Source organism: Phodopus roborovskii, unplaced genomic scaffold (genome assembly GCF_943737965.1).
Source record: "Phodopus roborovskii unplaced genomic scaffold, PHOROB, whole genome shotgun sequence".
Taxonomy (NCBI): domain Eukaryota; kingdom Metazoa; phylum Chordata; class Mammalia; order Rodentia; family Cricetidae; genus Phodopus; species Phodopus roborovskii.
This window is the reverse complement of record NW_026126482.1, coordinates 1,144,647-1,288,825: the sequence shown is the minus strand read 5'-3', so window position 1 is coordinate 1,288,825 and position 144,179 is coordinate 1,144,647. Positions and strand designations below refer to the sequence as shown.

At 41.6% G+C, this 144,179-nt stretch overlaps 1 protein-coding gene across 1 annotated transcript; it reads left to right on the top strand.

The window, feature by feature from the left end:
* Positions 1 to 41,119: 41,119 nt before the first annotated feature.
* Ercc6l2 (ERCC excision repair 6 like 2) lies at positions 41,120 to 126,683 on the top strand. Its single transcript, XM_051194135.1, has 19 exons — positions 41,120 to 41,192; positions 45,399 to 45,823; positions 47,606 to 47,725; positions 52,684 to 52,877; positions 59,434 to 59,595; positions 60,383 to 60,590; positions 61,458 to 61,598; positions 63,649 to 63,762; positions 65,263 to 65,382; positions 70,216 to 70,287; positions 70,902 to 71,047; positions 75,863 to 75,958; positions 85,455 to 85,554; positions 88,411 to 88,563; positions 89,892 to 89,972; positions 91,016 to 92,135; positions 96,437 to 96,591; positions 120,437 to 120,618; positions 124,972 to 126,683. Exons 1-19 carry the CDS (start codon positions 41,147 to 41,149, stop codon positions 125,903 to 125,905), a joined length of 4,569 nt encoding a protein of 1,522 aa, XP_051050092.1. The 5' UTR covers positions 41,120 to 41,146; the 3' UTR covers positions 125,906 to 126,683.
* The last annotated feature ends 17,496 nt before the right edge of the window (positions 126,684 to 144,179 follow it).

Here is a 144,179-nt window from a genome sequence, read left to right as displayed (position 1 = left end):
TTCCTTTAAAGCACAGAGAATGAGCCACAAAATATCCAAAGTGTGGCTCCTTGGGGCTTGAAGTTTAGGAGGCCATGATGTAGGGTGTGAGATGACAGGGATAGAGTCACAGTGTTGATGGCGTTCTAGTTTCTGAGTCGTGTGAGGTGATTTTGCCCAACTGTAGGTGAATATACGTGTTCCGAGCACATTTGCGGAGGCGAGGCTGTAAAGGCTGTAGGTTAAATGCACAAAATAATAAAATGCGTTTTTGGCACAATATTCTCAAGTTACAACGGGTGTTCTGGGATATAGCCTCATCCGAGGTTAAGGGCCATACGCAGAGCATAAAGCCAGGAAGAGACAGGTGTTTTTGACAAAGGAATGCTTCCAGTGTTTGCAAGCAGCAGATGACTGTGGGGAGTGCAGGCCACTGATTGTGTCCACATGGAAGTCAAAGAAGAGTTCAATGCTAGGGAGGTACTTGACCTTGATCCAAGGAAGGGAGAGAAGCAGTCACACAACCAACTAAGCAATGTTTCTGAGAAATGGTGGCCATTTGGGTCCTAGAGCAGGAACGGCTACGCATCCAGCCATTTGCAGATGTGGAAACTGGGTGGCTAGAGTTAGAACTCATCACATCATTTGAAAAGCTTAATGCAAGCGGAAGGAGACGCCTCTTGTCCCCCTCACCCCAGATTATCATATATGAAATAACAGCAGAGAGCAGAAGCACATGTAGGACCCTTTCAAGCTCAGGAGCCTGGGCTATTATTGTAAGAGCATCACAGGCTTGGTTTGCTCTGAGGATCAGAAAAGAAACTGAAGCCATCTGAGAAAGTACTAAGGCTGATTGCGTGGTCTGGTAAGGGGGCCTTAAATTTCACTCTGTGTGCAGTAGAGGCCACTGGGAGAATATGAGGAGAGAGAGAGGGGAGTGCAGTGTGCTTCTGGAAGGTTGTCTGACTCTTGTATGGGGACAGTAAGAAGGCCAGTGAGGAGTCCAATGTAGGTAGGTGAATAGCAATGGTCACAAGAAAGAGTCTCCGCCGTATCACGTTTTGGTCACACTCAGGTCCGCTATCTCCTGCCCTGGGAGTTTTCTTGCGTCTTCTTTGGTTTGGGTGATGAATGAACTGCTGTTGATGTGGATCATGTACTGAGATAGATGGGGGGGGGAATTCCAGGCTGAAAGTGCCCTTTCCCTTCTCACTATCCTGACCCCAACTAACTTGATACCGCGTGGAGACATCAATAGAAAGAACCAAACTCATGATATGTGGGAGTTTCCATGATTTGGATCCCATTGCATTCCCTTTAAAGAGCAAGGGACTCCTGTCCACATCTTCTGTAGGTGTCCCAAGAGGCTTCTCTCTTGGGGAATTCAGAATTCTAGCTGGGTCTTGCAAGAGGGAGGGCCAGCTCGGGAGCCCGATACGGTAGGGAGCCTCGATGCAGTGGGGACCTCAACGGACAGTCCATTGTTTCAGTCTTTCAGTGGTGGGGGCGGCCCCTAAGAGTGTGCCTTTGAACAACAGCTTTGAGAACAGAGCCTCTTGGAGACACAGGAGTGGGCTTGAGGCTCTGTCTTAAGAAGGAGGTAAAGGTGATTAGGACACAAGAAGGAAAGGGAAAGACGGTGAACAGATAAAAATGATTTGGTATATGGATACCACAGAATGACACTCACCAAGAGTAAGAAAAGCAACATGGCAGACCTAGCAGTAGTTTCACAGCGAGAGAAGGAAGTCAGGCAGGGGGAGCACTGGACAAGGGATTCCAATCCAGTAACACCTTAGAATATGTAAACTAATTTTTAGTGAGAGGAAGCAGGTTACTCAGTAGTTTCCTGGGAATGAGGAAAGTGTGGAGGAATGAAGAAAAGAGAGTAGGGAAGGACACAATGACACTTGAGGGCACTTGAGGGATACTCGCTTGTATCATATTCATGGGCATATACCTACGTCAACTTTATAAACTGTAGTGAGGCTGAGGTAGAATATATATAGTGGAGTGCTTGCCTAGTGTGCACAAGGCTCTGGGTTTGATAATCAGCTTCACACACACACACACACACACACACACACACACACACACACACTTTCTTTTTGATTTTCTTATTTTTAGTTATGCATATTACATATCTGTGTGTATGCATATATGCCCCTCCTCTCTCTCCCTCCACTCCCCCCCTGTGTGTGTGCGTGTGTGTGTGTGTGTGTGTGTGTGTGTGTGTGTGTGTGTGTGCTATGTGTACGAGGAACCCATGGAGACCAGAAAAGGGCATCAGACCCCTTGGAGTTGGCGTTATAGGCAGTTATGAGCCACTTGATGCGGGTGCTGGAAGGTGAACTTGGGTCCCCTGTAAGAGTAATGAGTGCTCTTAACTGCTAAGCCATCTCTCTAGCTCTACACACATGTATCTTATTATACCAGTTACATTTTGCTGAAGCCATTTTTTTAAAAGAAAAAAAAAGAAAAAGAAAAAGAGGTAGGAGATTAGAACTAACCAACTGCTTATGGACCCCATGTGCCGGAACATGGATTTGTGCCATTTGTGTCAAATGTGATCACTTGCATTTGTTGTGTAGCACAAGAAGAGGTCATTAACTTGCCTAAGGTCAGCCACTCAGAAATGGATTCAAAAATCAAGTTCATGTGTCTTTATAACTTGAAAGAAAAAAAAAACATGATAAGGGTAGTTTCAAAGCATGACAGTGGTTCCTCCCATCAAATGCCATGGGCTGACGACTAGCTGGACCATTCAGTCTCATAGAAGGGTTTCCGTATTGCTTTTCAGGCTATGTCAGGGCAAGCCACACAGCTTCCATCTGGTTCTCTTGGAGGGCCCGCTGTTAGAATGTTTCATTTGAAGATGCTTCCTCCAGGAAACTTTCATTCCTGAGAAGCCTGAGCCACCTATTAAGGCCACATGAGTTGTAAGTACCAGCCATGTGGGTGAAGAAGCCATCTTGAATATAACTTCCTGATCCCAGTTATTAGGTCTTTCCAGACAAAGCCTTAGATGACCTGGAGCAGAAATCAACCAAGTCCCCAACCTGCTGAATTGAATCCATGAACATAACATTATGCCACTGCATTTGGCATGGTTAGGCAGCAGCAGACAGTAAGAGCAGCAATTTGCTTTGGTGGTATAAATAGATCTAAGCCTGCATATCCAATAGGAACAAGCAATGGAATGGATTAACTGCAAGAATGACAGATTAGTCGTCCCTCACTTGTTATCAACTCTGGTCCCATTTTATAGAAATGTCATATAGTTTAAGTCCCACCAATTCAATAAGCTTCTTGGGTCAAACAACTAATGCATAGTCCTATAGAAAGTTATAAAGCTAAGCCTATCTTTCTGGCTTGTGTAGATCATTAAAGGCTTTTTTTTTTTTTTTTTTTTTTTTTTAAACACAATAATTCCATGCTCTGTAAAGACATTTGGAATTTCATGGCTAATGACATTTCCAAATCTATAGCTGGTGGAAGTAATTTTAAGTCAGAGCATTGAGTAACTTCACTTTTTTATTTCCAAAAGTAATGTGTTTTGGGGATATATTTATTATAGAAGAAACATTGGTCAAATTGGTATTTGTTCAGGAACCCAAACCATGTCCAGATTGCTCATGAATGTTTCTTTGGGGCATTGTGTAGTATTCAATTGCTTTGGACAAGCATGACTCCCTGTAAACCCAAATAAAGATATATCTTTCTTCCGAAGCCCCCTTTAACCAAAAATACATTCCACTGAAAATTAAATGCTTGAACCAACTAGATTCAGCTCTCTGTGATTTTTTAAAAAAGTTTATGACAATAAAAGTCCTAATGTGTTGGTGTACAGCTATGATTCTAGCACTGGGAACTGGGAAGGGTGAATGACAAGATAAGCAGATCCAAGGGTCTCTTTGGCTGACTAGTTTAGCTGAAATGGTGAGATCTAGGTTCAGTAGGAGACTGTCTCAAAAAGTAAGGTGGAGAGTGATAGAGGAAGACACACAAAGGTGAACTCTGGCCCCCTACGCACGCACGCACTTGCACGCACACACACACATGCATACATGCACACACATGCACCTCTCATACAGAGTTCATGAACAAAGAGAATGTATTCCCGCACTTCCTGTTGGGGAAACTAAAAAGAAAGTCAGGCATGAAATAGTGAAGCTGTGCCCTCTGACCAGGTTAGGCTGCCTGTGCAGGACTGTGCCTCAGGCTTTCAGCACATGAAGGTGAGACACCAAGAAATCTAGACAGAGCCTAGGGAAAGAGCAGAAGAAAGGGTGTCAGGGTTAAGAAACAGGTAGGAGCTGTAGTAGTTTGAATGTAGTTGGCACCCATTGGCTCATAGGGAGTGGCACTATTAGGAGGTGTGACCTTGTTGGAGGATGTATGTCACTGTTGGTGCAGGCCTTGAGGTCTTCTATGCTCAAGCCATGCCCAGTATCACAGACTGCTTCCTTCGGGTCAAGATATAAGACTCATCTCCTTCTTCCTGCACTGTATCTGCCTGCCTGCCACCTTGTTGCACCATGTTAGCAGGAAATGTAGCAAACCACCCCAATGAAATGTTCTTCCTTTGTAAGAGTTGCAATGGTCATGGTGTGTCTTCACAGCAACAGAAACTCTAACAAGACAGATGTTGGTGCCAGGGACTGGGGTATTGCTACGATAGGCCTGACCATGTTTGTGTTTGTAGGAATTTGGACTTTGGGAGTCTGGGTTAGCAATAGAAACCCTAAGACAAAGCCGAGAAGGAAAACACTGAGTGCAAAGCAGGACTGACCATGCACAGTGTTCCTGTCACCAACTATGACTCCCCTCTCAGATCCCTATGGCAGAGCAAGACGCTCCTGCCAACCCTTTGGCCTCAAGCACCCTTTGTTTTGCACAAATCCATGTTGATGGGGCTATGTCATTCCCACAAACTCCAGATTCCTTCTGTGAGTGTGCACTAAGGATTGTGGAAGAAACCCACATGAAAGGCTCTGGTTAGCATAGTGATAAATCTCCTAGAAGATGAAATGGCTCTGATGACTTCCATTCTGCCATCTGGACTGTAGCCATTTTGAATGTTAACTCTTTACTCATTTTAATTGGTTGTGGCTAGTGTTGCTTGTGTCGTTAGATTAAAAATAAAACAGGGAAACCCTTCCTGCTGCCACAAAGCTCACAGCCGGCCGTAATACATCCAGAGGCTTGCTTTGTGAGCTGTTTGGGAATGAATCATCGGGCTACTTGAAGCCAGAGGCTCCAGTAAATCTAAACATTTGATAATGCTTGTTTTGGCTTCATGTAGTGGGTAATGTGAGATCAACCAGTCAAGCTTACTGCCACGCCAGAGCTGGGCGGCTTCTTTTAAAAACAGCTGTGTTCCCCTCAAGGTCCCAAACACCTGTGAAATAGTGCAGTTTCTAGACTCAAAAGGGACAGCCTTCCAGTGAGGAGTGGGAGTGTCATTCAGGTCAAAGTCAGCTTGGTTAAAAGCTCCTTAATAGGGGTGTGGACCCTGGTAAGTTGCCCATGCTCCTGTGGTTGGCCAGCCCCCCCCCCCCCACGCACATGCAGGCAGTACTAACTGGATTCAATTGGCGATTATGGAAGGGTAGGAGGAAGAAGAGGTGAAGTTAGGAGGGAGAGACATGAAGGAGATCTAGGGAGAATTGGAGGGGGAATTGGAGGAGGTAGGTGTTATCAAAATATATTGGTAACCATGCTTGAAATTCTCAAAGAATAAATAATTAAAAAAAAAAAAAAAAAAGGTCACTGAGATTTGTTACCAGATATGCAAATCGTACCAGTCAGGATTTGTGCAAAACTGGGTTCCCTAGGAACAGCACTTAGAGATGAGGGCTGTGTGTGAGGGACTGATTGATTAAAAACACGCTTCCAAGGAAGCCCAGCCAGATACAAATGAAGGGACCTGGTAAAGCTGGCTGAAGGTTGTTTGGAAGTGTCCCCTGAAGTCCCATGTCTTAAAGGCTTGGTGGCCAGCCTGTGGTTCCTTTTGGAGGTAGTGGAACCTTAAAAGCGGTGGTATCTAGTGGAAGAGAGTGAGGTCATTGCGGGACACCGGGACCCTGGCCCCTTCCTGTCTTTCTTTTTGCTTCCAGGCCATTACCTGGTGAAGAGTCTCCTCTTTGGGCCACTTGTACCACGATGGACTGTGCTGTCACAGGTCTAAAGCAGCAGGGCTAAGGGACCACGCACTGAAATCTCTAAAACCACGAACCACAGAAGCGAGCCCTTTCTTGATTTACACTTGATTACCTCAGTTCTTTTGTCACAATGACAGAGAGCTAGCTAAGACACCAAGCTATCGTGCTGTATCTGTATTAGGTCATGTGCTGTGAAGCCTGGCAGCAAATGAACTGGGCTGTCATTTAGTCTGTGAATAAAGGCCCCTATGAGCTCCACTGTGAATATAATCCAGGGCTCACTCAAGAGCTGGCAAACGTTTTATGAGTTTATGTATTGCCATCCACTAGCAGCTGTTCAAATACTATATATATCAGGGTGTAGGTGATTCTTTCAGCTCTCAGTGGGAACAAATGGTTCTAGATGCTCAGGCCTGTCCCATGGTCCTCTGTTCTCAACCTCCAACTTGAACATTCTACATAAGACGACTGAGAAAGCTGGGTTTGCGTCTTAATTATCCAAGGAACTTGTGTTACATTTTAGCCGTTATGATTCCTATGATCAACGTGATGCTCTCCTTTATGGTACAAATAAGAGAAAATCATTTGGGTTTGGCTTATATCAAATGTTGACGTTTTTGTGGATCCAGCTACTTACGTGACGGGCACCTACAATGTGTTTTTGTGTTCTGAACACTGTCTTCAGTCTTGGAGACACAGGGCAACAGGGTCATCTGTGAATGTTCTCACATCCTCAGAACAAAGTTGAAGGAGAGAGAGAGATAGAGATAGAGAGAGAGAGAGAGAGAGAGGTAAGCGGGAGCCATACCAGGAAGCCTCTGGAAGAGCACCCTGAGTTCACTGCATTTTCATGAGTCATATCACCCACGCTCAGTGTGTCTCTTGAATTATCACCAGCAACCTAATTCCCTTTGATTCCATTCTATGATACTCAGTGATGATGAAATAAGCAGCTGGGCACCTCATATCAGGAGCTCCAAATCAGAGCGTTCTCGCAAGCCACCCCTTGAAAGCATGGGCTGCACAGAGTACAGTGTACCTTTAGGTTGTCATCTATATGTCTCAGCTTTTCTTGAATTCCTTTAGCTTCTGTGAGGCTGACACTTGCATAAGACTTTGCAAGTGCTTTGTTTTGTTTCAAATAAATCACTACTTTATGCTTGTACATCCACTCATTGTGTGCAAGGTTGTTTTGTTTTTAAAGATTTGTTACTTTATGTGTATGAGTATTTTGCCTGCATATTTGCTGTGTACCATGTGTGTGCAATGCTAGCACAAGGAGATGGCTCATCTGGTAAAGCATGGGTTCTGCCTATTAAAAGGTAACATTTCCCCCTGACTTCCATCTACTTCAGATGCACAGAACCCAACAAAGCCAGGTGAAGGAACACTCACACGTGCTTTGTCACGTGTGTGTGTGTGTGTGTGTGTGTGTACATACATGTGTGAGGCCAGCAGAAGGTGTCAGAGCCTCTGAAGCTGGAATTATAGGTGGTGGTGAGCCACCTGATGCGGGGGGGCTGGGAAAAGTGCTTTTAACCATTAATCCACCTCTCCAGCCCCTAAAAGGGATTTTCTAATGTCACACTCTACATTTACTACTTCCCAATGGCCTTCTGTTCTCCCACACCACAGACAGCACCTGTCTGATGTGGGCTGTCTTTCTTCGTGCCGCAAATATGTGTTGCTTTTATTGGTTGATGAATGAAGCTGTTTTGGCCTATGGCAGGGCAGATTATAGCTAGGTGGGAAATCCAAAGAGAGAAACGGAGACAAAGAAGGTAGTGTCAGGGAGATGCTACGTAGCAGCCAAAGGAGTAAGATGCCAGAACATTATCAGTGATGGTACACTGATTAGTGAAAAAAAGGGTTAATTTAATTGTGAGAGCTATTCAGTAATATGCCTGAGCCATTGGCCAAACAATTATAATTAATAGTAAGCCTCTGAGTGTTTTCGCAGGAACTGGTGGGCAGGAGAGACACCTCCATTTGTACCTGACCTTGAACTTGCCGCCTTATCCTCAAACGTGGGCTTGTCTCATCTACACCCCACCAATTGCTCCTTCTCTTGGCTGCTCCCCACTGTCTGCTGAGCTTCTAATACGGCGCAGTAATACAATCTGAATTTTTAAACCCATTTACCCCAACCTCTGTGCCACTGGCTCCAAAGTGAGCCTTCAGCTCTACACTGCACTGGGTCTGTGCATTCTGTTGTCAGGTGTGATGAGGTATTATTTACGATTTAATAAAGCTTGCCTGAAGGAGCAGATTGCAAAGCTAGCCACAGGCATAGAGGCTGGGCAGCGGTGGCGCACACCTTTACTCCCAGGACTCAGGAGACAGAGGCAGATGGGTGTCTGTGTGTTCAAGGCCACCCAGGGCTACATGAGAGTGAATCAGTCTAAAAGAGAAACAGAGCTCATGCCTTTAATCCCAGCACTTGGGATCACATATCTTTACTCGAAGCAGAAGGGGGATGGAGACAGTAGTGATATGGCTGGGCAAAGAGAGAAATACAAGGCAGGAGGAGACAAGAGAGAGATGCAGTCTGAAGATTTGTAGAGATTGATGTAGTCTAGGCAGCCTTCAGTCTGAGAATTCCTCGAGACAGGATTTCCCCTTTGTTCTGAGGATTCAGTAGAGGTAAGAACTAATGGATGACAGTTGCTTCTCTGACCTTTCAGCTTCCCTCCGGCCAGTATCTGACTCTGGGTTTTTATTATTAAGACGTACTAGAGCTCATGCTACACAACTCTGCTCATGTTGTCTTCTCTTCATGCTTCTGCCATGGACCGCAGCCTCCACCATAACTCACCTGGACTCTTACATTAGTCTCACTCTGCTGACCAGGCTGGCCTCAAACTCACAGAGGTCTGCCTGCCTCTGCCTCCCAAGTGCTGGGATTAAAGGAATGTGCCACCACTGCCTGGCTTGCATTAGCCTCTAGAGTTCCTTTTCCACATCTGCCAGAATGATTTAACTGAAACATTCAGATTATATTACTACCCTGGTCCCTGCCTTCTGTTGACTTTCCATTGCACCTAAAATTAAAAGAAAACAAGAGCCCGAGTCTTCAGCATAGTTTCCTAATGACAACTTCCCTGACTCCTACCACCCCTGTGACCTCTCCTGTTAGTGCTGACCTTCCAAAGGAAGATGGTTGAGAGTGATCAGCTCTTAAGTGAGCTCTAAAGGGATGTGTTGGCCACAAACAACTAAGGAACAGTAACCATGCAGCCTTAGTCTGCTTTTTTGTGTTAACAATTCTTAAAAATCTCAATTATTGAAGAGGCATTTGTTATCCTGAGTTTAAAGCAATTGCTGGATGCATGAAGAATTTTCCTTTAAGATTATAATTATTTAAAATTTACCTTTTGCTTTTGTTTGTTTGGTTGGTTGGTTTTTCAAGACAGGGTTTCTCTGTATTGCTTTGGAGCCTGTCCTGGAACTAGCTCTGTAGACCAGGCTGGACTCGAACTCACAGAGATCCGCCTGCCTCTGCCTCCTGAATGCTGGAATTAAAGGCATGCACCACCAATGCCCGACCTTATGTGTATGTTTGTTTTGCCTGTGTTATATTATCTGTGTACCATTTGTGCATCTGATGCCTGGAGAGGCCAGAAGGGGATGGCAGATCCCTTGGAACTGGAGTTACAGATGGTTGGAACTGCTTAGCCTTCTTTCCATCCCTAATTTCACTTTTACTTTTTAATTGTATATATGTGTGTGTCTGTGCCTGTGAATGCAGGTGTCCAGAAGGCGAAAACCTTCTGTCTGTTTGTGTTCAGCTGTAGACATGGATCTGACAATGGTTTATCATAATGAAAGGGCAAGTACCACCCTCCAGAATGGACACAAGCAGCGCAACAGACTGTACAAAGATGCCCTTCTCCCACGGCCAATCACATGCCATCAGCATCCTTAACCCAGACCACCTCCCTCTAGGCTGCTGGCCTCTCTGTCTTCTAAAACAAATGCCAGGGACACTCAACTTCTACAGGGAAACATGTTGCTTTGCTACGGCACTCATATAGAACAGGTACATCATTCTACGGAGTAGGGCCATGCTCTGCTTCCTGAGTGTGAATGCGATGTGACCATCCAGCTTCCCAATCCTGCCACCAGCACAGCTCCTGTGGTGAGAGCATCTCAGAGTGACACATCTAATCATCTCCAGGGTTTTCATGCTCCACACACAGTGGGGACTCAGTGGAGGGGAATGTTAGGGACCAGGATGTTGCAAAGGAAAGTAAATTTTAAGTAAGGGGTTTTGCCCTTTCTCCAAGTGTGCATTATGTCACAGCCTATCAGCTCCATCTTCACAGGCTGCAGGTACACAATGGCATCGCCCTATTGTTATAGTTTAGATCTGGACTCTCCCCCAAGAGCCACATAGGAAACCCTTGCTTGGCAGACTGGGGCTTTAGAATATGGGAATGGTGGGACAGTCATTAGATGGGCAAGATCTTCAGGGTATTGGAGGCATGCCCTAGAAGGGATTAGTGAGGCCCTCGCTGCTTCATCTTTCTGCTTTTTGCTTTTTGGATGTGAGGTGGGTGTGAGTTTTCTTCCCCACAGGCTTCCACTGTGCCATGGGCCTAAAGCAACAGGGCCAATCAATTTCCAGTAAACAGAAACACACTTTCTCTCTATATAACACAACTGTCTCCTGTGAGTGTTATTACAGTGCGTGGCAGTTAAGGTTTAATTGTCAAACTGGGAAGAGGGTCTCAATGAACCTGGGTTGACCTGTGGGTGTGTCTATGGGGTGTTATCTTAACAAGTTGATTCAGTGGGAAGCTGGACCCACTATGGATAGCACCGTTCCCTAGGCTGGGGGTGCTGAGCTGTGTAAGAGTAGAGAAATTGAGCTGAACACAAGCAGGCACTGGCTTCTCTCTGCCCTTGACTATAGACGAGATATGATCATCTGTAAGCAGCTGATGGGCTGTGACCTGGAACTGTGAGCTAAGATAAACATTTACTGCCCTCCAGAACAGTAAGCCAAAATGAGCTCTCTCTGCCATACGTTTCTTTGGCCATGTGCGTCATTAGAGTAACAGAAGTAGCTAATACAGACAGAAAAAGCATGGTAGGCAGTTGGGTAAGGGGTGTTATTAAGCTCGGAGCCCCTAAAATTAAACTGGAGATTACTGCTGTGAAGGAATTCAGAGGCTGTTAGAGGGCACACTGCCAAGTTCACGGCGTCTAAGAGCAGAAGCCCACAACTGCAATCGGTTATCTTAAAGGACGCTGGGTTGGGTGGGAGAGTTCATTACGGTGGAGTCCATGAGGGTGGTATGGCAGCTGGAACAGAAAGCCGAGAGATGGCACCTTCAACTTCAAATACTGAAAGAGAAAATGGACTAGAAGGGGGCCAAGCCTGTTGTCTTGGCTACTTTTGTGTTTCTGGGAAGAGACGCCGTGGCCAAGGCAACTTATAAAAGAAAGCATTTAATTTGAGGGCTTGCTTACACTTTCAGGTTAGTCTGTGGAAGGCAGCAAGGCGGCAGGCAGGCTGGCATGGTGCAGGGGCAGCAAGTAAGGACTTACATCTAACCCGCTTGCACGAAACGATGAGAGAGATAAGTGGAATGGCCTTCTCCAGCAAGACCACCCCTCCTAATCCCTACCAAACAGTTCCGTCAACTGGGAAACAAGTGTTCAAACATGTGAGCTTATGGGCGTCATTATCTTTCAAACTACCATAGCTATATAAGCAAAGTCCACCCCCGACGATGTACTTCCTCCAAAGGGTCCACGGCCTTCCCAAACAGCGTCACTAACTGGGGACCAAGTGTCCAAATGGAGGGGCCTATGGGGGACATTTCTCATTCCAACCAGCACTCCATCTTTCTCCCCCACCCATTATATTGTCCATACAGACGATGCTTGCCATGCAGGCAAGCAAAGGAAACCAACAAAGCAAAAGCAAACCAGATGAGCAGACACTGGTTCCTGTGGTGTAAATGCTATCTCCATGACCTGCTTCAAGCTCTCAGTGGGGGCATCCCTGGATGTGGACGTGGGAAGAGACCCTATAGTTTACCTTTCCAGACAGTACAAGCTGCCTGCAGCACACCGTTCTCCAAACCTCTTAAATAAACTTCATGCCCTCAGATCTTTACTTGGTGACCACTTTGGGGACAAATCAAACTCCATCGAAACTGGATAGTTTTCTTAGATGTAGACCCTTGGCCAGGGGCTGAAAGAATAGCTTATTGTTTCCTCATAAGTAACATGATAAGCTGTGACCATATGTAAAATATAGTCCGCCCGTGAGTTACTTAGACTTCCAGTGTTTGTTGGTGGTAGTGCACTAGATGCTGATGCTTTATCCAGCATAGCAAAAGGAATTGTGGTCTTATTATAAAAGGCCAAGCAGATCATAAAATTCTATATTGCAACATTGTATCATAGCATCCTGCCAAAGGGCCTGATTTTACTCCATCCATTATTCTTTGCCATGACAGTTTCACAGACCTGTTCTCATGTTTGCTTATGTAATTAGCAAGATTGACTTTGCATCTTCAGATGAGAACCATATTTATTGCATTCTTCAGTAGAATGGGAATGAACTATTTGCTCTTGGGTTTTGTCCTTTTGGAAAGTGTTGTTATAGTGCATTTAGAACTCCATAACTTTTGAGAACACTGCATGGAAGTTGTTTCTTTTTAAAACTATTTTTCCACTGCCAAAAGTTTCAAGGCAGCTCATCTTCCTTTTCCCTTGTCTTTTGTAATATGGACTTCCTACCTCTGTCTTGCCAAGTGCATGCAGCCCAAGCTGCAGGAATTATCCTCCGGTGTGCAGAATGAAAGGATTTCAATTTTCAGGAGCATTCCATCTTGGGCTCTTGCAAAAACTGGGTCAGTGTGCCAAATGTATGTGATGTGAGTTGAATGCTAAGAGCAGCTTGGCTGGCTGCCTCACACAGTTCTTCAGACTTCTATTAGCCATCTTACAAGAGTTTGTCCCACTGCTATGGTTGAAGTGCACATGGTTTCAGAGATAAATCATGCCCTTCTTATCTACTCACCTTTTTCTTTTACACGTTGTATTTCTGTCTTCTTTAGTACCCTCATCTATTTAAATTCCCCCCCTTGGAGAGTCTTTCCAAGTGGGCTTGAACCCAGAGCTTCTTGCATGCTACAGGAAAGAACTCCCCAGTTCCTTACGTTTCTTTTTCAATTTAAAAGAGCAAACCACAATTGCTTATCATCTGCCTGAGGGGCCCTAGCTAGCCCACATTTTGTGACTATGGTTACCGTATTTTATATATGATGTTGTGGCATAGAATCAGATATTTGGTCTAATTACGCAGGTTAAAAGTGAATGCATCACAGAGTGGGTCATTGGCAAGCTATTAAGTCTGTCAATTAGTTCTCTTACAAAGCCAGTAAGTGCATACTGTGTATGGGAAAGTGGGCATGCCAGGAATGTTCTGGAATGCTGGTATGTGGAGAAACGAACAGGTCCTGTTTTGTTTTGTCTTCTTCCACACTGGTCTGCGTTTTGCTGGTTTTGCTCTTAAACAACCCGAATCGCATCTTAAACAACCCGAAATGCATTTATGGATGTGTTTATCTTGCTTCCATTTGGTAATAAGCACTTCCAAGGCAAGGACTTGCTCTTCTAGAACACTCATTTAAGTGCCTCCTGGAGCATGAGAAATTACATATATAAGTTTTTGAGACAAGGTTTCATGTATCTCAGGCTGGCCCTGAACTCTGTTATAGCTGAGGCTGGCCTTGAACTCCTGACGTTCCTGCCTCCATCTCCCAAGGGCTGGGGTTACAGGTCTACTCCACCGTGCGTAGCTCTATGCATGAGAAATTTTGTTAAACAGAAGCAAACGGTAAGGTTTTCTTTTCAGACCTGGGCTTGAGTTAGCACCAGAGCTTTTTTGGACTTATAACCCTGCATTTCTGTTTGCTTTATCCTCTGTTTATAACTTAAAGCATACGTGCCTTTTGAGTGTAAATGGTCTATTACTAATGTGATCGCTTGTGGGCTTAAAATGGCGACACATATGAATGCCTCTTTGGACGGCGCTTTCCAAGTGTTGAACTTTACCCTGCCTCAGCAGATTGAATCTGTCACCGTCTCCTCTAAGTGTGGCCTAAAGTTGTGGGTGGCAGAAAGCACAGCCTGTGAACCACATGTATCCTCCAGGCTGTACTGGAAACATGAGGCTTCTTCAATTCCAGATGCCACTTAGGCTTCCAGGACAGTTGGCCTGAGAAAAGCCATCCCTGGGAGACTGTGAGACAGTGCCAGGCTGGGCCTCGGGAATGCACTGCCCTTCTTGGCATTCCTGGTTGCTGTTTTGGGTCTGCATTCAATTGAGCACCGAGGAACTAAATGGGCAACTTTGCACAGACTTTCCCATCTCCCAGTCTTTGCTCTGAGTTGATTAGACCAGTCAGCTTGATCCATGTGCCTCTTCCTCGCTTTATTTCAACCGCCTCTCTTCTCCCCTTCCAAGTACCTCATCTAGTAACAACCTCATCAATCAAACCAACGCTTCTTCACCTTGGCCAGCTGGCTCTCAGCTGCCGTTCTGGAGTTCCTTTCCGCTTAGCCTGGACAGGACTTCCGGAACCTCTACACAGTGTCAGAGACCTACTCACCTCCCTTCTAGCTGGCTGCTATCTGGACTCTTCCAGTGGGCTCTAAGTCAATAGCATGAGCAGTGCCTGCTTAGCTGGGAGAAAAATTAATTCTCTGACTCCAAGCCTGACCTCCAGAATCAGAAACTCTGGAAGCAGACCCCAGAAACCTGTGTGTGTTACTCTGATCCGTTTTAGGCGTGGTTGTATGTTTTGTATTTACCCACAAAGCCAGATACCATTTGTGCTGGTTTGAATAAGAACGGCTCCATAAACGTGTAAGGAGTAAGGTTTTTCAGCCTGCTGCTGGTCTTCTACCACCGCCTCGCCAGCCCCAATTAACACACCAAGACTATGCATTTGATATTATGCTGTTGGCCAGGTACTAGTTTCTTATCCCTTAGCTCTGTCTTAAGTATTAACCCATTTCTATTTATCTCCACGTGGTCTTATCTTACTGGAGAGAGAGCTGCTGGTGTTCTGCTCTCTCTGTCTTCCATCTTGACTCCTCCTTACTACTTCCTCTTTCCTCCTTGTCTCCTAGTCCCTCCTCTCTTGCTTTCCTATTGACCAACAGTGCTTTATTCATTAAGCAGTATGAGAAACATATTTACAGAATGGCATCTCCCATCATGAACTCAGAGATTTGAATGCACTACTTGACAGGGATTAGGAGGCATGACCTTATTGGGGTAGGCGTGGCCTTGGTGGAGGAAGTGCGTCACTGAGGGTGGGCGGGCACTGGAGTTTCCAATTCTCCCACCAGGCTCAGTGTCTCTTTCGATGCCTGCTCATTCAGATGTAGGACTCTCAGCTACTTCTCCAGCACCATGTCTGCCTGTGGGCCTCCACGCTTCCCACCACGATGACAATGGACAAACCTCTGACTTGTAAGCCAGCCCCAATGAAATGTTTTGCTTTATAAGAGTTCTACAGTCATGGTGTCTCTTCATAGCAATAGAATATCGAGTAAGATCACCATATCCATTTCTAGGACTATCAAAGTTGTCTCAAATAGAAAGCCAATATGCACTAAGCAACAGCTTTTCATGTCCCCTTCATGTGACCCCAGGTACCTCTGGTTCCTGTCATCATGAATGTGTCTGTGGGATGACATCTCCTGTAAGTGGGATTCTAAATCATATGCCCTGTTGTGTGCCATACTGAAGCATGCACTTGAGTTGACTTCTTTTCCAGGCTCAGAAATAGGCCTCTGTATGTGTATGGTACATGTTGCATATCTGTCTGTGGTGGGTGTTTGGGTTTCTGCTGTGAGCACTGTTGTGTTGTGTGACTGGAGTCCTGGCCTTCAGTCCTTTGGAACCGCTCAATTACACATTTGGAGATGCTTCTGATGCGTGTACCGTTCATTCCCGTTTTCATCGCCAGGACACTCTGTCCTTGTCTCACTACAGCTCTGTCAACACAATTGTTTTCTATTTTTTTTTAAAAAAAATCATTTGTGTGTGTGTGTGTGTGTGTGTGTGTGTGTGTGTGTGTGCATGCACGCACATATGTGTGCATACATGTAGGGCCCTGCATGGACCCCCGAGGCACCTTGAGCAAGCCTGAGCTGTTGGCTAGAATATGCTGCAGTCTTAGCTGGAACATCTTACACCAGATGCTCTTCTTGATTTGGTGGCACACATCTGCTGGGGAGGAACTAAGCCTGAGAACTTGCAGGCTTGACTCTTGATCGTTTTGCACTGTGCTGTGAGTCAGTATATGAGCCTGCTCCTTCCCCTCAATAAGCGGCATTCGGCATTCCAGCATTCCTGTTCCTGTTGCACGAGTGACCCGCCGCCTTGTCTTTTATTTAAATCTCTAGGCCTTCGCCCGATTAGTGGAACAGATTGTAACACTGGCGCTACGAGTGGAGGTCCCACTGAGATTGGAAAGGAAGGATCGCCTAAGAGATGGTCTTCAGCAGCCAGCCGGCAAAGTGAGTGAATGAGGGTGTATTGAAGGATGGGTGCCAGTAACTCTAAGGAAAGTCTCAGTGGGCAATTAGTGGCCCTACTGAAAAGACAGGGCACTGGGATTAAAATTAAGATAGCTATAACATCCATTGCCATATTAGAGAAACATAGTCCCTGGTTTATACACTCTGGAGGCTTCAACATCCCTGACTGGGAACAGGTAAAAAGAGATCTCCAGAAGGCTTATAAAGAAGAGGGGCCTGATAATTTCCCTATTGCTGCCGTTTCCCTTTGGTGTCTAGTTAAAGATGCGTTAAATTAAAAGAACAAATGGCAGGGATGAATAGGACTTCTGAGGAAGTACAAGATTTAGAATCTGTGAAATCTATCAGGGAACAAGAGGGATCCCAACTAGGAGATGATAGTCCTACCGTAACTGATGAAGAAGATACTTTGGAAGCAGAAATTGAGCAATTAAAACAAAGAATTGAAGCTTATGAGCACAAATGCCATCCGCCTTGCAACAACCCCTTTTCTTGTGATCCCTTTAGTAGGGCCTCTGCACTTCGAGGGATAGAGGAAGAGGTCAAAGATTTAATAACCAAGGTAGAAGCATCAGGAAAGGAAAGACAAGCTTTTCCTGTGATTGAGACAGTGGATCCTCAGGATAACAGGGTTAGGGAGCACAACCCATTAAATTTCAAGGATATAAAACAACTTAAGGAGGCTGCCCCTGTTTATAGGCCCCATGCTCCTTTTGCTCGGGCAATTTTTGAGTCTTTCACAGCGTTTTGCACCTCTGGCGTTTGGATGCAGCTCTGTAGAGCCACACTGCATAGGGGACAGGTGCTAGCCATTACCTTTTCTCAGAGGGTTCTCAGATGCTCATAGGTGTGGCCCTTTTTATGACCACTAATTATAGTTTAGGTAAAGCAGCTATAAAATTACACTTCAGTCCAAAGGATAAGAATTTCACCTTCATTTCAGGCACCTGTGTTCTGGCTCCCTTCTTTTCCATTGTAACTAATGCTACTAATGTTTGAGGAAGCCTCAATCGTTCTCAGCAAGTCTGCTGACTGGTTAGCTACTAGATGTATGAAACAACAGCTGTCATGGGCCGTGTACCCAGGGTGATACCTATACTGGAGACCTCCTCTACAGATGACCAACTTGTGCAGCATAGAGGAAAGGAGATTTCGGGATCACGGCTGCGGTTGTTATTACCATTGCCGCCTCCACCACTGCAGCGACAGTTTCAAGGACAGCCCTGTCCCAATCTGTAAATACTGCAAGCATGCATAATAGATAAACTATCAGGTGAAGTGGGCTGAAGCCTTAGCTACCCAAAACACACTCAGTAATCTAGTACAAATTGGCATTTTAAAACTAAATCTACAAGCTAGCCTCCTACAGGGACAATTGGATTTATTGTGAGAGGCTCATATGGCTTCTTCTTCTCCCTCTTTCACACACGTCTGTGTTACACCCGCTAAAGTTAAGAACACATCAGTTGTAGTTAGGTTTCTCCAGGGCCCCTGGAGTGATCAGTTTTTAAATTATACACATGCTTTAGCCATGCAGATCATCAACAACAATGAAACCTGAGTGTAGAAGACCTTTTACAAGGACTTCAACTTGCTGACAGATTAATTAGAGAATGGGCAAGCTCTCTCTCTCTCTCTCACTGGGGCTCATAGCCCTTACCTTTAGTGCTATCTGCCTAATCTGCCAATGCCGCCACAGCATTAGACAGGCCCAGGCCAACTTTCAAACAAGACAGATTCTACTGTCTTTAGCTCAAGAGAAAATGCCTCTGCTAAGTACGGCTAATTACCAGAGATGGGTAAGGCAGAAGGGGGCAAATTTCCAACCTAAGACAGGCCTGAGTGACCTCTCCCATGATGGGTAAGGAATTATGCTGACATCCTCTGCTGCCTAGACCATGTTAATTTATATTAAAAGAAAGGGGGACCTATAGGTCCCTGCATGGACCTCTGAGGCACCTTGAGCAAGCCTGAGCTGTTGGCTGGAACATTCTGCAGTCTTAGCTGGAACATCTTACACCAGATGCTCTTCTTGATTTGGTGACACACATCTACTGGGGAGGAACTAAGCCTGAGAACTTGCAGGCTTGACTCTTGATTGTTTTGCGCTGTGCTGTGAGTCAGTATATAAGCCCGCTCCTTCCCTTCAATAAATGACATTTGTCATTCCAGCATTCCTGTTGCACGAATGACCCACTGTCTTGTCTTTCATTTAAATTTCTAGGCCTTCGCCAGATTAGTGGAAAACATTGTAGCACAGACTCTACACATACATACATATGCATATTACAGGTCAGAGGACAACCTGTGGGAATAAGATATCTCCTTCCACTATGTGGATCAAACTCAGGTCATCAGGCTTGGCAAGTGAGTGCCTTTACACAGTGAGACATCTCACCAGTCCTGTTTTCCATATTTGGAAAGTTGTCATTTCATGGGGAAACTGATATTTTGTTACGGCTTTGATTTGTATTTGCCTAATGGCTAGTGGCACGTCTTTTGAGTGTTTTTCATGTACTATGGCATGTTTATATGTGTTCTTTGGAGCAGTATCTGTAAAGTCCTTTGCCTACCTTTAAATATTTTTCTTTTCATTGTTGAGTTGTAGGTACTCTATGTATCTAGATACCAAGCACTTACTAAACACATGACCTATAAATATTTCCTGCCATCTTATATGATCTTATCGTATAAAGTTTCAGCCTCATTCTTTTGCATATGGATATTTGGTTTTTCTATATTTTTGAAGAGCCTATCCTTCCCCCCCCCCCACTGTATGGTGTTGAGTGACTGTCCTCCAAGCCACCTTTTAAAAGGACCATCCCAGCTGCTGTTGATGGTTCACTATGCCTCTTGAAGGGTTGGGGAGAGTCAGAAGATCATCACCTGAGTGTCCAGTGGCTCCTTACAACCAGTCGTACGTTGCTTTAACTGATGTGGCCTTGGGGAAGAGCTAGAATATATAGGTAAGAGACTAAGGCAAGGGGGGATTCATCTATGCAGCTACAGGGAAGCCTGCTGGGTAAAGCCTGTTGGGGGAGGAACACACACACCCCTATAAGTGACCCCTCCCCCATGCTCTATAAGGAAACCTAATATGAACTCATTGGTTCCCCAAAGAGAACTTTGGCAGATCTATACCTTGGTTTGTTGATGGAACCTCATGAGGAGGGGATTTTAGCAAGAAATGGCTTTGGCATCCCTATATAAATTTGGGATTTTTCTTTTGTTTTTGTTTTTTTTTCCCAAGGCAGGGTTTATCTGTATAGCCCCTGGCTGTCCTAGAACTCACTCTGTAGACCAGGCTGGCCTCAAACTCACAGAGATAGATCTGCCTGCCTCTGTCTCCCAAGTGCTGGGATTAAAGGTGATGGACACCACCACCTGGCTCAGTCTGGATTTTTAACAATCATGTTGCAGTACACTACTCCTGGGGAGATGTAAACTAAAGTCTGTTCACCTGATAGCAGACCAAAGTAAGAAAACCACCAAAGTCCAACTTGGTGAACCAAGGAATTGACTGAGGCTGTTCACAGGAGCATGGGTGAGGGGTGGCTTATGGAGTGTGAGCAGCTTAGGAGTCACAGTTGTCACAGCAGAACTAACTCAGCCACATCTAAGCATGGCAACCAAAAGTGCCACCACACTCTAGCAGCTTCCAGAAATGTGTCTCCAACCCAGGCCTGGAAGACAAAGAGTTACCCTGAAGCTGTCAGGCAGATTTCCCTGGCAGACTGCTTTCTCCCTGCTCTGTAGAGACCCAGGGCTTATTTAACTGACAAATTGGACTTGGTTTCTTAGTTAACTGCATCTTTCAGTGGTCGGTCATCATCCAACTCTGAAGTAAATGTTAGCTGATTAAAGTAGTAAAGGTTAAAACGTTTAAACCGTATGCTGCAGACCTCAAAAATCAAGTCAATATGTTTGAAGGGAAGAATTATTAGAGGGTTTATAAAGCCTGGCTTGAACAAATTAATCCATCAGTTTGCCAAGGGCCTGCCGATGAATTCAAGAACCCATTTAAAAAGAGAAACATCTGCTGCGATTTAAGTTCCTGTTTCTAAGTGCGTGCTGTGGATTGTTCTTTCTGGGCCGGGATATGCTTTTACACAAATGTATTTAAGAGTTGATTTGAAATCACTCCAGTGCTTTTGAAGATCAGGAGACAAATTCCGGAGTGATGTCAAAGATTACTGGCCTGTCTACTAGTTCTTGGTGACGGGAGAGAACTTTAACCTTTCTGGAACAGAAAGGCGCGCCAACAAACCAGGATGCCAGCTGAGTATGAAAACCCTCTACCTGTGAACGCTGGACTTCCTGAGATCATATCCCTAGCGGGATGGTCACAGGCACTTCCAAGCTTATGCATGTGCATTTACCAGAGACACACAATGTGCTTACACCAGTACGAACTCTAACCTTCCACTTAGACTAATCCCCTCGGTACCTTGAGCTAAAAATGCAGTTGACACACACCAACAGCAGAGAAGATGGAAATTTAGATTCATTATGTGAATTCATTCAGGGCTTCAGTCCCATGGCCGGGTGTAAGTGGAATGCCCAACTTTGGCTGTGGGGGTATTGTTTTTCCGGCTCTATGAGTGGTCTTCCTTGCCGTTTTCAGATACATTTTCATCAAAAAATTAGACTCATGAAGAGCCGCCAGTTCTTGGCACAAGCTGCGTGGACTCTAGGTCAGCTGCAAGAGCATGTCGTTGAAATTCGGAATCTCAGACCCCACTCTGACCCTAATGGTTCAGAATGTCTTTTTTTTTTTTTTTTTTTTTTTTTTTTTTTTTTTTGAGGCAGTCTCATGTATCCCAGGCTACCCTCAAAATAGCCACAAGATGGCCCAGCAGTTAAGAGCACTGGCTGCTCTTGCAGAGGACCCAGGTTCATTTCCTTTCCCAACACCCACAGGGCATCTCACAAACATTTGTAACCCCATTTTTCAGGGAATCCAATGTCCTCTTCTGGCCTCGGATGTGTAGGCAAAACACCCATACGTGTAACATAAAATGAATATAAAGAACATTTGAATTGCCATGTAGCTATTAACTCCTAGTCCTCCTACTTCCCAAATGCTGGAGTGCTGTGATTATAGACATCCACCACTCTACCCCAGCCCAGTATCTGTATTCTGACAAGGCCACCCCCCTCAGGCACCTGCCACTGTGTAAGAGCCTCTGTTTCAAACCCACTTTCAGAAACCAATGCTGGAATTCACACACTTGAAGGAAGAGACTTTCAAAATCCTTCCGACTTAACGATCTTTCAGAAAGCAATTTTCATAATGATTGATTTGTGTGCGAGTGAGGATTTTGTTCCAGACTTAGTAAAAAACCGACCACTAAGAGCCTGAAACCAATTCTTTAATTTTTATCTGAGGATTAGTTCAACGATACATGGAAGAGATTTGAGCAATTACTCCTGTCTTCAAACCAAGAATCAGCCTTTTAAAAAGATTTTGTGAGCTTAAGTCCGTAACTCATGGTGTCCTCTATTGCTTTTACCTTATTATTTATATACACTGCATGTTCTTAGTACTGTTTATGGTTTTTATCATAATTTCATAATCAACATTGGGATGTGGAGGTTGTAGCTTGCTCAGAAAAAAAAAAAAAAAAAAAGGAATCTGAACTGAATAGAGTGGCCAATATTGCCCCTGGGCATGGCAAATGGGAACAGTTTCTCTGTAAGTCAAGTCAGTCCTCAGTATACTGAGTTTTATCAGCAAACTATATCTAGCAAGTGCACATACACACACACACACACACACACACATATACACACACACACACAAAAGCTTCTGTGACCCAGTGATCTGTATTAAGCCTGTGGCTTCATTATTAGCCCATCGAATTAGATGAGAGTCAACAGCTAAATTTTGCTCAAGGGTCTTTGTAAAGTGACAGTTTGTATTAGTTTTCAATACATTTTAAGTTTTTGGTGGTTTTTTTTTTTTGAATTATGTGTATGTGCAGGTGAATGCAGGTACCTTTGGAGGTCAGAAGATGTTGTTAGGTCCCTTGGGGCTGGAGTTACAGGCAGCTGAGTGCTACCTGCTGGGATACTGGGAATTGAATTTGAGTCGCTTGCAAGAAAAATACATGTTTGTAATCATCACTGAGCCGTCTCTCCAGCCCCTGTATTAGCATTCAGGAAAAAGTCATGCAGACATGGCAAAGAAGACCCAGTTCTATTCCTCACATTTCCCACTTCACAAACCCACAAGACCAGATCCTAAATTCTTTCATCGTGACTGCGAGATCTACTTGATGGCACCAAAGAGCCCTATTGAGATGTGCTGTACTCACCATGAGACTTGGGCATAACTAGATGTGTCAAGGCTCTAGCCAGGTGCCTTAACCTCCACAGCAGCTGAAACAAAGGGATAGCCAGCCTTTAGTTGCCCGGAGCTGGGACTCACTGGGTAAAGCAAGCCAGCGGTGACAGGCAGGAGAAAAAGGCAAATACTGTAGAAATAGCTTCAGAAAGAAGAGTCTCGGATAAATGCGTTTTACATGAAGGAACTTAGCTGTGAAATAGCAGTCGGCATGAAAATACTCTCAGCGCCACTGGCCCCTGGCACGGTGTGTAATCACTACAGAAAGGCTAACATGAAAACAGTAGTTCTCTAAACTACTGAGGCAGTGCAAACGTGTATTTGAAAGGTCTCAGGTACCGTCCCAGGGGCACTGAGAAGGACAGTTGGAAGCAAGGGATTTATTGGTGGAGTCATCAACGCCAAGGAAAGACAGACAGATAACACTACAGTGGGGCTCTGGAGACAGGAAATCAGGTGCCCTGTGGCAGAAGTGGGATCTTTCTGAGGATGGGGATGGTTGCACAGCACAAGTTTGCAGCCAGGCTCTCTAATTCCCAGGCAGGAAGCAGGAAGGGAGTGGGAAGAAGGAAGCATAACCACCAGGACCCCCTTTGATGTAAAATCACTTTCCCAGAGGAGAAACCCCGGCCAGAGAGTCATGGACAGTGTCTCGTCCCTCAGCAGGGCGGTCATACCGGCCAGAGAGGAAGGGTGGCCACATGCACTGAGGCCTAAACAACCACTGGGTTCTAACCTTACATCCTCACCATGCACCTTGGAAAACTTCAGTAGTCTTTATATACAATGTCCCTCGAGACCCAAAGTCCTTTTCCCCAAAACAAATTAGTAAATATGTCTTGCCCACTGTTTAAGGAGTTCAGAAGCCATCATTGTTTCAACAAGAAAGTGGATAAACCAACTGAAAATTTAGTAACTCACTTTGTGCGTGTCACAGGTAGACTTGCCCCCTCCATCTGTGTCCTGGGTGTGTATGTGTGTGTCAACTCAACACAAGCTAGTGTCATCTGAGAAGAGGGAACCTTAACTGGGGGAAATGACTCTGTCAGATGTCCCGTGGTCAAGTCTGTGACGCATCTTCTTGTTTAATGATTGACGTGGGAGGACTCAGCACACTGTGAGTGATCTCCTCCCTGGACAAGTGGTCCTGCGTGGTATAAAAAAGCAGGCTCAGTAATACTGCATGGTCTCTACTTCAGGCCCAGCCTCCTGGTTCCTGCCTTGGTGTCCCTCAATGACGGACTGTAATTGGTGTATGTAAGCCAATATTTTGACTCAAAACTCCCTAGATTACCTTCGGCCATGGTTTTTACAATAGCGACAGAAATCAAGTTAAGACACCCTCAAATAAGAAGACCTGCACATAGAGAACACAGCATACTAGAGATAAACAAAATGTAAACCCCAGGGCTGGAGTAGGAAAACAGGCTCATAAACATGACAAACACACCAGTGTAGAGGAGTTTGAGAACTACATACTCCAAGGGGTCTAGTACACTTGTGTGAGTTTTATGTCCTTGAGTGTTTACCAGAGAGCCTGGTTCTCACAGTGAGGCTATGGGAAGTTTCCGTGTGTCTCAACAGAAAGCCCCAAATAAGCACTCATGAGGCCTGTCTGAGGATAGCTACTAGATTCAGGATTGGCAGAGACTAACCATCCTAGGAGAAGGGACACACCCGGCACTACACAGGCATTCTGATAATCTAAGCATGGGACATTACTGAAATGCATTATAGGGTCACAGCCTGGGGGCTCACTGCCTCATCAGGAGACAACAAAACACAGTGGACCACAGAGAGTTTTTCCCACACCCTCTTTACACTAAAGGACTCTTCTGTGTGTCTACTAGATCACGACAGGCTTTCAACAGCAACAAAGTAATAAGTCACATTAAAAGGCAAAATATATAAATATGTGCAGGCACATATAAAGTCCTACACCAAAACAACAAAAACCACCCAAGTTGGATACAGACAGACACTTATCACCGAATTCAGACACGGTTGGGATATTGGTACCAGCAGCTTGAAAACTTAAGACAACCATGATAAATAAATATGCTTAAGGCTCTGATGGGAAACGCCAATTATCAAGTAAGAGCAAATAGCTAATGCAAGCAGAAAGGAAGGTGCTAAGAAGGAACCCAGCAGGAGTGCCAGAGATGAACAACATTGAAGCAAAAATAGATACATTACACAGACTCTTCATTAGGCAGAATTGACCTTAAAGATATGGCAACAGAAAGCCCAGAAATTCGAAAACAACTATCCAGGAACCGTGACTGAGTCACAAAAGGTGTGTCGTATGCACGGTTGGCACATAAGAAAGAGAAAGGAAGACAGGATATCGGAAGCCAAAAGGACTCTGTACACTGAGGATCTGCACACATAGCGACATTCTCCTTAGAAACAAGAGGAGAACACACAGCTCTCTCAGATGTGTGTTCTGCTTTCCCTGCCTGATTTACCCATTTATCAACCTCTGGGAAGTTTGTTGACCACTGAGGGAAAGCTCCTCTCCCTGCATCATTGATCAAGCTTTTCAACTTCTGCGAAGTCCATTTTAGGCACTCCCTGTATGATTCAAATGACATGCTCACTGCTGATAAATAATCCCGTTATGACTCCCCAGCGCCTACTTTTGACAATCTGTAGTAGAAGAAATGAGTTGCTGTGTAGATGTTTCCTTCAGGTGACTTTCTCTCGCCAAGTCTACAACGGGAAACTTCCCTTCCGAAAGACCAGGATGTTTGTACATGAGTGCTAAGTGCTTGTTTCTGCCAGCCTCCATCCCTCCAAAGAGCAGAAGACATAGATGACTTGTTTTTCTATTGTTACAGGGACTTTTTTTTAAAAAGATGCCCAGAGTATTGTGTGTGTTTCAGATTTTAGAAGAGGAGGAGGAAGAACCTCAATATCTGCCTGCCTGAGATGTCTGAGCACCTCTCAACGGAGAACAGACTTTTGATGTGTGATGTGGGAAGTTGCTTCTGTTGGAAGCCAGCAGTTGTATTGGGTTTCCATATATCGTTTTCCCCATGTAAGAGTTCACGTTGAAATTCAATCCCTTTGTGAGTTAGTAAGAGAGTGGAAACGATCTGATTATGCTGTTGGAGGTGGGACCTTGATGAGGTGGTATGAAACCATTAGGGTGGGTAGAGACTCTTTGATCCAGTGCTGGTGGCTTTACAGAAACAGGGAGAGACTAGTGATCACACACACACACACACACACACACACACACGAGTTTCTCAACACACTATCCTGCATCATCTAGATGCTGCCAGCAAGAAAGCCTTCACGGATGCAGCCCTTTGACCTTGACCTTGGACCAGAACTGTGAACCAAAGTAAGCATCTCCCCCCTTCCCCCACCCCATCCACTTCTCTCTTCTATTGTCCACCCCCCTTTCTTAAAATAATTGAAGTTATTTAACACCCAGTTACTTAACTTTTCATCTTTCTTGTGCTAATTTTGGCCATAGCAGATGACACAGCTGATGCATAAACTGTATTATAAAGTCATGTAAATTGCCTTTTGCCAAAAGCCTCCAAATAAGCAGCTTCTTCTTGATCGTTCTGTTAGCTGCTGGATCAACAAATGTCAATTGTAGCTATAGAAAGAATGGCTTTGCCACCATCACTCAACAGTGACATGCCGATTCTTCAGCCCAATGTTTCGCCCTTATGTAGAACAGGAAGTCTATCTCAGCCTGGGCTATAAAAAAGCAGCAGTGAGGAACACTGAATACTAACCACAGTGTTACAGAGATGCCCAGGCACAAGTTCAGTGAGATGCTCACCTACACTGGTAAGTTGATCTACTTTTTGCTAAGTTACCAAAATGGTACAGAGGTTACTCAACCATTCCGCTTATAAAACTTGTCAGATATCGATAGCTCTAAAAGTCACCCGAATCTTCTCCTAAGGTTTATTATGTAAAGGTTGAAAACCTTTAACGGTGAAGATAATTAAAAACATATTGATCTCCATGAATGTAAAAGTGTATGGCCCTCTAGGCTATTAGCATTGTCTTCATCCTGAGAATAGAAGAAATTTGGAAATTCAGTATAATTAGCTTCCTTCTTGGACTTTTATTTGGAAATGACTAATTTGCTTGTACAGGATACTGTTTCATTTCTGTTATTCTGTATTCGTTGTACAGAATGACTGGCTTGCCTTCTCGTCTCCTTTGTTTCTTCACCTTAGCTGGAGATCTCAGTTTACTTCTGTGCCTTTCATAAAGGAAATTTCTTCAGCGCTTTCCTAGAAATTCTACAACTACCCTATAAGAAATTATTTTAATTTTTCCCCAGCTTTGGATTGTAATTTTTTACTGTGTTGAAAAATTGAAGGAAAAAAATAACAAATCATAACCAAAGGCTCATATTACACATCTCTGCTGTCTAAATTCATTGGCATTAAATGTTAAAACATTATTAGTGTTTTTTATGTGTGCACATGTGTGTATCTATATGTGCTTAAGGATGCTACATTAAAAGGAATATTGCAGACTCCCTGTCACTTTACCCTGAATTTCAGGGGCAACTTCTAAAACAGTGTGTTCTGCTGTGTAGTTACGATATCACCATAACCCCTCCCAAAAAAAAAAAGAATAGTTTTGTATTATTATCTACTCCGCAGACTACATTCAGCTTCATCCATGTGTCCTTAATGCATTTTACATAGTATACAGTTCAATGTTCCTTAAAAACAGATAAGTTTTAGATACTGGCTCTTGTCTTTATGTCTCGGTTTCTTTTAATTTAGGACAATATTCTCACCAGCACCCCAGCACACATGTTATTTCATTCACGTTTTCTTTTTGACACTAAGTTTGTAAATCAGGACTTTGTTTTGTGTGGTGATTGACATTCCAAGGAATTGATTATTTCTTCATCACCTCATCGAACTGGTTCACCTCTCAGGTATATTTTGTACGAACTCTAAGTTGAGTCCTCTATATCCGTCTTAAATAATTGCTTTTATTGACAGCCACTTGTATTGGCTTTTCTACCATTGCATGTAAATAAAACCCTTACCCAGTGAAGTCTTTCTGGCTTCTTGACATACAAGTGTAACACTACCCACGGCATCTCCTACGCTTTATGACTTCTTAGAAAATATGTAGCACATAGTCAACAGGTGAGTCACACTGTTTATGCACAAACTCTTTGCATTCTTATAAACCATCCATTTTTCCTTTTTATTTAGAATGTGGTATTCTACATTGAAATGATTCTATAAGTTTTTTAAAAAATAAATTATTTAGTGTGTGGGTGGGGTGTGTGTGTCACAGCACTCAGACGGAGGCAGAGGGCAATTTGTGGAAATTGGTCTCTCCTTCTACTGTGTGCGTTCTAAGAGGCCAACGCAGGTTGGCAGTCTTGGAGCTAAGGGATTTATTTTATTCAGTGGATTGTCTCACCAGCCCACAAAGTGAACGATTCTTTTTTTTCTGTTAGTAGGTCATCTTTTTACCCTACTATGTTTCTGTATTGTGTGATTTATACTTAAATATACTTTTTTTTTTTGGAGGATAGGCAAGTAGAACCTGAATGTATGGAGATAAGACTTCAGTGATATCTAAAAATGAGGAATTTGATTTTATTAAAATGGCAAATTCTTCAGCAACTTTTTTCAATGTTGTAAGGGAAATGCATGCTATGAGCAGTGAGCAACATGAAGTAAAATAGTACCTAAACAAATTTGATACTGTAGGGCATGGAACCTCTTCAGAACTGACGAATACTTTGATGTTTAAAATTGTCAATGTTAAAAAACATCAGTTCACATAAATAAATACATTATACAGAATTGCAGAAGAATGTTTAGGGCCACTTCGCAGACAGTTGGAATCCCAAGCCAAACCCATTGAATATTGTTTATGGAGCTCAAGTCAGGACCTCAAACATTAGTTTTTAAAATCAAGCATTCTAACACAATCTACCCCAAGACAAACTAAGTTGATACTTACCTGCTGAAGAATGACAGTAGGAAAATACTGACTTTATTTCCCATAATTAAACTATTATGTGGAGCAGGGGCAGGGAATGTGTAGCGCTGGTACTTAGGAACATGGTGTGATCACATTAAGAATCATGAAGCTGGATGTTGGGACTGCCTTCTGGGGACTGAAATAATGGCTCCATGTTTATTGCATAATCAATAAAAACACTGAAATTCATAAGACACAATAGTCTCCATTCTGAGCTGAGCTATCTCAGGCACCAGTTTTTGGCACTGGTGTGTTCAGAACCAAGGCTGCTATGAAGTCTTGTTCATAGGCAAGTGCTGCATGATGCTCTCTGGACTCTACATGTTTGGTTTCTTAAAGTAAATTTTGCTCATTTTGTGTCCAGAAACCTCTGATGTCAAATTGTTCACAACTCTAACATTCAGTTATGTGACTTCACATAGTGAAACTGTGTTGAGAAACTGGGCGTTGGGGCTGGCTCAGTATGTAACAGTGCTGCTCAGAGGGGAGTTTGGTTCCCATCATCCACATCAACGAGCTATAACTCTGGCTCCCAGGGATCCAATACCCTCTTCTGGCCTCCTATAGTGATGTGCACCTGGACATGCGCACACACACACACACACACATACACACACACACACACACATACACACACACACACACACACGAAATAACACAATAAATCTTCTAAAAACTGAAACCAGGCACGAGACCCCTTAATGTCTTTACTTGCTACAAAGTACATATTCCTTAAAATCTCCCCATGAACACATGCATTAAGTATATTAAAGATGATTTTTTTTCTTAAAATATACTCTGGTAAACGTGGCAACTGGGTTATTAGATTCATTCTTTGCTATTGGCTTTAAGCCAACTGATTTCTGACCTTTTGACTCAGAACTGCCCCTGCGGTAGAGGAGCCATTTGGTAACTGTTTATTGACAGACTCACAGCCAGGAAAATGGTGAAACAAAATGTCAAGGGCTAGATTCAGTTTCTGAGCCCTGTAACTCACTAGATCCCACTGGGTCTTGGGATTTCCATGTACCACCATGCCAGGCTCTGTCCTGTACCTGGGCTGGTTCTAACTAGACTTGAGGCTGAGCCTACTATTGGCAGCTAAGAGTTTCAGAGATTTAAGTGCAAAGAGAACTAAACTACAGAAAGCCTTAAAAAACAAAAAGAGTCTTCAGGGAGGATATATTTAAATACTAGAGGGCAATTTCTAAGGAATTAGACACACAAAATTCGGAATTTTAGAGCTGTTCACCATTAGAAAGTGTCAACGCTCTGGTTTATGTCTCCACCTGAGGACCCAGAGGAGGCGGGACAACTGAGTTGGACTCAGCACTCTGCCATTTGTCAAGTTTCAATGAGATCAAGTGTACAGGTGAAGCAGCCCGGCTTTCAGATCAGCCCCCGCTGTCTTGAGTGGTAGCACTCATCTGCCACTGGGTGGCTATGACTTGGGGCAAAGTGGCCAACCTTCTTTCTGGTCCAGGAAAACCAGGGCTCAGGTTCAGCTCATTTAAAACCCAAATCCCTGCACTGACCAGATATAGCTGCTGACCTAGGTCAAAGCTGGGTGTTCATACCCTCTGTACAAACGCATGAAGAGCTTGCACATCTAAAGCCAAATACGAAAGCTAGAAGGTCTTAGTGTGGAAATAGGAACAGAAACTTGATGAAGCTGCTAGAGCTAAGACTGAGAATACCCAGGGCTTAATTTAGGCCCCAGGGATTTCCCGAGACGCATTTTCACCGTTTCTTGGAGGCAGCTTGAGTCTGCTAAGTCTTTCATTAGTCAGTCAAATGAAAGTTCAAGGGGACATCAAGGAGTCCTGTTTGCTCCCTAAAGTCATTTCCAATAATCAAATGACCTGGGCAGCTCAGGTCAGCACTGGGAGCATCACATGGCTTCTGCCCTTGGGATGTCACTCACTTGATGGAAAATTGACAGTGGCTGCCCTTGGGGTCACTGGATTCACAGCATCACCTTTAAGAACGATTGAGGCTAATCTCCTTCAGACCGAAGACACGTCAGCAAACTTAATTATGTTTTCTTTTTCTCCTACCGTTCTTATGAACTTTCTGATTTTTCCCGTTTATTTTTTTTTAATGAATAATGTTTGAACTTACTATAGATATCAACTGTAACATTCTCCGTTGCCATTTAAAAACTTCATCTCTTCCAAAATGCCTGTTTTCTTAGTATGTGATTAAGTATATCTTGGGTCATCTTCCTCTATCACACTATACATTTAGAGGCACAGAGATCACATCTTATCAATATTTCCAATTGATCATGGGACAGTAAATAGGGTTAATAGTATTCCTTGGTTCGTTCCACAGACGTTAGCGTTCCGGAAGCGAATTCTTAAGGTGTTTATTCCTGTTTCGTGTTTCTCCCCACCAACCACTTCTTTCTCTTCCCACACGTAACTGTTCTAATGAGTTTGGGATGCATTTGGTCATAAATGCATCACCATGTGCTACATGACATTTTGGCCAGCAGATTGCACATACAGTGTTGCTCTCACAAGACTGCATGATGGAGCAATGCCATGTCTTCTTTGTTCATTTATATGTAGTCTGTGATGTTCACATTATGGCGAGATTGCCTAGCAGTGCATTCCTCAGAACATGTCCCCTGTTAAGCAATTCTTGACTGCATTCTTCTTCTTCTTTTTAATGTTGGATTGTACTCTATTTTAGTAGACACAATACCTATTCATTTGGCACCATGTTTTTAAGACCTATAATATTGTCAAAGGATACTATATTGTATGCACCACATTTTCCCTCAACTGTCCCTCCCACACATACCCCAACATTTCCTTTAATGCTTGGCTACTACAGAGTGCCACTGACTACCAAAGATAGGTAGTGTCAGCATGTTACAGGGACATAGTAGGAACTGGCTGGTTGTCTTAGTTAGATTTCTATTGCTATGCTGAACACCATGACCAGCAGCAACTTGGGGAGGAGAGGGTTTATTTCAGCTTACAATCCTCAGGTCATACTCTGTCACCAAGGAAGTCAGTGCAGGAACCTGGAAGCAGAGACCATGGAGGAATGCTGCTTACTGGCTTGGTCCTCTTCTCTTGCTTAGTTTGCTCTTATATACCTCAGGACTACCTTCCCAGGAGTGACTGCAGCAGGGAGCTGGGTCCTCCCATATCCACCAATAATTAAGAAAATGCCCCGCAGCCTGGCCTACAGTCCAGCCTTATGGGCATTTTCTCAATTAAGATTCTGTCTTCCCAAATGTCTAGTTTTGTTTTGTTATGAATTTAAGTGGATGAGCACTCAACATGATTGACTAGTAGTCAAACTCTGCTTTCTCTTGTGTATAAGGTACCATTTTACCATAAGGTTTCACATGGTTTTTCAAATATTTGCTTATCTCATGGATGGCTAACTAAATGATTTTCCTAAGTTTGAGCATCTGCTAACATATCCTTTGGCCACTTAGGTTTACATTTATTTATATTGCCTATATACATTCTTTGCCCATTTTACTTTGGAAAATGTCATACATGAGTACGATGTATTTTGATCATATCTACCCCCTTACCTCTCTGACTCCTTCCATATCATCCACCATGAACTCATGCCCTCTCGAAGATCTTTCTAACCTTTCTTCCATGATTTTCCATGAGCCTCAGGTCTGGTGGTGAGACTACACTGTAGATGTGCTAACTTGGCCTGGGTACCTTTACATTTGGATCAGTTTGCATATCTCTGCAATAGCCTCCATCTACTGAAAAAAAAAAAAGCAAGCTTACTTCATGAGTGGTGAAAACAACATTATGTGTTGGGCTGGGCTGGTCCTGGGTCCTGGAGTGTGGGGGACCGAGAGGGCCTCTTGTTCTTAACCTTAAAGGAGAACTACTTCAAATCTTTTATAGATTCATTAACATGAAGTCAAGGTTTGGGCTATTCATGTTTAATGTTTCTTCTAGCTTTAGTTTGTTGGTTTTTTTTTTATAATTATAAGAGTATTAAAATGTGCCAAATGGTTTCTCTGCATCAATTGAGGGGACCGTGTCTTCCTCTTTATTTGTTAATGTGATGTATGTAATGCATTGATTTCTGAATGTAGAACCATCCTTGCATTCCAGGAATATGCTGTTAAGTTTAGTTGGCAAGCATTCTGTTGAGAAATACTGATAGAGGTTTTCTTAGATTCTCCCTGGATCTGGTGTAAGGGTGATAACAGAGAATGAGTTATGGAGGCTTCATTAATTTTTGGAACAGTTTTGTAATGATCAGTATTAGTCTTTGAGTATTTGGTAGAATTTATCAGAGACTTTTGGTTTTTCACTGTTGGAAGGTTTTTGACTGCTTATTCAATATCCTTATCTATTTATAGGTCTATTTAGGCTTTCTATTTCTTAATTATTTATGTATTATCTTAAAACATTTGTCCACTTCATCCAGGTTATCCAATTTTTATAACTGTTTATAGTACTCTTAAAATTTTATTTCTGTAAAATTCAGGAACCAGCTTATTTTGCCTCTGATTTTATTTCCATCTTCTCTCCATTTATGTGCTCATTATAATGAAGTTTGCCAGTTTTGTTGAACTTTTTGAAGAAACAACTAATTTTGATTAATTTCTTTAAATTTGTTTTCTGTTCTCTAGCTTTGCTCTAATCTTGTATTCTTTTTCTTTTCTGTATTGCTATTCTTTATACTAATGGTTTGTGAGTGAAAATTATTCACAAAGTGGAACCAGCATTGTTCATCTCTAAGAGTCTGTACCATCTCTGTTCTAGCTCGTGTCTTGGACACAGCACAGACTTCCAGTTTTATGAAGGCAGAATCCTGATCATTCTGTTAATGGTTTTATCTCCAGTACTTAGCCCCATTAAAGTTTAACCAGCTCAGTGAGATCACATGTTTTTCTAGGACTGCTGTAGGTGTACTGTACTCCATTTGATTTGGACTGCATACCGACCACTACACGGATCACTAAGACACTTAGAACTGAAGAGATGGTTCTTTTCACTTCTATCAAGAATATCCACACATATTAATGAACTCTAAGCAGTCAAACAGAAGTGGAAGACTGCTTAAATTGTCTGTGTGATGGTTATGTCATAGTTCTAGGTGCTTGCTTAGTACAGAGACTTTTCTCTAGTGACCAGAGTCCAGTGGGACCCCCTCTCACCAGCACGCTAAGCTATCCTCTACTGTTTTAGAGCTGTGTTCAACAGACGTGCAGACAGACCTTCAGGGTGCTACAGACGTAGCGAGGAAAAGCAATGGAAGGGTTGATGATGGGAGGAAGGTGGCTATTTTCTGATGCTGGTGAATGCAAAAAGGGGGGGGAGGGGAATGTGCCTTGGGTGGCAACATTCTTGCAGAGAGAACTTGTTTGTAAAACTGAGCAATGTAAATCATTGGAAGAAAGAAAAACAAGCAAAGCCCATGCTTTCCTACAGAAATTGAATGAATTATCGAAATCTGAGAAGGCGTTAACATCCCTGAAAATATGAATTCTTTGGGTTTTGCATTTCCACTGTGCATGAGTGGTGTGGGACATTTCAGCCACTCTGTCAAATAATCTATGCATTGGTTGGAGAGAGTGAGCAGAGCCCCTGAAAGAGGTGCTTTGCGTTGGAAACACAGTATCCAGTTTAAAAGTAAACTCACCTGCCTTTTACATATTTTTCCATATTTCTCCCATCTTAATTAATTCCTTAACTCACTTCCAACCAAATACAGTCGGAGCCTACATCTCATTCAAACGTGTAATGAATTTAGGGTAATGTGATCAAATTTACCTTTGAAGTCTGCAGGTCCCTTTACACCCGTCTCATGATACCTACAGAGTTGTCCACTGGGGAGCATTTTTGAACAGTAAAACTTTAGCAACAATCTTTTTTTTTTTTTTTTAATTTTCCTTGCTTGGAGAATTTAAGTGACGCAAACTCCAAAGACAGTCTTCAAAGCCCAGGTGACGTGCCCTACCTTTAGGAAAATCACATGGAACATCGTGCGTGAAGTGGGACCATGAATTATATAATATGAAGGGTGCTAGGAAAGTCCATTGTAAGGCCAGAAAGCATTTTTCACCAATAATTTTAAAATATGATCCAGATAGTTGTCTTTTTTTTTTTATCATGCTTAGTGAAAGCTGTTAAAATACAATTCATCCGTTTTTCTCTTATCTTGATCCTATTCGAAAGTAATACAAACTACTTTAATTGGATTTCCTTATGGAAAAACTCTATTGTAAATACATAATGGGTCTTTGGAGCTTAATGGCTAAAAAAACCGCACATTTTCAGGCTGGATTGGTGGGTAAAGGCACTTGCTATGCAAGTTTAGCAATCTGAATTCAGTCTTCAGAAAGCATATAAAGGTGGGGAGAACTGGCTCCAAAATTAAAATAAAACAAAATAAAATAAATAAAGGTGCCCTCTGACCTCCAATTGTGTGTGTAGCACAGTGGCCACCCATGTCATATACACACAGTAATAATAATGAAAAATTTAAAATTTAACAAGGAAACAGTCTGTATATGTGCAGTAGAGACCAAAAAACACATTTTCATGATTTTTCTTTTATTCTAGTTGGGGAGGTCTTTCTATGGAACTTGTATTAGCTAACTCTCTGTGCTACAATGCTTTTGATAAGTAAGGGAAGACAAGCAAAAATAAAGTGTTATCTTTTACCTTAAATTTTATTCAGTTTTAAGTTAGATTTCACAAGATAGTTTTGGCACTTACAAATATCAGTATAATTGCTGGGCGTTGGGTGGCACACGCCTTTAATCCCAGCACTCGGGAGGCAGAGGCAGGCAGATCTCTGTGAGTTCGAGTCCAGCCTGGTCAGGACAGGCTCCAAAGCAATAAGGAGAAACTCTGTCTCAACACCCCCCCCTCCCAAAAATCAGTTACTTATTTATTTATTTACATATGCATGTGTGTGAAAACTTGTAAGAAGTAGAGCCTAGTGGGAGAACTCAGGTCACTGGGAACATACCCTAAAAGGAGATTTCTATACTAGATTTCCCCTTTTTTCTCCTTCAGAAAGAGATCTCTACCAACTCCCCCCCAAATGATGACAGGTATCCATAACCGGCCAATTTACACATAATAACGTTTTCTCAGAATTTCAGTACCACTGGATCTTTATCAGACTTGGCTGTCAAGGTTCAGCCAATACAGAATGCTGGGGAATGTTGCATATCTCGCCATGTACCCTCCTGGACGTTATCTTACTTTCTTTTTTGTTTTCTTCTTTATTCTTCTCTCACACAATACATCACAACCACAGCCTCGCCTCCCTCCTCTCATTCCTGTCACTCTCCCTCCTCCCTAGGATTCACTGCTCCCCTGTTGCCCTTCAGAAGAAGCAGGCGTTTTCACCACCTCCCTACAGTGGCAAGCTGGGAAATAAGGATTCCCTACATGGGGTTTTGGAGGGCGTGCAACATCCAAGCTGCACCACTGTACTCACATTTTACGTCGTTGTACGATATTCTTATTTTCTTTTACTCTTATATATTCAAATAGTTTCTGATGTCGTGGTCATTGCTTTACAAGGCCAGTGATTGTTTACCACACTTCTTAAAAGTTTAAACCTTTAAGTTCAAAACCCTTTAACAGATTTCATAGTGAAAGTGCATTGGTCTTGTCTGAAAATATTATGTACTTTAATTAAAATCTACATTGGCAGTTATCGTCCCTTGGCTCTTTGAAGTCGCTCACGCATTGTCTCAGGCTTCACTGTTACTATGGAGATGTCTGATCTTCCCGGTGTCATTCCACGGAGAGGTAATCTGACCTTTTGAAGATCTCAAGATTCTTTGCTACCCTCTTCTATAATTTTACTCCCGTGTCTAGTGATACACTTTATTATAGACACACAACTCCATTTAAAGACGTCAGAAATTACTTCTTTGAACATTATCTCTTAACAGGCTCCCTGTTCTTTACTTTCTAGGCCTTCAATTGGACTTTTCATCTTTCGTCTGATTTTGATTTTGTCTTTCTTTCCGTCTTCCAGCTTCTTGATCATTTGCACTGTATTTGGGAACATTCCTGCAGACCTTTTGATTCATAATTTTTTTTTTTGTTAAGATGTGTTTCATATGCTCTTTATCTTACCACTGAGTTTTGGATGTCAGTAACTAAAATTTACATTTCTATAATTTTTTAAAATACTCCATCTAGACTTTTTTTTTTTTTTTTTTTTTTTTTTTTTTTTTGAGACAGGATCTCACTGCGTAGCTCTGGCTGGCTCGGAACTCCCTATACAGACCAGGCTGACCTCAAACTCAGAGATCTACCTGCCTCTACTCCTTAAGTGTTGAGATTAAAGTTGTGTACCCCCATGCCTGGCTATCTGGACCTTCTTGACAGTGCCTTTTATTTACTCTCACACTTTCTTTCCAGTATTTAAAAAAATCAATAAATATTTTAGCCACAGTTAAAAAATACTGACTACTCTAATAATGTTAACTACCAGGGTTCTATTTGTGTTGCACATATTTTTTTTTATACTGGACCTTGTTCATGATGGCTTGTTTTCATATATTGGTTTCAGTTTGGGGGTTGTAAACTGCTTGATAGGGCTTTATCTCTGATGCCGGAGGACTCTTTAACACAATTCTCCCTTGAAAGGGTGCACTTGCTTCTTTCCAGTTACTGCAACACATCTGGTATTATACTGCTACTGTTTTGATGTTTCCTAGGTCATGAAAATTCTAAATCTGTATGCAGACACAAGAAAATATCAATGAAAACCACAGCACACTTGAAAAGGATCATCAAATGGGCACATCCTCTTTTTCTGTTGTTTACGCTTTTCTTTTAGTTTGCCATTTCAAGAAGAATGTTGCATTTCAAACTTTCTTATCTTAAAGGAGAGCTTTACTTTGAGCATGGGCGTTAGCAAGGCTCTGTATGGATGAAGGCGATATCTTGTACCCTTGTCTGTTAAAACTCATGATTATGTAACTGAGCTTAATGCCTTCATGATAGCAGTGGGTTAAGTACCACCTCAATAAAACCAGCTTTCAGTTCCTTACTTGGATGTCCCACAAGTATACGATATATTTTTGAGAGGTAAATTATACATCTTGAGTAGTTTTACAGAAATATTTCATCCAGTACTTATTGGTAATTGTGTGTACCTGTGTTCATGTGTGTAGACATATGCACAGAGGCCAGAAGTTGATAATACATGTCTTCCTTCGTTCCCCCCCCCCCCCTTTATCATTTTGGAGTCTCTGGCTGAAACCCAAGCTTGCTGGATGACTGGCTAAAAGCTTAAGGAATCCACCTGCCTCCCCCCCTCCCTCCACAGCCAGCACTAGGGTTGTAGGTGCACACCCATACCTAGACTTTGTATGAAGATGCTGGCAATCTGCACTTACGTCACTTTACCGACCAGGCCATCAGTAAACAATACCAGTTCCTGTTTAGTTGCAGAATTATTATCTGCCATTAGATGGAATGCCGCTATACCCCTAGTGATAGGACTACAAGTGTGTGTCACCACTCTGTTTATGTGATACTGGGTAGGAACACGGGGTTTCATGCATGATAGGCAAACACTTTTACCAAGTGAACTACATTCCCAACCCTTGATTTTTTAAACTTTAAGATTTAGTCTACTCATTGGCAAAGAAGGATCCGTCTACTTCATTTCTTTTCTCATGTTCTCACATCTTCCATCTTATTTTCTTTTCATCGGCTGGGACAATGTATTAGGGGAGAAAGGCTACAACCCAAACCCACATAACTAATATGACTTAATAACATTCTTGAGTTATTAGCGTCTTGAGTTAGGAGGGTCAGCATCCACACAAGAGAATGGCAGGCAACTGGCAAGAACAGAAGCTACTGTTAAGGGCAGGGTGGATGTTATAGGATGCTTAACTTTATGAAGCATGTAGTTCTTTAAGACATTTTCATGTCTTGAAGACATGTTTCATTATACAGGACAAGCTTAGCAATGCAGTTACATAATAGACACTCAAAGATAAGGTGTCTTCTTCCTTTCTTGTTAGTCACAAGCATATTCCTTCAATAAGGTGATTTGATGGGAGATGTCACTTTGCAAATATGTTTTTCTTATTGGTTAATGAATAAAACACAGCTGGCAAATAGGAAGGCAAGATAGGTGGGACTAGGAGACAAGGAGGATTCTGGGAGATGTGGTAGAGAAGAATCGAAATATAGGACAAGAGGAGTAAGGGGTTATCATGTGGAACACGTAGATGAATAGAAGTGGGTTAATATTTAAGACAGAGCTAGCCAATAAGAAGCTCTAGCCATTGGCCAACAGCTTTATAACTAATAGAGTCTCTGTGTGTTATTTTGGGACTGATGTGGCTCTGGGAACAGGCTGGTTAGAAAGTGCTTCTAACAGTGATTTCTTTCATTTAAATCAAAGCTTATTTTGGATTTATCAAATCACTTGTAGTTACAGGTCATCTCTGTAAAGATCTGCATTGTAAGTCAATAGACCTCCGGAAAACCAAGACAATATACAATTAATGATATTAATGGGTGGCGGGATAAGGGATGGTGTAAGAGCCAAACTTCTCTTATAGCAAAAACAAAAACCATCAAGTTTTCTATTTATCATTTTGATTTCAGAGAGAACGTAAGAGTTTAAGTAAAATGGTGTATTTAATCAAGCCCCAGAATCGACTTTTTTAAAGGTGCGATATCAGAACTTATGTTAGAATCAAAGGTTGTAATAAATAACCAGCTATGTTTTTAATGGTTGTATCTGAAATAAGCCCTATAATAGATGGGTGGGTGTTTAAAGTTAAGATCAATGGATTAAAACTAATATGGTACAATAAACTACCAGCCAAAATATTAACCTACGCAGCATATAAATTTTAAGTGTATGCACTTCCTATTTATATCAACAAACATTCCTTATTGTGACCAGTGATATTTTAAGAGTTTTATTTAACCCATTTCTTGCAACGTCTCCCCTTTATTTAAGTTGTTACTAGCTTCATCTATATTCCTAGGTGTCACTCTTAAAACTTACAAAAACCCACCGTTAGGCAGACAAATGACACTCTAGATGAAGAATACCTATGAAAATATTCTAGCAACTTTTAGTATTTGCAAAGAATGGAGATCTCTTTGAGAATGGTATAGTGTGTAAAAGACTGGCCCTACAGTAGGCAGGACTCAACACAGATTTGCATTTCTACATCCAGGAACCCATTAAGTATGTCTTTGACATGTCAGAGAGGCCTTTTCTGATGCAGTTAAGAACGGGGAGCTGGAAATGAGATTATTCTGGTGAGCTCCAAAAATCCGCTCTCTTTTTAGCCAGCTGTAGAAGGCTTAAAAAAAAAAAAAAAAAAAAAAAAAAAAAAGCACCATCCAGGTCAAATCAAGTCAAGGAGTCGCGACTTCTTCCATCTTCTGGGAAGGAATGCAGCTTCTCTGACATTTGGATTTTAGCTTCAGGAGACCCGTACAGGAATCATGCGGGCTGCAAAGCCACAAGGCAGACTGGTGTTGTCCCAACTCATTGATGCATGCAGTTCTAAACAAAGAAATAAAGGCTCCACCAGGCCAGAGGCTGACTGACTGCAGCTAAATCGACGACACACTGGGCAGTACACGAACTCTCTCAAGTGCAAGAACACGTCCCGGCTTCATCAGCATCAGGCGCTCGTGCTCATGCGCGGTTCCCGATGCTGGAGACGCTAACCGGCCGCTCACAGCGTCCTTTTCCCGCTCTTGGAGGACGCCACGCGCCTCGAGCCTCAGCAAATAAAATAAAGTTCGAAGTCAGCGAGCAATAAACAGCAAACCTCGCGATCTTTGGAGGCGTCGGCTGGCTGCGCGAGCCCCGCTGCTCCGGGAATGGAGACGGCGCGGGCAGACTGACTGATCCATCTTCTCGCGAGATCTGAAGGGAGGCGAGACGTCGGGGATTGGGGGGGGCGGCCGTTCTCGCGAGACTTGCAGGCTGCGGCTGAGGCGGGCCGGTGTGGGCTGCGGTGACCCCGCGCCAGGCCCGAGGCTCGGCGCTGCCGGGTGGGCGGGCGCCGCCGCTGGGTGCCGAGAGCGGCGGGGCTGCCGGGCGCCTCCTCCCTGCCCCGATGGACGCCTCCTCCTCCCCGCAGCCCCGCGCGGGGCTCCGCAAAGGTATGAGCTCCGAGCTCGCGCCTCTGCGCAGACACACGTCCCGAAGGCACTTCCGGAAGCGGCTTCCGCCTGCCCCCTTTGATTGACAGCTGACGGGTTGGAACCCCCGTTCATCGCTGCAGCAGCAGCAGCAGCTGCCGGGCTTTGCCATTCGGCGTTAGGAACGGGACTTTGTGCATCTGGTGCTGTCCCTTCCCTCACGGTTCCCGGCCGAGCAGTGGAGGCATAGGTGCCGCATGTGTGAAACGGGGACACTTGGGTGAGATGCGATGTAGTGAGCATCCAGTAAATGTCTTCGCGTTCGTTTTCCGCCTTCGTATTCCCCAGTTGTTAATGAGTAGCAGGGATTCGTTAAAGTAGACGAGCGAAGGCTTATTTAGTCCAGTTTAGGTTTGTTGCACAAAGAGATTGCTGCATGGTGTTCTTGGAGCAGAGTTCTGCCTCTAGCAGGTCTCCAACGATATAAGAAGGCATTGGTTAGCTCCTAAGTCATCAGGATGCAGGCTTGCCCCCTAGCTTTTATTAATAATAGAGATTGCTATAACAACAACAACGACAAAAACGTACCTTGAGCATGTCTGTGTGTGCGCGTGCACCATGCAGATGGAAGTTCGGGGACAGTTTGGACGAATCTGTTCTCTCCTTCCACCTTGTGAGTTGTGGGGATGAAACCCAGGCTGCCAGTGTTAGCGGCAAGTTGGTTCACAGGTGGAACATCCTACACGACATACCAGAACAGATGTACGACTGAGTATTTTGTGCCCAGTAATCTTCTGATTCACCTTTGCTTTTTCCTTTGAGAAAGGTATCTCATGAAAACAAGGAGGGATTCAGTGCTAATCTCAGAGTAGGCAACAACTTCGAACTCTCAGGGCTGAAAATTGATAATGTCATAAATAAGGACCCACAAGTACAAATAAATGCCTTTGTGAGGCTGGCTGGTAAAGACAAATACGATCTTCTAAGCGGAGATTACGAGACTGCTGTGCTTATTCCTCGGTTGAATCTGGTGGAATATTCTGTCACTGGTATTTTAGGGGGAAAGTACCCATGAAAACGACAAGCCACTCAAAGGCTGAGGCGGGAGCATGTTTTCCACGTTAGAAGCAAACAAGGAAGACACTTTGGGATTGAGGGAGGCACCCCCAGTCACTAAGCATTGTTGCCAGTACCACAGTGAGAAATGCTCCCAGCGTTAACATTTTCAGTTGCCGTAGCACCTGAATCATCCCTGACTCAAACTTCATCTATTTGTTTCTAGAAATTATCCAAACTCAGGTACGAAGGGCCCCATAAAATATATCCTTCCGGTGTTTACCGTTTAACCGAAAAACTTCTGGACTCCCTCCTCTGAAATATGCTTTCCATAGCACTTAGTTCTCTTCTTCCAAGTCATGTTTTGTCATTATGTTTAGTGACTGTCATCTCACTGGTCAATACTTTGTTTTCACTTACAAATTCAATTTGTTAGGTAATCTTTTGCGTGTTATAGTCCTGGTTTTATTTTTTCACTAGAAGGCTTATTATTCCAAGATATTTAGAATAATTAATAAATATTTAAGTCACTGATACAAAGTTTCTTCAACAATAAGTCAAGCCACAGGACATGGTATTAAAAACAGTACAACTGAACACTCAAATAAATGGCATAAGGTAGGAGGTATACAAGAGAAGGGGATGGAGAAATAATATATGGAACAATAAGCTTTTGCTCCTTAATGTTTTAGGCATCGTTCATGTCTACATTTACTTATTTATTGACACTCCCCCCAGGGAATTGTCTCTAGTGGAAGAAACAGACAAAAACAAGTAAACATAAACATGGTGTAAATGCCCAGTAGCAATGAAATACTGAGGTAGAATGCTGGGATGCCTACTAAGTGAAGTAGACCAGAGGTAGAGGTTGTCAGTGATTCAGGGTAAAGTGATGGTGGCGGGTATTAAGGGAAAAGTCATCAAACTACTTACTATCTATGGGCCAAATCAAAAGTGACACTGCCTTTAAAAAAAAAAAAGTTTTATTAGGACACACCCATGCCCATTTAGTTATTGTCTGTGACTGCTTTTTCTTAAAAGAGTAAAAATTTTGTTTCCTAAAATATAATTTAACAAATAACTAATAGTTGACTATAGAAAAGGTTTTCCAGCTCTTTCTTTCCAGAGATGTTGACAAAAAGAAGTGATTTTTGTTTTTGAGGGGTGTGTGCGTGTTTGTGTATGTGTGTGTGTGTGTGTGTGTGTGTGTGTGTGTGTGTGTGTGTGTCTGTCTGTCTGTCTGTCTCTGTGTGTGTCTGTGTAGCCCTGGCTGTTCTGAAACTAGCTTTATAGCTCTGTAGACCAGACTAGCCTTGAACTCAGTGAACTAAGAGATTCTCCTGCCTCTGCCTCCTGAATGCTTGGGTTCCTGATTGTAAAGTGTTTTTTAAGGAACACCAGAAAAGTTCTGGTGGTAGATGGCATGTGTGAGTAATATAAAAAGAGGTATAAGGGATAGTGGTTTTCTGCCTTGAAAATTGTAAATGATCCCAATTAATAAGATACAGGGAAACTACTCACTACCATTTTTTGTCGTTGTTCTTTATTTTATAGCTATTATGTGGTACAGTGTCTGATAAACAATTGATGTTTAACTCATGCATGTTGAGTGTCAAATTAAGGAATTAGGTTTTAAAAATGAGGGGATACTTCCTAGGTAAGGAGATGCATCATTTAAAACAGAAATACTGTGTTAGGAACTGCTGTAGTGGCATCATTAGCTCAGGCTCAGCCAGCACTGTCCCAGAAAGAAGACACCTTGACCTGCACATCCTCTTTACGTATACAGTTAAGTAGGTTATTAATTTTATGATAGTATAACAGTTCTCAGTTTGGATCTAAAAAAATAGAGTGGGAGAGCTTGCTTTTCATGTGTACTTAGGGTTCCTAAAGCTATCTATCTCAGCCAAGGTAGTGGGAGTAATGCTTTTGAGGAATAGTCAATAGATGAAGACTTAAGACAGCATACATCTATCATTATAGCCAAAAATGTTAGGAAGTTCTAACTGGAACTCCCAGGAAGACCCTAGGAAACCACTAGTGTGGTCTTGTAGAATCAGGGAGGAGTGTGTAAGAAAAATAATCTCCAATATCCTTACGTTACAGCTGTATATTTCTTGGATCCTTGCAATGAGGAATTACATTTGGAAAGTTCTTTTTACTTAGTGTTCTCCATTTAGTACCCTTTAAATTGCTTAATAGTATATTCTGGGAAGCCCCTCCCCTACTCATAGTTGCTGTCTTCAGAAAAGAAAATACAACAAATGCGTAAGCTCAGACATATAGAAATCAGAATCTTCAGTGAATGATAGGACCTTACAAAGAACTCATAACTTACCTTTAGCTCTCTCTTTTTAAAGACTTATGTATATGAGTGTTTTGCCTACATATTTATGTGCTCCACATATATGCCTGATGCCCAGGGAAATCAGAAGAGGGTGTTGGACAACTTAGACCTGATGCTATGGGTGGTTGTGAACCACCACGTGAATACTGGGAATTGAACCCTGGTGCTCTGCAAGAGCTTCAGATGCTCTCCAGAGTCATCTCTCCAGCACCAAGAACTCATCTCTTAGAATGTAATCAAAACCCAGAAGGGATCAGCTGTAATGGTTTTGACATCATTGTTGTTAAACAAGAAGCTCTCTCTCCAGAGAAGGTTGGAGTAAATATAGAAAGCACATGTCACAAAAGAGTTGCTTCCCTGAAGATTACTGTGTATTTTTCTCCTACCGTATCACAGCAGGAGAATGTGTATAATGTCCATGAGTCAGCAAGAATATTTAAGTCAGTGGATGTCACCTCTGGTTGTTCTTCAGGATCAATTTTAAATCCAACAATAACAGTCAAACAAATAATGAAACCAAATGTCTGTGGGCCACATCCATTACTTGAATTACCAGAGGTTGTAACCTAGCATTATTTCTTTAAACCTCAGAGGAGGTAATGACACACAGCCAGAATGAGAGGTACAGAAAATAGGTTATACTGGTGGTTATAGGAAACATCTGATAATATATTTTAGAAAAATGTTTAGAAATATATTTAGAAAAATGAAAATAAATGTTTATTTTGTTTCAGTTATTTGGAAAATTAGGTTTTTGTTTTTTTTCTCAGTAGGTAAGTGGCTTCATAAGCTTTTTGAAAAGTTAATTTTCTTCCTTATTATAGACGGTTGGTGTCCAGGAGAACGATGTCTTGCTCCTTCTTCAGATAATATGAAGCTTTGTGAAGCAAGCATAAAGTCTATCACTGTGGATGAAAATGGGGAGCCGTGTGCAGTTGTCCTGTATCCAGATTTTCAAGAAAAGAAAGTACCTCTTCAAAGACTTCAAGAAGTAAAATCAACGAAAGATTGCTCCAGAAGTTTTATATTTGATGATGAAGATTTAGAAAAGCCTTATTTCCCAGATCGAAAGATTCCTTCATTGGCTGATGCTTTTAAATTATCTGAAGATGGAGACTCCATTCCTTACACCATTAATAGATACTTGCGAGATTACCAACGAGAAGGAGCTCAGTTTCTCTACAGACACTACATCCAGGGAAGAGGATGCATTCTTGGTGATGACATGGGACTTGGAAAAACAATACAGGTATTTATGTTAATTACTTTATAATTAAAAATTAGCTCATCCTGTGTATAAGAGGAGTGCATATACTATGCAAATCTCTATTTGTAATAGCACCTGTTACTATAGGTTTTTTTTAATATTTCCATCTTTATGTGGCTTATTTATTATTAATGTTCTATTTCTTTTATATATATATTTTTTTTTTCTTACTTTACATATCGATCCCAGTTCCCTCTCACTCCCTTCCTCCCATCCCCCCACCCCCTCCCAAGGTTTTTGTTTGCTCAGCTCTTGTGTGTGCTATCACAGTTTCTGAGTCATCGTCCCTGTTATACCTAGAATATTCAATTTCCTTGGAGTTGTTCCTAACTTCTGGCTTTTTCAGTCTTTCCTTTTCCTCTTCTGCATAGACCTGAGCCTTGAGGGGCAGAGTGTGATGAAGACATCCATTTAGTGCTAAGAGCTTCCAGGTTTCTCACACTGCATCAGCACTTCCTTTAAGCAAGCAAAAATCTTTCAAAAGTGTGATTCTGAAGAAAAATAAGGATGTGGTTATCTCTTCCTTTTGTCTTAGGAAAAACACTTTTTTTTTTTTTTTTTTTTTTTTGGTTAGGCCTTTGGTTTGAATGTTTGAACTGTTTCCCTGTTTGAAGGAGGTGACTGCAGGTGAGGAAGGATGACCTATAAAAATCTTCACTCTAAATTTGTCATAGATCTGTAAATTCAGATTTGTATAGACCTGTACGGTGCCAGTGAATTGCGGTAGAGCAGACCTGACCTCCAAATGTCCATGTTTCCTTTGCTATGGAGGTAGCCCAAGTAAAGGGTTTCTCTAATCTAAGTGTAGCTTTTGACAGACTTAGGCCAGTAAAAATAGCATAGATACGATGAGTGCCGTTTCGGCCCTGGTCCGTGAACCACCTGTGTGATTCTTCACATCCTCCTTTTCCCTTCTGGACATTTGCGCATTATAGCTAACATTACTTTGATTAAGATAACAAGCTGAGATATTTCATGGTTTTAATTTCCCCTGTTCACTTAGGGTATATTCTCAGCTAAAACACAAGTTTATTTTTATTCTAACGTCCCTTTTTGGGTGGGAGTGAAAGAAGCAGCGAAGTTAGAAGTTAGTGTATATTATTATTATCATCATCGCTAGCATAGTTAATGAATTAAGTAAAGCGAATTTCTAATTGGACGTTAACATTTTATTTTCAAAGGTCTGAGTGTGTGTGTGTGCGTGTGTGTGTGTGTGTGTGTCTAATTGGTTGACTGTTTCTTGCTGCTGATTGTGTGGGGCTATACATGCTTTTTATTATTTTTATTCTTCTCATTTAATTTTTGGAGAATAGCTGCTATTCAAAATGGTATGTGTATTGGTGAGTTGTGTTAGCCTATCTTAAATAGCATTCTGTCATTCATTAGATAAACAAAGGCACAAAGTTATGAGGCAAATACTTCCTCCTTTAAGGAATTTTTTTTTCTACAAGAAAAGAAAAATGTATAGTTTATTTTAGAGACTTTGAAAAGATAGTATCCATGGATAGAAGCAAATAGTAAGGTAGTATCTCAGATGATGGAATTAAGGAAGAATTCATCAAGTGGGCAGAATTGTTCCAAGATGAGATAGGCATGTGGAATTTTATGTGTTCAAAGGTAGTATTATCATAGTTTGCTTGTTAATGCAAAGGAAGTACCAATATTTTTGTGTTTTCTCTAAGATCTCTTTGTAGTCTACTGATTAGTTTGTGGAATATACAGTGAAATTATGCATAGTGATAGAAAAAGTCTTTTATCTTCCAGGTTATTTCATTTCTGGCTGCAGTTTTGCGTAAAAAAGGAACTCGTGAAGATATTGAAAATAACATGCCAGAGTTCTTACTAAAAAGCATGAAAAAGGAACCTTCTTCTACAGCCCAAAAGGTGAAATATCTAGAAGTATTCAGCTTATAAAGTTGACATTGCAAATACAGAAGTGTTTAAACACAATATAGTGCGTTATGCATTTTAAAACAGGAATGCAGACATTAAGCTGTTTATTTCACAAGACTGTTTTTGGAAGGTTGCCAGTTCTATCTGCTAGTAGCATGAGGTTATATCTCAGTCTTTCCTGTCCACATAGGAGTCAGGCCTGACTCTGCTGAGGTCAGACATGACTGGGCATGTTCAGGGTGGAGTGGTTGTAGACAGCATAAGAGATTTGTAATGACACAATAAAATTACTAGAAGTGTCATGCTTATGGTCTTTGTGTGTATGCATGTGTACACGCACAAGTGTGTATATGCTTTTGAGGGTCAGAGGTCGATGTCTGGTGTCTTCTCTCCTCACGTTAGTTTTTGCGTCAGGGTGTCTTAAAGAACCTGGAGCTTGCCTTTCCTTCTAGACTACCCGGCCAGCAAGCCCCAGGAGCCCTCTTGTTTCTGCCTTCCCAGTGCTGGATCTGTAGGTGTTCACTGCCACCCAGCCTTTCTAAAACAGGGGTGGGATTGAACTCAGACCGTCATGCTTGCACAGCAAGTACTTTAGCAACCAAGTCATCTCTTCAGCCCCCTGTGTGCTTTTATGTTGTCCTTAGTGTTTGGAGAATGGATAGGAATAAAGATGGAGTGTTTGATGAAAACAATTACTATTTTATTAAGGCAACGAAGTTCCTCAAGTTCTAAGATGGAGTTTCTTCTATAAGATTTTATAAATCTTATTCACAAGATGGTTTACGCCAGTATCCTCAGAAGGGTTATATTATATAAAATTTGAGAAGTGCTGACTTGTGGTATTTTTGTTACTACTTAATTACCTTACTCTTTTAACAGCATTCCAGCATGTGCTATGATACAAAGCTGCCTCAGTTGGCACTGGTGTCTTCATTTATCCTTTCCTTCCTGCCTTTGTGTATCTGTGCATATGTATTTAAATCCTTTGCCACAGCATACACCACTTTTACTAGGTCTCCTTTAGCTGGAATTTTATTAATTTGTGTCGTCTTCTGTTCAGATAAACCCCATTAATGTGTAGGTGTCCCCTTGAGCAGTGATGTTTGTCCTGCTCCCATTTCACAAGTAATAGTGTTTTCATTAGTCTTCTCTAAATTGTCTGTGAGTCTAACTTTGTTCTCTTTACCCAAGTAAAGAGAAGTCCTAAAACTTCCAGATGAGTATAGTATTTGGTACAGAGTGACAGAAGAGCTTAGTTCTGTGTGTTTTTCTTATAGGATAACATAGCCATAATGTTTCCTTTGTGAAGTATTTTTAATGTTTTGATGTTGTATTTTGTATAGTCTATTATTTGGAAATACCCACTTGTGTTTTATACTCTTTGTTATTATGGCCACATAGTTCTGTGTTTTCTGTTTAACCAACCTTGATTGCCTTCTTAAAAGCCTTCATGCCATAGTTGAGGCAAATTAGAAAGACAAGGATCCTCTTGACTGCCAAGTGTCAAGAATTCCAGCACAATTAGCAGATTTGCTGTGAGATTTTCCTGTATACAAACAACAGAGCCATTTCAAATTGAATACTAAGATAAGGAATTGCAAGTTTTTGAGATGTTCCCTAGACTATGAACTTCGTTTACAGGAAAAGCCTATGTTTTCATTACCTAGTGACCCAATATATTGGGGATTCCTTCAACAAAATTTGTCACCTGTAAACCTGCCCAATGTATCTCAAGGAAACAACTTATGATCCCATTTACTGAAAAATGATTATCGAGGGAAGGTCAATAGAAATTATTTAACAAAGGAACCTCATAGCAGCCTAAAGAATTTATATGGCTACTGTTAAAACACTTAAGCTCAGCTCTCTTGACAAGCACATCTGTCTGTGGATATGAACTGCCTTTTCCTGAAGTCCTTTTTCTATATTAAAATTATGCTTGACTCTAAGCTAAAATCTTTTTTTAATAAAGTCCAACTCTGCTTTGTATTTTCTCATCCTGAAACTTTTCTGCCGTGTAGTCAAGACTCTTGACTTCTCTTGAGTGACAGTCTCTAAAAAAAGAACACAGGCTTGGACCAGATGTGTCTTCTGATTCTAATACAATTTTCCTGTTTATTTGAACAACTGAGTTCTAAGGAATCTATATTAAATTTTCTGTAATCACTGGGGTTGTTGTTGATCTTGTGTTTGTGTTGGCTTTTGCTAATTTCTTTAATATCGGTTTCATAAATTTTGTTTGTATGTTGGTTATATACTCAGTTAACAGGTTATTTGCTGACTTCTAGGTTCGAAATTTATCTTCTGACTTGACCTAACTAATTTTATTATCTACTGTCATTGCATATTTTAGATGATGATTCAATGCTGAACTGATTTTTTTCTGCATTGAAGGAAATTTCTTTTTGTTGAATTACGTAACGTAGAATTCCTTCTTTGAAATCCCAAAACAAAACCCTAATATTTACCGTAGAATTCTTTCAGATAAGTTCACCTTTGAAAAAATGTGTTCGGGGTTAGAGAGAGGGCTCAGCAGTTAGGAGCATTTACTGCTCTTGTAGAGGGCCAGCGCTGGCTCCCTAGCATCCACAACTCAAAGCCATTTTACCTCCAGTTCTAGGGGATCATACACTTCTAGTCTGTGCAGGTTCCTGCATGCATGTGGTGCTCATGTGTGCTATGCACACACACACATAAAATTAGTAAATACATATTTTTGAAATTGTAATATAATAGTAATTTTTCGTAGGGGAAGCTAAGTAGTGATTCCACAGTAAGCATTCTGATAAAGACTGATACCACCTGTCTTTCGTAAAGGGCATTACCTTTATTGGCCTGGTCCTTCTAACTGCTTCAGTTTGTCTGATGGGTTCTGTTACTGCTTAATGGCTGTTTATTTGATGCTCTCTCTTTCATGGCCTTCTCAGTTCTGCTGAGGGGTGGGGAGTGTGTACCCATTGCCATCTTCCCGAACTGTTCTACTCTACTGGGAGATCCCTTCCAGGCATCATAGCACTATTACAGATTGTTTTCATATTTGTTCCTCATTTTTTTTTTTTTTTTTTTTGCATTGGGACATATATGTTTTCAGAGAGTCCATTTGAAGTAGCTTATATTTTTAAGAGATGTTTTGTCAAAAAGAGAATAAAATAAAGCTAATGCCAGAATTCAGCAACCCTGAAAAAGAAACACCCAGTGAATTAATTTAAGGAGTACTGTTTTGAACAAGGAGTATATGTATGTGTGAGAGATGATATTTTATATATATTTTAAAACTTGTCAGGTATGAATAAGACTTTGAGGAATGTGTGAAATAGAAGTGCCAATGGGAAGACACAAATCATGCATTTCAAGTGCTGATTCTTGGAATGAGTCATTACATTTGGGCTAAGTTTATGCTGTAGTTCATTTAGTCTTTTTATGAAATAAATCATAGTAAGTTAATTAAAAATATCTTGGAAGATCAAACTTTAGAGATTCTAAGAAAGAAATTTAACAGAAGGGAAGGGGGCTAGGGAGACAGCTTAGTGGGTAGAGTGCTTGCTGTGATGGTGACATGAGTTTGTACCCCCAGGACCTGTGTAAAAAGTGGGTTGTCTGTTTGCATCTCTGTCTGTGCTGGGAACAGAGACAGGCAGGTGCCGGGGCTTTTGCCTGCCCGTCAGCCCGGCCAAAATAACAGGTTCAGTGAGAGAGGTGGGGAACCAGAGAGGAAGACCTTCAAAGTCCCCCTCTGCCCTGCACATACGCGCACATACATGTGCACCACACAGAGAGAAAATTAAAATTGAAAAACGAGAGGAAGAATTTCCAATCAATTACAATACCTGTGTTAGAAAGGGTTTCAGTGGTATTGAGCAAAAGTACTTTTCAGCCATCTTGCTTTCCATTTACCACCTTTGAAACTCTTGTTTTACGGATGAAACAACTGGAAAGTTTCCGTTTCCTTTCTGTTACTGTGATAAAACACTCTGGTCAGATGTAGCTTGTGGCTGAGGGCGGGGGCGGGGGGTAGGGGGGGTTGTATTTGGCTTATACTTCCAGGTCATAGTGTGTCATTGAAGGGCAGGAACTCGCTGTGGGAACCTGGAGGCAGGAGCCCTGGGGGAGCACTGTTTGCACGCTCATTCTCTGACTTGCTCTCATGCTTAGCTACCTTTCTTGTACAACCGAGGATAGCTTGCCCAAGGATGATACAGCCCACAGTAGGCTAGGGTATTCCACATCCATTGAAAATGAAGACAGCTCCTCTCAGGCCAGTTTGATCAAGAAAACTCCTTGATTGAGACTTCTCAGGTGACTCTAGGCTATGTCAGATTGACAATTAAGACTAACCAGAACATAAACACCAGAACAGAAAAACAAGGAGCCACTGAATGTAATCAGATGTTGTTTTGAAGAACATCAACAGTTAATCTGTGGTCAGAGGTGGGAAGGCAGGGTGTGTGGGAATAAACACAGGTGAAGTTACTGGTAGAAACCCACATGGAGGCTCTTCTCTACTGCTTCAGTTTTCAGGGAGTTTCTCATACCTTCTACAGAGAGAATCTGAGAAGAAAGGAGCAGGAAGGAGAGGTGAATGGAGCCCCAGAGGATTGTGTTTGGAGGAAGATGCTACCCATTTGCTTTTCATGTTAACTCTTTAATTTATTGTTGATATACTGATTTTATTCTCTCTCTCTTCTTCAATGCCTTCAAGATTAGAAATGAAAATAACTACTCCTTTTAGTGGGTTATGTTTTATGGTTGTTATTGTTGTTCTAACCAAAAGCTAATTAAACAAGGAGTATTTTTGAGGATTTTTGTTGTTGTTGTTCACATGTAGCAAACCAGTCAGTCATATTAGTATTTACTTATAGCATCAAAATCAAAGAGCGGGACTATTGATACTGTGTATTTCATGTTGGAGTTCTTATTAAAAACATGGATGCTTTTCTTCCTGTTTTTAGATGTTCTTAATAGTTGCTCCTCTTTCTGTCCTCTACAACTGGAAGGATGAATTGGATACCTGGGGATATTTCAGGGTCACTGTTTTACATGGTAGCAAAAAGGACAACGGACTGCTTCGCTTAAAGCAGAGGAAATGTGAAATTGCCCTGACAACTTATGAAACTCTGCGCTTGTGTCTGGAGGACCTTAACAGGTAAAATCATGAGAGGTGCTGTCAGCGTGCTGCTGACGTCAGCCATACGCGTCCTTTATATCATGATGCAAAACTCAAACTCCTTTAGGTTGACTTCACGTCAGGGTTATAAAGCAGAGATTGTGATGACTGCCTCTGTCTGGAAAGGAGTCCCACCACTTCATATTCCATTCCTTAATCTCATAATAGGACTCCTTTCCAAACAGTGCTTTTTAAAGAATGTAAGGTTTGTTCTAAGTCCCATGCAGAACACTGTGTAAATGATGCCTCCCAGAGAATTGAAAGCCACTGGAGATATTTTGATCTGCACCTTACATGAGTAGCGTACCCTAACATAGTTCCACGGTAAATAGAAAAACCCCTGGTTGGTATGCTGAGCCACATTGATGGAGGAAAACCAAGTAAGAGGTTTGTTCTGAACTAACTTGTGTCAAAATCCCCAATTCACGTCCCAGCCTTAGGATGTAATTACATTTAAAGATGTGCTTAAATAAAAAGTGAGCTGTTTGGGTAGAGGTGTAAGTCAGCATAAATAAGGTATCCTTACTAGATAACAGACAAGTACCAAGAGCATATAAGTAGGGAAGGACATCTGGGTTATCCAGTATCCTTTCAGTGCTAAAATAATACGGTTTCAGTCAGTTTGAATCATAGTCAGTGAAAGAGAATAGCAGAAAAGTACCTTAAAGGTGATGCTTTCCAATCAGCTAAAATTCCTGCATGAGATGATAGTGAAAAACAAAACCAACAGTTCTCTTAGAGGTTTGAAAACACAGAATATATTCAAGAGTAAAACGTAGCTAGGTGAGGTGTTGCGTACCTGAGATCTCACCTACTCTGGAGGCTGGGGTGGGAGGAACGTGCATTTAAGGCTAGTGTGAACAAATACAGTGGGGCCTGTGCTCAAAATATCAATAACAAGAGAGTAAATCATCTCGTCTGGAAAATGGTAGGATGAATTGGATCTGTTTTTGCCAAAATGGACTATTCAGATACAGGTGGAAGGTTCTATTAGAATTAATGAGGTTCGGTTTATGTACAGTAATCAATACTGGTTTTTAAATGTAGCTAGCCTCCATTTCCATAAGTTCTCTCAGCCAACTGTAGATTAAAACATTAGCTAGAAAAATGTGTTTGTAACAAACTAATGGTTTCCTTAAACAATTCAGTGTAATATTTTTACATAGCACTTACATTGTGGAGGGTATTACACATTAACTGGAGGTTATTTGGAGAACACAGGATGGTAAAGGTTATACACAGATGCTGGGTCAGTTTATGTAAGACATTTGACCATCCACTTACTTTGCTTCCTGAACCAATCCACCAATCCACAGATAGTAAGGGGCATCTTATATAATCCAGTGAGTACTGATCTGGCATTGTTAGATTTTTTTGAGGCCACACGTAGTTTCTGTGGAATATTCTTTTTTTTTTTTTTTTTTTTTTTTTTACAGCTCATTAAAAATATAAAACTATTGACTCTGCAAAACTGTCCACAATCTGGGTGTGACACCTGGTTTTGAACAATGCATACATAGCTCCAGTCTCAAGTAAGGGAGAAACATCCCAATAGCGCTCTTCTTTACAGCTCACCTTCCTTCAGTTCTCAGCCGAGCACTCACCTTGATTTCTGTCACGACGGACTATTTCAAGCTGTTTCAGAGAGTTCTATTAGTGCAATTAGGCTGAAAGTTCTCTCATTCCTGTCTGGCATCTTTGCCCAATATGTTTTTGAGATTCATCTGAACTCTTAGTAAATCAGTGATTACTTTTTTAAATGTTGAATTGTATTCTGTCTTATGAATATGGTTTTTTTTTTTTTTGTTTTTAAACCCATTCATTTGAAAATAGTTATTTGATTTTGTTATTATTATACATACAATTTCAAGGAATATATTTATGGAAGCCCTTTTTTGGTATATGTTTTTATTTCTGTTGGGTAAATAAATGAGTGGAATTGTGGGTTTTAGGATTAGTCCAGGTTTAAAAGGAAGGAACTGCCGACCCATTTTCCACAGTGACTGTGTCATTTTACTTTAACTGGATTGTTTGAAGGTTCAGTGGCTTTATAATCGGTCATTTTGTTTCTACTCATTTTAGTGAGCACATAGAGTATGGCATCATGGTTGGAAGTATATTTTTCTAATGCGTGTGCACCTGAAAAGTTTATTCCGTGGCTCCTAGGTATAGTATTTTATAAAAGTCCAGTTTATTTGTGTAGTTCTGAGTGTTCCCTGTCTTTGCTGATTTTCCTTGGGGTTATTTTATATTTTCTGAGATGAGATTTGAAATCACAGATTTATTTATATCTCCTTAGGTCTGTAGCTTTCAGTCATGCATTTTTAAATTCTATTTTTTAGGTTCACATGCATTTTCAAATTTTTACTTTTTCCTGATAGATTAGTTTTTAAGTGCCTCTTATTTTTATATATCTTATGTTGTTTTATATAATACTAAAACAAACAACTGCCTTGACAACAGTCTTCTTTTCCCTACTGTTCATAGTTTTTTCTCTTTCTATTGCAACATTTTCTTTATTTTGCAGTATTTAATGCAGTGTTGGTAAAGTTGGATTTTACAGGCTTTGGATATGATTTTTTACCCCATGCTGTTTGTATTTTACTGTTTCATGGATTTTGGCATAAGACACTAATCTTTGTTATGGAGAGGTCATTAAGGATTTGTCTAGGCTTACATAGTTAAGTCAGTGATGGACATGAGGTTTTAACATTGACCATCTATCTGTTTTAACTCTAGACCTCAGGGCTCTAGCCAGCATGTTACCTCAAAAGTTGTTGTGCAGTCAGGTAAATGTAGTGAGTTCACTTACTGTAACAAGTTAGAGTATGTTCCTTGACATAGGTTTCATATGTAAACTTCTGTGCTTCAGTATTTATTGCATTTTAACATACATTTGCTAAAGAAATTATGTGACATAAGTATTAAGAATTCCAAAGATTACATAACTGTAAATCATATAATCATAAAAGTAGGGAAATGAGGACATTGGTTTTTTTGTTGTTACTTGCATTAGTTCAAATGTCTTATTTTGCAACATTTTAAATGTTCTATGTTTAATCTGAGTGAGTACTATTTTGTGAGTGTGGTGTTCTGTACATTTATAGTGAACAATGAACAGAGTAGACAAATACATGCTATAGGATGGTTGAACAAGATTTAATTATTACCACTATATATTTTACTTTATGAAACATTGGCAGTTTATAAATGTTTAAAGAAAAAATTGCATATCTTTGTATACTCCCTCCTAACCTGTACCTTCAGCTGTTATTGACACTGGCCAGTCAGTCTGCCTGTCGCTGTCTCTCCGTTGCCCTCTCTTCATCTCCTCTTCACCCTCAACCCCGCCTTCTTTGTGATGTTTGGTTTGATTTTGAGACAGTCTCATCTATCCCAGGATGTCCAGACTTTTCTGTGTATTTCAGACTGGCCTTGAATTCTGGATTCTCCTGCCTCTACTTTCTGAGTGCTGAGATTACAAACATGTGTCACCCATGTCTTACTTTCATATCCATATCTCTAGCAACATAGTTATGCTACAATTTTTAATGGCTTCTCTGTGTCAACTGTCGTTTTCTTAGGGGAAATTAAGATTTTGCTATACTTTGCCTTTTACAGCCTTATGTGAGAATAATTTTCATGTCCGTATTGTAGAGTTGGAACTGCATTTATGAAGTCCAAACATTTCTTGAACAAACTAGGGTATTTATGTGGCTCCAGTAATGGTTATAGCCAACAGATCTTTTTGTGCATATCTATGTATGCCTGTGTGCTCTCTTGTGTATATGCAAGCATGTGTGTGTGTTCATGAATTGTACACACTCGTATACACACTTTGTATAAGTATACTAGTGAATCATTTATAAGTTTCACGTAACATGGCAGCTTGAGTCCTGAATATTTTAATGTTGTTCTCTGTATGTTTGCGTTCTTTATTGTTGATGCTGTTTTTTACTCTTTTGGGGGCCCACCATCCAGCTTCCAAATAAATACATGGAGACTTATTCTTTCTTATCAATGCCTGGTCTAGAAAGAAGCTTGGCTTCTTTCTAGCTAGCTTTTCTTAACTTAATTATCCCCTGTACATTTTGCCTCTGGGGTTTTACCTTTCTCTATTCTGTCCACCTCTCTTTCCTTCTTACTCCATGACTGGCTGGGTAGCTGGGTGCCTGGCCCTGGTGTCCTCTCCTTCTCCCTTTCTCCCTCTTTCCTCTTCTCTGTTCTTTCCCTTGTATTTATTCTCTGCCTGGCAGCCCCACCTGTCCCTCTTCTGCCTAGTTATTGGCTGTTCAGTTCTTTACTAGACTAATCAGATGTTTTCGGCAGCCAAAGTAACACAGCTTTACAGAGATGCATCACATCTTTGCATCATTAATCATTAGCAGAAGCAGCAGAAACAAATGTAACGTGCTTTTACACAGTTGAAATAATATTCCACAGCACTTGATATGCTGTCCTTCTTGTCATATGGGTCAGCAACTTGGTAAAGTGCTAGCTATGAAGCATGAGGACCCGAGTTTGATTCCAGAGAGCCCACTGGGCATGGTGGCACACACTTGTTGTAGAGATAGGTGGGTCCCTGGAGCTCACTGGCTCACTGACTAGCTAGCCTAGCTAAGTTGGCCAGCTCCAGACCAGTGAGAGATCCTGTCTTAAAAAAAAAAAGGTGGGCAGCCTCTAAGGGATAATACCTGCTGAGGTTGACCTCTGCCTTTCACATTCATGTACACACATGTGTACACATACAAGAACATACATGCATACAGTCACAAAAGAAAGTAATAAAAATTAAAGGATGAAGGGAAAACAAATATCATTAAGAGATTATCAGTAGCTAATTTCTGTGAAGCAGGATTCAGTAAAGGTTTGGGTGGTGGTTTTGGTTACTGAGTCTTTCATACTCACTTGACATAAACTGTTCCCTCTATCATTTGTATTTTAGTAAACTGAGCCTAACCTACCTAACCTATAGCTTTGTTAGATGCAGATTAACATTGTTGTCAAAGACCCTTTATGAATATTGCTGTGGACTTCATATTTGTCACTTTAGAGTATGCCATGGTGTTCATTGTTAATGACACTAAGTTTACCTATAGGATAAGAAGGGAAGCGTCCACACAATAGTACCTTCAATATGTTTTCCCCTCTACAATAGCAAATCCATGAAGTGACATTTTAACACCATTTAAGTATCTTGATTCTTGCATATGTTTTTGCATATGTTTTGGCCATGTAAAATTTATCCTTACCTGAGCCCATCTATCTTATTGGGTCTTACAGCATAATATGTTTTTCTAGTTTATCATTTCTTTTACCTTATTAGTGGTATTCTTCTATAAAGAGAAGTCTCCTTGACTAGGAATTGGATACAGTTTTAACTTAAATCAAGGTCAATGAATGCCTGATTGTATTAGAAGTTAAACTAATGAGTAAGTCTACAGTGATGGCAGTTTATCCTCCTTTTTTGTTTTCTGAGTTGTAGACATGCATATTTTCAATCTGTTTTGTGTTTTCAAATAGATTAAGTTATTTGCCCATCTTTTGATTAGGCTTTTGAGTTGTAGTACCATATAGTCTATCCGATTATAGTTTGCAGATATTTTCTCTCAGTTTGTGTCTTTCATTTTCTTAATGATGTCTTCAGAAGGGCAAAAATTTGTAACTTTGACAACATCCAACTTGCCACAAAAACTTCTGAGAAGTTTGTGTCTGATTTAGAATCAGGAAGATTGGTGTGTTTCATAAATTTTATTATTTTCCTTCATATTTAGATTTATAATCTAAGTTCATTTTTGTGTGTGCTGTCGGATTTTTTTCTCTTTAACTACCTGGGTGTTTATTTATTCAATATTTCACACCCAATTGTGATTGTTTTTAGTTTGTTTGTTTGTTTTTGAGACTGGGTTTCTCTTTGTAGCTCTTGCTGTCCTGGAACTCACTCTGTAGACAAGGCTGACCTTAAACTCAGAGACCCACCTGCTTTCTGAGAGTGCTGGGATTAAAGGTGTGTGCCACCACTACTGCCTGGTGCAATCGTTATTCTTGATGCTCCAGTATTCCAATTAGAATGGGTTATGGGCCTTTGTCCTGGCTGTGGCTCTTCAGCTTTTCTGCTGTGATACTTTACTGATCTCCCACTCTGATGCACACCATTTGCTTTTTTTAGTAGACTGACCCGTTGTAGCAGCACTAACCTTTTTAGTAAACAGTGTCCATTATGAGTTTCAAAAAATACTGATGTCTATATCAACGTACAGTTTGTTTCTTCTATGTGTCTGTTTCTGGTTTGTTACTTAAAGGAGGAATTGTCACTTAATGATATTTAAACAATAGCTGTCATTCCAACATTATCAAATACGATCTCTAACCGTTATAGTACCCCATATTTATCAGTAGTGTTCTGTGACCTAACAAGAAACAGTAGAATCATCAAAGGATGAAGGTATTAGACAGAAAAAACAATGCTGTCTAAATTCTTTAGACTAAGGTAAAGTCACTTTCTGTTCCCCACTCCTCCCTTTTTTCCTTGTAGTTTGGACTGGTCAGCTGTTATTGTAGATGAAGCTCATAGAATCAAGAATCCAAAAGCACAAGTTACAGAAGTTATGAAGGCTTTAAGTTGCAAGGTCCGCATCGGCCTCACAGGCACCATCCTTCAGAACAACATGAAGGAGCTGTGGTGCGTCGTGGACTGGTGAGTGAAATGCTTAGACATTTTCTGGGCGGGTGTTTCGCAGAGTGCTACCTTGTTTTCTGATTACTAGTCCTTGAAATCACAGATCCTACCCCAGAAAACTGATCACTTAACTGTTTACAGAAATATTCGATCTTAAGCATGTCTCAGTGTAGGAAGTCCTGTGAAAAGTCTTAGTGATGGTGGATGTCCTTCTGTATGCTGTGAATATATGTTTCTTTTACCGATTAATGAATAAAGCTGCTTTGGCCAATAGAGAGGAAGGATGTAGCCAGACAGGAAATATAGGCAGAGCTACCAGACCAGGAGAATGCTTGGAAGAGGAACGCAGAGAATGAGTCACTGAAGGAGATGCCGTGTAGCTACCTGGAAGGTAGGACACCCAGACATTCTCCAGTAAGCCAAGACCACATGGATATACATAGATGAATAGAAATGGGTTAACAATTAAGAGAGTGCTAGCTGTAAGAAGCCTGTCCATTGGCCGACACAGCTTTATTCATCAACCAAGAAGAGAAGCATATGTTCACAGTGTACAGAAGGACGTCCCCATCATCTTAGTCCTGTTAGTCCTGTTAGTCCCCAGAGTAAATAAATGCTGAATTACCAATCCCTTCACCTTCAGTTATAAACAGTCACAAAGAAGGGATGGTGTTTTCCTGGCTCTTATTTTGTTACATTAATAAGTAAGCCACTGAATATGTTCCTTACAAGCAAAAGAATTGAATGCTTTCCTTTTTGGATAATTTAGTAACTTTGTTACATTTTTCTTACTGTCTTTATAAAGGGCTGTGCCAGGACTTTTAGGTAGCCAGAGCCACTTCAAGAAGCAGTTTTCTGACCCAGTGGAACATGGTCAGAGACACACAGCCACAAAGAGAGAGCTTGCTACTGGCCGAAAAGCTATGCACAGACTTGCAAAAAAGATGTCTGGCTGTTTTCTCAGGCGCACCAAGTCCCTTATCAAGGGTCAGCTGCCTAAGAAAGAAGACCGGGTGAGAATCACATTTGTTTGTATTATTAATTCCTCATCCCAATTTTTTTTTCCTAAAAAGCATGTTTCTTTTTAGGATTCGTTTTGTGGAATAAGTTTGTTACATATGTGATTTCAGAAAACATCAGCTGAGCTCAGTTCTATTTCTTTCTTAATTTTACTGACCTGCTGGCTAATAGGCCTGTAATTAGTACATGTGTTAGTTAGCTTTCTATTACCATGAGATATTCTGGCGATAAGTCACTGTAAAAGGAGGGAAGGTCTGGTTTGGTTTCATAGGCTTCAGTCCATGGTTCTTTGGACCTGTGGTCTGTGGGAGAACTTGGTAGAGCAAGCTTTTACCTCACAGTGGCAAGGAGAAAGACAGGTTTGGGGGCGGGGAGTGGGAGAAGGAGTTTATAGCAAGATACTGAATACAAGTAACTAAAGTAACATGAAATTTTTAATGTTTTTACAGTTTTCAAGTATTTCAGTAGCATTTGTTATTTATACTGTTGTTCTAAAGACTCTTGTTTTACTTTATCATACTTCCTGTGCATGATGGGCTAATAAGTATTTTTAAGGAGACACATGATATACTGGGAAATATATAAGGAGTCACATGATTTGTTTTTCATGTGTTTTTTCTTTTAAGTAAAAACAGGAATAAATTAAAAGGATTTTTGGAAAGTGAGGTGATAGTCTGTACAATGTAGACTGAGGTGAGGAGCAAGAACGAAAGATAACGGGGGGAGGGGGGGTTTGATCGTCCCAGACAGAAGCACAGGTACTGAGTGTAAGGGATTGTGCTGCTGCCTTCATTGAGTCATTGTGATGGTTCTTCTCGTTGCTGTAGAAATGCTAGTGACTGCTTCTCTGTTGTCTACAGATGGTGTATTGTTCTTTGACAGAGTTCCAGAAAGCTGTCTATCAAACAGTGTTAGAAACAGAAGATGTGGCTTTGATCCTTCGGTCCTCTCAGCCTTGTACCTGTGGCAGTGGCCGGAAAAGGAGAAATTGCTGTTACAAGGCAAACATTTCCATTCATCTTTGCTATTTTGTTCTTGTGTCAGTGAAACCACTTTTTGTCAGTTCTTTAACTTTAGAAGTTATGTTTTTAAAAAGTTATCAAGAGACTAGGGAGATGGCTTGGTGAGTAGAAGTACTTGTGACACAAGTCAGAACCCACACAGACAGCATGCGGTGGCTGGGTCTGTGATCCCAGAACTCCTGGCGTGATGGGGCTGCAGACAGGAAAATCCCTGGCACCATGTGGGCCAATAAGAGAGACTCTGCTTTAAAACAAGGTGGAAGGCAGGAGCTGGCTCTTAAAAGTTATCCTCTGGTCTCCACATGTGTGCCATGGCACATGCATCACATACACACACACACAGACACACATACACACACACACACACAAAACACACACAATGCACAATATACACATACACAACACACACAACACATATACACATATACACACATACATACACATGCACACACAACACATACAACATATATACACATACACACATGCACACACACAACACACACACAACAATACAACATACACACAACACATATACACATACACACATGCACACAACACATAGACAACACACACACAACACACACGCACACACATAGCATACACACAACACATACACAACACACATACACACACACCACCACAAACACACAAACACACACACACACACACACACACACACGGGTAATCACAAATTAATCAGAAATGCTTTACAATCACCACAATATAAAATATTCAAGTAGCAATAAAACCTAGTTTAGAAATTAAGCTTCAGTTTGGTACCTTCTCACTTCTTATTAGGGAATAGCCTCCTTTTATCTTATAATTTCATTTTATTTTCACAAATTTTTCATCCACTGCTATTAAGAATGAGTCACTTCTTTACTGATGAAACATAGCTTCTAGCCACAATGTCCTTTTAATGGATACTTGTGTTAGAAGAACAAAATGTTTTCTTAGAGACAAAAAGTTACTTGTTTTTCTATCTGCTAGTGATTTGTTTGTTTGTTTGTGTTTTCCCAGGCAGGGTTTCTCTGCGTAGCCCTGGCTGTCCTGGAACTCTCTGTAGACCAGGCTGGCCTTAACTCAGACATCCATCTGCCTCTGCCTCCCAAGTGCTGGGATTAAAGGTGTGTGGCACCACTGCCCAGGTTTTTAAAAATTTTCTTCTTATGTTACATATCTGTATTGATTACCCGGACCTGAGTATTTCTCTCGATTGCTTTTCATCCCATATAACTGATTTTGCTGTTTTCAGTCATTTCCATTTTTGTAATACCCCATATTTTTAGAAAACTTTCTAGCTTTGTTATCAGATTTGGGGGTCATACCCTGTGCCCCAAGTCAGTCCAATTAAAGGAGAGAAATTAAAAGTGGAAAGCAGAAAAAGGAGTTTTATTAAGCACAGCTGCATTGGGAAGAAGGACAAAGATCCAGAAAATCCCTCAAGTCCATCTTCCCATTCTATAAGTGAGACTAGCCTTTAAATAGAGGCCAAGCAGTACCAGTCAAGGTATGGTCCTGCCCACCACTGACTCATCAGTGTCTGGGCATGGGTCAGTAGTTGTTAGGGAATCTTTCTGGAGTCATGTTCTCTCTCTGGCTGGTGCCTTTTCCTCCCCCCAGCATGAGAATCCTGGGGGAATTCCTGTTTTCTTGGGCTCCATTGTTTCTGATAGTGAGATTGAGCGACAAGTATCTTTAGAGTATAGGCGTAAGTAGGGAGTAAAGCATTCTTTACAACAGTGTGACTGTGTCATAGCATTGCCCAGGACCCTCTTAACGGCAGGCAGCCTTCCTGTCACTGTTCCATTCCAGAATGGAGACTCCCCTTTTATTAAATAAACATTACTACATTATGATTCATGAAGAGTGAGTCTAGGTCTGTAATTCATGGGTATTCTTCCAAGCAGTTGGCTTCCACTGTCTTAGATAATTAGACAATAAGTATTAGTGTTGTATTTTATTATTAGTTATACAGCTATGTTATTAATGCTGTTCTCATTTGTGTTTTCTTTTGTTTCTGTTACAGACTAATTCACGGGGTGACAGAGTGAGAACCTTGTGTCTTAGTTACCTGACAGTGCTGCAGAAAGTAGCTAACCACGTTGCACTGCTGCAGACGGCCAGCACCTCAAAACACCAGGTTGGGGTTGATTTTACATCTCTCTGAGGTGCCATTGATGTTAAACTGATACTGCACAGTGTTGTCGGCACAAAAACCATATCTCCACTCTTAAAGGGAGTAAGAGATACTTTATTCTGAAGCCATTTCAGTGACCAGAGTCTGGGAAGGGAGATTTAGATTATCTATCCATATTTTAGTGGAAGTGGTTTTGTGAAATTTTATAGTTTATTGAAGAAAGTCAGAAATTGAGGCAAGTTTTAATATATATTAGTGGTACATTAGAGAGATGGGTACAGCAGGATGGAAGAAGATTTTTTTTATAGGTTCAGGATGCTATCTGATAGCATTCTTAGCTTTTGGATTGGTAGAAACTAGGATTCCGAATTATTTATCTATTAGTCACATAATGTTAGGTCTGGCACAGAGGTAGGCAAGGAATGGCTTAGAGAGTGACTGAAACTCTTAGATAAGATAATTAACTTCTCAAAGTTATCCATCTGTCTACAGAATTGCTGCTCTAATCTGTCAGTCTCTGCAGACACAGCTTCTTCCCAGGAATTCTCCTTCACACTGTCTTAGCTAAATGCTCTTAAGTGTATTTTAGGTAACATTGAAGAGGAATCTAACTTGCTTATTTTAAGATATAGTAATCGAATAACAGAACTTGCTTTTGTAGCACCAATACTAATAATTTTTTAAAGTAAAATTTATGTATCAAGGAACATGTGCACCTAAATTTTTAATCAGTGTAAAAAAGCTTGATCTTAAAAAAATAGCTGTTTTATGTGTCTAATAGTGTTTATGTATTTGCCTTTAACCCCAGCACTTGGGAGGCAGAGGCAGGCAGATCTCTGGGTTCGAGGCCAGCCTGGTCTACAAAGCAAGTTCCAGGATAGCCAGGGCTACACAGAGAAACTCTTGTCTTGAGAAACAAAACAAAAAATAAACAAACAAAAAAATTACTTAGAGCGTTGATACATCAATTCACATAAAAATATCTGCTAATATGTTTAATTATATTTATCTTATATGCTAGGTAAGTAGGTATATAATAATCTGTATATTAAATATTTAGACTGTCTCTCAAACTGCCACAAATCAGTCCTCTCCAAGGTGAGGATTAAATAGGAGCATTTACTTTGGTAACTGCAATTGTATCTTACTCTAGAGACAAGATCAGTAAAGAGGTCTTGCTGTCATGTAAGGATTGGTGTGTGTGTGTGTGTGTGTGTGTGTGTGTGTGTGTGTGCGCACACACACACACACACACACACACACACACGTACTGTAGCCGGTGCTGTTTAAACTGATTTAGAAACCTATTAAGAATCTGGTACAGTAGTCTTGGATAGTATTATTTACTCTTTAGGGATTGCTTGTTTGCTTGTTTTGGAAATTTTGAGAAAGTAATACAGTATGCACATCCACAGTATCAAGAATTTATCAAAACCATACATAAACATCTTTGGTTTTTGCAGGTTTAAACATGTATTGAAATTTCTTCTTCCTTCTTGCCAGGAAACACTTATCAAGAGGATATGTGATCAGGTATTTTCCAGATTCCCAGATTTTGTGCAGAAAAGCAAAGATGCAGCCTTTGAGACACTTTCTGATCCTAAATATAGTGGGAAAATGAAGGTTTGTACTGTTCCTTCTTTTTCCAACTCAACCAGGAATGCTACATAAAAGATTTGGTTGATACAGTGGTACAACAAGGACATGAGCTAATCAGGACAGTCTCCCAAACCCTGAGAAATGATGGAGATGGTGAGCTCTGCATATAGATCAGTACACACAATGGGTTCTCAGTGGCAGTTGCATCAAATATGCTTCAGCCTTTTCCTTACTGGTCTATTAGACTTAAGAGCACTTAAAATATATGCTGTTAACACATATGTGCAGAGATAAGGCCTCTATACCTAGATTGGATTTTCTGCTTCCACCTTTTGTTTGCTACCTGGATAGTAAAATTGCAGGGAATATTTGCCCTGCTTTGGGAAACTTACCAATTGCTATAACACGAATAACAAATGACCCGGAGACAGATATTGGGGTTCAAGCTGAGGGTCAGAAAAGCAAAGCAGCTGGCCACTAGCTCTCACCTCTACCTCAGGCTGAAAGTGCTGTCCTGTCCTCAGCATGGCTGGAGAATAAATCTCTGAGACTGACTCTGCTTCTTCCCTATGTACCTCTCTCTGCCCAGCCATATCACTCCTGTCTCCACCTCTCTAGCGCTGGGATTAAAGGAGTGTGATCCCAGGTGCTGAGGTCACCTTTATATGAGCTGTTTCTCTTTTAGACTGGATCAATTCGTGTAGTTCAGTGTGCCCTGAACTAACAGAGATCCATCTGCCTCTTCCGGAGTCCTAGGATTAAAGGTGTGTGCCACTACCACGTAGCTTCTACAGCTAACTAGTGTGGCTGGCGTTGCATTATGATACCTCAGGCAGTCTTTATTAAATCATAAGTAATACATCACCACATATGGATGGGAATGCTGTTCTTGGTACTGCAGTACAAAAGGAGGGGTGTGGACAGGAAGCCTGGGATCTGTAGCCCTGACCTAGGCCTCTGGATATTCTGTCATGGTATTGTGAACTGGTGACAGCCTCTGCCCTCCTGCAAAAGGCAAGTTTGCTTGACCCCTCAATAGCTATCAAGAATTCTCATTTATGGGTTCACAGATTTTTATAGCACAATTCCCAGCCTTGTCCTACCATTATACAGACAGTAAGGTATTTATTTATTTTGGCAAAGGGAATATAAAGGAAGTAATTCAAAGTAGTCAGTGTTTTATCTGGAAATACTTTTAGCTGTTACTCTAGGTAAGCTCAGTGTGGTTTAGTTGCTTAGACCTAGAAATTTAGTGAAACAAAATAGGTGGAAATAGAAGTAGTAAAGAAAATAGCATTAGAAGTTTATTTCTAAAAATAAATTAGTTTGTACTCTTGAGAATATCATGACTTATTCCAACAAGTAATTAAAATATTATAACCTGTTTTATCCATTTTATTTATTTATTTATTTATTTTAAAATTTTGAGATATAAGAGCCAAATTAATTTAGAGTTTAGTTTTAGAAATATAGTATGTAGTTAAGATAATGATTTATTTCATTTTTTATTCTGATTTTGGTTGTTGGAAGCTGGTTAGACATCTTGGTTTGTATGGAAAGCAGTTGATTTGCAGCTTCTTACTGATTGCTAGTCAAACATATCTTGATAGTGATCCATACTGTAGGACTGTTTGTTTCTTATATACTTAGCAGGGTTGCCTATAACATACTGGTTTGTGATATATAGTCTATAGCCTTATCATAGCCTATGAGGTTAAGAACTTCAAGTCATTGAGTTGTTTATTATTTGTGAATTCAGACATGTGAATTCTCTCTCTCTCTTTTTTTTCCCTTGGAGAGAAATATCACATAACCACTTAAGAGAGCGATAAAAAGCAAGGAGTCCAGTTCACTGTTCCAAGACCACGTTCATCTTTCTTGGCCAGTCTAATTTGAGAAACTTATATCCAAAAATTTCTTTGCTGTGAATACTCTCAAATTCATAGGTAGATTGTCCTTGGACATCAAGTAAGAATCTGTATTATTAAAGCTTCAACGTATTTTGATGGTATTTTTTTAAATTTTGCTAAAAGCCCTTAATTTATGGTTATTCATTTAGTGAGAGTTTTCTTTCAGTTAGCCTAATGAAGACTTGCAAGTCAGGAAAAAAAAATTCTCTTCTTACTACTTATTTCTGCTTTCAATACCCCAGATTACAACAGATCTGAAGCCATGTCCAGTGACATAAGTAGATTTCTCTTCAGAATATTTCTGATTTAATACATTAGCATCTTCCTAGGGAATGAAAAGACAAGCCACAGACCAGAATATCTTTGCAAAATAATGAAGGATTGGTATACAAAGAGTACAGAGAACTCTTAAAACTCGGTAGTAGAAAATACAGTGTTATATAACTGCAGAAGTAAAGCAGGTGGTAGCCCTGCACAGCTATTAAGGTAGCAAAGTCCAGACTACTTGTAAACAATGTTTCTTTCCCATCTGCCAGTTTCCAAATTACCACACAGAGACTTCCATTAGTTGTAAATGCTTAATGGACTCCTCTTACTCAGCCCTTCCTTTCCCATCATTCTTAGTCTGGTTGCCCCCCGCCCCCATACTGCCTGGCTGGCTACTGGCCAATCAGCATTTTATTAAACCAGTTCTAGTAACAGATCTTTATATTCCACAGCAACCACTGGCAGTACCAGATGCTTCCATCAAGGGTGAACTACAGAATGAGTTGCTCACTCTAGAGAATAGTTTGGTGACTTTGGGCAAAGCTTTCATTTTAGGTAATGTTAAATGCATAGCGCTTAAAATGTGTTTGAAATTTAAAATAGGAAAATGAAGGGGCTGCAGAGATGGCCCAGTGTTTAAGAGCACTGACTGCTCTTCCAGAGGACCCAAGCTCAACTCTCAGCACCCACATGGCAGCTAGCAACTGTCTATAACTCAAGATCTGACCCCTCACACAGACATACATGCTCTCAAGACACCAGTGCAAATAAAATAAAAATGAGTAAGTTAAAATAGGAAAATGAAATTTTCATACCATTTTATGTATTAGTCGCATTCCTTGTTACTTACCTAACAGATTCAGTGAATTTTACTGTTTAAACTTATGCTGACACAAGAACCCCACCTAAATTTATATATAATTTGCAAAGCTTGGAAGCAATCCAGGTGTCCTTCAAAAGGTAAATGGATAAACTGGTGCAGCCATGAAATGGCATAGTTTTTAACAATAAAAATTGAGTGAGACATGGTGGTACATCCTTTTAATCCCTTCACTCTGGATGCAGAGGCAGAGGCAGGTGGATCTAGTTAAGTTCAAGGATAGTATAGTCTACGTATTGAATTCCAGACCAGCCAGGGTTACATACAAATTGAGACCCCTGCCCCCCTCAAAAAAAAAAAAAAAAAAAAAAAAAACAGAAAGGATGGAACACTTGGAGAACTCTTGCACACACATTGCTAAATTAAAGGAGCTGGTCTGAAAAAGCCTACATGCTGTGTGACCCCCATCTGTATACCCCTCTGAGGAAGGAAACGCTCCAGAGACAGCAGAAACATTGGGGGTCTTGGGGATGGAAAGGTATGTAGGTAAACTACCAGTGACTTACTATTTTATATGATGTAATAAGAAACAATGTCATGATGTACTCATCAGAATTTAGAACTGTAAACAAATGAGTGGATGCTAATGTAAGCTGGACTTCTGTTAGTAATGGGACAGTATTCTTAATCAGTTTCACAGCTACCTCTTGAATAATAATGATATTTTAATAATATAGATGTTAATAGGAGGCATTTTGGGGATATATAGCTCAGAGGTAGAGTATTTGCCTAGCATGCAGAAGGCCATGGATTAATCCCCAGTATTGCAAAAAGAAGTGGGAGCTTTCTACACTTAGCTCTGACAACCTAAAAACGTGACTTGTATCAATTAAAAGTATTAGTCTTACATAAAATTCAAATATGTGTCCTTCATAAAGGCAGTTATTTCATTTAAAAGTAAAACTAAATGCAAATAAAATTTTATATGTTGTCAGATATTAAAATATTTCCCCAGTCGGTGACAGTTTTACTCACTATTTGAGATTTTAAAAGGCAATCTCCATAGCATGTTTCTTTCAACGATTGAGGATAAGACTCAAATTTAGAATAAAGTCCGTAACTAGATAAACCATTAAAAGGTTATTATATTGAGTATAATTTTTTCCTTTATATGTTTATCATCAAATAAATAACATTATTTCTTTCATAGTCGGGTAAAACTTGGTACAGAAAATTCCTCTCTTCTCTGTGGATTGCCTTTTCATGGTGTGCTGCCTTCCCACATATGCGAATGTCTGTTTAGAAGCAGCAGGTTCTGCTATGTGCCGCGGTCTTTGGACCCTTGCTTCCTCTCCCAAGATCTTAGTATAAGGGGAGATTATTAGCACCTTGAGGTCAGAATCCAATCTGGAAACCAGGGTTTACTTTAAATAAACAAAGGGGAGAAAGTAAGAAGTTATATCTTAGAGAATAAACATCAGGTCTTTCAGAACCTACCTAGATACAACTGAGAGAGAGCATTGCATTTTGTCTGTCTAGAAAGCCATTTATTTGCTAAAAGGTATGCTTTGCTAATTCAGTATAAAAGTGTATTCTAGAAATTAATTCACCATCTAAAATGCTTCTTTTTATTAAAACCAGATGAGATGAAATAGGCTTGGGAACTTTACCTCCTTCTGACAAGAGGATGATGTGATAAATACTGTATTTGGTAACTTGGTGTATATAGAGGAGATTAACAGAGATGACTTAGGTTAGTGTTGTGTAGAACACTTTTTCAGGAACTCCCCAGTGCTGTCTGTATGTGTAAAGTGTGCTTGTAGTTGGCCCTGATCCCTGACGCCCTGTGTTCCTTCCCAGGTTCTCCAGCAGCTTTTAAATCATTTTAGGAAGCAACGAGATAAGGTTCTTCTCTTCTCCTTTTCCATCAAGGTGAGTTCCATCCAGAATGTTCTTGCTTGGTTGGTCTGAGTCTCTAGGCGCTAAGCATAGGAAGTAGCAGATTACTGTCATGTTCTCGTCCACACAGCAAATTGTGATGAGGAAGCAACTGAGACCTTTGAAGCTTACTCAGTTATATGTGTAACTTAGATGGGGTGCTACCATCCTATCAAACTCAGAGGTAAAGTTGTATTTTCTGCTGATGTTCTCTTGAGAGATTTAGGATATTTTAAAGTTTAGAAAATGACATAAATGAATGTTTTCATAAATTATTTGACCAGTGGCTTTTTAAATATTTGGTTTCAGTTTTTTGTTTCTTTGTTTTGTTTTAAGAAAGACTTATTAAAAAGAAAAGATTGCGTATTTAAGTAAAATGGAAAGAAATGCATGAATTAAAAGTAAGAAAAGTATTCTTTTGGTGCTGGAAACACAGCCAGGGCCTGGCATATATGAGGAAATCACTCTCCCATGGTTACACCCAGGACCCCCATATCTATTGCTCATTAATTGAAGAAAGGAATTGTTTGCCCAATGGTCATTGCTCACCAAATGTAGTGACTGAGCAAAGCCTATGACTGAAGACTGTGCCTCTCCTGCTCCCCCAGCTGCTTGATGTGCTGCAGCAGTACTGTATGGCTTCTGGCCTTGAATTCCGGCGGCTTGATGGGAGCACAAAGTCGGAGGAGAGACTCAAGATTGTGAAAGAGTTCAACAGTACAAAAGACGTGAACATTTGTCTTGTCTCCACCATGTAAGAAAGTAAAGCTTGATAGCTTGATTTCTATCTGGTTGTTTTTAAAACTATTTTGGGATCAATTTTCAACAAGTAGGCTTATATTGCTTTGTTTTATTTGACTTTAAGAAGCAGTAAAAACACTATCACTTGTAATTAGAATAGCAGTATCTTGAGTTTTACCTAATCTTTTATTACCTTATCATTCTGGAATTCCTCTTGTAAGGATTGGCTTAAAAGATAAAATGAAAACACAAACCTTGACTCCCAGGAATTCCTGGATAGTGTTAGTGTCCTAGGGTCAGTACAGTTGGAATTTTTACTTGGAGCTTGGCACTGCTGCCTTCTCTGCCTTGTCCCAACTGGAGATGCTTCTGAGATTTTACAAGGGATAAATTTGTTCTAGCACCTCCTTAATGAATGTCTAATTAGAACCTTGTAAAGAAAATGTACTCTTACAAAAAGATTTCAGTCAGAAGAAATACCTAAGGAAGATATTTGAGGGCATAATAAATACTTTGTCTTTTGCATTGTGTGTGAGAATTTTAAGGTTTGTTCTCACTTTTGTTTTTAAAAAAAGAGAACCAGAGGACGTTAGAAATAAAATGTGAAATGCAAAAGTAGAACTCAGACTGAGTACTGAGATGAGGAGTTAAGCTGATTGACTGTGGCATGAGCAGTTCTGTTGAAGACATACAACTGAGAAAAGGAGAGAAGCTTTTGAACTTCATTGGCTATGGATGATGTCAAACACTTCTCATCTAAGCCCTTACACACAAAGCATTAAGTACTGCCTTCAGCTAAGTTCTGTGACACACCTCAGCATTCTTAACTTCAGACATGTGTCAAACATACTGAATAGAAGATCCAGCAGTACAGAGACCTTCGTGACATCATCAGGTCCAGTTTTCTGCTAACAGCTCTGGTCTCAATCCTTACATACCCGACACATTGCATTCCTAATGTCTAAAGAAAAACTTTCACTTTTAGATATCCTATTAGAGCTTTACAAACCCACCTTATTTTATTTGCATTTTGTTCTTTGTAATTTCTAGTCTTTTGATTCGTTAGTAATTTTAATCACATTGTTAAAAATCTTGAGTCTATCATGTATGTATCTACCATCCATCTATCATCCTTGCATCTATCACCTGTCTATCATGTATGTATCTGTCATCTATCTGTCTATCATCTATATATCTGTCATCTATGCATCTGTCTGTTTATCTGTCTTTTATTGTTGAGGGAAGTCTTATACCATCATAGAGTCAGTCTTTTCCTACTTTTATTAGGATTAGAGCAGTTTTGTTACTGTTAGACTCATGTTTCAAGACTTATGTGGCAAGTGCCTGTACCTGCTACCTGCTGTGAACCATCTTGCTGAACTAAGTTTCTTTTTAAGACTGGGCGGTCTCACTCTGTAGCCCTGTCTGGCCTGATGTGGACCATGTTGATCTTTAACCTGCTTCTGCCTCCCACATTATTAAAGATTAAAGATGTGCACCACCACACCCAGCCCCTAAAATCTTTTTATTAGTGGTATTTTACTGTATTCAGTCTTGTCCTTGGGGATGCTAATCATCAGGCTGTTTCCTCAGTCTCTTGCTTCTGGCACATGGTTTCTTCACATATTTTATAGGTTTTTATTTTGTTTTCTTGGTGGAAATGTTCTCCACTTGTGTGGTTTCCCTGTGCCTTCTGTTAACTGTCCCAACCAAGGCAAAAGTCATGTGTGACTGAATTCAAGGAGTAATTTTTGGCATAAGCCATTGAATAAAGAGCCACACCAACCCTTTCTTTGATCTTTGCCCTCCTGTTGACTACCTTGTTGGGCCTGCTACTGCTTTTAACTCCTGCATAGCTAATTAGATTAGTATCCACAGGTTAGCTTTAAAATTTGGAGATCAAAACCCAGCAACTTGCATTGTGATTTTCTGAACATTGTTTAATAATGTTAGATTAAGTAGAACTAAACCAACTTTTCACTTTGTTACCTTTCAGCCAGTTCAAGGGATATAGTCAAACAGTGGCCAAACAAGCTCTCCGTTCTAATACTAGGTCCACTGTTTTATGTTTGAGTTTACTTTGTATTTCAGTTCTGACCCATTTGTCCCATGCCCCCCCCCATCAGTTTTATTCCCTATGCATTTTTTTGTTGAGTCCTCGTTGTTCTCTAGATTTTTCTGCTGCCAATCTTTGATCTCATCATCTCAAACTCAGCATATTGTCTTTTAGGCCTGGCCACACTGTCATGTTAACCATTCTTCACTACTTCATTGCATTGCATCCTTTGCCTGTATCCCATGCCATCTTCATCCTTAATTTACCCCATTGTTATCTAGGAAAGTTTCCTCAAGTTGTACGGAAAGTAATTTCTTGCAGCCTTGAATTCAGAAAATGTTGCTTATTTGGCCTTCCCCTTTGAATTCATACTTTAGCCAACTCTAGAAAACTAGACTGGAAATAATTTCCTTTCAAGTCTTTGAAGGCCTTACAGCACTGTCACTTGGTATTTAATGTTATTAAGTGCCACTCTGATTCTCCATCCTCTGTGGGGACCTCTGCTGAAATTTAATGGTGACATTTGAGTCTCACTTTGGGTCTTGGTTGTTTGTTGTGCCACAGCCTGAACGCATATCTTCTCCGACTCAGTGAAATGTTCTCTTTATTGTTTACTTTAAATGCCTTCCGTTTCTCCCACTTTTTTTGTGGTTGCTGTTATGTTTTAGACTAGTGGTTCTCAACTTTCCCAATGCTGTGACCCCTTAATGCAGTTCCTCATATTATGGTGGCCCCCAACCATAAAATTTCTTCATTGCTACTTCGTAACTGTAATTTTGCTAATGTTAGTAATCATAATGTAAATATCTGATGTGCAGGATGTCTGATATGTGACCTCCAAGGAGGGTTGCAACCCACAGGTTGAGAACCTCTGTTTTAGTTGATTTGTGTGCTTTGTTGGCTGGCCTTAAGCTTGTTGCCCTCAAGCTTGCTGCCCTCTTGCTTTTTATATATTCTTTACATCAGATATTTCACATTTTGTACTACTTGTTTTGAGTCTATGAGAATATAAGTTTTCAATCTTGTAGATTATTTTATCGAAACATTTTTTAATCTAAATTTTTTTGTGCTTTCCAATCACATTTTTTTTCTGTGAAGTCTCACCCCCTGGAATATCAGTACATTAGATTTTCATAAATGATCTTTAAATTTGTTTAAAAAAGCTTCAATTTTTTGTGGAATTAAATTTTTTTGAGAATTTCATAGATGAGTATTAAATTTACATCATCCCTCCCATCTAGGATTAGGGTTTTGTTTGTTTGTTTTTTTTTTTTTTTTTAGTTAAAATCATTGAGTTTATAAGTTGCTTTGAGGGAAGTTGGCATCCTTATGATATCACCCTTTCTACCCATTAGTTTTCTTGGAAGCACTGTTTGTGGATACTTCATTTGATCCTTTATTATACTTAATACATAGTAGTAAAATGCATTTTGTTAAGAGTTATAGTTAAAGTTGTTGTATTCACTTAGTACAAGAGTAGAATGTGGAAGACATTCTTAACACAAATAGCCTACATGGTCATGAGATTTCTGTCTCAAATAATAGTCCTTAGCCAGAAATGAACAATCATATTCAGTTGCTTAAAGAATAAATCCTTGTTACTAGCCATGTAATACCAAAGTAATGGACTTACAATTAGGCTTCTAAATTATGTCAGAGAATCATCTCATCATCAGGAATATATAAGCCTCTTTAAGGCTTTGCCTCTGCTTTAACCAGCCAGGTGTTATTTGTACTTTCAGTCTCTTAGAAGATTGCTCCTCTAGTTGTAGAGGCCTTTTGGGGGCGCAGTGGGGTATCTAAGATGAGTCAATGTCTTATTTCTCCATCAAGAGCCTACCTGGAGTAGTTGAGAAAAAAAAAAAAAAGGCTTAGTAGACATAGATTATGCTCAGATGCTCATATAACTCCTACTTGCCCTCCCATGTTTACCCTAACTTTTTTCCATGGTGGGATTTTATTGTTGTCTTCTTTTCCAAAACTTTTTCCCTATCCAACCTTTGCCTCATAGGTTCAAATCTCTGTAGAATTTGTTTGTTTGTTTGGTTTGGTTTGGCTTGGTTTTCAAGACAGGGTTTCTCTGTGTAGTCCTGGCTGTCCTAGAAGTAGCTCTGTAGACAGACTGTGACCCACTTTGCTCTGCCTCCTGCGAGATGGGATTAAAGGGGTGGACCACCACCACCCAGCTTCTCTGGAATCTTTTTGATATTAGCTCTGGAATGTAATTCTAAAAAGACAGAAGTCAGTTTCTCTTGAGCACTGAAATTTAACAGGATACTTCAGTTTGAATACAGACTCAGGCTGCTTAGAAGACCCTTTGTCTCTACCTGAAAAGTGTTTGGCTCTTAAACTTATATTGAGGAACGTCTGGCCTAGTGATATACATCTTTAATCCCAACACTTGAGAAGCAGAGGCAGGCAGATAGTGGCAAACTCCATTCTCTGATCTTCAGGCAGGCTTTATTTGTACAAGCAAGATTTCTCCACAATAGATATATAAGCATATTTCTGTATAGATTACTTACTTTTATATAAATGATGACAATATAATATTATATTGGCTACAGAAAATGGGCATGATTGAGTTATAGCACAGTGATTTGTTCAATTCTGGATGGTGGGGTTTGTTTGAGAAAGGGTCTTATACAGCCTGAACTGACCTAGAACTTTTGACTTCTGCTTCTGCCTCCTGAGTGCTGAGATTACAGTGTATACAACCATCCCTCTTAATGGTTCATGCTGTTTTAATATACTATTTCCTTTTCTGTCCAGGGCTGGTGGACTAGGTCTCAATTTTGTTGGTGCCAACATTGTTATATTGTTTGATCCAACTTGGAATCCAGCCAATGATCTTCAAGCTATTGACAGGTATGATACCGACAAAATGTAAATGACCTGTGAATTCTTGTAACCTAAAACCACTCCTGAACTTTATACATCGCTAAAATTAGAAAAGGTGGTTATCTGGTGACAATTTGTATTAAAAAAATGATCCTATACTTTTAAATTCAAATATCAGGCTGGTAGTAACCATTTGTTTTCTATCTCTAAATCCTCCTAATGTGAGTAAGACCATAATGCCAAAGAAAAATAGGATAATTTATTACTAGTAGTTTACAAATTTTGAGAAAACTCCAAAGAGAGACTAACCAGAGAGAAACCACAATCAGAGTCTGCAAAAAAGAGCAAACTGCTAGTGTGAAATGGCAACTTGCTGGACCAGACGAGACGAGGGTGTTAGTCCTGGAAAGTAAGAGAGTAACGCGAGACCAGTGCAGAGTCCTTTCTGTACCTCTCCCTTACACAGGACTTGTCTCGGATGAGCTCCTTAAAGAACAATCTCGTAAGTTAAGTAGGAAACCAGGGTGAGAAAAGTTCTTGGTGTGTTAGATAGATCACAAAGTGGGGACAATCAGAATCCCAGATCCTCATAGTACGCAATGAGGGAAGTAATGGAATAATAAACCCGTTGCCTGCCTGCATAGGAATCCAGACCATCTTTCCACTGCAATCCATGTGCTTTTTTATTTTAATTACAAAAGAGAGATAAGAATTATGAGACACACTCTTAAAGTAGCAGCATGAAAGAAGACAGCCACAGGGAAAGCAGGCTTTGAAGGGACTAAAATAAGGGCAAAACAAAAATACTATGGTGCAATAAGAAAATACACATATGGTGAGCAAAACATTCTCAGAAATTAAAGCTCTTTAGCAGGCCTGAATAGTAGAGAGAGCAACGTGATATAAATGATGTATATTTCAAAACAAATCAAATAGAGGCAGAATATTAATATAGAGGAAGGAAAGCACACCCCACCCCCCGAAAAATTCATCTTTTTGTTCCAGAAATAAAAGTAGAAGACTGAAGGACAGGGGAGGGAATTAACAATGTATCTGAAGAACACTGTTAATTTTGAAGAGCTGCCAAACACTTAGTACAAATAATGGCCAAGAGGGAGATGAAATCTATATCTTTGTTATATTTCTAATTCTGAAGATAAAGAAGACTAAAGTACCCCAGAGTGAGAAATAAGAAGATTTAGAAAAACAAAACTCACAAGAAAAATCAAGTTAGCAATAAATGGGAATCAGCTTCGTTTCTGCAGGTCAGACTTTTCGTCTGTGGCTGCAGTTATGATCTTACGAGAAAGAAAACCATGTTGACTTGTGGTTGTGATCAGTGACTGACGCATTAGTATGTAAGGCAAGATTAAAAGCAACCTGACACCTGGGAACTCAGGAGTGTGCTGCTGTACTCTCAGAGCAATGTTCAAGTCAACAAACAGATCAGATCAAAGATGGCCAAAGAAGGTTCTGTGTATATAGTCAGAACTAAATGTTATTGGCGGTGTGGCTAAGAGGCTTCACACAATTAGAAAGGAAAAAAATTCTCCCATTTACTAACGATGGCATAAAAATATCAGTAGATAAGAATTGAAACTCTGTAATTTTAGTGAATTACCAGAATTATTCAGTCAGAAGGAACTATTCGAATTTTTCCTTTTAGGAAACAATATTCTGATCAGTTCTCAAAAGCTGTAACAATGATATTTTTAAATGCCAGAAAAAAATTAAGGAACCTCAACTATCAGTACAAGGCGTAGCGATCACTTGTTACCCTTTGTAGATAAGAATGACTATTTGTCACCCTCTGCACACTCTGCTTCTGCAGATGAAGTGAAACTGCAGCCTTGGCTCCCAACTTGTAGGTTATGACCCCTGTAGGATTAGAAGGACCCATTTATAGGGGTCACCTGAGACTAACAGATAAACAAGTATTTACACCATGAGTCGTAACAGTAGTGAAATTACAGTGATGAAGTAGCAAAGAAAATGATTTTATGGTTGGGGTCACCGCAGTGTGAGAAACTGTATTAAGGGTCCCAGCATTAGGAAACTGCTCTGTGGTCTCATTATTTTATATGTGCTTGTATATCTGTGCCAGTGTGTGTACATGTGAGTGGTTAAATTCAGGTAAATACTTATTATGAGACATATGTGCAAAATAAGACAGATGTAGAAATATGAGGGTCCAGAGAGATGGCTTAGTAGTTAAGAGCACGTTCTGCTATTGCAGGAAGCTGGGTTTGACAACAGGCCTTTTTTTTTTTTTTTCTTTCATCTAGAGACATGCATTAGTTTTCATTTTATTTATTTTTTTCCAGTTCTTGGTATTGCAGAACTTTGCGCATGCTAGGCAAGTGTTCTACCACTAAGCTACATCCCAGCCCCTATGATTAGTTTTTAAATACTGTACAAATGTTTGGAAGTACTGGGAGTATTTTATGATATTGTGAAGTTATAACAGGAAAATATGATCTATTCAAATTAATTGCAAACCAATCTCCATACATGTTCCTTAAAGATAGACAGTGAACATACAATACTGACTTTAAAATAACCATCTTAAGGTCTCTAAAAACTGAAAGAATACACAGAGAATACTAGAAGATACTGGTGGACAGAATGTGAATATCAACCGAAACAAAAATTTTGAGAACAAAAGTACAAATGTTCTGGACCTGCCATTCAGTTCTGGAATTAAAAAAATTTGGTACACTTAACCCTGACTTAAACAGGATGAAGTAAAAGAGTCAGTGAACTTGAAGTCAGATTACTTGAAATTACCAAGCCTAAGAAGAAACTTGTTGATAGAAAAGGGAAAGTAAATTTCACTAAAGAGACATATTTTCCTTTATTGTTCTCTTTTTCTCCTTCCTTCACACCAAGTAGACCATTTTGCACATTATGGAATTCTCAGCAGAGAGAGAGAGAAAAAAAAAGCAGAAATGATTATTGAAAAGCTTTCTGAGTTTGAAGGAAAATACAAGAAAGAAAAAACATCCCATGTTGAGATAATCCCAAAAAGACCCACACCAAGACCTTTTCAGGCTGTCACCAGGTAACAACACAAAGAGAAAGTTCTAAAGGTGACAGGATAAAATTGCACAGCATGTGGAGCTGATCTCCAGTACGCCCATCAGTGATTATTTCAGCACAGACCTGCAGGTCAGAAGGCAGTGTGCTGACATCATTAAAATACTCACACACCAATAAATAAGCTTAAAGCAATCTTTGTCCCGCCAGGTCCCACAACCACTTCAGCCCCAAATAAACACACAGACACTGTTTTAATTATAAGACTGTTGGCTGATGGCTAGGGCTTCTTATTGACTAGCTCTGTCTCAATTATTAGCCCATTTCTATAAGTCTATGTATTTCTACCTGGCCTTATCTTACCAGAGAACTCCTGGTTTCTACATGGCATCCCCTTCCGGCACCTCTCTCTGCCTACCTTTCCTAGAATTCGCCTTGTCTCCTACTCCTACCTATCTCTGGCCAAACAGTGTTTTATTCATCAACCAAGAAGAGAAACATATATACAGAAGGACACCCCCATCATCTGTCAGCTGAGAAACAATGAAAAAAAACACATAGATTTAGAATTTACTAGTACACAAAATAATCACTCACAAAGGATAACTTAGGTCATTCTCTCACAAACAAAAGCTGAACAACTCTTTTACTCTCTAGTGCTCCCTAGAAAAAATTCTAAAGGGAAAACTTTAAGTTGAAATGAAAAGATAGTACATGGTAACTTGAAGCCTTATGAACGTAAAGTTCACCTGTCTAGGCAAATACATGGGCAAGTAGAAATACCAGTAGAATTTAAGTGTTTGTTTTCACAGGATTCAAAAGGAAGATGCATAAGACAGTTATGAATCTGTGCATTTGTAATACACAAACAAAGGTGTAATTTGTAACATATGTATTTTATAAATATACAAACAACAGAGGAAACGAATCATAATGTGTCACTACAAAGAAAATCAACTAAAAACACAAAGGAAAATCAATAATAGAGGAAGGGTGACAAAACAGTTAAAAACAGCAAAGACAGCTAAACATAGTGGTACAAGTTTTTAATCCCACCACTCTGGAGGCTGAGGCAGGCAGATTTTATGCGTTTGAGGCCAGCCTGGTCTATATCATGAGTTTAGAGGAATATGGGGTCGGGAGGAGTAGCTGGCTACATGGTTTCTGTAAGTCTCGGTGTGTATTTAAGGATGTGTGTAAATTGGAAGAGAAAGGGTTGAAAAAGATATTCCATGAAGATAGTAACCAAAAAAAGAGCAGAGGTATTGTGTTAATAGAAGAAAAAACAGACTTTTAAGTCAAAATCTGTTAAAAGCGATTATTTGTACAGTGATTATTAAAAGTGGATGTGCCAACAAGTTCTAGGAGTTACAAACAAAAGTATAACAAGCATCAGGGCTCCAAACACTGAAGCAAACTGTCAGAATTAAAGAGGAAACAGATAGTTCTACAGCCATGACAGACCCTTTTACCTCAGCCCCCAGCCGGCTAGTACACATCACAGAAGATGTTTAAGAGGACACCGAAGACAAGTTAGACATGACAGAATGCTTCTCCCAGCAGCCAGCACATAACAAAACGTGTTTGTCTCAAGTACACATGAAGCATTGTCTAGAATAGCCCATATACTAATCTGCAAAAAAAAAAAGCCTTAATACATTTAAAAATTACTTAAAAATTGTTTAGTATTTTGCTTTTCGTTTACAGTAGACTGACAAAGTTATCAGCAGAAAGAAAAACTCAAGTATTCACAAATATCTGGAAATAAAACAACCTACTCAAAACCCCTAACTAGTCAAAGAAGAAATGGCAGAGGAAATACATCTTTGAAATAAATGGAAATACCATTCCAAAACTTATGGGATATAGTGAATAAAAGAGAAGTTTATAGCTATATAAATCCTTACTGAAAAGATTTCAAATCCATTGTTTTACTTCCAAGACCAAAAAAAAAAGAAAGAAAGAAAAAGAAAAGAAAAAAAAAAGAACAAATTAATCCCAAAGTTAGCAAAAAAGGAGAAAATAACATTGTTTTAAAAAGAAATAATAGTAATTTTTTTTCAAGAAACATGAATTGGTTCTTTGAAAATACTGCAAATTTTTATTTTATTTATTTGGTTTTTTTTTTTTTGGGGGGGGTGAGACAGTGTTTCTCTGTATTGCTTTGGAGCCTGTCCTAGAACTAGATCTATAGACCAGGCTGGCCTCAGACTCAGAAGCTGTTAGCTAGATTGACTCAAAAAAATAAAGAGGTAAGGCTCAAATAGGAGAAATCACATGAAAAAGTGACATTTCTGCCTAACCTGCCGAAATCTGATTATCAAAGTGTACTGTGAACAGGTTTATACCAACACATTGAATGGCCTAGAAGAAATTGACAATTCCCTAGAAACATAGAACCTGGCAAAGCTGACTAAGGGAGCTTATGACACATCTGGATATAGAGAGATGAACTCACAGCTGCCACCCACTAAATAGAAGCCAAAAGTTCTGAGTTCTACAAATAAAAAAATTAGCACAACTACTCAAAATTTTCCAAAACATTGATGCCAAAGAATCACTTCATATTTGCAGCATGAATTCTAATTGGTCTTAATAATAAAGACCCAGAGTCTGATATTAGGGGGTGAAATAGAGCAGCCAGCACCTCTAGGAATCCTCAGACTGAAAGAGCTGAGCTCCTATCTCCTGCCCCCTTGTCTCCCTCTCCCCACACAGCCCTGTCACCTCTGGCCTCCACCTCTCTAGAGCTGGGATTAAAGGCATGTGCCTCAGAAGTACTGGGATCAAAGGCATGAGATCCCAAGTTCTTGAATAGAAGGTGTGTGCCATCACTGCCTGGCCTCTCTGGTTAACTAGTGGCTAGTTCTGCACTCTGACCCCCAGGCAAGTTTTATTTGTTAGAGCACAAACAAAACAAAACAATCACCACATATGTTTCTTTCTGTGAGGCCAGCATTGTGTAACATAATTCCAGTGGAACACTCACTCTGCAGGAGAATGACAGACCGGTATCCTTGGACATATTAGTGCAGAAGAATTCAAAGGGAGACACACACTGTATGGTTTTACTGTCACATTGCACAGAGACTGTTATTTGTAGAGAAAGTAGAATGGATGGTAGTGGTGGGAAAATAACCTCAGAAAAGTGCTGGAGGACGTGGCTTCGATCCCACAGCCAATGTAAAACAAAAAGCAAACAAAACCTGAGCATGGAGGAGCTGGCCATCTCTGGGGACATGGAAACAGGTCAGTCCCTGGGGGCTTGCTGGCTAGCCAGCCCAGCCAGATTGGCGAACTCCAGGCCAGTGGAAGACTGCCTCCAAAAAAAGATGGTGTCTAAGGGATGCCTGCAGATGCTGTCACCTCCACACATACTCTCACGTGCTCACATACCAAGTAGGCTGGTGGCTACGAGGTACTGGGGGCAGAGACTAGGGAATTGCTTTTTGGTTGGTAAGGAATTTCAGTTTGAAATGGGGAAGGGCTGTATAGCATAGTGGTTCCAAAGCACTGAACCTACTTTCTGCATTTCAACCTTAAATTTGATATTGTGTGTATTTTATCATGAAAAAAAAAATCAAAAGAGAAAAATGTGAGAGTTTTTTTTAGAATTAAGTACTAGTGAAATCACCATAGATCACATTAATTTATAATTTTAATTTCTTTTAAGAACTTACTTTAGTGTATTAAGTGTTTGCCTGCCTGTATGTGTATATGTGCACTGTGTACATGTGGTCTCCACTGAGGCTAGAAGAGGACTTTGGATCCCCTGGAATTGGAGTTACAGGTGATCGTAGACCAGTTCAATGGCGACTAGGAAATCAATCACTGAGCCACCTCTTTAGCCCTGGTTTTTAAATTAGTTCTTTAGTAAAGACTAAAAGAGAATGAAAAGGACCATAAAATTTAGAAAGAAAACAATCAAACAAACAAAAAAGCAGGAATAAGTTATAGAAGAAATGATCATTAACATGACATAAAATTTAAATTATTAATTAAAAGAATATAATAAATTTTTGAATGGTGTAGGAGCAAACATAAGAGGCAGAAAGGTGCCTAGTGTGATAGCATACACCTTCAGTCCAGCACTCTGGAGGTAGAAGCCAGCCTGGTGGCTTACTAACAAATGTTATTTTCTCTCAGTATTGAACCTTTCATGTACACCTTTGTGCAGATATATTTAGAAAGACAAAGGAACAACAATTACATTTATTATGGGCCAGGTATTCCATGACCTCCACGAATTCTATCATTTAAGTTAATACTCATAGAGGCCAGGTGTAGATGGACTTTTCTGTCCCACAAGCCAGTCCCAAATAAACACACTGAGACTTAGTAGTTATGAGTGCTCAGCCAGTAACTTAGGCTTGTCTCTAGCCAGCTCTTACAAGTTAAATTAACTCTTTTCTGTTCATCTATGTGCTGCCCCAAGGATCTTTTACCTCATCCATGAATTTCCCATGTTGCTGCTTCTGAGTCTGAGTCTGGCTTTTGATTCCCCAGACTCTGTCCTTCTGCCCAGCTATTGGCCAATCAGCTGTTTATTAACATTGAGAGCCACACATTTTCACAGTGTGCAGGAGGATCATCCCACGGATGTCATCCTGTCTCACACTGCAGGGAGCAGAGACAAAGTGTCCTTAGTTACTTTCTGAGGCTCACAGGTTCAGCATCTGATTCTGTGTAGTCAAGTAGAATCTAGAGAAAAACAAAAACCACCCTTTATTTATTTTGTCTTGGAATATTCAGTGTGACTTTTAAACTTTTTATTTGTGTGTGTGTTTGTATATAGATGTGCGTGTGGTATGAATACTTGTTCCTCGGGAATGACACCTTATTTTTGGAGATAGGATCTATCACTAGGCTTGCTGCCCAGCCAGCCTCAGTGATCCTCCTGTGGGGATTGACCTCAGGTCCTCATGTTTGCATGACAAGTACTTTACTGAGTTATCTCCCTAGCTCCTCATTGTGTATTTTTTCATGTATATCCCTATGGCTTACTGTTTATCCCATTTAGTGCACCCCCCCCCCCAACCATCTCCTTCTACTGAGTCTCTAGAAGGACAAAGAGAAATCAAGACATTGACCTGTGCGTCATAAAGCAGTTCCTTTATCTTTTCTCTACATAGTAGAACACCCATCATGTGCAGGTCACTGATGAACCAAGAAGCTGATAAAGCATAGGTACAAATAGCAAGTATTCAAGTTTCACTGTAGAGATTAAAAGGCAAGCACTCAACCAGGCATTCATGGTGCACGCCTTTAATCCCAGCACTCGGGAAGCCAAGGCAGGTGGTTCTCTGTGATTGCAAGGCCAGCCTGGTCTACAGAGCTAGTTCTAGGATAGGGTTCAAAGCCACAGAGAAACCCTGTCTTGAACCCTCCCCCAAAAAAAGCACTGTAATACAAAACACAAAGTAGTGGACTACACACACACACACACACACACACACACACACACACACACACAGAGGGAGAACAGATATTATCTTGGGTCCTTGCCAGATTTTTTATTTAACAGCCCCTCTATTCTCTTCTGTAAAAACAAGCTTTGCAGGACTCAAAAGTCTTCTGTATGAGAGAATACCAAATATTAATAGTATTTATAGTGTTCCCTCAAATTCAAAATACATTTCCCCAAATTGTAGTATTTTTCAAGTATTGTGAGTAGTATCATCTTGTACATTTGCCTCGGGAACTCAATAGGTGTTTAGGGATGCGACTTCATTCAGAGCATCAATGAAGCCTGTCTAAGACTCCTGGGGAGGAACCCATAGGTAACCACTGTGATGAGTCAACATAAAGCAGTGATTAGTATCGGGGTCTGTATCATACCCTGGCATTTTAGGCAACTGAGTGATTCACTCAACGCAGCTCTTAAACCTGCATTTCAATTACTTTTAACAAGCTTTATTTTTATTTTGCTTTTTATTCTTTGGGAGGGGTACTTTTTTTTTACTATTTTTATTTTCACACAGTTTTATTAAAGCATAATTGGCATATATACAGTAAACTTGACATACTTAATGCATACACCTATGAAACCATCACCACAATCAAGATAATGAATGTATCCCCTCCCCCACAGGTTTCCTGGCACCTTTTGTAGTTTGTCCCTTCTGCCCCCTTAGAGTCTTTCATCCCCAAGCAGTTACTAATCTTGTTTTCTGCCATTATGAATCAGTCTGCATTTGGAGGAATCTTACAGAAATTAAATTATTTGGGAATGATCCATTAGGAGGTCCCCTACAACAAAAAAGTAAATTTAGAAAAAGGTTTTGGGCAATGGAAGATGATATTTGTAACAGAAAGTTTTATATACCTTTTCTATAGTATTCTCAGTAACTAGTCTTCTAGTTACTAGATAAAATCATGTAACCGAAACACAGAGTATTAAGAATGTTGTGACCTTCCACTTTTACACATGGAAACAGCCTCTAAAACCTCAGATTGTTTTAGTTGACTTGCTGTTTTTAATTTTCAGAGCATATAGGATTGGACAGTGTAGAGATGTTAAAGTGCTTAGGCTGATATCCTTGGGGACAGTGGAGGAGATCATGTACTTACGACAGGTCTACAAGCAGGTAAGAATATACCTCATTCTAACTTAGAGGTAAACATTTTTCTGTTTTCAGAAGTTAGAAACAAATTTGTATACAGGAGTTTTGAATTTTACTCTAGTATGTAATTTACTAAGGTTAAAAAATATACTCTAAATACACTTGCATGAAATAGAGTAATTGTTAAGTTCATTGGATTTTATTCCTGAAAGTTTCTTAAAGCAATATTTCTTAAACTTTAATGTGCATTTAAGTCACCTAGGGATTTTGTTGACATACAGGTTGGCCTGAGATTCTGCATTTTATTTGTTTGCTTTCTCCTGTGTGCTGTGTGACTTAAGGCGTGTGCCACCGCTGCCCTGGTGACTGCTCCCAGGAATGCCAGTACTCCTGTAGTGTGCTGATCACAATTTAAATAATGTGGCCACACCTCCCACACAGTGAGCCAGGGTGCATTATGTACCATAGGTGAGCTCCAGGTGCCCAGAGGCGTTGATCTCACAACTCACGGCAGGAATGCTTGAACTACCTTCCAGCCTCGTGGGTTGCCATCTTCTGTATGTGCTGAGATGTGCAAAAGATGTGGGTATACCATAGGGAAACGGACTGCAGAGATAGATGCCCAGTAAATGAGATTGTGCAGTTTGACTTGAGCTGCTGCTGCTTGGCTCTCTTTTCATCTGAAACATCATTGGCTCTTTACTATGTGTAGGTTATTAATTTCTGTTCTTTTTATACTTATAAATAAACATTTACTCATTTAGAACTGCTCATTCGAGAAGCTCTGGACTGAGGTTCAAGTTTAATTACAAGTATTAAATTTGAATTGCTCCCTTTATATTTGGCTGGCATCTATTTAAGAACAAACATCTTTCACATGTGGTGGTAGTTAACCTAAAAATGATCCAATCTTAAAACTCATGCTAACTTCTTCATTCTAAAAATAGAATTATGCACAGCAGTTTGTGTATTTTCTTAAATCATTTAGCTCTAAAGGAAACAATTTGGAACTACTTGAGAGAATTTCTTTTCTAGCTTAACCACTTGTGGAAAAAAAAAAAAAAAAAAGAGACTGTTTCTTAAGACTTGTCGTTTTGAGTTCTGTCTTAGACTGGTCATCAAGTTTTGTTTCCTTAATCATGTAAGTTTTCTCAACCTATTATGTGCAGTTTTACTTTTATCTAAAATGGCTTACTATGTACTGTAAATAATATATAATAGAAAATTTTCAGGACACAGTGTCATAATGTTTATAAGGTATAGATCTCATAAGGAAAAGGTATAATACATGATTTAATGATAGTTTGGAATTTGAAACAAGGATGCATATCAGGCATACATACATTGAGCCTCACATTCTTTGGAGAAAAAGAATAAAAACCTAAGAACAAAAAAAATAACTACAAATATGTTGGAACACAGAAAGCTTCTCAAAATCCCAGAAATTATTTAAGGAATCCTTAAAGACAGAAAAGAAAGAAATATCAGCCAAAAAATCAGACAGTCACTACTGTAAAATAAAAGGTTCCTGTGGACTCTTTGGAATATTATGTGTAATAAGGTGGCTTAGCACGTACTCTTCTCATCAGCGCACTATGCAGCCAAGATAGAACAACAGATACTGAAAGCAAACAAGTAAGACAGCTCAAACATTTTGCTGGTGTACACAAGGAAGTCGCTCTCACCACCCAGAAAGCTAAATCCTTGGACAGTCTCTACTCTACTCCAAATAACTGTGGCAGTAGGTTGAGATGAGCATGTATTTAAACACACTATTGTCTAGTTGAAGAAAATGAAGAGCACAACAGTGGGCTGGATTGTAGTTAGCAAATCTTAGTCCCTGGAGCCATATTACTTTATTAAAAAAATGTGCATGAAACTATGAAACTATACCTTTGCATCTTTAATTGAACTGCAAAGTCATCCAGAATGATCCAAGGGGTACTTGGATTTGGGTGTGCACTCTCCCACGCAGTGATTCAAATAGTCCACGGTTTAAAATAACATTTACACATCACCTGTGTTCCTTCAAATTTGAGCACCATATGTAATCAAGTTTGGCATTTTGAAATCTGCCTCCCCTATATGAAGTACATAGGCATACATATGCATATATATATGCAGTGTATTTAGAAAACCTTACAGAAGAATTGGATGAACAGCTCAAAGAATTCCAAACTTGCCTCAATTCCCATTGTGCTAACATTTTTCATGTTTGCTTTATTCTTTTTCTGGGTCATTTCAAATGAGTTACAAACTCACAGAGTTATCATCAGTGTTTATTTCCTGAAAGACCATGTTTAAATTTTACACATTTATATTGCATTATGAAATAGTCAGCAGATAGAGAGTACATCCTTATGGTGATGCTAAAATGTTATATACCCATGTATATCATTAATGGTTCCATTGTTGATGTTCTCAAAGCCCTTGACAATGGTGTCTCTAGGGTTTTCACGGTAGTTGCCAATGTAATTAAATCTGCAGTTAACTTGACATCAACATGCTTTTGTATGGTTACTTTAGATTGTAAATAAGTGATAAACAGTTATGCCAATATTTTTAACATAATAATTTTAAAAGAAGAAAAGTGTATTCAGATGTCAGCTTTCATTATTAAATGTTTATAATAATGTAATTTTGACTCAGTAATTAAAAGACAGATAAAATAGGAAATGTAAGATGCCTGCTCCAGTAAGGTGGCCAGATTATTATTATTTCACCATAATGACAACATCTGCAGGGAAATTAAAACAAAGTCTCCTCCTTAAGGCAATTCAGCCAACCCAACTAAAATTGTGTGTATGCAGGGAGTGCCAGGAAATTCTGACATACTGTTGGAGCAAACACTTGAAAATATCTTGTATTTTTCTGTTATAGCAACTTCACTGTGTAGTGGTTGGAAGTGAGAATGCCAAGCGATACTTTGAAGCAGTACAAGGATCGAAAGAGCATCGGGGAGAGCTCTTCGGTGTCCACAACCTCTTCAAGCTAAGGGCCCAAGGGTCCTGTCTTACCAGAGACATCCTGGAGGTATGGAGCTGGCCTATGACCTCTTCAGGGATGGTTTAATTACAGTTTCATGGTTCAGGAATTTTGAAATACAGTTGGTGTTCCTTTTCAGAGAAAATTTTGGTTTTCCTTAGCAAAAATACCGGCTTAGAATTTCTATTTTTAAAGAGATGGGAAATGAATTGTACCTCAAAGCCAAGCCTTTCTTGTGAATACTTACAGTGTGTATACCCAATCCACGAATGATGTAGTGTGGCCTCCATGGCCATTTTCAGATAGACCAAGTTGAAAGGAGTTTATTATTTTGAAAACAGCTGTTGAAATTGAGAGCTAAAAAAAAAAAAAAAAAAAATTAAGATTTTTCCTAAATAAACAAAACTGTAAAATATGTTTTGATTAGAAGTTACAAAATACTCCCTGAGATGTACTCTTCATGTCTCTTAGAGATTTTTGTTTTCTGTTCCCAATAAAAATTCCACACCAGTATTTCAAACTCTTAGCTATGTTCATGCTCAGCATACAGATGTTTCTTATTCTTCAAATGAGACACTTACATGGCTTTAAAAATTCCTTAAGTTCATTAATTTACCAGAACACTGAGAATATTATCGTGTTTTCCAGCTGATATTAATGTAGTTATCATAAAGCTCTGGTATATCGTCCTTTTTCATCTCCTTATTACATGTGGAAACAGCCAAGGAGAACTCCAGGTTACTTCCCTTGTCTTCTAGGACTTTATAGTAAAATTCTGGACTGTGTTTCATTTAGTAAGCATCATAAATGGAGTTTAAGAAAAATTACTCCCTGTTTTGAGCAGTTTCATCCTTGATGGAGATGGAGAACATTCACACAGGTGGACATGTACTGTCAGTGTTAAAAGTACTGCTTCAGTAGTCATTCGGAATAAGCACTAGTGGGTAGGGAAAGAAGGCCTCTGTTGTATGTGTCCTGCTCTGGAGTGTCTGGTGTTCTGTAGTAACTACTGACTCCAAGTAGCCGAGAAGCCCAATACGGATGGCAAATGTCCTACGGACACAAACTAGAGCACTGTGGTTTTAACACTCAGCATCATGATGCTTGGGTGCTGAGTGTGCTCTTTCTTAATGATGTAAGAGCGGCAGGGTCCCTGGGCAAAGCATGAACTTGTGTGCCTTCCAAGAGTGCTCTCAGTGGAGTTGAACACAGACCCTAGTTTTCTGTACTGTGAAACTGTATGAGTTTCTTACTTAGCAAATGAGAAAGTGTTATTAAGAATACAACGACACACTTAGTCTGCCTTTGCTGTTGTTTTCCTGGTTGCTTCACTCTGTATTTACAGCTGTTTATATTCTTCCTTGTGGACATTATAGAGGGAAGGCCAAGTGGAAGCTGGCATCATGACAGCCACAACGTGGTTGAAAGGGGGACCTTCAGGACAGGAACTAGAAGCCGTGAGTAACCAGACAGCATGGACTGTGGCAATCTTTCTCTTCTTGATTTTTCAGTATGTATAAACAGGAAGTTTTCTAAAAGCTCAGAGACACAAAGTCATAGGGTGAGGAGTGAGACTAATTATTTAAGGTGATCAATGTTCATAAAAACAAATCCAGGAGCACTCACCCTCAAATTAAACACCTTGTATAACTGACCACACCAGACTAAATTTTTTTTTTAACTGAAGGACAAGTTAAATAGAGAAATGACCATCGATGTGTATCTAAGATTAAATCCAAGTATCAAAATCATTCAGTAAAGCAAAACAAGTATTGTATTGGTTTGAGTCTGTGATCTTAAGATCTCATCACACAGCCATGAAACCTACATTGTTACCAGAGGCCAGGTTAGGTGCAAGATACAAGAAACATGCAGAAGATTTTTATGTTGCTATTTTTGCTAATTTTTTGTTTGTGTTTTATGTGTGGTGTTTTTTGTTTGTTTATTTGTTTGATTTTTGGGGTTTTATCTGTTTTTGAGATTTATACTTATGTGAACTGAGTGGCCTTGAACTTGGGGAACTTGTTTTTATTTACCTGTTTTGTGTTCACATCAAGTTGGTTCCTGAGGATCAGGCTTAGGCTGTTACGCTTGGTTTAAGGTACCTCTCCCTCTGAGCCATCTTGCTGGCCCAGGTTGACCTTTTTTTTAAAATGTAGATAAACACAAGTATCAAATATTTGTACACATATTAGATTACTTTCTGAAAATATTAACAAATCAAGCCTCAATTTTAGGGAACTGAAGGTTATTATTAACTTGGGTTACTGTGAAAAGGGAATTTAATTTAAATATGTAGCATGTTGTGTTCTCGAGACAGGGTCTCATGTAGTCAAGACTGGCCTTGAACTCCTTGTGAAGTGGAGAATAGTCTTGAACCCCTCATTGTCCTGACTACCTTCCAGGACCTTTGCTTTCCTCACTGCAGACATGAGCCACGGCACACAGCACACAGCCCTCCCCACGTGTTTCCTAATGTTTTGTCTGCTTTTTTGTGTAGCCTAGAGACCCTGACTGTGAAGAACCCGCAGAGGTTTGTGAACTGTTCCCTGACTTCAGTGATGACGAGTCGGTAGGCTGTCCCCTTGGCGAGACCGCGGAACACAAGGTGTCTGGCTCCAGCAGAGCCCCAGGTTCCTCAGCGCAGCGTACTTTGCTACAGTGTGGATTCTCTAAATTGTTTGAGGCGAATTGTAAGTCAGGACAGGGTGGCGATGGAAATGCTGCCTCTGGTGATGAAAGTTCTGATGAACAGCCCGCATGCCTGTCAACAGAGGCCAAACAGGCTGCTTGTCAGAAAACTCGGGACCCTGTTTGTACTTCAGAACATCGGAAATCAGAGAACATCCAAAATCCTAATGAGAAATGTGGTTTTGATAAAAGTAAGAAGACTTTAGAACAGAACGTTTCTTCTGAATCTGACGATGAGTGGAAGTGTCACAGTACAGCTGGACTTCATGGCATGGGACAGAGTGACACAGAGTCAGAAGACAGCGATGTCATCTTTCCTACACAGTATCCAGCTCATAATAACCGCATACACGTTAAGCTGCTGTTAGGTGGATCTGAAGATTCTGAATCAGAAAACCCCATGAAAATAAATTGTGTTGATGGCAGACAGAACGGTGGCAGAAATGAACGAATTTCAAAACCCTTGAGCCCTGAGAACATGACCTTGAAACCTGTTAGGAAAAGAAAACTTATAGATGATATTAGCGATGAATCTGATGACATTGATATCTTCCCCAAGTCAAGAATAAGAGAGCAAAGAGCTACTACTTCCTTGAAGCTTAAGAGAAAGAAGAAAAGCAAAAAAGAGCTTTATAAGTCTCCTACAACAGGAAAGTATCCAAAACAAGGGTGTGCAACAGATGGGGATTGTAGCTCTCAGGTCATTGAGGATTTTTCATCTTCAGATGACAATTTATCTGTCAGCCACTTGAGTTTCTCTAAACTAAGTCACAGAGCAGAAACTGTAAAAGATGAAATCAGTTTGTTCCCCAAGATGCCTGGCACGGATAAGAAAAATAGCACTTTTATACCAAGGAAAACAGCAAGCTTTTTAAATGAAAGAGTTGCCAGTCAAGAGCAGATGTGTGACTCAATGGATAAAATATTAGGTAACTATAACTATAGACATGCTGCAAACATTTCTCTAAATGACTGTTTTCTGTCGTATGTCCTATGAAATTCTTCATTTAGCTGTAAAATAATTCTAAAATCAAGTTGCGGCATTGATGCAGAAATAACTAAGGATAACGAAGAAGTACTGTGGTGACAGGATAAAGGGAAGGCCACCTGCAGGGGGATAGAGTTCTGCTGTCTCCCCATAAGGTCCCAGCATCCCCGTAATGGCCCACCCTCATCACAGTTTTTCTGTGCCATATAACCAATTAGTTTGACTTGTAGAGTAATCCCCTACGTATATTGTTAAGGTTCTGTCACATGGATGTGTATTCTATGGAGACGTAGTTTAGTCTTGTCCATTTACTTCATGTCATATAGTCCGTGTAATCTGTAAAAACCCATCCTTTCATTGTCCTGTAATTTCCTTAGCGTGTCCGTCAATCTGCATTTTGCTCACTAGTCTCAGCAGTCAGACATGTGCTCTGACCTCTGTCTTATCTGCAAAGGAGTAGCACTGGCAGTGTTCAGTGGTCATAGTATTTGTATGTATGCATGTATAGCTTATGTGCTGTATTTGTAATTATATATCCTAATATGTGTACTGCACATATACTCACCTGTGTATAAATATGTGTGCACATATATTGTATATGGCCATATGTGATGGTGAATATACCCCATTCATGAAAATATATTTATGTTTTCATATTTATAGTGGTACTTAATTAGAAAGTTCTCTCTCATCTCCATTATATTTGAATACTATTTTTTTTAATCTTGATCATTTCTGGTCATATGCACAGAATGATTTAGTTAAACTGTTCCATAACTGCTTATTTGTTTTGTCCCATATTCCACAATAGTGAGAGAATGGGTTGGCTCACGTCTTGCTACAATAAAGGTTGGAGATGTATCCCAAAGGTAGCGCACTCACTTAGATTATTACCAAAGTAGCATCAGCAGAAGCATTCTTTTCTTTCTTTCCATTTTACAATAGATATAACCTTATCTACACTGCCAGAGACATTGGCAGGACTATATACTCTCCCCCTTTGGTTCACTCCCTCGTGGTGTATAGGTAACTAGGAATTCCAGGGTCCCTTCCAGCCTTGTGTCGGTGTCCCTAAATCATTTCTACCATCTGGACTTTGTTTTCTGGTAAACTTTTAAAGACATGTTGCTAAAGAACTTTTTTCTTCTGAAGCTCTTGTGATAATGATTTATGCCCTGAAAGGTAGTTTTGCTGGATATAAAGTCCTTGGCTCACGCTTTGTTGAGAATTTAGTATGAAGCTTCATTTTTATCCCTCCTCCCAATACACAAGAAAATTATTTCCTTTTCATTGTGTCTGGTGCTTATTTTGAGTCAGTATTCTCATATGCAAGTGTAGTTTCCCCTCAGTCTGTCTGTCTGGAACATTTGTGCTGTGGTTTGTTACTTGTTCAAGTCTCTCTTCTTGTTCAGCTGTTCCGTCTTCGTCACTGGTCTTGAGAATTCATCATTGTCTAAAATTATCTCTATCTTTCAGTTTGTTTTCTGTTTTTGTTTTTGTCTTTATCTGTTGCATTTATTACCTCTGAATGTTTTTTCTAGATTTTCACTTACATGGAACATTTTCTTAATGTCTCAGTCTTTTTGAGACATTCCATCACTTGTTTCTAAATTATTCTAATTCTAATTTATATTGTTTTTTGGGGGGGAGGGGAGGCAGGGGTCAATACAGGGTTTCTCTGTGTAGCCCTGGCTGTCCTGGAACTTGCTCTGTAGACCAGGCTGGCCTCAAACTCAGAAATCTGCCTGCCTCTGCCTCCTGAATGTTAGGATTAAAGGCGTGAGTGACCACCGAGGCTTGGCCTGATTTATATTGTTAATTTGTGTCTTTTCTTGGTCTGAAAGTGTCTTACCTTGTTCTGACATGGGTTATGGGTTTTGTCTGTTCTGTGTCACAGATGGTTCTCCCCCCACCCCCGCAATTTTCAGGATTTGACCTAGATAATTCTCTCTTAATCTTTTTTAGGGGGAATCACCCCCTTCTTACTGCTGAGCAGTGCTCTCCTGCTTACTCTGATTGCCCCCCCCCCACACTGCTTCTCTTTGCTGGGCTCTGGCTGGAAAGGAGCACTGGTAACTGGGCCAGTATGGGAATTCATATTATATCGTCAGCTTGCTGCATTCCCCTGAGGCCTTCTTACTGTAAGACCCCTGGTCCCTTCAGCCCTGGTGAGCAGAACCCCTTCTCTCCCAACAAACGCCCGTTGGTTATCCTGGGGCCTCCCGTTCTTAGGTCTGTCATATGCCACACCTTCTTCCATCTTGCTTCCTTCCATAGTACAGAAGTCAATTTTATATAGCAGTGGTTCTCAGCCTTCCTAACACTGCTGCCTTCTAATTCAGTTCCTCATGTTGTGGTTACCCTCAATCATAACATCAGTTTCATTAATACTTCAGAACTCTAATTTTGTTACTGTTATGAATCATAATGTAAATATGTGTATTCTGTGATGGTCTTAGGTGACCCGTGTGAAAGGGCCACCCCCCCCCCAAGATGTTGTGACCCCGTAGATTGAGAACCACTGCTATATGATTTTGCTATGGCAGATTGACTCCGCTTAATTGAGGGCTCATGGGGGGTGTCTTGCCATCTAATTTTGTTTTCATGTGTCCATAGGTGTTCACTTTTGTTGTGTAGTTGCTGTTTGATTTCACCTGGGAATTCAGAGGGAATGAACAAACTCTGTTCAGAACCTGCTTAGTGCTTATGAGTTAGCATAGCTGTAGGAGTCTCTTACTTATTCCCCATAGGAAGAAAGTTGAAACAAGGGGCTGTAGGCACCGTAATTGTTAGCTTGTATTTGCTTACACACTAGGCTTTCTTTTACAGATAAGACTCACTTAAAATTTTCCTACTATGTATATTTTGGTACCATTATTAACCCAGTACAGGATTATCAATTACAAATGCTTTTAAAAAATAATTGATTATTTGAGGTTTTTAACTGTAGCTGTCAGCATCAGAGTGAGTGGTATTTTGCTTTGCATATAGATGTTTTCCTGGTAACTTTTAATTAATGGTGCAGCAGTGTCTTATGTTCTGTGCTTGATGGTTGCTGGAGGGTTCAGGGCTAAAACAGCAGAGTGTTGAGGTCACAGTTGAGGTTCATTGCCAGAGCTGTTTGAGGGACATTTTGCAGGCCTTAGTCCTAGCCTCCTCTTTTATGACCGCAATTTCAAAATAAATTATTAGAGCCTAGAAGCAAAGCAGTTAAAGAAAATACAGCCACTTTTAAAACCTCTTTCAGATAAAAAGCTATGAATTAAATTTTTTTTTCCATTTCCTAAAAAGCTCTCATCTTGACATTCTCTGGGCATGTGTACAGAAAAATACAAAATACAAACAATAAAGTTGAACACTGCCAACCAAACACAACTCCCTGGTCGTAAACCCCTGCCCCCGCCATCTCAGCCTTCAAGTACTTTCTTAAAGGAGCAGATAAGCCTAGAGCACCCCCCCTCAAAATTGCAATCAACTCGAAATTAACAAAGAAGAAAAATTTATAGAGGACCATTAACCATGATTCTCAAAGACAAAAATCTCCATTTGAGATTTAAATTTAAAAATTGTTACTTAATCTCAGCAGTTCTCAAAATGATGAAAATAGAAAGTCATTTCCAAGTTAGCCTGGACCAACGTATTTGAACTCCTTTTCAGTTTACTTTTTTAAATATTATGACAGTAATGTAATTTTTTTAAAGATTAAAAATAAAACAAGCAGTTAGGCATAGTTGCTTATATGTATAACTTCAACAATACTCAGGAGGCTGAGATAGGAGAATTGCCATGGGTTCTAGGCAATCCTGAGCTACAGCATGAGCTCCTGTCTCAAGAAAACAACAAAGATAAAAAGTAAAGCAAACATAGCCAGGTGTGGGGGTTGCACACCTTTAACCCTAGCACTGGGAAGTCAAGGGCAGGACTAACGGTGAGTTTGAGACCAGCCTGGTCTATGTAGTGAGTTTAGGACAACCAGGGCTACAAAGTAAGGCACTGTCTCATAGAGAGGGAAGGAAGCAAGCAAGCAAGCAAGCAAGCAAGTAAGCATATATCTAGGAAGCTAAGGCAGAAGAATCACAAGTTTGAAACTGACCTACGTAGCAAGTCGGCTATGTAGCAAGACTTCTGAGAAACTAGAGGAAATAACAAAGCAGGTATACCCTGCTCTTAGTGTGCTGTTGACAGTTATAGCAGTATTGATTCGTGGTATTGAATCATGAAATAAACATTGTTGTCTCCTAGGTGGTGTTCAGGAAGTGGCTTATATCCACTCAAATCAGAATGTGATCGGATCAAGCAGAGCTGAGAACCACATGAGCCGATGGGCAACACGGGACGTGTTTGAGTTGAAACAGTTTTCCCAGCTCCCTGCTAATGTAGCTGTTTGCAGTTCTAAGGTAAGAGAATTTAGTCATCTCACTTTTCCCCAAAGTTTCTCAACAGGATCCTTTCATGCCCTCAGAAGTAGCTGTTGATTTTTTTTTTTTTTTTTTTTTTTTAAGAGACATACAACTAAGTGTGGAAAGTCTGTATAGCATTATAATAGTTACAGTCACAGAAGATGTTTGGGATTTGTGGTAGCTTGAATAAGAATGGGCCTCGTCGACTCATATGTTTGAGTATTTGGTCCCCAGTTGGTGGAACTATTTGGGAAGGATTAGGGGTGCAACCTTCCTTGTTGTAGGAGGTGTGTCACTGTGGGCAGGCTCTGAGGTTTCAAAAGACCCTCAGCTACTGCTCCAGCACATGCCTGCTTGCCTTCCTGCCTGCTACCAGGCTCCCTGCCATGATGGTCGTGAATTTTAACCCTCTGAAACTCTAATCCCCAAATAAATTCCTCTTCTTCTTATAAATTGCCTTTATCGTGGTATTTTATCATAGCAATAGAAAAGTAAATATGACAAATTAAATGACAAATCTAATTTAAAATAAATGCCCAGTAATACTGAGTTGACTGTTTCCCTTTTTAAAAAATGTTACTATGTCCCCAAATTCAAAACAACCTGAAAGAATTGCACAAATCAAATCATAATCCCAAACTACTTCTGCAGAAGTTTTCTTCAGTTTTGTTTGTTTGTTTGTTTAATCTAAAAACCATAGGATGGCCTCATATAGGCTTTTATGAAGGATTTTCATAATGCTAAAGTAATAAATCCTGTGGATTTTTCCTGCTTAAGATTGCTGCTGGATGGAAATAAAGCCTTACATAAATGTAAATGTAATTTTTTTTTGTTTATACTGGTCATTTTCATCAAAAGTTTTTAAAAATGGTTTCATTGGTGTCTTCATCTAAAACCTTAATGTTTAATGTTTTATGGTTGGAGCTAAAAGTACATGTTGCATATAACAATGATATAACATAGTGCTGCTTTTAAGAATGAAGCTGAGGGAAATCCCTCTGAACTTTCCAACTGTCTTTAGATTGTCTTAACAATAAAACCAGAATGTAAAGTAAAACTCATGACCAGAGAAATGTGAATTTAAAAAATTATGACTGGATGAAGGATGGACTTCAGATAGATAGGTCAATATATTCTACCTAGATACCTCACTGACATGACAGTTGTGAGCTTTCCAATGGGTAGAACAAAGGAAATAACCAATAATGTCTCAGTTAGAGCTTAGATTACACATTAACCAGATGCTGGACAGGCACAAATGACTGTGTTGGCTGAGTGGAATGGAGGGAATTCACATGTAAAACAAGAGAGAGAGAGAGGAAGAGAGGGAGGGAGGGAGGGAGAAAATAAAAAAGTTGTACTCCAAAGAATCACTGAGCATAGGACTGAGGGAAAACTGCAGAAACAAAAGAATACAGGTTTTAGGAGAATCATATAATTTGAAGGATATGTGTCATCTGAGATTTATGTGTGTATGGATGTGTGGTGTACTAGTGTGCATGTGTGAATATAGGCCAGAGGTCTGCATAAAGTGCCTTCTTCGGTCTTCTCCATCTTATTTTTTGAAATGGTATCTCTGGCCCTGGAGCTCATGGATCCTGCTTGTCTGTCTGGCCACTTTTTCCTGACTCCTTCCCTTTTCCCCCAAGTATTGGAATTGCAGACACCGGTCACAGGGCCTGGTTCGCAGTGGGCTCTGGTGATCCAAATGCAAGTCACCATGCTTGCACAGCAGGCGCTTTACTGACCCGTCTCCCCAACTCCTCACCTGGGACTTTTTTAATGGAGGGTGGAGGGAACGAAATGATCTAGGAAAGAGTCTGCCGTGCTACAATATTTAGGGTAAAAATAGTGGTGGACCTTAAAAGGGCACAGTTTAATGTACGAATTGAAGTTTTTAAGCATGAGATACTGTTTCTTTGCCTTCTCATTATCCTCTTGTTTCCCCCTCTCCTTTTTAATAGCTTCCTCTATTTACATATTCCCTTTCCTGTGTCCTTATTATTTACTTGTATTTTAATTTTATTTAATTTCTCCATACAAGAGAAAACACGTAGCGTTTGTCTCTTAGGCTTATTTTGCTTCACATAGTAATAATCCTCTTCCGCCCATTTTCCTGCAAGGAACATAATTTCATTCTTCTTCGTGATAGAACTTAAAAAATGCCTTTGTGTATATATACTTTATTTTCTTTACGCATTGAATTAATGCATCTGTGCTGGTTCCTATAATTGGCTATTGAAGATAGTACTGCAGTAAACATGGATAGTCACATATCTGTGTAGTGTACTAACAGTAGTAAGAGTTAATGAGGTAATTTTCCTAGATGTTGGTGACAAGGAGAAAGACACAGTTAACACAGGTCACCTAGACGTGGGCTTGAGAAGCATGTCCCACATGTAGGCACAACAAGCAGCCTCTTCGGAACCATCTTTAAGGAAGTCATAAAAGCAGAAGTACACTTCCCTCTAGCCTGTTTTATCCTCAACGTTTTAGAGTGAACAGCACAATCTCATTTGAAAGCCTTTCTCTTCATACGGTTTTCACAGTGAGGTACATCTCTTACCATAAAAGAGGCAGGATATCTATCCCCTGAGGTTTCGTTTTTTAATTCTTTTAAACTTTTCATACAATATATTTTGGTCACATTCTTTCCTCTCCCCAACTCATCCCAGGTCCCTCCCTCTCAATCCACTCTACTTCAGATGGTTTTTCTCTCTTTAAAAAAAGGCCAAACCAAGCAAGCGTGCTCTCGAATATACATGTGCGCCCGTGCGTGCGTGTGCGCGCGCACGCACACATACACACACACACACACACACACACACACACACACACACACACACCTCACACTCAATAGGCCACAGAGTTTGTTTTGTGTTGGCTAACTTGGTGTCATTCCTGTGATGAAAACTGATTTCCATTCTCCCAGCCGCTATCAATGACACATTGCTTCTCTGTTGGTGGTTTGAATAGGAATGACCCGAGTAGGCACATGTATATGGATGCTTGGTCATTGGGGAATGGAACTGTTTGACAGGAATCAGGAGGCATGGTCTTGTTAGAGGAAGTGCGTCACTGGAGTTGGGCTTTGAGGTTTTAGAAGCCCAAGCCAGGCCGTGTGCCTCACACTCTGTCTGCTCCTGCAGACTCGAATGTAGCTAGAACTCCCAGTTCCTCCAGCACCATGTCTGCCTATGTGCCACCACACTGATAATCGCTAACTCTGGAAATGAAAGCCACCCCAATTAAATGCTTTCCTTTATTTTTTATTAGAGTTGCCATGGTCATGGTGTCTCTTCACTGACTAAGGCAGGGGTGGGAACTTCCTTCTCAGTGCTGGGTCTTCCGGGCTTGAGTATCTGTTCATTCCACATTCAGCATTCAGCTTAGAGGACACTTTTTTTTTTTCAGGGAATATGATTAAATCTGCTATTTAATGGCTAAACTATGGTATGTGTGAAGACTGGGAAAAGCTTTAAAAGAGTTGACCAGGGCCTTGGTGAGTAAGAAAGCTTGCTACAAGCAAAGCATGAGGACCTGAGTAAGCTTCAGTCCCCAGCATCCATGTGAAAAGCTGGGCGTAGACACTAGCAGCTAACTCCAGCCCCAGTGAAAACAGATAGCTCCAGGTTCATTAACAATTCCTCCCTGTGAGGATAAGGCAAGAGAGCAGTAGGGCACCCGCTGTCTCCTAGCCTCTGCCATGTACAAACCCATGTGCGTACACACATACCCCAAACTGTGGGTCAGGAGGGTCCACCCATGCCACCAATGCTAGAGGGCCAGGAACAGTCATTGCTATAAGTGACTTCTTTATATTAGTACTCAATGCAGCAAAAGTCCTTCTAGCTTTGTCAAAGCCATCTCACAGGATTTCTGTGGAAGGAGTGATTACAGCCACTGATTTCATCATACAGGGCACTATTTAAGATCTTTAATGAGGAAATTATTAATACTCACATCTTTGGTAAGATATTTCTATCACTCACCTGTGTAGAGATGGGTAGCAAGAGTGAACTTGAAGTTTCAAAAAAGTTGAATAGCTATTGGGGAAAAGGAGAATGAACAAGAAAAAAGGAAATAGGGTGGGCAGTGGTGGTGCACACTTTTAATCCCAGAACTTGGGAGGCAGAAGCAGCCAGATCTCTGAGTTGGAGGCCAGCCTGTTCTATAAAGCAAGTTCTAGGACAACCAGAACTACACAGAGAGACCCTGTCTCAAAACAAAACAAAAAACAACACAATCACAAACAAAAAGAGGAGGAGAAGAGGAAGAACAAGAAGAAGAAAGGAAGGAAGACCAGAAGAGATAACATCACAGTCCCAGGAAATACCTGGAGCTAAATAAACATAGTGGTGCACGCCTTTAATCCTAGCACTTGGGAGGCAGTGGTAGGTCTGTGTAGCCAGCCTGGTCTACAGAGTGAGTTGTGGTGATTTTGTTTATGATCTGGTAAACAAACCTTGCCTAAAGGTCAGAGTGCACATGCGCTAGCCACACTAGTTATCCATAGAGGACAGACAGTGGTGGCCACACCTTTAATCCAGTATTCTGGAGACAGAGGCAGACAGATCTCTGTGAGTTCCAGGCCACCCTGGGCCACATGAGATTGAATCTGTCTAAAAGAGAAACAACTCGCATAAAGGTGATCCCTGTTGACAGGGTTTCCGTTCTGCCTGGTCCCATAGCCCCAAATAAATACATAGAGGATTACGTTAATTATAAATTGTTTGGAGTAGCTCAGGTTTCTTATTGGCTAGCTCTCTCTTAGTTATTAACATAACTATTAATCTGTGTATTTCTACATGGCCTTATTTTACTGGAGAATGCCCGGACCTGTTACTCCTTCAGCAGCTACTTGGCGTCTCCCTGGTTGCTTCTTCTCTCTGTCTCTTCTTCCCAGCATTCTCCTTGTCTGTCAACCTCGCCTATACTTTCCGCCAGGCCACTGGCCAATCAGTGTTTTATTCATCAACCAATAAGAGAAACATATACAGAAGAATACCCCCCCCATCATCTCCTCTTCCCACTGAACAAGTACAGCTGGCACTGTTCTCAAAGGTGGATTAGCACTTGGGATCACAGGCCTTTAATCCTAGCACTGAGGAGGTGGAGACAGGACTGGTGTGTCTGGAGAGAGGAAGATACGGCAGAAGGAGACGAGAGATGCAGTCTGAGGAACAGTGGAGTCCAAGCAGTCTGAGGATGCCGTCTGAGGACAGGGTCGCCCCTTTGGTCTGAGCATTGGTAGAGAACAATTAGAATTCATGCTACAGTGAATTCTAGTACAATCAAGGCTACACAGAAAGGCCTTGTCTCAAAAACAAAACAAACAAACAAATACTTGGAAGTCTCTTGCTCCTGAAATCTTAAAAATAAAAATAAAACAGACTTCCTACCTGCAAGCCCAGTATCTTTTATCTAGGACTCATTCAGAATCTTCTTGATTATTGAGACGTCTTTGGAGTACTTGCGTCTGTCATCAATGTTCTATTTTAAAAAATAGCATGTTTCAAAAGATTGTATGTGTGCTTACAGCCAGATGCAAAAGCAAGCCTACATATTTATAAGAAATTAATAGATAAACAAGAGTGGTTACAATATTCTAGTGTTTTGCTGTGTGGGGAATATTTTCAGCAATCACAGCCTTTGGCTAACGTAAAAAGAAACATACACCAAATGGAAAACTTGTAAGAGAATTAACAGACACCACAGTATTAGATAACTCCTGTGACCTCTCTGAGTTCCTCAGTATTTTTAAGCTAATAATTGTTAAACAAAATAACAAACACTGTGAATCTACTTTAAAAATTCACCAATGTCTTTAGGAAAAGCCTAAAATACACTAGCTTTTTCATGTCTTTTAGTTGATTTTTATAGTGTATGCTTACTAATTTTTATTTGTAGAATATTTTATAGATGTTCTAAACTAAAACCTCTCTCAAAATCAATTTGCAATTATATCGTTGTTATTTGATAATACAAATATGAAATAGGAAATAATGTGAAAATAAGAATGTGTTTTATCTTTAATTTTGGGGGTTTTTTGTTTACTTTAATGGTTTTTATTTTTAAATTATTTTTAATTTAAAATATAATTATATTACTTCCCTTCTTTCCTCCCTCCAGCACCTACCATGCCCACCCCACTCCCTGTCAAATTGATAACCCTTTTTTCTTTGATTATTGTTACATACACACTTCACATGATGTGTTTGTATGTGCATGTGCATAAATATTATAAATATAATCTACTGAATTTGTATTTGATAACCAACTTCAAGGGCACATCCCTGGGAGGGAATTCTCCTTTACTCAGCAGTCATAGTTGCCTGTAGATTCTCCCTTTGAATAGAATGAAACATCTGTATTGATGCTGTCATCATTTAGGTCTTGCCGTATCATTGAGGTATCATAGGTGTAGCTTCCCTGCCATGGAAATCAGTATGGAGAATCATCAAAAAGCTAAAATTAATTTATCAATGATCCATTCATCTATACTACTCCTTGGCATATGCCCAAAGGACTTGGCATCCTACCCCATAATACTTTTCAGCAATATTCATTGCTGTTCTAAAATGGAAACAACCTGATTGTCCTTCAGAAGATAAATGGGTAATGAAAACGTGGTACCTCTTCACTATGGAATGCTATTCAACCATAACAGAAAGCAAAATTTGTATTTTGATATTTTAAATTCATCTTTGTAAAGAGCTTCTTTTAAAAGATAGGATATCTGGAATGCAAACGTGTGTGTCTTGTGTTTCATTTCAGACCATAAAAAAGGTTTTAAGTGTCTAAAAATTGATAATACCTTTACTAAAGTCAATGTGTTCTTATGTGGAAATGTGTCACAGACTTCACTGAGCCTGTGGCCCTGTGTGTCACAGGACTCTGTTTCTATGGTGCTGTGTGTCACAGACTTCACACGCCTGTGGTGATGTGTGTCACAGGACTCTGTACCTGTGGAGATGTGTGTCACAGCCTTCACGTACCTGTGGTGGATGTGTGTCACAGGACTCTGTTTCTATGGTGCTGTGTGTCACAGGACTCTGTTCCTGTGGTGCTGTTTGTCACAGGACTCTGTACCTATGGTGATGTATGTCACAGGATTCTGTACCTGTGGAGATGTATGTCACAGGATTCTGTACCTGTGGAGATGTGTGTCATAGGACTCTACCTATGCTGTGTGTCACAGCCTTCACGCACCTGTGGTGCTGTGTGTCACAGAACTCTGTACCTGTGGTGCTGTATGTCATAGGACTCTACCTATGGTGATGTATGTCACAGGACTCTGTACCTGTGGTGCTGTGTGTCACACCGTTTTGTTAAACCTGTGCTGATGCAGTGCCTCCTTTCTCAATCAACTGCATGTCTTCAACTTAAGTTTACTTAAAGTTTTCTGAAAAGAATGTACAAAGACAGCATTCAATTGAGGATTAATCACTATGGCAACTGAGATATGGTGACTAAAGCGGGAGGATGTATTCTCCCCTGAGTTTCCTGCCAGCTGTCATAGTCAACCTCTGTTGCCTGAATCCAAGCCAAAATATAGACTGTGGCCAACTCTAAGAAACTATATCTGTATTTTTATAAATTGGTACAAGTATCAGACTAGAAAAGAAGACTTAATCTCCTGAATGGATGACAGACACTTGGCACTTCTGCCTGTGTTTGACAGAAAAATAATGAGTCGCTTTGTAGTAAAACCTGGATTAATAGTAAACCTTTCTTTATATTATTGCAGCGATCTGTAAATGAGAGAACTAAGCGAGCTGTCAGGCTGAGGTGGGAGTGTCTTTTTATAACCAACTCAGATTTAAGTATTGTTGAGAATAACTGTAAACTCAAAGTGTCCCGTTATCAGGAAGGTCTCTTGTATGTATGTTAGATTGGCATTTTGTACATTACCTAAAGGAAGGATTTCTGTGAGCTCTGGTGGATTAATTGCAATGTGTTTATACAGCTTTGGGAATCAACAAGGAAAAATGGACTGTTACTAATGAGCAGACTTTGGGGAAAGAGAGCATCCTATTAATCTACTTTTATCAGGATAATTGTCAATGGTATAAAATAATTGACAGGTTTATGAGATAGTGCATTAAGTAGAACTTATGGTTTTAACATGATAACAGAATTGACGCCCAGTGGGACTTTTCTCGGGTCTATCAGTTTTTCTTCTTTATCTCAATATTAACTTCATGTAGTTTCACAAGTAACAGCTAGGATTAAAATTTCTGGAACTACTGTGTATATACGAGTGAGGTTATGATACTACTATTTGCCATGAAAGGAGCTTTGTATGGATTTTTTGTTTGTTTGTTTGCTTTTTAATTCTTTTTTTAATTTTTATTTAAAAACAATCTTATTTTACATACCAATTCCAGTTCCCTCTCCCTCCTGTCCTCCTATTTCCACCACCCTCTTCCCCCCCCCCCATCCCACCCCATCCACTCCTCAGGGTGGGTGAAGTCTCACATGGGGGAATCATCAAAGTCTGCCACATCATTTGGGGCAGGACCATTTTTTAATTGGATTATTTGGTGTTTTGGTGATAGCTTCTTGAGTTCGTTGTATATTTTGGAGATCAGCCCTCTACAAATTAATTCTACCTATAATAATAAAGACACAGATAAAACATACTTACAAGAAAAACAATTTAGTAAGGAATGAACAATATCTAAGTCAGTGTGCCCCCCAAACTTGTTACTTGACCAAAACTGTCTACTGTCAAAGGTGTAAACTCTACAGTAACAATGGAATAGCATTTTATTGCCACCAACATAGTAATAGTTAAAAGAACTGTTGATGCCAGGAGTACAGACGTGAGAGCGCCTTGGTGACCTACAGTTGACAACATGAACAGTGTCATACTGCTTGGACGACAATATGAAACACATCTTAAATTTAAGACCTTGTTTATTTCCTGTGATTCCTGATGCTCTCTTTCATAGAAATAGGAAATTCTGTCATAGAAATAAAAACACTAGCTGGGAAAGCTGCATCTCTCACATGGATAATTGTTGCTACTTCAGAAAATGTGGTGAAAGTAATAAAAACAATACATTAGAGGATGTATTTGTTATCTCGGAAGTTTTTGCCCCTGATAATAATGAGTGAGAAAAGTAGGATGGAGAAATGCCAACACCAGTTGGTGCAGTATTTGTCAAGGAAGGACACACCATCCTACGGTGGTAAGTGAATAGTGGGAAACATATTCACGGTTCTTCATGTTCCATCTAACAATGCCAACAAGGGAAATATAGATGATACCCAGTAAACTGTTAGTTAACAAGAAAGATTGTTCCCTAGGGAGAAAATGAAAGAGTACACAAAACACTTTGTGCCTCAAAAGCTAACAATATACTTCGAAAGCTGGGGCTGATGGCCTGCAAGTTCAAGGCTAGCCTGGATTATATAGCAAGACTGGAGGGAAAAGATGAAATGAAGTGTTTCCATGTATTAGCTAATCATGCCTGGTCCTTTTCATTAGAAGAAAGCAAGCTAAGAACTCAGGCGATTTTCCTGATTGTTTATTTAACTTTGCATGATAGCAAGCTCCATATAGTGCTTGTGGGGAATATGTTCTATTTTCTGTTTTCCTCTACTCTTACAGACAGGATCTATGAGACAGGATTTCAAGTATCTCAGGCTGATTTTAAAAACTTATAACAGGAGAGAAACCTTGAACACAACCCCCCCCAAATATACATTATAGAGTAGGAGGAACAGCCTAGGCTCTGAATTCAGATGTACTGAGGATCAAGACCTATTTCAGTTATTATTTGAATGACTTTAGACACAGTGTTCAATATTTCTTGCTTTCAGCGTATTCGTCTGCAGAATGGAAAGAAACGATCAGCTTTGGAGGGACTGTGTAGAGATCTATTAAATAATTTAATTTAACTTTTTATTGATTCCTTGTGGATTCCACATCCTGCATCTTCATCTCAGTCATCCCCACCCCCTTCACATCCACCCTCTGCCCTTGTAACCTCTTCCCCAAGATAAAATAAAATTTCAGAGAAAGAAAAAATTTCATCGTGGAAGCTGTAATGAGACACACACACACACACCAAGCATGACAAGAATATTAGGAATATCAACTCTACCAAAGATATTTTGGCAAAGATATGATTTTTACTTTTTCCAAAAATTGTATTGGTTAATCTTAGCTGTCAACATGACTGGATTGAGAGATGCCAAGAAAATTAGTAGTTAGCCTTTGATGATATTTCCAGACAATTAATATCAAGATCTTCCCTCAACATGATCTGAGCTCTCTCTGGCTACATGAGTTAGTTCCCTCATGTACCAACTTGATCCTTCCTGAGTGGGTACATTGCTGTTGCCATTGCCAGTGGCCATTGGACACGGGCAGTTTCTTTGAACTTTGAATGTCAGTTTATTTCAGCAGCTCTCCAAAGAGCTTCCAGGCCTTCACCCCTATCAGAGATGCTTTATTGGGCCCTCTCGTTCTGAAGCTCCCAGCATCTTGGATTGAGCGACTGAGTTCTGATTCCTCACCTAGGGATAGCATTGTGGGATTATTCAACCTCTGTTCAGACAAGCCAATATAATCAATTCCTCTCTCTCTCTCTCTCTCTCTCTCTCTCTCTCTCTCTCTGTGTGTGTGTGTGTGTGTGTGTGTGTGTGTGAGATTCTTTTCCTTCAGAGTACCCTGATTTATACTTGTACTTTTCCTTTACCTAGAATAACGTTCAGTTTTGTGTTTATATCTCCCAAATCTCTGTCTTTCAATATGTACCACCACATATGTGTCACCTCTTCCCTGGGTTTCCAGTAGTTTCTCCCTCAGCTGGAAACAGACTGCCTTTCTTCTTCACTCAGCAAAAGAACGTTGTGTTGCCAGTTCTTGCTCTAAAATAGGTATTTGAGAGTTACATTACAGTTGTGTTAAGACTTATCCTTTTTTAAATTAAAATATGATTATGTCATTCTCTTCTCTTTCCTTCCTCATATCTCTCCCATATACTCTCTCCTTTTTGCTTCCTCTCCAAACCATGCCCCTCTTTTTTTTCTTCCTTCCTTCCTTCCTTCCTTCCTTCCTTCCTTTCTTTTTGAGACAGGGTTTCTCTGTGTAACAGCTCTGGAACTCACTTTGTAGACCAGGCTGGCCTCGAACTCACAGAGATCCACGTGCCTCTACCTCCTGAGTGCTACACTTAAAGGCATGTGCCACTACCGCCAGGCTATGGCCTCTTTTTCTTTAGTTGTTTCTCTCTCTCTTTCTCTCTCTCTCTCTCTCTCTCTCTCTCTCTTTCTCACACACACACACACATACACACACACACACCTGCAGATATAATGCAACCTGCTCAGTCTGTGTCATGTTATCATATGTATATGGTTTCAGGGCTTGCTGCTTGATTTCAGGTAACCTATGAGGGGACTCATCACTAGGGACCACAATTTTTCATGTTCTCAGCATTCTTTAGGTGCCCATAAGAACATACCTCTTCAAATAAGTCTAAAGCATAGCTTCTCCTAAGTAGGATATATCTCTGACTCACTTTTGATAACCTAAAATGAGTTTACATTTTACTTTTTCAGAATATTTTAGTTTTTAGTTTTGTTGAGGTCCAATGGCTTCAGACACTGTTTTGGTCCTGGGGAGTTTGTTTAATTATTGGGTATGATTGGTTTAGTTGGTTTTCTGCAGTGGGGATGAGCATTGGGCCTCTGTACTTGTTAGGTACGCACACTACCACTAAGCTTCACCCCAGCCTGTGTTCTGAACACTTTAGGTGGCTTGAATTATCTTTTCTGTAAACAGCTTTATAATTTTCCTGGAAATGACCTGACTCATAGATAGTACTGAGTGTATCCACACTGAGGTCCTCTGTGTGGATGAGAAATCATGATATTCTTACACACATGTTTTGGCTTTGGCCACTGTTTGGCTCATAATGCCCTCTCCAAATTGGTTCTCCCACCAACACTGCCTTAGGGCCAACCTTATAGAAATCCCCTGACTTAAGACCCTCATCCAAGAAAGGTCTTGTCCCATCCCTAGAGGGAAGAGGTTATGAAGAACAATGAGGCAGACAGGCTTGCTACGTTTCCCCATCCAGCCTGCTAGCAATTATGCCTGTGCAGTAAAATATCCACAAAACCCAAGGAGTATGGGTTTTGATCTTCTGAATAGTTGAGCATGTGGAGGTTACTATAGTGTGGCATCCCCAGGGTGAGCATGGTAGCTCTATACCACGCTTTGCCTCTGCATATTGCTTCAGTATGTGGAGTATCCTTAGTAATAAACTAATGAGCAGAGTTGAATGTTCTCTTAAGTTCTGTGAGCTGCTCTAACAGCCACAGCTGAGCTAAACTGAGGCTTACAATGGCATCTGGAGTCAGGGAAATGCTAGTCTTGGAGAGATGGTTCCAACATTAAATTAGAGGATACCCAGTATATGACCAGTGCTGCTAGTGCAATAAATCCTTACACGCTGGGGCAGAGGCCTTTTGTGTGGGTCGTAGTGTGAGAACAGAGGAAAATGCTTTGTTTTTCTTAAACATAGAAATACTCCCAGGTTTGTGTGGAACCCCACACCTCCAGCTGCACCTTCCAATTCACATTTCTCAATGACAGCCATCATTACTGATGGGGTGTGAACTTACTGTAGCTTAGCCCCATATGTATCTGTTCTTTATGTTATAAGTGACATACGCTTCCGAATAGGACCACCACCACTTAGCAATGGCAACAGGGAATGAACATTCGCCAAATGCTTGTTACTGATAGTCCCACATTAAAATACAGCATAAAACAGATCCCCACCACCATTTTTACAATAAAACTCCTTCAACTCAGCTTCTCAAGTTGAAGTAGTCACACTGGCCTGTAATGCAGAAGGGTTAGTCAGGTTTGAGTGTGCATGCTGGTTATTCGTCATTGTTGGTCGTAGTGATTGCAAAGGCAGCCTGCGTAATAAAGGAGCACATGGAGAGCAGAGTAAGGAAAATGCCCTGTCCTCTGCATGGTCAGATTGTTCACAGTTCTGTGAAATATCTTCAGTTCTTTAAACATCTATCGTGTGTGTGTGTGTGTGTGTGTGTGTGTGTGTGTGTGTGTGTGTGTTTCACCGTGCAGTGTGTTTGTGTGTGTGTGTTAGACCGTGCAGCGTGTGTGTGTGTGTTTGTGTATTTGTGTGTGTGTTTCACCGTGCAGTGTGTGTGTGCACTCATTGTGTGTGTGTGTGTTAGACCGTGCAGTGTGTGTGTATGTGTGTTTCATCTTGCATTGTGTGTGTGTGTTAGACCGTGCAGTGTGTGTGTGTTTGTGTGTGTGTGTGTTTGTGTATTTGTGTGTGTGTTTCACCGTGCAGTGTGTGTGTGTGTGCACTCATTGTGTGTGTGTGTGTTAGACCGTGCAGTGTGTGTGTGTGTGTGTGTGTGTGTGTGTGTGTATCTTGTAGGAATCAGTGTTCTACTTCTACCATGTGGGGTCTGGGAATTAAACTCAGGTCGTCAGGTTTATTATCTCTGCTGAGCCATCCACCAGCCAAGTTCTGTGGAATTTCTTACTATAGACTGGATGGACATGGAGGTGCCCTCCTGTGCTGCAACAAAGCCACCACAAGATAAGGTTGCTTTAGACTGCAAATGTTACACCTTCTGGGAAGAAAGGAGCTAAGCTGCCAGCTTCAGTCTCCTCTTCTTCCCACCACATACTTTGGGTTTGAGTCTACTTGTGTTTTCAGGCCTGTCCTTTTTATAACATATGCAGAAAATATGACTTTGATGTATATTTGGGGTGAGTTCCCTAACCAGCTGGTTTTCCTCCCAGATGATGGCTTAAAGTTAAGAGTAGCTTTCAGACTTAGTTTTTTGTTGAGCGCAGAGACCTGCATTACCTTGCATAATTAACATGTGTATTTTAACCCTTGTGAAAGATCTCTAAACAGTTTTGTCACTTTAGACCCAGCTGCCATTTGACTGGATTTACTTTCACTGTGCTGTCTGTTTTGAGAGCACCCCAGTTCCCTTGTATTACAAAGATAAGCAAATTTATGCCTTTGTTGCGTGCTTATAGTTTGGCCCTTAACCAGAGAGATCTGTTTTTAAATCTTTTGTTTGAACAGATGTGTAAACAAAACACTGCAGCCTCAGATTTCACTGTTTAAGGCTTGATGAAGACAGCAACTGAAAGAATACTTGATTTGTACTCTTAGATGGCATACTTGGTGTGATCAGGATGATGGAAGAGTGTGGCCACACATGATGGTGACCTTAGAGTGTCTTTAGGGCTCTGTGCGAGTCTAGGCATCTTCCCGGGATAGGCAGGTCCTCTGTTTATCTTAGAACTAGTCTTCTGAGTTGAGCCTTCCTCCATCATGACTTTCCACTGCCTTCAAAGTCTCCCCTTGGTTCCAGTTCCCTATTACTGGTCCAGCCTGGCTTTGGGACATCAGCATTGCTGGCACGTACACTCTTCTGGTGTGCCCTAACAGGAACCAGCTCCCTAGCTAGAGCCGTTCCATATCTCCAGGGAGAGATTTCACTGATTCCTGCTAGCCTGCCACAGATTGGCTACACCGCCCGTGCATCCTTCCTCTGCAATTGCAGGGTAAAGGTGAGCTGGGAAGATATTATATGCTGGTTATGGGTGTGAATTAGCCCCAAGAGAGATTATCCGCAATACCTTTATACCTCTTCTATAAAATAGCTAGAAGCTTGTCTTAGAGCTTTACTGCTGTGAAGAGACATCATGACCATAGCAACTCGTATAAAAGAAAACATTTAGTTGGGGCTGGCTTACAGTTCAGAGGTTTAGTCCATTATCACGTGGAGAAGCTTGGCAGCCTGCAGGCAGGCATGGTGCTGGAGAGACAGCTGAGAGCTCTGCATCCCAATGCTACACAGCAGGGAGAAACCCTGGCTTGGGCTTCTGAAACCACAGAGCCCACCCCCTGTAACACACTTTGTCCAGCAAGGCCGCACCTCCCAATAGTGCCAATCCCTGTGAGCCTGTGGCAGCCATTTTCTTTCAGACAACAGGGTTCTTCACAGTTGTCTTCAAACCTTAGCCACGTGGTAGGCACTGTGGCAAATTTATATAACCACAACATTCTGAAGACTGAAGCACAAGTACCCAAGCTCACGGCCAGCTTGGACCATGGCATTAGTTTTAAAGCCACCTGCAACTACATTGAAAAACCCTTTGTCAAAAAGAAGAAATATTCCTCACCCTCCTGGATTTTAATCTCTTGGCGATTTGAAACGGGATGTGGTTTTGAGGGCCTTTTCCCATCAAATTTCCATTCCCTTATCACCCTCATGTCAGTGCCCTCTGTGGTTATTTAGCAGTTTACCTCCAAATTCATTTTTTTTTTACCTCAATTAATGTTAATACAAAGAGGTTTTTGTTTTTTAAACATCCTGTGAACTATTTGGTGCTGTTTCCTAGTGTATACAATCCATATGTGCCTGAATAAACAGAAAAATGAAAGTGTGAGCTTACAGCTGTGAGGCAGGAGAAACCCTCCTTTTGAAAGTATACTGACATTAAGGGTTGCTATCAACAGTTTTTCTTTCCTAACCCTTTCATTCTGAAATGGCTGTAGCTTTTCTTTTCTTTTCTTTTCTTTTCTTTTCTTTTCTTTCCTTTTTAGTTGCATCTGAAATAAAAGCCATTGCTTGAATAAAGTAGGCACCATGGTTTAGGCCTCTTAATTACAGAGCATGCATGTCACTAAAGGAGTAAGAAGGAGGGGCTTACCAGGTAAAGGCCAGCCAGTGACCCTGGGATCCACATGATAGAAGGAAATACCTGACTTTCAAGAGTGGTCCTCTGGCAAAATAAATAAGGGAGTAAATAAATAGCAATAAGATCCTTAAGCCAGGCATGGTAGCACACACCTTTAATCCTAGCACTCAGGAGTCAGAGGCAGGCAGATCTCTTGAGTTTGAGGCCAGTCTGGTCTATAGAGTGAGTTCCAGGACTACAAAGAAACACTGTCTTTAAAAAAATAAATAAATAAATAAAAATTAGTATGTCCAAGGCTGTTTGACTGTTTCATACTGTTACAGAATAAATAGTCAATGTGGTGTGGCCGAAAAGAGCTAGTGTGGATTCATTTGTCTTCTCACATTCTGCTTTGGAGATTTTGTTTGTGCACCTTTTTCCTGTTTTGTCTTCTAAGTTGGAAAAGGGTTGGTTTAGATTACCTAGCATTTCAGATTTCCAGACTGACTATACACAGTGCATAAGAATCAACAACGCGTGCTTTTTGTGTGTGAGGCCAGAGGGAAGGGAGGGTACACAGTGAACACATCGCTAGCATCCTCCCCACACAAATGCCCTCTTAGTTATTATCCTCACACGTGTCTCTTATAACTTAGTCATACTGAATATATGCACTATCCAGCTTTAAAACGCAGTTTTATATTTTGAAGGTATTTTACAGGTAAGTCAAAAAAAATCAACAGCTTTATCAAAGTTAATGCAAAGCAGTTATCTATGGAGTTTTGGAAGTAAGCAATTTCCAAATTTAGTGTTTAATTATTGGTAGATAAACTATTTTGGCCAACCTGTCAGGAAAAAAAAAATATAATTTGTTGAAGTGTTTTATAGAGATTAACTTTTACATACTGAAATGTGATAATTACTTTTGTAAAGGCAACACACTGTATTTAAAGTTTCAGTGCTGTAAAATAGGTTCCACATAATTAGCTGAGCCTACCATTCACCTTTTTGTCTTTCTCCAAAGCTCTAAAGGGGCAGTAGGGGTGTTCCCTTATTTTCCCATTTTCAACTGACCTTTCCATGTAGACTTCTGCAAATCCAAAGAAGAAAGAGATATTTCTTACTGGTTATTAATTAGAATTATCCTTAGCTGTCCTCTGATATGTTCAACTTTATGAATAACATAATATCGTCAGATGGATTTATTTAACTTTATGTTTATATCACTGAGGAATGATTGCTGCATTTCTTCTATTTGTGCAGCAAGTTTTATTTTTCAACAAAGATTCTAAAGTTTAGATTTTATGTTTTTTTTTTCATACAAATACTATCGTGAACATATGTAACTAACGGTGCTGAATAATTTGTGGAATTGGTCGTCAACATAGCAATTACTGAGTGATAAGCTGTTAGAAGTTGGTATTTTCTAAAGAATTTAGCAGAAGTACTCGTACTCAATAAACAGTACACTGGACTCTTACTTTCATAACTCCTTTCTCATTTTTACTACAACCATACTTAGAACTCAGGACTTATGTCTAATGGTAGCTTCAGAACCATTAATATTATCAGTACCTTCACCTTGAGAAAGTTCTTCAACAAGGAAAATGTTTTTATTAATTTTTTCCTGAGATGATTTAATTTTCTTTTGAGACAAGGTTTTGTTATATGGCTCAGACTGGCCTCAAATTCACAATCCTCCTACCAATACTCCTGAGTGCTAGAACTATGGATGCTCACCACCGTGCCTACTTCCAAGACTAATCTTGATTTTTTTAAAGCTTTTTTTTTTTTTTTTTTTTTTTTTTTTTTTTACGTGTATGTGTGTTTTGTCTGCATAGCAGAGGTCAGAAGACGGCTTTAGATCTCCTAGAACTGGAATTGTAGATGGTTGTGAGCCACCTTGTGGGTGCTGAGAACCAAACCCAGCTCCTCTGAAAAAACAGCATCTGCTCTTGACCGCTCAGCCATCTCTCCAACCCCCTAATCTTGCTATTTTTAAGCTTATGCATTTTATTGTCAACGTGACAAAATATATGACAGAAACAACAGAAGACTTATGTTTGCTCAGAGCTTCAGTTTGTCGTGCTGAGGAAGGCATGATAGATAGAGTTCATGGCAGCAGAGGCACCACACATCTTGCAAGCCAGGATGAGGGGGATCAAAAGCAAGGCCAGGCTGTAACCCTCAAGGCCAATCCTAACAGTCTGTGGAAGCAAAGCCTGCATTCCAAAGGTTCCACAGCTTCCTCAGACAGTGCCACCAGCTGGGTACCAAATGTTCAAATACATGCCACTGTAGGAGCATTTCTTATATAAACTCAAACAAGTTTCTGGAGAAAATATTAGAGATGCCAGGTTCATGATTGTAATGCTAGCACACGGGACAGAGTCAAGAGAATTGTGAGCTTACCACCAGGACGGGACTTACATAGTTCAAGGCCAACCTGGGATTCATACTGAAACACTGCCTCAACCAATTCACCAGTCAGTAGAAAGGGAGATAATTGTGGCTGTGCAGAAACAGGACTTCACTCTCTTCCTTCGTCTTATAACTGCAAAGCTTTCCATCCAGTTCTGGCCCAGTTATCCAGTTGTTGCCTGTCCTACTCTCTGGAAGAAGAAAGGTGCTTTTACCTTGATGCCTTGAGTCGCAAGAGCAACTTTATCCTCTGTCCTAATGTTAAAGGAGACAGTATTACTTTTTTAAACTTCTAATCCACTTTGTTTTAGCGACTTAGTGTTATCTTATTGTCAGGACTCACCTGATCTGGAATTGTCCTGTCCTGGCTGCTCATTGTCAGTGCAGCTACAACTTCTCTGCGGCATTAATTGCTCATCTCAGCTGCTGTGAAGAGTTGGCTATAACTACTTTATGGTAAAACAATGAGAACCTCCTCTGTAATGAGAGCACCAAGATGTTTATAAATTAATATGGACATTATTTTTCAAAAATAATAAGGGTTTTTTTTTTTAACTACATAAATAGAGTTGCCACGCAAACCAGTCGTGGTTCTTTCTGCTCACATACACCTCAATCCAATGAGAAAGCGCCCTGGGCTCTTGTGCCTGAGATGTGTGGCTGCTCACATACGCACCTGCAAGTACAGCTTCAGTTCTCCGTAGAACCTTCATAGATAGGGTCAGTGGACTCTAGCAAAGGACCCTTAGTAAGAAAAAGTCCTGTGGTCCCTAAGATTCTTGCCCATGGCTAATCAGTGGAACGTGTTAGTATGTTACCTTTGCTGACAACAGAAGATTAAGATTGTATGTGCAATTGAGATTGAATCAAGCTGACCTTGTTGAATTTACTGGATGGATAACATTAAATGATACTGCCCTGCTGACCAGAATCCTTTGCCTTTAGTATCTGGCTGGACTTCCTCACCAGCAGAACCCTCCCCCTGGTTCTGCCCACACGGTGCTGTGGCCCTGAAAGAAGTTAGAGGAAGGCGAGGACTGTGTTCTGCATCTGGGAGTAGGAAAAGTATGGAAATGAATTGTCCCCCAGAGCCTCGGAAAAGGAACATAACTCTGCCAGCACTTTGATTTTAGCCCAGTGAGGCCCATGTCAGACATACCTACAGAAATGTAAGGTCAGGAGTTTATGTTGTTTCAAGCCAATAATACCATGGTAACTTGTTACACAGCAATCAGAACGTAATCTGCTACCTCCGTTCCGTACTTATAATTCAGTATAAATGTGACAGTGCATGCATTCCTAAAATCTTAATAATACATTTAGGCTAAACACAAATTTATGTCTTACAACTTAATTTCAATAAAATAGTAAATTTGTCTACTAAAATAACAAATTGAAGCCATGTCTTTTTTAAAAAGTAATAATAAAGGGTAGGATGCAGAATGAATGTGAGGGGAAAATGATTTTTCTCCTTTTAAGAATCTGATTTTAAACTGTGGGATTTGTCAAAAAAAATCTAATAACCCATTTATCCAGTAGTGTTGGCTGCAAAGGCTGAATTCTCAAAGGATTTTATAAAAACTGATTCTTTAAGTATATATAAAATGTGAGCTTTGTAATGTCAGAAAGAGCAGTCATATAAACCATTGAAAAGAGCCATCATCCAGCACCATCTCTCCATGGCTTCAGAAATCACAGTGCAGGAGGAAGGAGAATTCTTGGTTGACCCAGTTGCTCTCCTATTTACCCTCTCTATGTCCACATTAGAGTTCCTGTCTCTTAAGATAACGAGCAATCATTTCTGGAGGTTTGGAAGCTGTTAGTAACTTGTAACCCTCATCTTGTTTCTGACGGAAATAAATGTGTAGCATTTCTTTTGAATCTATCTTAAGGATCAGAATTTTCTTCTCTCAACTGATAGCATTTTCAAGCAATTTAAAAGGCTGATGACCTTAAGGAAGCAGCTTTCAGTATTACTGAGTGCTCCTCAGGGCTTCGATCGCACCTGTCTGCCCGGCAGGGTTTGTTCCTGTGTACCATCATAGCTTCTGCAGATGTCCGTTTATCTTCATTAGAAATGATTCGCATACAGTTGCTTTAAGTGGGGGAGGAGGGAAGGCATGTGAGTATAAGTTAAGATATACGTGTTGTATGAGAAAAAGAAGGAGCTAAATGTGCGTAGTTTTTAAATGGTCTTACCTCTTATATCCCTGGGAGTTACTCTTCAATGTGTACCTGAGTGTGTTTGTATCTCAGATGCATAGTAATAGGAACATAATAGGTACTTAGAATATCCGTGGAATCAAAATGTACTTTCTACTTGTCTTGTGAACATTTGATTCTCATCTGGCTTAGGATTTCCATTGCTGCAATGAAGCATCATGACCAAAAAGCAGGTCGGGAGGAAAGGGTTTATTTGGCCCATACTTCCACATTGTAGTCTATCATTGAAGAAAACAAGGACAGGAACTCAAACAGGGCAGGGACCAGGAAGCAGAAGCTGATGCAGAAGCCATGGAGGGTGCTGCTTATTGTCTTGCTTCCCATGGCTTGCTCAGCCTACTTTATTGTAGAACCCACAACCCATGCCCAGGGGTGGTCCCACCCCACAATGGGCCCTCCCACATCAATCACTAATTGAGAAAATGCCTTATAGACTTGCCCTGTAGCCTGATCTTACTGAGGCATTTTTCTCAATTGAGGTTCCCTCCTCTCCACTAACTAACTTGTATCAAGTTGGCATAAAACTAGCCAGCATACCATCAAAGAAAAAATGTTGCACTATTATCAACAGTGTATAGCCAATAAATTCTAGTAGACTTTTTATATTTGAAATTTCCTTTCTATGTTTTTGAGATCAGCTCTCTTTATGTTGTCCAGACAGACCTTGACCAGACAGTCCTGCTTCAGCCTCTCAAGTAGCTGGGAGTACAGGCATGCCCTGCTCGCCTGGCTTGAGCAGTTGTCAAGCTGTAGTTTGACTGGCGTGTGATTATAGATAGCATCGCCTTGTGTGCATGCTGAAGACGTTACCCTGCTTTGTTCTGCTGGCACTAGTTAGGCGTCTTACCTTTGCCATTTCTCTCCTACCATCTCTCGCTCCAGGAGTTTTCAACGCATTTCCTTATCTGTAATCTAAAGGAAAACGTATATTTTCATTGTTCCCAGGAAAGATACTCTTTCCTTTTTAGTTTGAAGTTTTTATTATCCTAGTTTACCAACTATCATTGTAGATCTAACCCATATATGGTTTCTACTTTATTTTAAATTTATTTCTGAAAGTTTGTATTTGGCCCTGTTTCAAGTGTGCTTAGACAATGCCTTGCTTGGTTTTTCCTTCTTCTTCTCCTCCTCCTCCTTCTCCTCCTTCTTCTATTTCTTCTTTTCTTTCTTTTTTTTTTTTTTTTTTTTTTTGTTTTGTTTTTGTTTGTTTGTTTTGGTTTTATTTTTGTTTTTGTTTTCTTTCCTGATAAGGTAATTTAAAGTACCCTTTAGATTGCCTGATACCCTGGCTTCACCTGTGGCTTAACAGTGGTGGGGTTTTAGTGTTCTTTGACTTTCTGAATTCTTTTCTCCACTGAATCACATGCCTTCTTTTGATTACGGAAGCCTTCCTGTGCTGTTTTGGCATTTGCACTTCATTGGACTCTTATTTTTACTGGTTCTTGGCCAATTTTTTAATGTTGATTTTCAGCATAGATCTTCATACCAACAGGATGTATAAAATCAGATTCTCCAACTGTCACCAGCTAGCCTTTGTTTCGTCTCTAGTGGTTCTCTCTGTCTAGAGTAAGAAGGTAGCTCCCACTTTTGTTCTGTATACCAGTTTAGGCTTGTCTGTCTTTATTTTGTAAATCGGCTGTCCTTCTTGTGTGGAGGGGAGTGCTGGGTATGGAACTAAGGCGATGCATGTTTTGCACAAGCTTTTTACTACTGAGCTGCATCTGCACCTGCTGCTGCTGCTGCTCCATGTGTCTCCAGTGTGCAGGTGTGTGTGTGTGTGTGTGTGTGTGTGTGTGTGTGTGCACAGATGTGTCTTGCCTTCCTTGGGACATCAGGATCACGAGCGTGCACTGCTGCACTCAGTCCTGAGAGTTCTGAGGTTAAACTCAGACTTTTATTATTAGTAGACGTGTGAAAACTCTCGTCAGTGCACATACGTGCCTATGTGCTAGTGCTGCAGTACTCAGAGGGCCATTTTCAGAAGCTGGTTCTCTCCTCCACGTGTCGTTTCTGGGAATCAAACTTAGGTTGTCAGGCTTTGCAGCAAGCCTCTGCCCACTAAGCCATCTAGCCAGCCCCAAATACACATCTCCACGCATGTGCAATACGCATTGTGCCAATGAAACTGTCTTCCGCCTGTTTGTTTGTTAATTTCAGGGAATTGTCAGTTCCATCCCGCGGCTCTATGCAGGCCCTGCAGGCCGTGTCCTAGATACTGACCTGTGGCCTGCTGGGCTCCCACTCATTTCTGTGTCGTATCTTTGGTTTTGGAACTGAGAAAGTTTAATTTTCTTACTTATGAACTCAAATATGTTTTTGTTATTGTGGATTTGTTCTGTTACGTTCATTTTTGGAATGGAATAGAACTTTCTACCTGGCTACACTTGCCATTGAGATTAGAAGCATAAAATATTTTTTTCCTAACCCAGTATTTTAGGTCAGTTCACACTAAACAAACTTATTTTACTTATTGTAAAATAAGTTTGGTTTTATTTATAACTTATAAACTGCAGAGACTCTCTCTGTCTCGTGTGTGTGTGTGTCTGTGTGTGTGTGTGTGTGTGTGTGTGTGTGTGTGTGTGTGTGTGTGTAGCTTGATTTTATTTGTTTTTTGAGACAGGGTTTCTCTGTGTAGCCCTGGCTATCCTGGAACTCCCTCTGTAAACCAGGCTGGCCTTGAACTCACAGAGATACTCCTGCATCTGCCTTCTGAGTGCTAGAATTAAAGGCATGTGCCATCACTGCCCGGCTGATAATATTTTTAAAATGCTGAATATTCTTCAGCCTAACAGAGGTCTTATAAAATCAGTTTCCCTTTTTGTTGCATAGTGGTTCATTTTTCTAATTTATGTGCTTGTATAAAATTAAACAAAAATTGTATCATAACTTTTACAAAAAATACAAATTAAATGTTATCTACGGGGCACCTGTATGTGTTTTAACTGAATATGTACATTGGGCACAACTCTGTGGTGTTGGTTTCCCCCACCTCTTTGTGGGTAAGGCCTGTACACAAGCTTCTCTTCCTACTGAGTGATTGCTAGTCCTGTTTTATTTCGTGAGATTGGGTCTCATTAGCTCAGGTTGGCCTGGTAGTCCTTGTGTTCTTCAGAATGGCCTTGAATGCCTGATCCTCCTAGGTCTACGTCCAAATTACTGAAATTAACAGGTATGTACAACCACACCTTGCCTAGGCAGGCCAATTTTGAACCTTCATTCATTTAATCATTGATTATTATCCTTAGGATAGTAGCTATCAGCATGTGTATCAGTAAGTACATCCACAGCCTCGACAGTAGACAATACCACATTTTTTCCGTAATCTGCCCTTTTAGAGGTCTAGGCTAAGGTCCTCCAATAGTTGCTTAGTTGACTAATGTGATGTGCTTTACTTTAAAGAGTATCTGGGGGAAAGTGTGATGTTCTTTGTCTTACTGATCTGAAACTGTTTTTTTTCAGGCTTAGTTTTTACTTCCTTTTTTACAGACATACAAAAATAAGGTGAATACACAGTCAGTGACACTTACAAAGAAAGGTCAGCCACCAAGTGATGGAAGCATATCCTCTCCTCTGTGTGTGTCCCACCCTGTAAGCCAGAAAAAGAAATATGCCTGCCGCACTAACCAAACTACTTTCATCATTGGAGAAACTCCAAAAGGAATCCGCAGGTATGTTGTCTGTGGTAACTCCAGACTTCAGGCCAATTCTCAGAAGAAGAACAACTTCACGATAAAATATATAATGTATAACCATACTTCACATCCTAATTTCGGAAAATCAGAACTTTTCTATGTAAAAAACACAAATGATTTTGAGACAGATCTCACTAAGTAGCTCAGACTGGCATGAAATTTGCTGTATATAGTTCAGGCTGGTGTTAGGGAATCTCATCCCTTAACTTACATGTTCTGGGATTACAGAGATCTGGGTTGGAGTAACATGGAAATAAGGCCATCTCCAGGGTCAGGTGAAGAAATGAGTAAACCAGGAGCTCCGTGGGAAATCCACACACAGGTATTAATGTTACCAAGAATGGCATCGAGATGGAGAGGTGGTGAGATGGGCCCATAAGCCTGGCCCACATGGCCTCTGCTTAGAGTTGGTGTCTGAGCTGCCAGTAAAGGAACAAGCAAGCCCCACCGTAACCATAGAGCTGGCGTGAGGCCACCTTGTCTTTCCTGGCAGGCTTACAACGGTGATTCTACAGGGCACACTTTTTCACTGTGTTCAGCTACTCTTCTAGAAGGCTGACTCGATTTCCCCAGTCATTATAGAAACTTGGGTCTTGGTCCCTATAACAGTGTGTGTTCTTGTAGTTGGTTGTTTTTTACTCTTTTTTGTCTTTTGGGGGCCCGCCACCCAGCCCCCAAATAAAGCCCACATGGAGACATTACTTATGAATGCCTGGCCTTAGCTTGTTTCTAGCCAGATTTTCCTAACTTAAATTATCCTATCTATCTTTTGCCTCTGGGCTTTTATTCTTTGCTTGCTTCTGTATGTCTTACTTTCCCTCTTGCTCCATGGCTGCCTGGGTGGCTGACCCCTGGAGTCCTCCTTTCTCTTGCTCCTCCCAGATTCCTCCTCCTCTTTTATTTTCTCTGCCTGCCAGCCCCTCCTATCCTTTCTCCTGTCCTGCTATTAGCTGTTCGGGTCCTAATTAGACCAATCAAGTCTTTTAGACAGGCAAAGTAACACAGCTTTACAGAGTTAAACAAATGCAACATAAAAGCATGCATCATTAAACAAATGTTCCACAGCATAAACAAATGTAACACGAATTAACATTCCACAACATCTTCTTGCTTCCTCTCATTGTTTACCCAGCCCAGAGAGGAAATGTCTTGTGCTGGATAAAGGGGTAAAGGGTAATATTAGAATACCACGACCTGCCTGGTCACCCACCCCACCCCTTCCTGGTGCCGTCGTAGTCAGCCAGAGTCAAGGCAGTATCCTCTTGTAGCGGCCACGTGATGGACTTCTTGGGCTTTCTTTCAGCATGTCTAGCCCTCAGAAAGCAAAGGCAGTGCCATGCTCATGGCAGATGTGGTCCAGCTCCTTCCCAAGAGGAGAAATGCTTTGGACTTAGCCCTCATAACTTCTGATAGACATGCTAATGCATTCCTAATTTGGTTTTTCCTTTTCTCTTTTCCTAGAGCTACTCTAGTGGTTAACTTATGTTCCTAATTAGGCCTTGCATTTTCTTTAATTCTTAGAGAAAATATTATTGAAGTCCCAGAATCAGGAAAATGAGTAGGAAAGCAAAAAAAAAAATAATAATTCCATGCAGCCATGGGCATAATTCACTCAAAGGTTCCTTGGTTAAATGGTGTTGAGGCAGCACCCTTCCCAGGGGGGCCTGCCCCAAGGTCACAGGTGAGACCATACATCGTCTCAGCACAGCGGAGAAAGTCACTGCAGCATCTGCTGAGACGTTGCCAAGTCTTGGATAAATAAAAGACATCACTTAAAACCTTCTTGATCACTAAACCTCTGTAAATATGCAGAAACATTTATTAGGTCATGGAAGTGGATTTGGAGATGAGAAATAGGCAAAATAATAATATCCAATTATTTCATTTGACACGAAAGTGGAACCGTTTAAGAACATGCTTGTGTTCCAACAAGAACATTGGCCATTTATGCCGGGCAGTGGTGGTGCACACCTTTAATCCCAGCACTTGGGAGGCAGAGGCAGGTAAATCTCTGTGAGCTTGAGACCAGCCTGGTCTACAAGAACTAGTTCCAGGACAGGGTCCAAAGCCGCAGAGAAACCCTATCTCAAGAAGAAGAAGAGGAGGAGGAGAATATTGGCCACTTGCAGGACAGAAATTGGGGAGTTTTTACTTGTGGGGTGAAATACACTGTTGTAGGTAGGTATGGCTGTTGATCAGGTGTATAATTTCTGAATTTGAAACATGAGACAAGACTCTAGTCAGCCCCAGAAGCCATGGCACTCATCTTAGGCCACCACTGCAACCACAAGAGACTGTCACCTGGCCTGGGAGGCAGAAACAAATGAGCAGGAAACCACAAAGAACAGTAGTATTTAATGCTTCTACTTACATATATTTAAAAAAAAAAAAAAAAAAAAAAAAAAAAAAAAACTGTTTTACCCTAAGAATGTGGTACGTAGGAGAAAACTTCCACTTTCTCACCTAGCCATGCAGACCCCGTGGTTGCTGGCCACTTGTGCATTTCCATCTGTTCTGCCGTGTTCAAGGTCCTCTGAGGACTGGCTTGAAGGGTCTCTGGCTCATCCTTACCTACAGGAGAGGTGACAGCAAAGAACCTCCCCTGTCCTGTCCTCCTTGCCTACCAGCAAGCACCTGGGTACCCACTGGGAACGGCAGTAGAGCTGAGCTCACCCTTTCACCATGAGACTCTGCCTTGACTGTTTTTCTTTGACTCCCTTAGCTACTGAGCTTCATTCATGAAGCACGGGACTGGCTCTTTTTTGCTATTGTACAATCTCTACAGTGCACGTTATGTCTGTGTTCACTTAGCACACAACAGGGCTCTGTAAAAGCTAGCAGAACTGTTGTGTGATGTGAAATACAGCTCAGTGCGGACTTTAACGTGTGCTGCAGGGCATGTTTGGTTTCTAACTGAAGACAAATTTATACATACGGAGCTCTCCCAATGTAGAGCCCAAACACAGCATCAGCAAAGCAACCTGCTGTCTACTTCTTAGTGGGGAACGGGATAAGGCAGGGTTTCATGATGCCCAGACTGGCCCCACACTTACCACATAGCTGAGCTAAAGATGATCAAGAACTCAATGCTCCTGCCTCCACATCCAGAGTGTTGGGATCACAAGCATATGCTACCAAGCCTGGCTCAAAACTTTTGAAACTACCCTTGTGCTATTTCCCTAATCTCTTGCCTTATGAAGACATTAATCCTATGGGATTCATGTCCTACCCGGGACCTTACTTTACTCCTTTTGCTGATGCTGTCACATTGTACTTTGGTGTAGTTTAGGGAATAGGTACAATTCAGACTTCAGACCTTTTCCTGTGGAAAGCAGCAGTCTGTGGCTCAGGGAACCTAAATAATTTTTCTACCTCCACTTTACCAGGGTTTCAGAAGGCCCATTTGTGTGTGGACTAATAGTGTGTGTACTAATAGATGCGTTCGTTAGTGTCTTTCTTTTTTGTTTGTTTATTTTCTTTGGTTTTCAGACAGTCACCCTGTGTAGCCTATACTGCCTCAGACTTCCCATCATCCTCTTGTCTCTTGAGTGCTGGGCTTACAGATATGCATCACCATCCGTGCTCAGTCAAATAGTGTCTGGCTTCCACGATGAGCTGTCTGCACTAAAACTGAGTCAATTGGGGAACAAAAACTGCACTTTTCTTCAAGCTCAACAAAAAGCCATGTGAAATTCTATACTGTGAAAGAGGGGGAAAAGGGAAATTTTTTTCTTTATTTTTTCAGTATTTTCTATTTATCAAAGCCATTCTTTAACAATATTATTCTATGGGGCTTGAATGCAATATAGATTCTCACAAATATAGATCATATAAATAATGATTCTCATGTCAGTCATAAATTGACTGGCTGGAGGAGTAGCCTGCTGGGCTCTCATAATTCCCAGGAACTACGTAATAGTATATAAATCAGTCACCTAAAAAGCTGATGATTTAATAAGCTAAAAGGCCATTTCTGGTAGCAGAAGGGAAGAGGCACATTCTCTTAGGGTGGAATTAAGCTGATGTTCCAAAGGGACAAGGGGCATTGCTTTGCCTTTTTTATGTTTCCTGTCACTGCTAACGAGCACGTTAAAAGTTCTTAACTGCATTGCAGTGCGTGAGTGCAGGCGCCTGTGCCACAGAGACTGGAGAGGCCACAGGACAACTTTCTGGACTTGGCTCTCTCCACCCTTACATGGGTTCCAGTTGAATGAAGGTCCAAACATGTACATGCTGAGCCATCTCAACAGCTTCCTGCGTAGTCTTTAAAAACAAAATGTAAATGTAATAAAAAATAATAACTATTGGCTTCATCTACCCAATTTTTAGAAAGCAGTTTGAAGAGATGGCCTCTTACTACAAGTTATCGGTGCAGGAGTTTGCTAGACAAGTAACCAGCAGCACATCTGAAGAGCGACAGAGAATGCTCAGGGACTTCTACAGCCTTCAGCACCCAGAGGTAAAGGAGTTCTTTGTGAATTCTGCTTCAGAGGTGATCAGATCTGTCCACAAGGAAGAAGATAGGGGCAAGAATAAAGAAAAAGAAAAAGAATCTCTTTTGAAAGGAAGGCCCTCAAGTGATAATACTTTGTCATGCAGTGATTCCACCAACAAAATGTCTCAAGTTTACAACCAAAAACTATGTAAAGGAAAGTCAATCAGATTTCAGAATCATGGTTCCCACGGAAAAGAGACAAAAATTACAAAACCCTCTGTCAGCTTTACTCAGGAGATTGACGGAGAGAGAAACGACCACACACCCGAGAACACCGTGACATTCTTCTGTCCAAACAGCAAGTCTGAAACCCCAAACACAGAGGTAGAAAGTCCGCTGGGACACCAGCGGAACCTCACAGGAGTATGCACTTCAAGAGACAGACCACAAGGAGAGGAAAGCCCAGTGTCAGAGCGCACTCCTGGGGAAGGCTTGCTTGGTGACACCTCTATTCTTAATGACCTCTTTAAAAGCCGTGGGGAAGGCCTCACACAGCGATCAAGGGACGTTCTTTCAGGACCCGTGGCAAAAGCAAAGCAGAGACCAAAAGATTTCTGGGACATCTTGAGTGAGCAGAACGACGACAGCCTCAGCAAACTCACTGACTTGACTGTGATAGAGACTCTGTGCACAAAAGCGCCCCGCTCCACAGCCTCCAAAAGGAAGGGCGAGCCGGAGGCTTCCCTGTGGAAAGCAAATGAGAAGTTTCTGTGGAAAACGTTTAACTCGGATGCTGATGAAAGCATGGCCAGTACTGAGAGAGAGTAGAGCGTGGCGCCATTAAGTTAGTATCTCGGTGAGCTGCCAGCCCCGCTTATGTACGTAACATCTTGAGCAGTTGTTTGCAAACTTGCTTATTAAATTATTGCTTTAGTGTTATTTTAGCATGTCATCATGGGTTTTCTCTCCTTAATATATATTTTAGTCATTAATGCCCAATTTTACAGTCCTGGAGGTCAAGCCCTCCTCTACATGAGCAAGCACTCAGCTAGCTCAGCTATGTGTCCTGCCCCATTCAATCCTTTAACACAAGTGATTATGTCATATTATAAGCCCCTGTTACATGTATGATTCCGTGGCCTCTCATGAGTGACTTGCGCTGTGTTTGCCCACTCCTCATAGGAAAGGTACAGGATTGCGCCAGATTAGCATAACCTTCCAGAATGTCCCAAATCAAGTGACAGACGCTGCACTGTTCACTGGCATCGGGAAGTTACTGCTTTCCTTCTCCCTTGGAATTGCGTTCTACAGTGATGAATTATTTTAGATAAAACTTGTAATTAGGAATGACTATATGATATTATGTTAAAATGGTGACTTTATAACCGCCCGGAGTCGCCTATACGTTTTGTGATGCTAAAGTAATGTGATTGTTACCCTTGGCCAGAGTACCAAAGCCTTAACCTTTCACACTACTTTGACTTAGTAAATATAAAGATTTGTATTTTAACAGTATTTCTTAAGTGGAAGGAAATGAATAGACCGTTTGATTTTAATTGAATCCTCTTTCATTGAATTTAATATATGTGGTTTACACACTCTGAAATGTGCTGGTTGTTGGATTTATTTACTTAGTGGCATTTTCTCAGCTGCTGTGGCCTGTGATAGGTGCTTGACTGTGTAGGCGACAGCCTCAGGTTGCAGTCTGTAAAGCATCACATCTGTATAGCCCCTGGCATTGTGACCGGCGCATTGAACCTGTCCACTCGGCTAAGCTTGCAGGGCTGGTGAAGAAAGCAGCAGGCTCTCCAGATTCACACACACACACACACACACACACACTCTGGAGGATTTTAAAAATTCTCTTCCTACCTCGGTCTGTTATCATAGGAGCCTCATGAACCTGTTACAGTGTTGGAACACGGTATTTGAGGTAACTTGAATCCGTATTCCATGCCCATGGCCATTCATACTTGGCTGGGGTGGGGGCGGGCAGAAACCAGTCCCCAGTGAAGGCTGCACTCCCGACAGAAGAAGCAAGCTCCCAAAGGCTTCTCTAGTCCCTGGTGGCCTCTAGCCCCACTCCACTCCCCAGGGAGAGGGGAGGGGGCCTTTTAATAGAGGAGCAGGGTTTGCATTAGTCAGACTGAGAACCGTTAACAGTTTAACATCGTGGATATTTGGTGGACACCCAGGTCGCCCGGTGTCCTGCGACTCAGAAAGTGGCTGACCTTCCCAGGCTGGGCAAGGCGCAACTCCTGGCCTTTTCCTTTTCTGGACGACAGCCAAGGAGCCTGGCCCCACCCTTCGGGCAAACTGCACACCCTGTGGACCCCAAATGAATACTTCTGTGTACTTCCGGCAGCTAGTAACTTCCGCAAAGGGGGCCCACAAAGCCCGAGCGGCGGTCTACACAGACACACAACACACGCGGGCGTGTCAGGAAAGAAACTGCCCTAAAAGAGAAGAAATGCTAAAAGAATTAGGCTCTGGAGGCAACGATGGAAAACTCCAGAGCTCAAGCCAGAGGGGGGCGCGTTATCTACCACCAACCACAAGCTGGGCCAGCATCTCGCATCCCTCAGAGGGAAGCCGTGGATGGTCCAGCTTTGGAGGTGCAGGGAGTTTGAAGAGCCGGAGCTTCAAAGCGGGGGACGCTGCACGTCTGCGATCCTGTGGGGTCCCCATAGTATCCTGGCAGGAGGGTGGGGATAGTCACCTAGTACGGGTGGAGGGTCCAATGGAGATGTGGGCAGCCATGAGGCGGGAGCAGGTGGGGACCCCCGCGGGTCGCAGCTCGGTGCAGCGGGCTGGATGAGTGGACCTCAGGCAGAGAGGTCCCGCCCCCTGGAGGCCGGAGGCGCTGGTTTCCGCTGTCTAAATCCCTCAACTGGTCCCGGTACGGTGCGTTGAGTCTTGGGGGAGTCGCCGGGCAGAGGCGCCCCCTCTCTGCAAGCACCTAGTCAGAGCTGCAGAGCGAGGAAAAAGTGGGAAGGAAGCTGGCAGGATGGAGCTGGCCCATTCCAGGCGCAGCGTTAGTAAGCGCACTGGGGACTCGGCCAGGCACGCCCCGCAAACACTCGGCAGGCTCGCCCAGGAGGAAATCAGACTTAGCACCTTGGCTGCTCCACCTAGATTCCCCGGCCAGATGCCCCGGGAAGCGACCCCCCACGTCCAGAAGCACTCCCCAGCCTGTGCACGCCCTGCGCTGGCTGGGCCTCCAGTCCTGGGCCACACACCCCCTAGGACAAGCCCTGCCGGTGCCTTCCCTGCCCTCCCACCCTCATGCTCCCCTCAAAGCCAGCGCCTTCTGCCAAGCCTCCATTCCCAACCTGTTATCACGTCCTGGAGAGAATGTCTCTGAAATATTTCCTGAATCCCACTGCCAAGAACCTCGAGTTTCCGTCCCTCCACCTCCCATCTGGATGCCTGCAGACTTCTCCCTGGGTTCCCAGGCCTCAGCCTCCTCCCTCTCTAATCCATTTTCCACACCACATCCCCAAAGCCTGTTGAAACACAGGGACCTCGGCTGTAGTAAACCTCTCATTTCCTCTGTTAGGGGGGGTTAAAGGGATTCGGCTGAGGAATAACTACATCAGTTCACATTTATTGAGTATTTACTGTGTTGTGTGTTTAACATCTCAAGCGATTTGCACGTTTAATCTGCCCAGCAGCTCTCCTGGGCAGGTGTTACCTGTTTCATTGAGGAAGAAACTGAGGCACGGAAACCACACAGCCCTGCATTCTGCATCGGCAACAGCTGCTCCAACTATGTTTCTCCCCTACCTGAGGTTCTCCTGGAAGCGCCACCATCCTGAGTGGAAGGAGCTGCAACAGGGAGCTATGCCCCCGGGAACAGACGGACTCTGGGTCTGGTCACTGGGTGGGTCAGGCAGGTGAAGTCAGGCTAGAACCACCACCACCACTCCAGCCCTGGAGTGCACGCCCCTCCCCCCCACGCCATTACATTGTTCTTGATTGGCAGTGTCCAGCAGACACAAGACAGACCTAGACCTTCCTTCCAACACAAGCTCTTCAGATCCCTCGATATCCCTGTGCTCTTGTATCTCTGTCTGCCAGTCTCTGGCCATGCCCTTTGCTTGCACAGGAGCCCTATGTTCCAGTGTTCTGGGAGGGGTGGGCCTGTGTAAATTGTGAGTGACAAATCTACAATCAACAGTGGCCTTTCCAGCCTTACCCACACACACACACACACACACACACACACACACACACACACACACACCCTCCCCCCCAAAAAATGATATTACTGGGTTCCTGACCCTGTTTTTCTGCCTAGGAGTTAACAAGGATTCTATACTCAGCCTGTCCCTCACCCCTCCCCTATGTCCTGGAGCAAAGACTCTGGGGTAACAGTGAGGAGACCTTGATTTGCTAGCTGAATGTGTCTACTTCTGTGCACCTACCTATTGCATGTGATACTTCATGCTTGGGTGTAACACGAAAAATAAAAAAGACCCAGAGACTGATATTAGGGTTCAAGCTGAAGATCAGAAAAGCAAATCAGCCAACACTAGCTCTCACTCTACCTCAGATTGAGAGGAGATCCTGGCTCCACCAAACCTCAGATTGTAACTTCTCCTCAGCATGGCTGGAGAATTCTGAGATTGCAATATCTTCCTATCCTCAATGTGGCTGCAGAATGAATCCTGACACTGAGTACTGAAGACCCTGCTTCTGTCTTTTATCCCCTTAGTGCTGGGATTAAAGGCGTGTGATTCCAGGTGCTGAGATCATCTTTGTGTGAGCTGTCTCTCTTTAGACCTGGATCAGTTGTGTGTAGATCTGGGTGGCCTTGCGCTCACAGAGATCCATCTGTCTCTTAATCCTGAGTCCTAGGATTAAAGGCGTGCACCACCACCTCCTAGTTTTGCTGGGATTAAAGGTGTGCATCACCACTGCCTGATCTCTATAGCTTGAGGCTGGCTTTGCTTGTCTGAATCCTCAGGCAAGCTTTAATAAATCATAAACATCACCACACCTGGGCTTGCATATGTGACTATTAGCAGCTTTCTGAAATTTTAATTCTTTTTCCTGTATAGATCCATAATAGGACAAAGACTTAGTTTCCTTAAGGGGGCAAGGGCTATGTCACCCTGACCTTCCTCACCATTCGTAGTTTTTAATGAGAGGATCTCATGTATCCCAGGTTGGCCTCAAACTCACTAAGTGAGAATGACCTTGAACTCTTGGCCTTCAAGTCATTAGAGGTTATTGGATTGTTAGGATAAAGCTGGAGGGGACCCTTGTCCCAAGAGAGAGGGGGAGGAGAGGGGAGGGGAGGGGAAAAGAGGAGAGGAGAGGAGAGGGAGACAATAAAAGTCCTGTCTGCCCCAGGGGAACAGCAGGAAAGAGAGCATAAGAGGGTCTGATTTGTAAAGGGGTCCTTTGCACTTGTGTGCAGACTATGAACTCATGGAACCCTGGGCTGACCAGGGCGCTCCCTGAATGCATTCTGCCAGGTGACAAGGGCGGGTCAGCATAGTGCCCGACTCCTTATAACCATGTCCAGCTAATCAGTGGGGCTCTCTCAGGAAAGGGCCACAAGGTTATTCGCTTGCTTTCCCGTCAACTATGTTCTCAGTGCTTTCTGTGGTAAACCTCCGATACATGCCAAAAAACACGGTGCTGTTTCAGAATGGGGCGTTGAGCCTCGCCCCACCCCTGGCACTGTTCGCCTTTCTACTTGCCCAGCAACCAGCCTGCCCCTGTCTCCTGGCGGAATGCACTCAGGCAGCGCCCTGGTCAGCCCAGGGTTCCATGACTACACAGTCTGCAAGCAGATGCAAAGGACCCCTCCTGCCCACTTATCCCCCCCCCCCATCCTCTTTCCTGCTGTTCCCCTGGGGCAGACAGGACTTTTCCTGTCTCCCTCTTCTCTTCTGTCCTCTCTGTGTCTCGTTACCTCTTTTCTCTTTCCTTCTCCTCCCTTCCCTTTCTAATAAAACTTCCCACTTAAGCTCTGTCTGCCCCTCCGCCTGGGGACGCCCTTGCCTGCCATGGAATCCACCAAGGTTCCCCACTCAGGGTCCCCCTCGAGCTTTATCATACATCATCTAGCCATAACTCAAGGCTGCCTTGGATGTGGGCAATACTGGGAGGAACGACAGGCCTGTGGTTTGATGGGAAAAGGGAGAACTTAGCTTTGAGAGCTGCAAGGTTACTGGATGTCTGCTTACAACTCTGTCCCGGGAAAGGGGGCTGTGTGCCTGGGAAAGAGAGAGTTGCGGTAAGGTCTGTAATCTAGCGTTCTATAGGGTCCTGTCCTGATATCTCATGTTCGCGAGTGCCTGTGGGAAATGGCTTGATCCCAGGCTCACCTTAGTCCCTTGGCTGATCTGGGGTGCCTCATGCTCAGTGTGTCTGGAGGTCTGGAGCAGATATCTTCATCATCGGGTCAGCACCTCCTCCTCCTTCCTTAACTCAGGGAGAGAAGCTTCTGTCCTTGACCAGATTACCAAATCTGAGCACCATATATATATATATATATATATATATATATATATATATATATATATATATTAATTTGGTTGTATCCATTTTTCTCACCAGTGACTCTTCTCAGGAAGCTAGTCAGTCCTTGGACTTTCACGGCTAAGTGCCCTTGAATTTGACCCCTACCAGACCCAAGTTCCACCGCTGTCCCCTGCAGATCTCTCTTTATTGAGGCTTCCTAGAGAAATTTATCCTCTTGATTTCCCCCCCCCCTTTAAAATTTTTATTCTTTGATAATTTCACACATGAATACAGTGTATTTAGATCAAAGCACATTCCACCCTCCCAACAGAAATCTATTATTTCTGAAAGAATTAACCCATTGCAGGCGCCACAGATTGAAAGTCCGGTGTAATTTAGCTTCAGGTGGAGCTTGATAGAGTGAAGGCCAGCAGGCCTGAGGTCCTCGGCACTCTCCAGCCCTGTTGCCCTCCCCACCCCACCCCACAAAGGCTGGCTTCATTTCTTTGTGCTAAAACATTTCAAATCTTCTTTTGTAGCTGTGCGGTTTAGACGGGATCTCGTGAAGCGCAAGCATGGCCTTGAACTGATAAACACAACAAATGTGTGGGATGCTGGGCCACAAATCCAGAGCTTTGTGCAAGCTATGCAAGTACTTTATCAACCCTTAGTCACCCTACTGTCCAGCTAATCGCCAGAACTAACGTTGATATCAATAGGTATCAGGGCTCAGTGGGTAGCGATCGTCAGGGGTTCCATGTTCTTGATCCTAGAGCAGGGACACTGTCAAGCAAAGCAAGAGACTTTACAAAAAGGCACGTCCCAAAGCCAGAGTAGGAGTCTGGCAGCTGGGGGCCTGCTGTGTACAGGCCAACCGTTCTGACTCTTTTGCACAGCATAGGCTTTTCTGTGCACGCTCTCTCTGTAGCTTGTAGTTCTTTCTACACACAGACTCCATTCAGCACGTGTCTGACTATCATCTTAAAAGTGCAGCTGGGGTGTGTGCGCTTCCGTTTTGGCGGTGGCTAGCGGCTGAGGGAAGGAAGAGCTTCCAGCCTTCAACTCTGACGACTTTCTTTTTCCCTTTGCAGTTACTGTGTAGTAAGCCTCCGAACCTCACTCTCCAACCTGCTCTCTTGCCTTAATTCCTTCTGTCTAACCTTCTTGGAAGAGTTATTCATTTCTGTTTTATGTGTATGAGTGCTTGATGCATGTCTGCGTGTGCACCACATGTGTGCTTAGTCCCTGGAGAAACCAGGGGAGGCATCAGATCCCCTGGGGCTGGAGTTACAGATGATTGTCATGCGGGTGCTGGGAACTGAGCCCAGGTCCTCTTGCAAACGCAGTTTTCTCAACCGATGAGCCGTCTCTGTGCCTAACTTTAACGTCACACCCACTGTCCCCCTGTCCCCCTTATAATCACCATACTCTCAACTGGAGATCAGCTTTTCAGAGAGCAGGAGCACGTGGTGTCTGGACTTCCGTGCCTGGCTTATTTTAGCCTAGCATCCTCTAGGTTAATCCGCCTTATCGCAGCGTGTTTGAGTGGGAAACAAACACCGATTACCCAGATTTGATGGTTACCCAACATCGCCTCTGCCCGTTCATCTGTACGATTACAAGTCAGGCAGAGCATGCCTGGGGACAAATTCCACCACTTTAGATTTTATTAGGATGACTTGATTCTTCAGTAAGTACATAATTCATCAGCGTTGAGGTTTTGTTTGCATTGGTATTTCTATCAGTAAAACTCAGTAAAAGAACAACCTTTTAAAAAGTCTTACTGCAGTTGTAACTCAGAGGACAACTTTCAGGAGTCCCCCTGAGAGGAGACGATCCTGTGGTTAAGAGTCTAGTGGGAGGGGCCTGGTGTGGTAGTAAAAAAAAAAAAAAAAAAATTCTACCAGCACTTGGGAGGCAGAAGCAGGCAGGTATCTCTGTGAGTTCACGGCCACCCTGATCTACATAGCCAGTTCCAGGCCAACCAGAGCTACATAGTAAGACCCTGTCTTGAGAGAAAGAGGTGGTTTTAAAGAAAATGTCCCCCAAAGGGAGTGACACTATTAGAAGGTGTGGCCTTGTTGGAGGAAGTGTGTGTCACTGTGGGGGCGGGCTTTGAGGTCTCCTTTGCTCCAGCTTTGCTCAGTGTGACACAGAGCACTTCCTGTTTGCCTACAAGATGTAGGACGCTCAGCTTCTTATCCAGCGCCATGTCTGCCTGCACGCTGCCGTATCCCACAATGATTATAATGGCCTGAACCTCTGATACTGTAAGCCACCCGATTGAACGCTTTCCTTTGTAAGAGTGGCTGTGGTCATGGTGTCTCTTCACAGCAATAGAAACCCTAGCTACGACCAGTGGAGAAGGCAGGCCTCAACAGAGAGAGCATGAGAACATAACACAGCAAGGGGATCCAGAGACAGCGCTCTGTGGTAACAGCCACCATGGCCAACGAGCAGCCACTCAAAGCTATTGGAAGTGACCACAGGGTCTCTCTGGTCCTGGAACCAGGCATAGGGCACAGCAATCCGGGCAGTTTGTGCTGGTTTGTTGTAACAGCAGCTTCTGGAGTTCAGCAAACAAACTAGAACATCAGAAGCCACCTGTAGTAGAGTGGAGTTGCTCCAGGGGAATAGCAACAACTGTGTGAAGCAAGTTCCTTCCTGCCACCTGCTCAGCCAACAGCTCGGGCCCAGTTGGCAGAGCCCCCGCCCGGGAGCAACTCCGGGTTGAATGCCAACTGCAAGAGGAAGAACACAAGGTGAAGCCTCGTTAACGGGCACCGGAGACTGCGGCAGGAGAATGGGCAGAGGGAAGGCCGGCCTGTGGGCCAGCTGTTCTGGGTGTCCTCTGCACACAGGGACAAGTCCACCACCAGCAAGCGAGGAGCTACTGCTCAGCCTCAACTCACTCCTTGATACCCTGCAGGTGTGTTTTCGTTTGCTGTTAGCACACACAACATGCACCATACACTACGTGTACACATGCTGTGTTCCTTCCTTTACCGTACCTGCCATACACGCCACACACCAGGTGCATGCACCGTGTATCAGGTAAACACATCATACACCAGGTACAAACACTACATGAGCACATCACACACCAGGTACAGCACACACCAAATAAGTATACATATAACACACCAGGTTATACACACCACATACCAAGTGTGCAAATCACCTGCCACGGACACACACCATACACTAAGTACATATACCACACACTGGGTATATACACACATACCATATGCCTTTAACCATGCCACGGTCGCCACACACACCCTACACCAGTGTGGGGCGCCTAGGAAGCCTCGAGTGAACGTAAAGGGCGGGTGAAGCCCTGAGTCATTGTGTATTGTTGACATGATACAGCATGTCAAGATCCAGTGGGAATGGAAAAGCCGTCCACATACAGGTCAGGCTTGGAACAGGCAAAGCCTTCTTCTGGTCTGAGTGTGGATGTTGACAGAGCATCAAAAACACCAATGTCCGGGGCTGTGGTGGTTGGTGCAGTGCCTCCAGAGGACACAAAGCCCCCGGCCCCCGCTTTTCTGTACCCGTCTCTGTTCTCTGTGCCCTAGCCACCTGTGATGGCTACTCTTGGACGTCAACTTGACCACTTCTGGAATTAACTAAAACTCAGGTGGCTGGGCACACCTGTGACGGATTATTTGAAGTGGGAGAGCAACCTTTAACCCAGATCTATGGGGTGAGAGGATGTAGCTTTGATCCAGACCACAGCTTCTGCCGGCAAACAGAAAATTGCTAACATCGATACATTAAAGGGCGTGCCTCGTCTTCTGTAAACCAGGAAGACTGTGTCCCTGCGTACTGCAGAACATGAACGGTGCTGTTGCATGCTGGGGTTCAGGTAGCAGTTGCCAGCTTGTTGGGTTTTTTGGTGGTTTGCTTGTTCGCTCGCTTGTTTATGTTGTGGATGTATAGCGTGTTTGCAGTGGTAATTTTACTGAGCTATTACAGAGCAGGCCAGAGACACTTTTATGGATTCTGGGGATGAAGTGTGTATAATTTCATTAGGACAGTGGACCCTCTAGCCAATCCGTTAAAAACAAAGAAAGGTGAATCAAACCTCTCTGTCTCAGCAACGTCTTGATGGCATCAAACGGAAAAGCGGTCCACTCGGCTTTGACACAGCTTTGTTCTGTCCCCAGACCTCGGCTGTTTGTCACCAAGATAAGAAAAACAGAAAAACCAACCTCTGCCCTTAGCAGTAGGAGAAATGTCTGAGGCCTCCCATCCCTGAGGCTAACAGCAGCTTGCTCTATGTGTGTGTTTCCTGAGTGGAGAGGCAACCGGAAGCAATTTTCCCCCCTGCAGAGCTCATCCAGAAAACTACCCAAAGGAAGGGTCTGATTTCAGGGCCAACAGAAATGGACCCCACCCCACCCCAGCCCCCCTCCTGCCCCACCCACCCCCATCCCCCCCACTCCTGCCCCCACCCCACTCCTGCCCCACCCCACCCCCATTCCCCCCACTCCTGCCCCACCCCAGCCTCCCCTCCTGCCCCCACCCCAGCCCCCACCCCACCCCCATCCCCCCACCCCACCCCCATCCCCCCCACTCCTGCCCCCACCCCACTCCTGCCCCACCCCACCCCCATCCCCCCCACCCCTGCCCCACCCCACTCCTGCCCCACCCCAGCCCCCACCCCAGCCCCCCCCACCCCTGCCCCCCCCAGCTGTCTTAGCTCTCACCGAGTCCTTTGGTCCCCACTTTGGAAACACTTGCACCCCCACTTCTGCCCCTCAGAGAGAATTCGCCATCAATCTTGTTTGTTTTACAGATCTTACAATGCTGTAAGTTGGGGTCCTTGTAGGGAATGCCCTCTGCGGTTAGCCAGTTCCTACAGAGAGCATCTTATGCAGGCTATCCAGCTCACACTCCCCCTGCCCTAACCACCAAATTCTAAACAACCAGGAACTGCAGCGCAGCCAGAGCTCTCCGCATCATTGAACTACTCCGCTGGAAGCCGGATGAGATGTGGTGTCCATTCCTTCCCATGAGGTCACAGTTATGTCTTTAAAAACCTAACGTGTGCGTGCGTTGTGTGAACACGTGTGGTATGTGTGAATGGTATGTGTCCATATGTGCATGTGTGCACACTTGAACAGACGCCAAAAGGAGTCATCCAGCGTCCTTGCTCTTTCTCTGCCTTCTTCCCTCAAGACAGGGTCTGTATTGAACCTGGAACTAGGCTGGCAGGCAGCAAGCCCCAGCGACCCTCCTGGATCCTTGCCCTCCAAGGCAGAGGCAACTCCTGGCTTTTTACATGAGGGCTGGGGATTCGAACTCAGGTCCTCATGCTATGCTTGCACAGGAAATGCTTTTACTGCTCAGCTGTCTCCCCAGCCCCAACACAGTAAAGGTCTGTACTTTCTGACTTTCTGTTTCCCATGTTCATGCTAGCTGGTCCTCTTCTATATGACTCTGCATAGCCTGTTGCCCCGTTTCTAGAGAACTGTGAACATAGACGCCTTCGTTGGCACAGTGAGTGTGAGCACGTGTGTGCGAGCTTGTGTGTGTGTGGTGTTGGAGTTTGAACCCAGGGCCTCACACATTCTGAACGGTGTCCTACCACTGAGCTATAAACTCAGTCCTTGCTCCTCTGAGTCAGGGCCTCCCCGAGTTAGCAGCTTAGGCTGCTCTAAAGTCACTGTATAATTCAGACTGGCCTCAAGTTTTTGACCCTTCTGGCTCCATCCCTCACATGCTGGTGTTATAGGCACGTACCACCATGCCTGGTGAATTCTGTCTTGCTACATTTACTTATTAATTGTTTATTTTGTGAGGGGGTACACGTGTGCCACAGCAATGGTGCAATCGGAAAACAACCTTGGGTGTCATCCCTCAGGTGCCCACCACCTTTTTTGTTTGAGGAAGGATCTCTCAAACGTTGCCAACTGTACTAAACTAGCTACCCAGCTTCCATGGATCTGTCTGGCTCTGCCTTCCACTGGTCGTCACGATTACAAATGTACATTTGCCAACTAAGCCATCTCCTTAGCCCTATCTACCTATCTATCTATCTATCCATCCATCCATCCATCCATCCATCCATCCATCTTGGCATGTGATATTCTCCAGGCTACATTCACTATGTAGCTGAGGATGGCCTTGAAGTTCTGATCTCTTGCCTCTACCTCCCCCGTGCTGGGATTATAGGCCTGCACCACCATGCATGTTTCATGTGGCATTACAGATGAAGTCCACAGCTTCATGCTAGATAAGCATCCTACCAACTGAGGTACATCCTCAGCCCCAGGCATGATTTTAAACACCTGACACAGAACAGCAATCATTCAAACAAGGTCCAGTCTCGTGGAAAGAGGCCATTCACAAGCAAAGAGACAGATATAGATATGGCATATCCATGTAGAACTACACGTTCCGAGTGCACCAGGCTGAGACTTGGAGATTGCTGTTCACTCACCAAGGCACCCAGAGGTCTGTGCTGAGTACCTGGCAGCTTCGAGAGGAAGCAAAGTGTTTTATCTGCTGTTGATGCTCAGCCAGGATAAATGCTGTCTCTTTCCCAATAAGCAAATGAGGGCTTGGATCCAGGAGAAGAATAATTTCTCAGCATCAACATTAGCCTACCCCAATCAAGTGGCTTTCCAAATGCTATAAAGCTGAAGGGCCCAAGCTCAAGGAGCCAAGAGATGGGCAGGCCTCATGCCAGACCCCGAGGCCTGGGTCCAGCTTGCTTGTGTGTTCACAATTTGTTTGTAAATAAAAAGTCACTGTGAAAAATCTCTGAAACCTTTTGTCTCCATCATCCCTGGGGACCTCCTGCCTACCTCCACGTCATTATGGCACTAGCCAGGCCTGATGTAGGAGCCCTTCTGTGGGGCTCCTACTAGGAAAGAAAAGCCGACCACCTTGAGTCCGTGTTATCAGCTTACAAGTCTCCGTCTCTCTCCTCTTCCCCATTTTCTCCTCTCATCCCAGGCTGGCCTGGAACTCGTTATGACCCTTCTATGACCTTGAACTTCTGATCCTCCTGCCTCCATCTCCTGAGTACTGGGATCACAGGCCTGCACCACCACGCCAGGCTTATGTGGTGCTGGAGATAAAACCAGGGTTTTGTTCATATTAGGCAAGCATACTACGGCATGAGCCACATCCCTATTGTGGCTCCTCTCTCTCTCTCTCTCTCTCTCTCTCTCTCTCTCTCTCTCTAATAAAATTAAAATCATAGGCTCCCATCCAGTGACTGAGAACTTTACATGCACAGAGAGAGGGGGCAGGGGGCACAGAGAACAGAGAGCACCCGTGGCCAGCACTCCGTATAGCTAGGCCCCCCAGATAAGTTGGGGCAGTGGGAGCTGAGGGCATACAGATAGGGCTTGGAGGCTGAGTGACAATAACTAAAGCTGCTGCTTGTGCCTGCAGCACCCCCCCCCCCCCGCAGACGATCTGTGCCAGTGACAGCCGCTCTTCAGACCATCTCCTGTGAACTCTATGAAGACCTGGCTGTGTCAAGGCTTGTTTATCTTTGCCTGGAATTCTAAGAGTTTATCTCCCACCATTGATCTCCCTGGTGGGTTTGTTTGTGTATTTATACAAACACAGCCCATCTGCTTTGATAGTTGTCCTCTGGGGAGTCTTTTTGTCTGTCACTAATGTCATACTCCAGAGCTAGCTACACACAGAAGGACTGATTCTGGAAGCAACTTAAAACCAGTGGACAGCTCCCCAGGAGCCTGTGGATGGCAGAGCCAGAGGGAACCATTGTGTGGCCAGAGCGCAAGCCTGTTCCCCTCTGACATGCTGTTGTCTTGTCCTAACTCTGGATCCCTCCAACTCTGCCATTCACTTAATAGTCTGGGAACAACTCCATTCCTCTATGAAGGCCACAGCTTCATTCTCAAAGCTTCTAGCTGACGATGTCAACGGTGAATCTTTGTACTTGTCAAGTGTCTTCTGTGTGTGTGTGTGTTGTGTGTGTGTGATGTAGTGTTTGTGTATGTAGTGTGTGTATAGTGTGTGTGTGTGTGTGTACTATGTATGTGTGTGGGGTATTGTGTGGTGTGTATGTGTTGTGTGTGTAGTGTTTGTGTGTGTAATAGTATGTGTATGTAGTGTGTGTGTGTTGTGGTATGGTGTGTGTGTGTGTAGTGTGTGTACTGTGTATGTGTGTAGGGTGTGGTGTGGTGTGTATGTGTAGTGTGTGTGGTGTGGTGTGTGTGTGGTGTATGTGGTTCGTGTGCAGTGTGTGTGTAGTGTGTGTGTATGGCGTGGTGTGTGTGTGTAGTGTGTGTATGTGTGTGGTGTGTGTGTAGTGTGTGTAGTGTTTGTGTGTATAGTGTGTGTGTGGTCTGTGTAGTGTTTGTATGTGTGTGTGTGTTGGTGTGTGTTGGTGTGTGTGTATAGTGTGTGTATAGTATGTGTAGTGTTTGTGTGTGTGGTATGTGTGTAGTGTTTGTGTGTATAGTGTGTGTGTGGTCTGTGTAGTGTTTGTATGTGTGTGTGTGTTGGTGTGTGTTGGTGTGTGTGTATAGTGTGTGTATAGTATGTGTAGTGTTTGTGTGTGTGGTATGTGTGTAGTGTTTGTGTGTATAGTGTGTGTGTGTGTGGTCTGTGTAGTGTTTGTATGTGTGTGTGTGTATGATGCGGTGTGTGTGTGTGTAGTGTTTGTGTGTGTGTAGTGTTTGTGTGTGTAGTGTGTGTGTAGTGTTTGTGTGTGTAGTCTGTGTGTATGTAGTGTGTGTGTATGTAGTGTGTGTGTGTAGTGTGTGTATGTGTGTGGTGTGTGTATAGTGTGTGTAGTGTTTGTGTGTGTGGTATGTGTGTAGTGTTTGTGTGTATAGTGTGTGTGTGGTCTGTGTAGTGTTTGTGTGTGCTTACATCTACAGGCAGGTGCACATGTATGTGCCTTTGTACATATGGGTTTGGAGGCCAGAGGTCAATTTCAAGTATCTTTCTTTAATGGGCTCCCTCATATTTTTTTAGACAGATCTCTCTCTGAACCTGCAGTTCTCTGGCCCAGGAGCTCCAGGATGTTTTAAATTAACACAGTCAGTCCCCGGTTAGATAGACGGGCACTGGTGTGTTTCATGCTACCACGGGGATTCAGTTCTGAATCTCAACTGAAAGAATATCCTGGGAAGCAAAGGGGATTCAGTTTCTAGAAGCAGTGGGTGCTGGAAGGGAGCGCATGGCCTTGCTACAGGCTTGTGTGTGGCTTGGGTAGATATGGTCTGGGTTGCCACATGCCAGAAGGCAGTGTCAGCACGGAGGGAGTGGGCACAGCTCAACACTGCCCCCCTCAACAGCCTAAGCTTTTAGGGTCCTCGACTCAGACAAGCCAGGATTTGCAGCTTTCATGCTGAGAAGAATTTCAAGACTTATTGGCACAGTGAAGCCAAGTTGGAGGTTTTGTTAAAGGTATTTTATTAGTTGCCGGAGGGAGAATCATTCTTTTCTGAGGAGGTGGCAACTGGTAGGTTTCCCATGCTCCAGTGGGGACCCCCACCCCATTCGGATGTGGGCAGCAGTAACTAAACTGAACGTAATGGGTTACTTAGAAAGGAAAGAAGACACACCGTTGGGAGGGATTGCTATAGGAGATATGAAGAAATTGGCAGGGCAGATAGAGGGTGGGTGTTGCTGTAGTTTTTCTTGACCAGCATGTCCTGCCACTTCAGCCTCAAATGAACACACGGACACTATAATTATTAAACTGTTGGCTAATGGCTAGTGCTTCTTATTGGCTAGCTCTGTCTTAATTATTAACCCATTTCTATAAATCTATGTCTTTCCACGTGGTCTTACTGGAGAAGAAAGAGTCCGGACCTGTTACTCCTTCCTCGGTTATGAGGCATCTCTCTCTGCCTACCTTTCCCAGAATTCTCCTCTTCCCCTAGTCCCACCTATCTTCCTGCCTCTATTGGCCAAAGAGTGTTTTATTCATCAACCAATAAGAAAAACCTATATATACAGTAGGATATCCCCATCTGGTGGGTGTGATCATACAGAAGAGGAAGATGAGAGGGGATAGGTATGATCATATTTCATTGTACACATACATGAAATCCTTAAAGTAAATGGATTTTTAAAAATTTTTACAATAGAAAGATTAATGCAAAGATTCAGTGGTTAGATGTAGCTTTGCCCTTTTCCACAGATAGCTTGCTGTCAGTTGCTGGCTGTGCACCAATCAGGAGCCTCCTGATATTGAATCCCTTTGTTTTTTATAATTTATTTTTGGAATTAAAACATAATTATATCATCTCCCATGTCATGTGACAGGCTTTTCCTGGAGAGATGCAGCGCACACCTCTACTCACCCCAGAAAGTGAACTCACAACACAGCAAAGTAGCCATTGCACCAATGTCCAGCTTGGTGAACCAGTGATTTTTTTCCCCCCTGGGGTTACTCACAGGAGCAGAAATGACTCAAAGACAGCTGTCTCACAGAAGCCCACCCCAGCATGAGTGACAGCTCACAAAGCTGGAGACCAGTGGCACATTGTACAGCCTACAGGTTATGTTTCTCAAACTTATGAATTTTAAATCTCTCATATAAGTTTCTTTTCTGAATTTGATAACAAGGAAAACTGTAACTATCTAGTCTTCAATCCCCATCAGAAAACCAAGAAGGATATAATATTACCCCGGTAAATAGGAGGTGTAAAACAAGAAACTTCCAAAACTATGAGAAATTATAGAAACATCTGGTTGCTTGGATACTTAACCAAGGTTCTTCTGTCGTGTTGGGGCATCCATCTTTGTCCTACAGGCCTAGAATATGACTTTTCTGTGAAGGAGGAATTATGAAGAATTGCCCTGCCTTGTCTTGGCAAAGTTTGGTAGTTGCTTTCTTTTGTGCCCTGCATGTCCAATTCGGACAACATACCATCAGCATTCAATGCAAGGGCAGTCTCTTTGCCCAGTAGCTAACTTTGTCCAAAATGAAAGGAACCTCCATATGGAAGTTTTTCAATGACCATCATCCTCTTTTGGAGTAAATTGGTACTTCCAGAAGCAGACATGTCTCACTGTCATGAAAATCTCTATGTTATTAAAACGTTAAAATGCTATGTTCTGTAGGTCTATGAAGTGTTTGAAGACCATCTATCTATTTAAAATTTATCTCCATATGACCTTGAAAACATACCTAACATGACTATAAGTTTGATTGGTACAGATGACTACTAACCTGTCTTTATTATCCTAAATAGTTTGTAATAATAACTTTCAAGGACTAAAACTTTACAACACATATTTAAATGAGCTGCCTAGGTGCAATACCTAAAGCAAGAGTAGAAATATATATACAGTATAACAAAAGTAACCTTAAATTTGTATCAATTTACAAAAATCCATACAAATGTAAAATATTTGAGACTAATGGTTATTCAAAAGTAGGCTCAACAATCCACTCTTTTACCCCATCATTTCTCTACTGTATACTGACCACTCTGGATGTGGGTAGAGTCATGCTGAGAGCTCCACAGAGCCTACCTCTGTTATTACTCAGGCATCTGCACTGGCCTGCCCCAGGGGTCCTGACAGGGTACGACCTCAGCTGCAGCCACTAAGAGCACCACCTGTGCACATTCACTGTGTTCCCTTTTAAAAGGGCCCTGCCTCTCTCTCTCTCTCTCTCACTCTCTCTCTCTCTCTCTCTCTCTCTCTCTCTCTCTCTCTCTCTCTCTGTTCTCCTCCCTGTTTTTCTCTCTCTCCCCCCTTTCCTCTCTCCTGCTGCTTCCATCCCTGGAGGCAGGTCTCCTCCCTCCCCTTACCCCCTTTTATGATATGTTTCCCTAATTAAAAAAAAAAATCCTATGCTTGAACCCCATGGTGTCTTTCTCTCTCAAACCACTTTCCTTAAATTACAACAACTTCAGCTTTCATAAACTGTCACTCAGGCTGGGGTGGCTGTTTCAGTGAGGCAGCTGACTTTGTGCCACTAAAGCTCCTGTGAGTAACCCTAATTAGGGATCAGTGTCTGCGAGTTCCGGGCAGAATGTAGGATATGCTTTGAACCAGAATCCAGTATATAGTGCTGTTTCTCCAATAGCCAGGATCCGCAGATCTAGGAATCAAGGGGCAGAACTGGGAATGATTCACTCACTACTTACTGCCCCTAGTGACCAGCAAGGGAAATTTTTCCTTCTTGTTCCCATAACCTGAAGTTCTGCTGGCTTTGAAGTCTTGGTACCAGAGCTGGGAACACTCCTGCATGGACAACAAATATTCCCTTGAACGGGAAGCTCAGATGGAGACTACTAGGGGTTACTGGATTGCTTCTCCATGGTGGAGGAAAATATTATGTAGGAGATTCTCTAGGGTATCTCTTGGTGCTAGCTACCATGTCCTGTGATTACAGTCAACAGGAAACTACGACTGAATTCAGACACAGTGACAGAGGGCACAGACTCTTCAGGAATGAAGGCTACGGCTCACTCTTCCAGGGAAAGAACCAAGGCCTGCTGAGGTGCTTGCTGAAGGTAGGAGAAATACAGAATACATCACACAGGAAGGTGGTTATAAATGTCCACTAAGGCTACGTGACCAGTTGCAGAAATGAAGATTAAAACTAACGTAAGTGTTTCTGTCATGTGTTGTTATGAAAGTGTCTATCACACACAGGCACACA

Excerpts from the sequence above, each read along its gene's own strand:
- Ercc6l2 (XM_051194135.1), top strand. The coding sequence starts at position 41,147 with ATGGACGCCTCCTCCTCCCCGCAGCCCCGCGCGGGGCTCCGCAAAG. Across the intron at positions 45,824-47,605 it reads GACTTGGAAAAACAATACAG|GTTATTTCATTTCTGGCTGC; the intron begins GTATTTATGTTA and ends TTTATCTTCCAG. Across the intron at positions 47,726-52,683 it reads CTTCTTCTACAGCCCAAAAG|ATGTTCTTAATAGTTGCTCC; the intron begins GTGAAATATCTA and ends TCCTGTTTTTAG.